This window comes from Protopterus annectens, chromosome 15.part0 (assembly GCF_019279795.1).
Source record: "Protopterus annectens isolate FY-2018-M chromosome 15.part0, PAN1.0, whole genome shotgun sequence".
Classification (NCBI taxonomy): domain Eukaryota; kingdom Metazoa; phylum Chordata; order Ceratodontiformes; family Protopteridae; genus Protopterus; species Protopterus annectens.
The window spans coordinates 721,871,693-722,015,871 of record NC_056749.1 but is presented as its reverse complement, the minus strand read 5'-3'; positions in this window follow the sequence as shown (position 1 = coordinate 722,015,871).

The following is a 144,179-nucleotide window of genomic DNA, read 5'->3' as shown; positions in this document are numbered from 1 at the left end:
TAATCTTGTAAAAACAACAGGAACCAAAGCGAAGCAGAGCACTCAAATGTACCAGATGAAAACTTTATTAACACACAAATAAACTGCAGGTCAGATTAGCGCTTTCACTCAACGAGCTTCATCAGATCACAAAGGACCACTACCCATAACCCTGTTATATACAAGGAAGCATTTAAATCTACCCTATCACATAAACTCTCAATCAATTCATTGAATACAATAATAATTATGCAAATGCATATTATACAGTTCTATAAAAATGTTATAAAACCAATGAGAAAACATGTCTACTTGTGCATAGTACAGAAAAAACTGTCATGCGTTAAAAGGAATACATAAATAGATTAAAATACATGAATATCATGCTCATAAAAAAGAATGAGTAACACTAATATGTGCACTAAAAACACTAAAAAACGGATCTTATACTTTATTATAATTTAATATTCCTGCGCTTCCTGAGTACTGGTTTAATGGAGGCTCTCTCATTAAGGCCAGAGCCTCTATCTGCCCTTAATCTAATTATCCATTTACTCTCCCTGCTCTCAGTATGATTCTTAATGTCTCCTCCTCTAATATTGGGGGTGATAATCTCAAGGGCTCTAAATAAGAACACATGTTCATTTCCTAACTGCATAACATGCTTAGCTAAAGCATTATGTAGTGATCCTTTTCTCATGTGGTACAGATGTTCACGAATCCTTTCTTTAAACTGACGATTCGTTTTACCAACATAGAAGGCATGACAAATTTGGCAAACTGCCAAGTATACTATATTAGAAGTATTACAATTAGCATTAACTTGGGTAGTAAACATGGTATGTAAATCTGGATGTAGAAAACTAGTGTTCATATCAATAGAAGAACAATATCTACAATGCCCACATGGTTGAGTATGTGTTAACTCCAAATGTTGTCCTAATTTCCTGGAGTAACAGAGCATCCTTCTTAAATTAAGTTTATTCCTAAAAAGAAACTGAGGCTTCATTCCTACTACCTTCTTAATAGTTTCATCAGTGCATAGAACTGACCAGTGTTTAGTGACAATGCTCCTAATAGCTGAATTATCAGTGGTGTAAGGAATAGAAATTCTAACCTCAGGCCTCACATCCTGTACAGCTTTCTCAATAACTGATCTCTCAGGTCCAAAATAAGGGGCTGCTGTATCTAACCTAAGTTCTGTGATGTTCATGAGGTTATGTTCAACCTCATGGGAACTATAGCCACGATCAATGAGTCTTTGTTTCAAATTAGCAATCTCAGTGATGAAGCCTGAATCGGTTGCATTCAGCCTCGAGGTCCTCATTCCCTGACCTTTAACTATATTTTTAAAAATATGTTGTGGGTGCATGCTAGTCCGCATCAACAGGGTGTTTTGATGGCATGCTTTACGATACACTCCTGTATTAATCAAGCCACAATCAAGTCTCTCTATAAATAGATCTAGAAACTCAATCCTAGATCTAGAGTAATTCATACTAAATCTCAAAAAATCTGTAAGATTATTCATTGTATTATGAAATGATATTAACGCATTCTCGCATCCACTCCATAAAACAAAGACATCATCGACAAAACGCCAATAGAATATCACATACTGTTCATATTCATTGGTCCTAAACAGCACTTCTTGTTCCCATTGCGCCAAAAACATGTTAGCATAACTATTGGCGCAAGGCGTGCCCATAGCAACTCCTCCCTGTTGTTGATAATATATGTCCTGAAACACAAACATATTATTCTCCAGAATCAACTCTAAAAAATGTGTCAACAGGTCAGTCTTAATTAGTGGATAGTCACTATGTCTTGAAAGATAATCTGTAATATAAGTGACCCTAGTTCATTTGGTAGAACCGTAAATAGGGATTGGATGTCAAACGTGACAAAAACCAACCCACCAATGTCACCTATGTTACCCAGTCATAAAGATCTAATAAAAACTGTTTAGAATCCTTGAGTACTGTTTCGTTCTTATTAAGGATTGGACGTAAATGTTTTCTACATACACAGACATATGCTCAGTAATCCACCCCTGTCCAGACACTATGGGTCTCATCGGGGGGTTATTAATATCTTTGTGTATTTTAGGGAGCCCTTGTATCACTGGAATCAGTGGAGATCTAATTAAAAGGTAGTCATATAACTCTTGATCTATGAATCTACCTTTAAACATATCTAGCAATGTATCTGATACATATAAGATAATATCTTGTACTGCACATTCATCAACCACTTTATAAAACTGGTCACTCAACAAATTATTCATAGCATCACTATACTGATCTGTGTCCATAATAACTATCCGGCCGCCTTTATCGGCTGGCCTTATAACTATGGATTGTAGTGCCTGTAACTGTCGAAGACTCTCTCTCTCTAACTGGGTTAAATTACCCTTCCTTCTATGGGTCGTTCTACTAAAATAGTCATATAAATCATCCTCTGTTAGCTTCAAGTAAGCTTCAACTAGAGGATGATATGAGGGTACAAAACTGCTTAAATTCTTAAATCTTGGTAATCCCTCAGATCCACCCATATTATGATTCGTACAGTCCTCCTTATCAGCAAACATCAGTTTAAGCATCACATTCCGACAAAAGAGTCTCATATCAATAACAGTATCTGTGAAATTGCTGTGACTGGTCGGAATAAAGTTCAAACCTTTATTCAAAAGGTTCTCATCATGTTGTGTTAGTGTATAGCTAGAAATATTACAAATCAATGAATGTGTATTTGCTACAGGTGCCAGATCTAAAGTGACTAAGTCATCAGATACTAGCCCGGCTTGTTTCTCCACATTTTCTTGATGGTTTGGTGCAGAAAAAACTCGTCCGAAAGTTTCCGTTTCTGTCAGCCTCTGCTCACCGACCTCCCCCTTTTTAACCCTTTCTCCTTGCGTACAAGCAACGGAAAAGGGATATCTCCTCCTGCACTTGTCATGGTGTTTACTGTATTAGACATAGTCTTAGGCCTAACAACCCCATCATTAACATAAGTATTATTCTTAGGTGCTTTATTCATAATCTGTACTTCAGGGTACAGATTCAAATGATTTACTTCATCTAAATCATTGTTAACCACTACAGATGTTTTCACAACAGCCTCAAGAACCTCATTACATTCTTCGTGTACAATACTGATGACATCATTCGTATCATGAGATGCCACAGCGTTAATATCACCAGATGTGTTACCCACTCTAACTTCATGCCTATCAGAAGCATGCATAACTTCCCTATCACTCAAAGGTTCACTTTGTATTACATTGTGTTTGTGAGAAGACACTTTACGCTTATTAGAAGTAATACGCTTCTCAGTATTATCTATCAAACCACGCTTATTTACATAACCATGCACACTAGTAGCCAAGGTATTGCTATTGACATTGTTGTCATCGTTATACACATCATTCTGTCCATACCTAGGCCATACAAAAACATGGCCTAATTTAAAGTCCTTGTGATCTCTTACAATCTTATTCCTCTTTTGCTGGAGTAGCTTCCGTTCTAAAGCTGAAACTCCATCTAAGAGGCTTTCAAATAATGGTAGAACAGCACTTGCCGAAAACGTGTTAAAATATATTGTTCTTGTTCCTTAATACTCTCAATGAGGGAGGTTTCCTCTGGAGAAAAAAAGTCAATAAGCAGTTTTAAATATTGCCTGCTTACCTCCAGATTAACGCGTTGCCACTTCGTAAGAAGCTCCGGATAGTGTTCACCTTGATTAGGCATATTGAACACCCGTAATCCTCTCGGTACAATATGCTTGTCAAGACAGTATTGAAAATGCAGGCGTTGAGTCTGCAAGCATTTTAGTTTAAAAAAATCTTTCTCCAGCACATCCAAAAGATGCTGTAACTTCTCTAAGTCCACCGTCGTTCCGTTGTCGTCATCAACGTGTTCCACAGCCTCCAGTTGCCATGAGTTAACTTTGGAGCATACGAGGTATTGCTCAAACCTCTTGTGCAGATACGCTGCTGAGCCCAGGTCTACACCCCGGGGCTCATAATCGAGTTCTATATTATCAGGATCTTGCATGGCTCTGCTTCCAGAAGGCAAGAGAATAAATAAATAATTAAAACCAGCAAAAAATCTTGCCGAAAATCCAGATAAACGCTCCGGTTCAAGAAAATAGAATAATCTTGTAAAAACAACAGGAACCAAAGCGAAGCAGAGCACTGAAATGTACCAGATGAGAACTTTATTAACACACAAATAAACTGCAGGTCAGATTAGCGCTTTCACTCAACGAGCTTCATCAGATCACAAAGGACCACTACCCATAACCCTGTTATATACAAGGAAGCATTTAAATCTACCCTATCACACAAACTCTCAATCAATTCATTGAATACAATAATAATTATGCAAATGCAAATAGAAATTTTACTTTGGAGTTTTCTATCAATTCACATTCATTTCCTTTGCTGACATCCCTTGCAGTCTCAGTTTTCTTTTGATCCATTGTTGGGCAGATTTTTATCTATTAATCATAATCAAATTCTAGTCCTTTTTGTAGCTCCTATGCTAATTCTGGATCTCTGTAAAAGTGTTGCTGCCCTACTCCCCCAGTTCTTATACTGGCTAGATACATCATGGTGTTGCTTCATCTCCTGGCCTGACACACACTGTATGTAGATGCTCCCTCTTTCTGCATTATCCATAGTGCTTCACACTGGGAAAAGCTTTTTTTTTTTCTGTTTTAACACGCTAAGTCAAATCAGGAACCAGAGCTACAAGATGTAGAAGCCATAGAACTGTTTGAATTTCCACATGGGTAACTAGATATTCCTTTTTATCTTTATGAATACAAATCTCCTTCACTTTGTCCATATTACTGAGCTTACACTTACCTATACAGGGATTTTTAACAAACGTAATCATTCAAAAATCAGTAGAGTCTAATCTTGTCTCTCTTCTAAATTGAAACAAAATGTTGTTGTTGTTGTGTCTTTCAGCTTTTCCTGGTTAGGGGTCGCCTCAGCGCAAATCCGGTGCGCTAATGATTGGCAGTAGATTTTTACATGCCGAATTGCCGGCTCTGACGCACAACCTTCAACAAAGGTACGCCCATTCACGTATGTCTCCACACAGAAGACGCTCTAGCTGAGAATCTAACAGACGTCTTACTGTGAGGCGACATATGAACCAATAATGACAAAACTGTCCATTTCAGAACATTTCAACCATAAAAGGCCAGACTTCTGTCATTAAAATCTACCAGTATCAATCAATATGCACAATCTTTGCAGAAGTAAAAGTCAGCTGAGTAAGTTCTCATTAATCTGTAACTAATGAAGAGGTTGCTGCTAAAAACAACTTTATATTTCAGTGTTTCATCTACAAATTCATTGCCTGCTGCCCTTGAAGAATAAATTGCCTATGTTACATTAAAAAAATGGTAAGCTGATAATATTGCATAAGGGAATGGATGGCAAATTGACAACAGGTTCATAGGTTACGAGGCATCTAATCCAAAGGAGGAGATGCTCAGGACTGCAGCATCCCACTCCAAAGTACAGCACAGTATCTATATGCTGGGGTAACCCCATCTAACCCAGAAACATATCAAGTGAGTCCTATTTATATCACAGACAAAGTTTAAGCTTTAGAATGGGTAATTCTAGTGGTGTTTGTTTTGTGGATATGCAGGTCTTTCGGGGGGGGGGTCTATATTATAACACTGAAAGTGCATATGTGCAACTACATAAAAGTCGACACATAATGCACGAAACCTGAAAATAGCGAATGGCCACGTAATCAAATTTTTCCCTAAGGAAAAAACATATGCGGCTGTTCGCTAAAAAAATTATTTAACACCATAAACAGGTGGGGGGCTTCACCCCCCCCCTAGCTAAATATACCAACTCTGAGATCACACTATAAGGAAGAAAAGGGCATCTCTGTGAAGTTGGCCAATCATCTCCTTGCCCTATGACATATTCATTGAATCGCTTAAATGCGATTTGATAAATATGTGTCGCTGTTTCCACATTCGCTCCAAAGCCTTTTCATGCTTCTGATATAGACCCCTTTCAGGGTGGGGGTGTGAGAATTGCATCCCAGGTATATACAACTTTGAGGTGGTTTGTATAGGACATATTACTTATTCCCTGTATTCTTTTAGTGAGGAACCTCTGTAGATGCTCCAATTGTTGGATATGCCTGGTAAAGTACATACCAAAGGGAGCATTGTACTCAATGAGAGATCTGATGAATGCTGAATACAGTGGAACAATGCTGCTGGGATTGAATGCCCCTTTCTTCTTCGCACCAGAACCAAAACAGTAGCACCAATCCCATGATGATAAGCAGGCCACAGGTTCTTTGAAGATCAACAGTTTTGTACCAGATGATGTAGGGGTCTGTAGGCTTGTTACAGCCTTTTCCTGGTAGATGCCTTGAACAGCAATCCGATCAATCAGGAAGGTCCAACACATACATTCACTGCCCAAGCAGAGACAATCAGGAATCAATGCCCTCTGCTCCTTCCCTAATTAGGAGTAAAATATAAGCACAAATTCCAGTCTGGCACCTGTGAATCAGTTATCAGGCTTTCTGATGATCAGAAGTCTCCAGGAAGTAATGTCCCTATGTTCCTTCTCTCACCAGGAGCAAAACAAAAGCCCTAATCCCAAGATGACTACTGAGAGGCAGAATGTGGCTCTCCAATAATCAGTTGTCTTGGAGTAGATGTTGCAGATTTTAAAGGTAAGACGGAAAAAATAGGTTAATATCCCAAGAGATGCAATGTGCACTAAGCAGGTATAGATCCATAGGTGTTTACTAGGCTAATGACCACAAGGGCCTTTTTAAGCCTAGTCATGCATCCCAAATCTCTGACAAGTTCTGATACCCTTGATAAGTGTAACAATGGGCCTAGGAGATGAACAATTTACAGGTTACCTGTGTCCATTAGAGACATAGGTGCCAAACCAGGAATGAATTTCTGGTTTCCCATCCAATTGTCCAAGTTGCACTTGAATTGGGTTAGGGAGGAACTCTGCTTCATATGGATGGGGAGCCTGTTCCATAGATGGGGTAGTCTCTGGGATACATTTATATCACAGGCAAGGTTTCAGTCTTTAGAATGGGTATTTCTGGTGCTGTTTGTTTTGTGGATATGCAGGAGGTCCATCAGAGTGGGGTCTGACAATACAGGGCATTGTCAGACCCCACTCTGATGGACCTCAGTAACAGAAAATATACCACAGTTAGATATGAAACGGGGTAACTAAAACTTTAGCATTTTAAGGAGAGCACTGTTAGACTGGAGGGGCTGGGCACTTATATTCTGGTTCTGTGGAATATAACGGGATGACCAATAAATTTAAATATCAGAAATGAAATTATTTCACAAAATGATAGTTTTGTGTTTACTGACAATTATGAATGAAACAGGAGAGTGAAGGAAATATGTGGTCAAATTAACATAAGGGGTGGGCAACTAGAGAGACAGTTGAGTCTTAAAAGAAAGGAAATGATTTCACAAAATGATAGTTTTGTGTTTACTGACAATTATAATGAAACAGGAGAGGGAAAGAAATCTGTGGTTAAATTAACATAAGGGGTGGGCAACTAGAGAGACAGTTGAGTTTTAAAACACAGCTGCACAAGGGTGGGAGGGTGGAGGAAAATTTAATTTCTGTTTGATTCACAAGAGACACATTTGTGGTCTCTTTAATATTTTAAATATGCAGTTGAATGCAGAATACAGGTAAAACACAGTGTACAGAAAATATACTACAATATACATAACAGAAGAAGGTAATGAAGCAATACAAATTACAAGAAAGAAAAACAGCTAACCTTTCCCTCACAGCAATCTGTGGTAAAGTCTGTGTAAGCTTTTCCTGTAACACCTTGAAATGTTTTATTTTACATCTTAAATAGAAGGTTTCATTCCTAGTTCCGCCCTCCGTTCAAAGGTAATTAACCATAATTTACCTGTTCTAATTTCTATGTGACTCTCAAGAGACACAGCTCTGGTTTCTTTCTTATTTTATATATGCAACTGAAAGCAAAATACAAGTAAAACACAATGTAAAGAAAATACAGCACAATATACAAAACAGCAGACATTAGTGAAGCAATACAAATTACAAGAAAGCAAAAAGAAACTAACTTTTCCCCTCAAAGCACTCTATGGCACAGTCTGCATGAGCTTTTCCAGTAAAGCAGTGAAATGTTTTATTTTACCTTTTAAATAGAAGCTTTGGTTCCTAGCTCCACCCTCAGTTCACAGGTAATTAACTTTAATCAACCTGTTCTAATTACTGTTTGACTCTCAAGAGACACAGCTGTAGTCTCTCTTCTTCTTCTTCTTCATCTTTCGGCTTTTCCCGGTTAGGGGTCGCCACAGCAGATCACCTGTCCGCTTATGATTGGCAGTGGAGTTTTACGGTGTTGAGTTGCCAGCCCGGCACCCAACCTTCCACTGAAGGCACATACATGCACACACTCACACCTATTTTAAATGTTTAAATATGCAATTGAAAGCAGAGTACAAGCAAAATAGAATGTAAAGAAAATATACCACAGTATACAAAATAGAAGGCATTGAAGCAATACAAATTACAAGAAAGCAAAAACAAACCAACGTTTCCCTTACAGCAATCTGTGGCAGAGTTTGAGTGAGCTTTTCCAGTATTTATAAATAAATAAATACAATAAATAGTACAAACAAGGTGGATGATTTCTTAAATAGTATTGCATTGCATTACTTGTACTGATCTTTCAGATTTTGCTTAAGAGGCTTTGCCTTTATAGCTAAAGTAGTACCTGAAAAACATCCAAGAATGACCTGTTTACTCACTCAGTTGAAAAACAAATAAAAACAAAAAAATAATTAGAAATATTCTATAGTGCTTACACATTAGCAAACTGACATTGAATGAATATGTCATTTTATGTGAAAATATCTTTCCATGATAAGACTGAGGTTATCAAGTTAACATTAATGACACAGTGAAGTAGCTACTAGTGTTATTCAGATAAATGGACAGCATTTTGAAGATTGGATGTATTTGTACAGTTATTTATTAGGCTTGTTAACTGGCTAGATTGGCTTGTCCTGAGATCCTTTTCAGCCATGGCCTGTGCCATTTGGGCAAATACAAATGAATTAATGCAACACCATAATAATAGGGATCAGTAAGTCATTGTAACAAGAGAACAAACATTGGGTACAAAACAATATATTTCAATTCAAGTGAAGCATACAAAACAATGTACATTATCTAAGTTAACAAATATAGATCTTAAACTAAGCTTTGATTTAGCTAAACATAAGAAACCAACAGATTACAAATAGTATTATGAAATATAAAAGTAAGAAAAATTACAAAGTGAGCATTCACCAGAAACAAATTAGATGGTCCTGATACTTAGCACATTCCTGAACAAAGAAAATACACAATGTAATGTATTAGGGGAATATATGTAAGGTACAAAGGAAAGTTAGATGAACTTGTTTTAGAATAAAGATGATATATACTATAGTGTGTGTGTGTGTGTGTGTGTGTGTGTGTGTGTGTGTGTGTGTGTGTGTGTGTGTGTGTGTGTGTGTGTGTATGTGTGTGTGTGTGTGTGTGTGTGTATGCGTGTGCATGTGTGCGCGTGTGCGCGCGCGTGAGTGTGTGTGTGTATGTGTGTGTGCGTGCATGTGTGCATATTTCACATTATTAAAGGGAATATATCAAACTGAGCAGGGTACAGAGCTTCTGTATTAAGGTCACATGACATTATTGCTTAGAAAAGTTCTGTCAGGAATGGTTTTTCCAATTTGCTGTTGATCCTTTGACTAAATAAGCTTCCAAACAGTCTAGCTTTTTATGGTGACGTTAGAATCCAAGATTGTTGTTTTCCATAGGAAGTTACTGAATCCTTTCTTTTGAGAGATTTCTACCTTAGTCATTTGTTTGACAATATAGATGGTATATATAAGTCATTCAAGCCTAAAACACCCTTTTTGTACATTTCCAGTTCACACCCATAGCTTTGTATAGCGTCCAGACCATTTTTTATGTCTTGCTTTTTTAACTAAGCAACTTAACAGCTATTAATAGGCAGTATTAGAAAGTGCAAGAAGTTATTAACAAAATGACACTAAGACTGTTAACATAGGCTGCTCTGCAGTAGAGAAATTAATTACTATTAGCATCTTATCATTCATATTTTGTATTCATATTTTCATAACTAAGAACCTAATGTGTTATTTAGGGGTATGGTGTGATATGCCATGGTAAAAAACAGGGAAATTCACTGTCAGTGTCCATTTATATCACACTATATATGAGATATTGATAGTTGTTTGTCAGTAATTATGAAAATAAACAATATTTCCATATTTACTTAATGCTTCAAAAACAGCTGAGTTACAGACTATTGCATGATATGTCTGAGTACAGATAAGACAGTTGTAATGGCAGCATGCGGGGGGAATCATATGAATATGAGAACTGAGATAGAAGGGAAGACACTGGAACATGTTAACAGCTTCGTGCATCTATGAGGGTGGTTGAGGAGAAGGGAAGTCTGAATGAATAGGTCAAGGCTAGAATCAGAAGTGCTGCAGCCAAATGGCTCAGAGTGTCATGGGCAGTGTATAATAGAAGAATGCCAAAGAAGATGAAAAGTAAGGTGTACAAATCATGGTGTGACCAGTACTTGTGTGGTATAGAAACTTGGGCAGTAAAGGCAAAGCAGTTGAAGAAGCTAGAGACGATGGAGATGAAGTGGCTGAGATGGGAGGTAGGATGGACACTGTGGGACAGATGAAGAAATTAGGACATCAGAGCAGAAATCAAAGTGGCTCTAATTGCAGAAAAGGCCAAAGAGAACAGATTACAGAGCTTCGGGCACATGTGCAGAAAAATAGAAGACAATCTGTTGAAGAAGATGCCGGACAGACAGGAAGAGTGTAAGAGGAAATGAGGGCATCCATCAAAGAGGTGGATGGACTGTGTGAGAAAAGACCTGCAATAGTCAGGCATGAGTGTTGGAGAAGGTAGGAGAGTAGCATTGAATAGAGAGAGATGGCATTATTTGACATGACACCCTGACCCCATGTAGAAAATGGGAAAAGGGCAGTTGATGATGATGCAATGATATCTGGTGAAGCTTTAGATTTTGTTGAATAAAACTGTCTGACATTTGTACTGTAAGTTGCACATCTTGCAAGATATTCAGTGTTATATTACTAATTATATAATTAAGGCTATGATTTCATATTTCTGTAAATATCTCAATAAATATGCACTCATAGAGGAATTTCATGTTGTCATGTGAAAGCTTATGTCTGTTTAACAGACATGTTCTAACAATATACGTCTAGCTTGTAGAGTTTCCAAGTTATGAGAATTTGTTTGTGAAAGTTTAGTAAAAATTTAATTTGGGCTTCATGTGCATTATAATATATTACAATATTTGTGGAAAGACTATGAATGCACTGACTATTATCGCTTACTGATAACATCGCCATGTGTGCAGTTTTAATAGCTGCTACTGTTCACAAAACATTTATATTTACCTATCTTTTGCTTTTAAGTTTACTTTTCAGTTTGAATTTGTAGCACTTTCATTCTTATTCATTGTCAGTAACAAGGTACTTATATAAAATAGTAAGCAGTATACTCTGCTGTTTTTGTACTGGTTTTGCTAATAGTGATATTGTTTCTTCATCGTTTGTTTTATTATGGGTAAAAACATCAACTTGAAATTTAGTTATTTATCTTTTTTTACATTAAAGTTGATTGACTTAGTGATACTGCACATATTATAGTAATTAGTAAATTATTTCACTTGCTAACACTAATGCATCCAACTGTATCCAAGTCTTGAAATGTGTTTTCATTGATAAAAGAGGCTGAGATCATGCATATTAGCACACTCTGAAACCTAAAATCAATAGAAATATATAAGATGGATGCAGTTTACTAGCATTATTTTGTTACAGTTCATAAAACATGGTATGTAAACATTTGCCAGCTAATAAAGCACTTCAGTGGTCAAGAGGATGAAGTGCTCTTATATCGTAAAAATACCTTTGCTAAACTTTCCATTTCAGAACATTCCAACCATAAAAGGCCAGACTTCTGTCATTAAAATCTACCAGTATCAATCAATATGCACAGCCTTTGTAGAAGTAAAAGTCAGCTGAGTAATTCCCCATTAATCTGTAACTAATAAAGAGGTCGCTGCTAAAAACAACTTTATATTTCAGTGTTTCATCTACAAATTCAGTGCCTGCTGCTCTTGAAGAATAACTTGCCTGTGTTACATTAAAAAAAATGATAAGCTGGTAATATTGCATTACGGAATGGATGGCAAATTGAGAGCAGGTTCATAGTTACTAGACATGTAATTCAAAGGATGAGACACTCAGGACTGCAGCATCCCACTCCAAATTATAGCACAGTATCTACATGATGTGGAAACCCCATCTAACCCTGGAATATATTAAGTGGGTCCTATTTGTATCACAGACGAAGTTTAAGCTTTAGAATGGGTAATTCTAGTAGTGTTTGTTTTGTGGCTATGCAGGTCTTTCAGGGGGGAGGTCTATATTATAACACAGAAAGTACATATGTGCAACTACATAAAAGTCGACACATAATGCACGAAACCTGAAAATAATGAACGGACACGTCATCAAATTTTTCCTTAGGGAAACCGTTTGCAAAAAAAATAATTTAACACCATAATAAATATACCAGTTCCGAGATCGCACTATAGGGAAGGAAAGGGCAACTCTGTGAAGTTGGCCAACTATCTCCTTGCCCTATGACATATTCATCGAATCGCTTAAATGCGATTCAATGAATATGTGTCGCTGTTTCCACATTCGCTCAGAAGCCTTTTCATGCTTCTGATATAGACCCCTTTCAGGGTGGGGGTGTGAGAATTACATCCCAGGCATATACAACTTTGAGGTGGTTTGTATAGGATATATTACTTACTCCCTGTATTCTTTTAGTGGGGAAACTCTGTGGATGCTCCAATTGTTGGATGTGCCTGGTAAAGTACATACCAAAGGGGGCATTGTACTCAATGATAGATCTGATGAATGCTGAATACATACTACCAAAAGAGTAGCACCAGTCCCATGATGAGAAGTAGGCCACAGGTTCTTTAATGATCAACAGTCTTGTACCAGATGATGTAGGTGTCTGTAGGCTTGTTACAGCCTTTTCCTGGTAGATGCCTTGAACAGCAATCCGATCAATCAGGAAGGTCCAACACATACATTCACTGCCCAAGCAGAGACAATCAGGAATCAATGCCCTCTGCTCCTTCCCTAATTAGGAGTAAAATATAAGCACAAATTCCAATCTGGCACCTGTGAAGCAGTTATCAGGCTTTCTGGTGATCAGAAGTCTCCAGGAAGTAATGTCCCTATGTTCCTTCTCTCACCAGGAGCAAAACAAAAGCCCTAATCCCAAGATGACTACCGAGAGGCAGAATGTGGCTCTCCAATAATCAGTTGTCTTGGAGTAGATGTTGCAGATTTTAAAGGTAAGATGGAAAAAAAATAGGTTAATATCCTAAGAGATGCAATGTGCACTAAGCAGGTATAGATTCATAGGTGTTTACTAGGCTAACGACCACAAGGGCCTTTCTAAGCCTAGTCATGCATCCCAAATCTCTGACAAGTTCTGATACCCTTGATAAGTGTAAGCATGGGCCTGGGAGATGAACCATTTACAGGTTACCTGTGTCCATTAGAGATGTAGGTGCCAAACCAGGAATTAATTTCCGGTTTTCTATCCAATTGTCCAAGTTGCGCTTGAATTGGGTTAGGGAGGAACTCTGCTTCATATGGATGGGGAGCCTGTTCCATAGATGGGGTAGTCTCTGGGATGCATACCTGTCTCTCTAGCAAGTCCTATTTATATCACAGGCAAGGTTTAGGTCTTTAGAATAGGTATTTCTGGTGCTGTTTGTTTTGTGGATATGCAGGAGGTCCATCAGAGTGGGGTCTGACAATACAGGTCATTGATCCTTTGAAGGCGAAAGGCCGAGGTACCAGATCGTAATAAATGGAGAAGAAAGAAATTTATTGGTTCTAGCGTTGGTTTGTGTTTTCTTGAATATTGATTGCCTTTTGGACTGTGTTTGGAGACATTGTCAGACCCCACTCTGATGGACCTCAGTAACAGAAAATATACCACAGTTAGATATGAAACAGGGGGTAACTAAAACTTTACCAATCTAAGGAGAGCACTGTTAGATTGGATGGGCTGGGCACTTATATTCTGGTTCTGTGGAATATAATGGGATGACTAATAAATTTAAATACCAGAAAGGAAATGATATGACAAAATGATAGTTTTGTGTTTACTGACAATTATGAATGAAATAGGAGAGGGAAGGAACTATGTGGTCAAATTACCATAAGGGGTGGGCAACTAGAGAGACAGTTGAGTTTTAAAACACAGCTGCACAAGGGTGGGAGGGTTGAGGAAAATTTAATTTCTGTTTGATTTACAAGAGACACATTGGTGGTCTCTTTCCTATATTAAATATGCAGTTCATAGGTTCATAGTAGGCTATCTGCCCTAGGGCATTTATAAGCCTAGCCAGAGTGTGCTTGGCTTTTGCCACCCATTTTAAATTAATTTTGCTATGCCCTTTTTCGAGGTTAGTATACTGTGCCTCTGTCTAACAGTGACATAGAAGTGATACCTGGGGTAAACCTACGATCTCCCATCCACTCATCAAGATTCCTCTTGAAGAGAGTCAATGAGGGAATCTGCCTAACCTGGACTGGGATTTTATTCCAGAGTGAAGGGAGCCTCTGGGTTATGAATCTGTCCATCCAGCATGTCCTATTTATTTCAGTGCTGAGGTACAAGTCTCTCGAGCGCGTAGCTCAATGGGATATGGATTTTTTGAGGTGCAGCATGTCCATTAATTCTGGGTTGGACATGGCTTTATAAGTCAGGCACAGATCGCCTCTGAGCAAGCGGTATGCCACTGAGTAGAGCTGGAGTTTCTTTAACCAGGCAGCATATGGCATCTGTTTGAGCCCTATGATCCTCTTGGTGAGGTACTTTTGGGGTCTTTCCAGTTGCTGCAGGTGTCTGGTAAGGTACATCCCGAAAGGGGCATTGTACTCAATTATTGGCCTGATGAGGGATGAGTAAAGAGGCACGATGACCTCCCCAGATCTAGATGTGAATCCCCTCATGATTAGGTGAGCTATATAAAATGTTTTTCTAACCACTTTGGCCACGTGGTTGTTAAATGAGAGATTGCTATCAACTTGGGTCCCTAGGTCCCTAATTACTTCTTCTGTACTTAATGGATTACTACCTATGTGGTAATTTGTGGGCACTTTGTTTTTGCCAAAGGGGATGACTATACACTTTTTGGCATTTAGCTTGAGGCCATGGCTCTGGCACCAGTTGTCTGTTTCTATGAGGCCCTTTTGGAGGATGCTTGTGTCGGCTGGAGAGCCGATTATGGCGCCCAGTTTGCAGTCATCTGCGAACATAGTCAGCCACAGTCCTTCTGTGTTGGCCTGTACCTCCGAGAAATATATACTGAACAAGAGAGGTCCCAGGACTGAGCCTTGTGGGATGCCACTTGTAACTGGTTTGGAGTCTGACATGGCTCCAGCAATTCTAACCATGTGGGTTCTGTCCTTGAGCCAGTTTGCAACCCATCTAGTGACATAGGGGTTTATATTTAAGCTGGTGAGCTTATCTATAATGCCCGAGTGGAGTATTGTATCAAAGGCTTTTGCGAGGTCCAGGTAAGCTGTGTGGACCACCTTCCCCTCGCAATGGCCTTGGTGACTGTTTCAAAGAAATCAACCAGGTTTAAGAGGCAGGATCTGCCCTTAACAAAGCCGAACTGGGTAGGATCCAGTGTCTGTAGGTCCCCAATATCTTTATTTATGAGGTCCATGATGATCCTTTCCATAGCTTTGCAGACCAAGCTAGTCAGGCTTATGGGGCGATAGTTTCCAGGATCCGTTGAGGCACCACCTTTGTGGAGAGGGACCACTGTTGCTGTACGCCACTCTTTGGGTACATATCCTGTAGTAAGGCTGAGATTGAACAGTAGTTTTATGTTTGGGTTTAGCTCTTCATGGAGTTCCTGTAGGACACAGCCCGGGACACCATCTGGTCCCATTGATGCTGTGTTTTTTGCTTTGGAGAGGGCAGCTCTTACCTGAGCATCTGAGATGTCAGGGGGGCAGCACTCTGCTGGGATAAATATTTGCCCTTTTGGTGGTGAGGGGATGAGAAGTTTGCACTGAACCTGTCAGCTAGGATGTTGGCAATGTCTGTGGGTTCGGTGTATTTTTTGTCATTTTGGACTAATTCTGGGCATATCTGGGAATTCCCACCCAGGTTCCTAACATAACTAAAGAAAGCCTTGTGATTATCCTTAGTGTCCTGTGCAATTTTTCTCTCGAAGCTGGCCTTAGACGATTTTATGAGTGCCCGTAGTTTTTTGCTAATACTGATCAGAGATGCCTTCCCTTTTTGGGATTTTGCTCTATCATGTAGTAGCTTCCTCCTTCTATTGTATAGTTTGTTTATGGCTGGGGTCCACCAGACAGGACGTCTGCCTTTGGAGGATTGGGCCTTGGTTTTATTTGGGATTGCATGATCCATGCATTCCTGAAGGTGTTCATAGAATGCATTTATAAAGGATTCTGCGGTCTGGGCCGTATTTTCCACAGGCCCGGGGGCTTTGAAGGATTCCACCTCAGTTTTGAGGAGTGTGAAATTTGCTTTCGAGAAGTTTTTCACTGTGGTTTTGAGGGCGGGGTGGAGTCGGGATGTGAATATCCAGTGAGATTAGTTTATGGTCTGATCTTACCAGTGAGGGATACACTTCTGGTCTGGAGCATAGAGTCCCCATGTTGGTGATGATCAGGTCCAGTATGTTTTCCCCTCTTGTGGGAGTGGTAACAAGTTGTTCCATAGCATTTAAGTTTATGAATTCTAGGAACCTTTGGGCTAGGGTGTTGGAGCTAGTGTAATGCTCCCAATCTATGTTTGAGTAGTTGAAGTCACCCAATATAATGGTGTTTGGAGAGACCTTCATATTTTCCAGTGTTCTCAGGAAGGCCGAGTGGGGTTCCTGGGTTTGGGAGGGTGGTCTGTAGCAGGCTATAAACTGGAAGGCAGTTTTACCCACTGTTAGTTGCACATGGATAGTCTCTGATGCTTCGTGCTGTGCCACCAACCTGGAGGTGTGGGTATCTTTGACGAATATTGATACTCCCCCTCTTTTTGTGGTACAGTCCAAGTTTTGGGGCCGAAAAGCATGGTATGAGGTATAACCTGGTAGTGCTGGGGTGCTCTCGGGAGCCTTGAACCAGGTTTCTGTTACTGGACAGATATCGATGTTCTCCATGCTAAGGAGAGTTTCGAGTGCATGCATCTTGAGCTTTAGACTTCTGGCATTGAGTAGCATTACTCTTAGTTTCTTATCCCTTGTGATACCTATGGAGGTGGGGTTGTCTTTTGAGCCTTACCTAAAAAAGGCACTATGGGGGTAGCAAGAGCCTTTGCCAATATCCAAAAGCCCAGGGATGACAGATGCAAGCCATCCCTAGCGAAGCATCGTGGCTTGTCGAGCATGTCATCCCAGGCTGACAGGCATTGGATCCCCTTTGAATGACACCAATACTTAAGCCAATTGTTGAAATTGATCATCTTGTCTTCATATTGTGGCATCATTCTTGGTGAGGGTAAGATGCTACTCAAGGTCAGGGTCATACCAGCCTGGGCTACATGCTCAGAGAGCTCCTCTATGTCTCTTTTCATGTAGTCCAGGGAGGTACATCTCAGGTCATTCACACCAGCATGGACAATGACTGAGTCATATTTGTACTTGCCTTGGAGTGACCTGAGTGCTTGTGTTATGTGGCGGATCCTAGCGCCCAACAGGCAGCTCACTGTGACCTTCTCCTTGTTCAGCCTGGTGAGCGGGACGTCAGTGTGCCTGATGATAGAGTCACCTATTACAAGTGTATCAGGTATGTTGTTTAGCCTTAAGGGCTGTGACTGTTCGGCACACTGGCTTTGTGAGCTATGTGTTGCACGTGTTTTGTTTTGGAGTAGCGGTTGCTTGGGTGTCTGCTTTGGAGGTCTCTGCTGCTTAGGCAGATTTTTATTTAGAGACTCCGAGTATGTTTTTGTGTGCTTATGTGTTTGGTTTGCTGTCGTGGTAGGTCTGTGTGAGACTGGAATTGTAGTGAGTGTGGTTTCCTTCTCCTCCTGACTGGTTTTGCCAGTACTGAGTTGAGAGAGCTTAGCCTCCAGTATGGCTATATGGTTGCATCTCACACATATGTTGGAATTTGTTGGGAGGAGGAGAGGGTTGTCTGTGTACATGAGGCAGTTGTAACATTGCCACAAGATTCCCAGATTCACCAGCTGGTCCGGAGAGGAGATTGACAACTGTCCTTTGGACATGCTAGAATAGTATTGGGAATTCCTTTATAATTGAAAAAAGGGCCAATGGGGAATGAGGTACTCAAGGGGAGTTTGTGAGGGTGTAGTGCTTTTAATATTTTAGTGCTGACTTATATAATTGCTTTAGTGAGCAAGTACCAGGTAACTTAAATGCAATGTGTTTCAGGTAACTTAAATGCAAAAAAACGACAAACAGTAACTTTCTTTCAAGTGAAACAAGGAAATAAGTACAGTAAGCAATGCAGATATCACTGAAAAGCTGCGTTTTAGGTGGAATTAGTGTTTCAGGGAAATAACAAGCAAACAAACAAGCAGCATACAAATAAAGCTAGATTCAGCAGGCCTGGATCTAGTATATGTTACAGCAAACAAAGTGTACCAATTTCAGTAAGAAACAGTTAAAATATGCAGGCACTATAAGCCTTTAACCAGAAATTCCCAGCTCAGAAGGGCAGAGTCCAGCCTCTCCTCCCACAAGAGTACAGACCACGAACCTTATTAATGTAAAATAACTGGCCTGAAGCCCAAGTGCTTAAACCAGAATTAATACACTTTTAGAATAACAGACACTGAGCCCTCAATCAGCATTTCCCAACTTAGAAGGATGTAAGCTACCTGTTCTGCCACTACAGTGCAGACCACAAACCTTCTTAATGTAAAACAACTGGCGTGAAGCCCAAGTGCTTAAACCAGAATTAATACACCTTTAGAATAACAGACAGTGAGCCCTCAATCAGCAGTTCCCAACTTAGAAGGATGTAAGCTACCTGTCCTGTGCAGGCCACAAACCTTCCTAATGTAAAACAACTGGTCTGAAGCCCAAGTGCTTAATCCAAACGACTTAGAATGATGGCTACACTTTAATCAAGTTACTACCAAGCAGTAATAAATACAACTGAATACTTTAAAGAATGCCTGGATTAGTGCTCAGGTTATACAAACAAAGCTAGATTCAGCAGGCCTGGATCTAGTCTATGCTACAGCAAACAAGGTGTACCAGTTTCAGTAAGAAGCAGTTTAGATATGCAGGCACTATAAGCCTTTAACCAGAAATTCCCAGCTAGAAGGGCAGAGTCCAGCCTCTCCTCCCACAATATTGCAGACCACTAACCCTTTTAATGTAAAATAACTGGCCTGAAGCCCAAGTGCTTAAAACAGAATGAATACACTTTAGAATAACAGACACTGAGCCCTCAATCAGCAGTTCCCAACTTAGAAGGATGTAAGCTACCTGTCCTGCCACCACAGTGCAGACCACAAACCTTCCTAATGTAAAACAACTGGTCTGAAGCCCAAGTGCTTAAACTAAAAGGCTTAGAATGAGTTACACCAAGCAGTAATAAATACAACTGAGTAATAAATAAATAAAGTAGGAAGAAACACAAATACAGTAAAAGCAGATTTTTTTTTTTTTTGAGTGAGCAAATGAGATGGGCCCAGGAGTTACAGGACAGAAACAAGTGCAAATGCAGGCCTTCAAATCAGAAAGTTGAGAGAGATGGAAGACCGCCCAAACGGCCAATAACTACAAATTCTGGGCCGGATCCACTCCTTATGTGGTAGACAGGTTACCTAGTGCTTACCACTCCCACGGATAAGCTATAAGGCTTCCCTCCAACACAGAAAGGCTTGGGGGCTCAGAAGCTTACAAATAGTCCTGGATACAGCAAATCTGTATCTGAAACACTAATTACAGGAAAGGTAGGAAACAGGCTTACAATTTTTTTTTTTTGCAGAATGCAGAATACATGTAAAACACAGTATACAGAAAATATACTACAATATATATAACAGAAGAAGGCAATGAACCAATACAAATTACAACAAAGAAAAACAGCTAACCTATCCCTCACAGCAATCTGTGGCAAAGTCTAAGCTTTTCCTGTAACACCTTGAAATGTTTTATTTTACATCTTAAATGGTTTCATTCCTAGTTCCACCCTCCGTTCACAGGTAGTTAAACATAATTTACCTGTTCTAATTTCTATGTGACTCACAAGAGACATGGCTCTGGTTTCTTTCTTATTTTATATATGCAACTGAAAGGAGAATATAAGTAAAACACAATGTAAAGAAAAATACAGCACAATATACAAAACAGAAGACATTAGTGAAGCAATGCAAATTACAAGAAAGCAAAAAGAAACTAACTTTTCCCCTCAAAGCACTCTATAGCACAGTCTGCATGAGCTTTTCCAGTAAAGCAATGAAATGTTTTATTTTACCTTTTAAACAGAAGCTTTGGTTCCTAGCTCCACCCTCAGTTCAAAGGTAATTAACTTTAATTGACTTGTTCTAATTACTGTGTGACTCTCAAGAGACACAGCTGTAGTCTCTCTCCCATTTTAAATGTTTAAATATGTAGTTGAAAGCAGAGTACAAGTAAAACACAATGTAAAGAAAATACAGCACAATATACAAAACAGAAGACATTAGTGAAGCAATACAAATTACAAGAAAGCAAAAAGAAACTAACCTTTCCCATCAAAGAACTCTATGGCACAGTCTGCATGAGCTTTTCCAGTAAAGCAATGAAATGTTTTATTTTACCTGTTAAATAGAAGCTTTGGTTCCTAGCTCCACCCTCAGTTCACAGGTAATTAACTTTAATTGACCTGTTCTAATTACTGTGTGACTCTCAAGAGGCACAGCTGTAGTCTCTAACCTATTTTAAATGTTTAAATATGCAATTGAAAGCAGAGTACAAGTAAAACAGAATGTAAAGAAAATATACCACAGTATACAAAATAGAAGGCATTGAAGCAATACAAATTACAAGAAAGCAAAAACAAACCAACCTTTCCCTCACAGCAATCTGTGGCAGAGTTTGAGTAAGCTTTTCCGGTATTTATAAATAAATAAATACAATAAATAGTACAAACAAGGTGGATGATTTCTTAAATAGTATTGCATTGCATTACTTGTACTGATCTTTCAGATTTCACTTAAGAGGCTTTGCCTTTATAGCTAAAGTAGTATCAGAAAATCATCCAAGAATTACCTGTTTACTCACTCATTTGAAAAATAAATAAAAACAAAAAATAATTAGAAATATTCTATAGTGCTTACACATTAGCAAACTGACACTGAACGAATATGCCATTTTATGTGAAAATATCTTTCCATGATAAGACTGAGGTTATCAGGATAACATTAATGACACAGTGAAGTAGCTACTGGTGTTATTCAGATAAATGGAAAGCATTCTGAAGACTGAACTTGTTATTTTTATAGTTATTTTTATTAGGCTTGCTAACTGACTAGATTGGCTTGTCCTGAGATCCTTTTCAGCCATGGCCTGTGCCATTTGGGCAAATACAAGTGAATTAATGCAACACCATAATAACAGGGATCAGTAAGTCATTGTAACAAGAGAACAAACATTGGGTACAAAACAATATATTTCAATTTAAATGAAGCATACAAAACAATGTACATTCTCTAAGTTAACAAAGATAGATCTTAATCTAAGCTTTGATTTAGCTAAACATAAGAAACCAACGGATTACAAATAGCATTATGAAATATAAAAGTAAGAAAAATGACAAAGTGAGCATTCACCAGAAACACATTAGATGGTCCTGATACTTAGCACATTCCTGAGCAAGGAATATACACAATGTAATGTATTAGAGGAATATATGTAAGGTACAAAGGAAAGTTGGATGAACTTGTTTTAGAATAAAGATGATATATACTGTAGGGTGTGTGTGTGTGTGTGTGTGTGTGTGTGTGTGTGTGTGTGTGTGTGTGTGTGTGTGTGTGTGTGTGCATGCATATTTCACATTATTAAAGGGAATATATCAAACTGAGCAGGGTACAGAGCTTCTGTATTAAGGTCACATGACATTATTGCTTAGAAAAGTTCTGTCAGGAACGGTTTTTCCAATTTGCTGTTGATCCTTTGACTAAATAAGCTTCCAAACAGTCTAGCTTTTTATGGTGAAGTTAGAATCCAAGATTGTTGTTTTCAATAGGAAGTTACTGAATCCTTTCTTGTGAGAGATTTCTACCTTAGTCATTTGTTTGACAATATAGATGGTATATATAACTCATTCAAGCCTAAAACACCTTTTTTGTACATTTCCAGTTCACACCCATAGCTTCGTATAGCATCCAGACCTTTTTTAGGTCTGGCTTTTTTAACTAAGCAACTTAACAGCTATTAATAGGCAGTATTAGAAAGTGCAAGGAGTTATTAACAAAATGACACTAAGACTGTTAACATAGGATGCTCTGCAGTAGAGAAATTAATCACTATTAGCATCTTATAATTCATATTTTGTGTTCATATCTTCATAACTAAGAACCCAATGTGTTATTTAGGGGTATGGTGTGATATTCCATGGTGGAAGACAGGGAAATTAACTGTTAGTGTCCATTTATATCACACTATATATGAGATATTGATAGTTGTTTGTCAGTAATTATGAAAAAAAACAATATTTCCATATTTACTTAATTCTTCAAAAAGCAGCTGAGTTACAGACTGTTGCATGATATGTCTGAGTACGGATAAGACAGCTGTAATGGCAGCATGTGGGGGGAATCATAGGAATATGAGAACTGAGATAGAAGGGAAGACACTGGAACAGGTTAACAGCTTTGTGCATGAGCTATGAGGGTGGTTGAGGAGAAGGGAAGTCTGAATGAAGAAGTCAAGGCTAGAATCAGAAGTGCTGCAGACAAATGGCTCAGATTGTAATGGGCAGTGTATAATAGAAGAATGCCAAAGAAGTTGAAAAGTAAGGTGTGAAAATCATGGTGTGACCAGTACTACTGTGTGGTATAGAAACTTGGGCAGTAAAGGCAAAGCAGTTGAAGAAGCTAGAGACAATGGAGATGAAGTGGCTGAGATGGGAGGTAGGATGGACACTGTGGGACAGATGAAGAAATTAGGACATCAGAGCAGAAACCAAAGTGGCTTCAGTTGCAGAAAATGTCAAAAAGAACAGATTACAGTGTTTCAGGCACATGTGCAGAAAAGCAGAAGACAATCTGCTGAAGAGGATGTGGGACAGACAGGAAGAGCGTAAGAGGAAATGAGGGCATCCAGCAAAGAGGTGGATGGACTGTGTGAGAAAAGACCTGCAATAGTCAGGCATGAGTGTTGGAGAAGGTAGGAGAGTGGCATTGAATAGAGAGAGATGGCATTATTTGACATGACACCCTGACCCTATGTAGAAAATGGGAAAAGGGCAGTTGATGATGATGATGCAATGATATCTGGCGAAGCTTTAGATTTTGTTGAATAAAACGGTCTGACATTTGTACTGTAAGTTGCACATCTTGCAAGATATTCAGTGTTATATTGCTAATTATATAATTAAGGCTATGATTTCATATTTCTGTAAATATCTCAATAAACATGCACTCATAGAGGAATTTCATGTTGTCACGTGAAAGCTTATGTCTGTTTAACAGACATGTTCTAACAATATATGTCTAGCTTGTAGAGTTTCCAAGTTATGAGAATTTGTTTGTGAAAGTTTAGTAAAAATTTAATTTGGGCTTCATGTGCATTATAATATATTACAATATTTGTGGAAAGACTATGAATGCACTGACTATCATCGCTGTAAAGAATACCTTACTGATAACATCACCATGTGTGCAGTTTTAATAGCTGCTACTGTTCACAAAACATTTACATTTACCTATCTTATGCTTTTAAGTTTACTTTTCAGTTTTTATTTGTAGCACTTTGATTCTTATTCATTGTCAGTAACAAGGCACTTATATAAAATAGTAAGCAATATGCTCTGCTGTTTTTGTGCTGGTTTTGCTAATAGTGATATTGTTCCTACATAGTTTGTTTTATCATTGGTGAAAACACATTAACTTGAAATGTAGTTATCTTTTTTACATTAAAGTTGATTGACTTAGTGATACTGCACATATTATAATAATTAGTAAATTATTATTTCACTTGCTAACACTGATGCAACCAATTGTATCCAAGTCTTGAAATGTGTTTTCATTGATAAAAGAGGCTGAGATCATGCATATTAGCACACTCTGAAACCTAAAATCAATAGAAATATATAAGATGGATGAAGTTTACTAGCATTATTTTGTTACAGTTCATAAAACATTGTATATAAACATTTGTCAGCTAATAAAGCACTTTAGTGGTCAAGAGGATGAAGTGCTCTTATATCGTAAAAAATACCCTTGCTAAATTTGTACAGTTTTGTGACATTAACCTGTTTTATTAACTTAGAAATGACAACAAACAGCATAAGTAGGGCTGAATAGCATATATTCATGCCCAGATGAAATTGGCTAAACTGTCACTATTAAAATCACGTAAAAGCTAGTAAGCTAGTTCATTCACCTGTTGCACCTGTAACTCCTGTTGCCGGATGTTCAGAAAGCTGTGGGATCTATACCCACACAAAGCAAATTTAGTTATATTCCAGCACTAACAATGTAAGATAGTGGTGGTGGGGTAGCATTCCTGTGTTTCTACCTCAAGATTAAACATATAACTGAGACCCCATCTACCTTATCTTGTGGTAGTAAACATAGATGTTAAACATCCCATGGCATTTATTAATAAATAAAGAGAGAGAGCTTCCTAGTTGCCTAGTCAGATGTTAAGCAGTCATTAGAATTACAACATCCTGACACTACAGTGCAGCATGGGGAGGGGGGAACTTATGAGATAGTGACTTTTAATTCAAAGGAGAATCACACCTACAGACTCAAAAAAACATGCTTATTTCAGCATGGTTTGGTAATTCCTACATTTAAACACCACTCTGGGACTATTTATAGTTTTTTAAATATTTTATAAGTAATTTCTTAGTCTGACTACATGGGGTCTAGCATCCTAAAGTGATCCTGATCGTTTAGTCTGCCTCTAGGTATTCCACAATGCAGTGTTTGTCTTAAAAAATTATATCATGCAAGCCTCTGTCTTCCAATAGCTCCTGTCACTGCATTGATTTTACATGCATATACTGCTGTCTTTCAGTTAGTTAGTTTTAAGTAACATTTCATGCCGTTCAGTGACTACTTAAAACACGAAAAGAGCAAATGCCACAGAACAGACTTTCAAAGTGCTTTTTACTGCTGCTTCTTTTTAGAATGGCTAAATTGCAGTCTTTTGTGAAGCCTTAATTGTACTGCTTTGACTCACCTCCCATCCCCCTTCACACCTAACTTCCCTAGCTGTCAAAGTGCTAAGGGTAATTTGAGCTGTTACTTGCTGTGATTGACAGCTCACAGCAGGAGACTTGACTCATGTACTGTTTTCCTTGTTCTAGCCTTTACTTTCTGTATGGGTAGGGGAAGGATGACGGAGCTGTGACATCACAGCATGGGTGGGTTTTTAGGACGGTTGTGGTGATGTCAGTTTGGAGAAGGCCAGAAAACTACCTGTATTTATTAGCCTTGATAACATCAATGAATTGGAGAATACAGCAAGCATTTCCAGGGGAGGATAAAAGTTTTTTAAAAGTGAAACCACCACAGTACAATAAACTCCCATTTTAGTGGACAGAAACAGTTGATTTAAAATATTTTAAATGCTGTATTGTTGTTTATTCATAGCAGAGACTGCAAATAGGAAGAAAAAGGACAGAGAAGTTGAGCATTTAATAACAGAATCCTGTTGTTGTCCTTTAACAAGATAAATTCTGTTTCTACCAGCCCATTTTCAGCTAGTATTTTCTCCAGAGCCATAAATAAAATGAAATACACTTACTGAATAAACGCAATAAATATATTGGCTGTAATAGTCTTATCATTGTCATTGGTGCAACAGGTAGCACACTTGCCTTTGGTGCAGAAGGCTGTTGACTCTATTCTCACTCTAGGTAGGTAGATTGCTGAAACTGCAGGGCAGCAAGGGGGTGCTGTACTCCAATGTGTGTGTCACCCTTTGGATGAGATGATAAACTGAGTTCCCATGTGCCTGAGTTGGTGGTAGCTCAGGTGGACAAAATGTCCCACTGAACCTATCAAAAAGAATAGGGGCCCTTTACCTAATACAACATAAAAACATTATTTATATATTCACAAAATCTACAATTTTACAGGCACATATATACATAGTTCTGTTTCTTACTATTTATATTTTTCTTATAACATCCTCATTGTTATTCTTCTGTCATTGACCCGCACTCCTTCTTCTACAACTATAATATGATTTTTTTTGCAATATATCTGCTAAAATCCATTTTGCATTAAACAAAATTTCATGTCTAGTTTTTCATTCCAAATAACCCAGATTACAGAAAATAAATTCTTGAAACTGCGGTGGTGGTGCTGCGGTAGCGTTGTTGCCTCATAGCAAGACGTTGTCCCATTCGATTCTCAGCTAGAGCATCTTCTGTGTGGAGGCATATGTGAATGGGGCGTGCCTTCGTTGAAGGTCGGGCGTCAGGGCTGGTAACCCGGTACGTAAAAATCCACTAGCAATCATTAGCGGACCGGAGTTCCACTGTGGCGACCCCTAACCGGGAAAAGCCGAAAGACACAAACAAACAAACAGAAAATAAATTCTTATCTATCCTTCTCACATATTCTCTTTTATTATTCTTATAATATCCATCATTAATATTCTCAATTTTTTTCTCACACAATATTTTCCAAAGTTTCATCACTCTTATATTTAAAAAAAAAAACATGATCTGTTACCTTTTCCTCCACATAAAATAAACACATTCTTTCAGCCTTTTTTATATGGCATATTCCTCTTTACTAATAAACTCCAAAAAGCAAAACAGTAGTATTCCACACGATTTAATGTTAGCGCTTTCATACACAATTTTACATGCGCTTCTTCAGACATTAATTACTCCCAAAATGCAATATGTTTTATAGTCCACTTAATTAATTAATTAATTCCAAAATGAAATACATTGAATAAAAGCCACATGCTAATGATTACTACATCTCTTGAGTTCATTTTGTAGAAAATGTTTGTATATATTCATACTTGTATATTTGAACTTAAGCAAAATGCTTCTCAGATATTTACAAAAAACAAAAAAACCCATTTAAACCATTGCATATTCTTCATATTATTTGCACATAAAATACATTTCTGACTGCTTTTCTTAAAAAAAACTTGATAAACATAATTATGTCATCTCTCTAAAGCCCTTAATTTTAAAATGCATTTGATAGAGCAGGCTTCATTTAAGCCTGGAAAAACTTATGCATTTGTCAACAATTGCCACTTTAATTCTTTTTCTTCGAGCTTAAGCTCCCATGGGCCTCCTCTTATATTCCTATCCATCTGTTCTAGAACTGTAAATGTAAAACTATGAGAGTGATATTCTGCTATATGTCTAGCTAGAGCATTGGTGTTAACATTTCTACTTATGCTATATAAATGCTCATAAATTCGTTGCTTAAAGTGACGTTCAGTCTTACCCAAATAAAAAGCCAAACATTGGCTGCAAGAAGCTAGGTATACTATGCCTTGGCTTTCACAATTGAATCTTCCTTTTATATTGTATTTAATACCCTTAATTCTCACATATGTTCCTGTCCGGATATATTTACAGTAATGACATTGCCCACATTTATGCATGCCCCAAATTTGACTATAATTTATTTTACTTGTTTCTAGAAGAGCTTTTAAGTTTAAAAAGTAACCAGAGGTCTCTTTCCCAAAATGGTGGCAATGGTACGATCTTCTAAAATAAACTGCCAATTACTTATCAAACATTTTTAAATTCTATGGCATTAGTGGAGAAATCTATCAAAAAACTAGACATATAGTTATTAGATAGATTCCCATTCTTAACTTCTTCTAAGTCACCAATGCCTATTGAACTAGAGGGTATTTCTTCTACAATATGTCCTTTTGTCAGAATTGGTATGAAATGACCTGACTTTCTTTTTATTTTTACCTCAATTGTCAAATGTTTTATAAGAGTTTCTGGATATGCACGCCTAATAAACATTTTCCTTAAATTTTCACATTCTTTAAAAAAATGTTCATCACTAGAAATCATTTTAGATGCTCTAACCAACTGTCCTTTTACCACTCCTCTTTTCTGGTGATAAGGATGGTTACTGTAGAAGTGCAAAAAACAGTTCGAATAAGTGGGCTTCCTATAGATTTATGATTTATATCTATTATATTTTCTGTCCTTAGAAAGTTTTATATCTAGGAAATTAATTTATTTTTTGTTGAATTCAAAAGTAAATTTAAGGAAATTTGTAAAGGCTGTCATCACTTCCACTAATTGCTTTGCTAAATTTTCATCTCCTTTCAGTATAAAAAGCATGTTGTCTTGGTATCTTGTATACCAAATGACTTTTTCTCTAAAAAGAGGATTTGGGAATAGAAATGTTCATTCCCAAAAAGCCATAACAGCATTAGCAAAACTGCCCCCACATGGGGACCCCATAGCTACCCCTAATTTTTGTAGGAAATAATCGCCTTTAAACATGAAAGAATTGTTATTCAAAACTATTTCCAACAAAATAATAATCAGATCTATTACTTGACCTTCCACCTGCTTAATGAGTAAAAAATCCCGTACCCATTCTAGACCTATATCTTGAGGTATGACTGTATATAAGTCCTTTATATCTACAGTCAAAAAATTAAAAGAAGGATCAAAAGTTAAATCGTTAAGATGGTCTAAAAAGGCCCATGAGTCATGACAGATTTGTCTCTCTGTAGGGGAATTTTTAACTTGGAATCTACCCATTTAGCACAGGCATATGTAATAGATTTACGACCATCTGTTATGGGGTAGAATGGGGGGTCGTTGATATTCTTATGGATTTTTGGAGTTCCGAAAATCACTGGAATAAGGGGCACAGGCATGCTCAAGTACTGATATGTGTCCATTAAAATGCTGGCATCTACAAATAAATCACTAAGATAAGATTTAATGCGTGCATATGCTTGGTTCAACTCATTCAGTGACACTTTTACATAGTTGTTACTAGTCAGCATGCTATATATCTTCTTGTCATATTCACATTGATCCATAAAAATGACCCCTCCCCCTTTATCTGGCTGCATGACCCAGACATTGTGAACTTTCAGATATGTTATAAGTTCTCTTTCTGCTCTTGAAATGTTACTATTTTGCAGCTGTAAAGAACCTTGATTTTCAGTCTTAGATCTAAAGTGCACTTCATTAATTTTTTCAAATAATGCCAAAGTCCCCTGTATAGGGGGATTGAAGATGCTAGACACTTTTTCATTATTTGTAATACTATTACTTTTATCAAATATATCATTCAGGTTCAATTTACGAACAAAAAGTTTAAGGTCGCAGATGGTCTTGGCTATATTAGCTCTACAACTAGGCATGAAATTGAGACCCTTAGCTAGAAAGTTTACCATTGTCTGTGTTACATCAATGGAACTATAGTTATAAATTTTAAAGTTCCCTTCTTCGTTTTGATGAATAGACAGTTTATTTAAAAAAATCCTTCTTCATTTTGATGAATAGACAGTTTATTTAAACCAGTAACATTTGCTATCTTTTGCGATGAACATTCTTCTTCTTTTGTTGATTCCTGGGTCTGTTGTTGTAGGATCCCTGCTGGGCATACTTGTTGTCGGCCTGGCAAAAAACCTGGCCATTGTTATTCTGTTGGTTATGCATATAATTCCCATTTGTTACATTGTTATTAGCATTATGCTGATGCTGTTGATTTGCCATAATGCGTTCGTTACGGTGAACAGTTTGAAACTGATTATTTGTTTCAAAATCAAGAGCAGTGACATCATCACCTTTTAATTGATTCTGATTTGTTGTTGCCATAGCATTCATAGTATTAGGGGAAACAGTTTCTGGTGGATCTGGGTAAGCTTTATTTTTCTCAAAGTCTATTTTGTCTCTTTTTAATTTACGGATTTTTGTGTTCGTGATCTTCATGATTAAAGATTCTATACTTGAAAGGATCCTCCTGAATTCGAATTCATATCTATGAAATTCAGGATCTGCTTTTATGTCTTTATCTAAGACTTCTAACTGGGCTTGTAATTCGCCCATTTGCTTATCATAGTTGATTACTAGTGCTTCAAGGAACTCAAGCCCTTGCCGATTGAACATTTCAATCAGCTGCAAATGGAATTCAGAATTTTTAACAAGCCCGGAAGGATACTTCCATTGTCTAAGTCCTTTTGGGACTAGTTTAAATTTTATACATTCTTTAAAATACATTATTTCAATCTGTAGTTTCTTGAATTTCAACAATTTGCTATCAAAATCTTTTAAATTAGAGACAATATTTTTAGTGACCATGTTTGGCTCACCTTTCATTGCTGTGCAAATCAGTTTAACTCAAATGTAAAGGCATTTTTATGAAGTCCATTAGTGTTTATTCAGGTGCATTCCCATTTCCTTTAAACATGCATTCAGACAAACCAACGTTTTCATTATCTGTGTTTTCTTTTTGCCAACTACAACTATATCATCTGTGTATGACAAAACTATTAGTATTACCACCTCCTTTTGCATTACATATCTAGCATCTTTAATTTTACAAGCTACTTCACTCACTATTGCATTCATCACCAAAGCAAACTATATTCCACTCATGGGAGATCCTTGTCTTTTACCACACTTTGTGAATATTTCTTTATTCAGCTACCCATTCAATAATAGTCTCACTCTATTATTCTGATACATGCTGACATGCACGCTCTCCTAATTCTATTACTTATTCCACACTTCTCCATAACATCTTACAAAGCAACATGTCCTAGAGTATTAAATACCTTGCTAATATCACCCACCATAAGTTTCACATCCTCCCTTTTACTTATAATATCACCCACAATTTCTCTCACAACCAGTAACAATACTTGGCATCCTTTCTCTTTTATACCATATATACTTTCTTCCATATCTATCATCCTTCCTTCCATTCCCCTCTCTGTTATTCCCATAAAAAATTAAATTCTCCTCTCTGTTATTCCCATAACAATTATAATCTGTATTATTTAGTGTGATGGAACTCTAATTTTTAATTTCTTTCTTCCATATAAATTTTAAAAATCCCACTATGCAATTCTTCATAAACTAAAACTTCCCTTCAGCCATTCATTTAGTACATTTGCAAAATACACTCTTTGTTAGTTAATTTATTTCTTGTATATTACATATCCTATACAATCTAGGCAAGATATAGAATGAGCATTTAATTTCTTAAGTGCTTCATCCAATTCACTTATAGTCAATTCTTTTTTTTCAAATTCTTCCTTAACTCATTCTGGAAATTTCTTTACTTTCCATCATTTCTTATTTTCCATCCTTATACTTTTACACATATCTTCCACATGCTGTACAACAATGCTCATAATTTGTTCTAGTGTCATTTTTAGCTCTTCTTTTACATTTTTTATTTGTCTCATAATCATTTACTTTAATCAAATATCCAGGTACTTCCTCTCTTCTGCCTTGTAAATAATATCTGTGCATAAACAGTAATACTTAAATTTTTCTTTGTTTCTTTTATATATTTCTTTTTCCATATCATAACACTCTATTTTATTATCCTCTAAATTCCTTAACACATTTCTGTAAGTTATCCCATACTTCACTTTCACTTCCATTCTTATATCATTCTGCTGCTGAAAAACACTACTTTTTATACATATTTTTAAATTCAGTCCACCACTTAGACCAGTTTTATAGAAGTCCTTCATGGTCATATGATCCTTCCATAACTGCAATAAGTCCCACTCTCCAGTTTCATATCTGTGCATAAACAGTAATACTTTAATTTTTCTTTGTTTCTTTTATATATTTCTTTTTCCATATCATAACACTCTATTTTATTATCCTCTAAATTCCTTAACACATTTCTATAAATTATCCCATACTTCACTTTCACTTCCATTCTTATATCATTCTGCTGCTGAAAAACACTACTTTTTATACATATTTTTAAATTCAGTCCACCACTTAGACCAGTTTTATAGAAGTCCTTCATGGTCATATGATCCTTCCATAACTGCAATAAGTTCCACTCTCCAGTTTCACCCATAATTTCTCATTTATTCTTCTGATTCCCTTTCCTATTTTAATATCCTCTCCTTCTTTCAAAACCTCCATCCAAATTATGAAATTATCTAAAAAACAGTCATAACTGTATCAGTATTTGCTACCCCCAAACCTTCAGAAAATATAATCAATTTCAGATCCAAGTGCCCTCTCTTCTATAAGTCCATGACTTTTGCTCCACACATCTAATTTACTTCATTTTATCACTTCCTATATTTTTTTTACATCTTTCCCTTTATTTTTATATCTCCCCTTTAATCACATTTTCCCCAACAATTACAGTTTTCATATTAACCCACCACATAGTCTAATATCTGATGAAACAGATTCCTCTTTCCTTGCTAGTTTTATATGTATACAATGCTATAATGCTGTAAACATGTTCTCCCCACCTCTCATCCACAACAGCTAACCTTCCCATCCTTACCAACATTACATCTAGTATTTTCACTATTGTTTTACACAGCAGTGAGGTATTGCCAGCTATGCCAGGAGAAGTAGGGCAGTGGATGTGTAACATATGCCAGCATAGGTAGCTGGAGTGTTGTAAAGAATTACATGTCATTTGTATATCAAACTGATTTGTACAAGTGCATGTGTTGAAAATGTATTTGTAAATCTGTTTGTGTTAAAAAATATACCAACAGTGGGTCCTGCTGGACAGAAAGAAGAAATAAACCTGTATGTCAGACTGTATTATAACTGTTGAAATTAATATTGTAACAAAGAATACCAGAAAAGAAGAGGTTAATCTCAGTCTGGCTAACTTTGAAAATAGTCTGAAATTAAATTACATTGTAGGCCATAAAGACTGTATCTTACATTTCTGATTGAAATGTCTGTAAAAAACAAGGACTAGGAATCTTGCTGTATTGCCCTTAGCAGTGAACTAATTGCTAAGTGTTGAAATGGTTTTAGGGCTTTCAAATGCTATAACACATCTTAGCAAAGCTCCATCTGTGTGTATAGTAACACATATGGGTGAGATTCTGGTTCAATTTCTAGTAAAGGAGGTAGTGTGGGAAACCGAAGTGAGACGACCAGATGTATGTTATGTCATTCTGTAATCCAGCACTGAAATTATGTTTTAATATTAGGTGAGACAGAAGTCTCAGAGCAGTCTGTTTTTGAAACCTGGCATAGGAGGACCACTCACCTACTTCATCTTGCCTTGCTTTAGTAAGCAATCAGGCAATAGTAATTCTTTAGGTCAGTCAGGAATATATAGCAAGTTAAGCTAAGTACTGTTTTTCCTGTATCTGTGTGAATCTATTCATTTCTGTTTTAATATTTCCTGTGACTGAAACTCTGTTTTTTATTGTAAACAGATATTTAATATGTTCATATTATTTTATTATTAAATATATTTAAACCTTTCATTGTGTCTGGTCTTTTAGAGAATGTTTTAACATTTGAGAGTACTTGTATCTATTTGGTGACACTTTGGCTGCTCTTGGAAGCCTTACTGTTATTAGTTAAACACTACCATTTGTATTAGTATTAATTGTATTCAGTATAATTGGGTACCCTTGTAAGAGCCATAGAGTAGCTGGCTATGGGGTGTCCTGGTGAAAATATCTACCTTATAGTCTGGGCAGCGGGGCATAGCTATTAAATTTATACCTGCCTTTCCCAGATGTGTGTGTGTGTGTGTGTGTGTGTGTGTGTGTGTGTGTGTGTGTGTGTGTGTGTGTGTGTGAAAATCAAACCTCAAAGAGTATGTGTGTCAGCTACTTGGAGCAGGGAGTCAGTACACTGGTTTCACAGACAGAGTGGTGGAGGATTTGGCTTGATACACGCGGCTGAGGACTCAACCTAATAGCTGTACCAGTGGGGAGTCTTACTGGGGGTTTGGAGAGAGAGAGGGAAACCCAGACCCCAGACTGAGTATGTTCTCCGTGTGCTCCTAAGGGAAGTTGCGCTTGGTGGATAGACCTGCATCTGGAAATACTGTCTGTACCTATCTTTGTTCCAAGTGAACATCCCTTACCAGTGTCAGTGGTAAGAATTCAGGCTCCTTGATTATTGGCCCAGAGGAGGGACACACATTGACAACCAGTTAATTCTCAAACAAACTGGTACAGCTATAAAGCTGAGTCCTCAGTTAGTTACACAATGTCACTGGAAGCAAAGCACTCACATAAAAGTACTCCTTATCTCAATAAGGTTGTCAGGAGTACACACGCTGCACCCATCACATACAATTCAAAGTAGACATATAGACCCACATATGGTAAGGCACTTAAATGTAACCTTCCTAAACTCCAAAGACCTCCTAGACAAAGTACACAAAACAAATACCCTCATCAGCCCCAAATGCACTCTTTCAATACAACACCCAAATCAACACATACAGCCACATCTCATAGAACCTCTACTTCTAAGGCCAATAGACAAGCTGCCACACAATCCAACATTCTAGTAATTGGAGACTCCATTGTGAGACATTCTGATGTCCCTGTCACCAGGCTGAGCAAGGAGAAAGTCACAGTCAGTTGCTTATCAGGGGCTAGGTTATACCACATTACGTATGCACTCAGGTTATTGGACCACAAGTGTCAGTATGACTCAGTCATAGTTCATGTGAGTGTAAATTACCTGAGATGTACCTCCCTATACTATATGAAGAGAGACATCATGGAGCTCTCAGAATGTGTGTCCCAGGCTGGTATGAGCCTAACATTCAGCAGTATTTTACCTTCTCCAAGGACGATGCCAAAATACAAAAAAAAGAATGACTGACTTTAATAATCGGCTTAGTTTCTGGTGTCATTCTAATGGAGTGCAATATTTGTCAGCATGGAAGGAGATGGTGAACAGACCATGCTGCTTTTCCACTGATGGTCTGCACCTCTCCCCTCTAGGATTTCGAATATTAGCTAAAACATTGTCTTCACTCACGGTGCCTATTTTACACAATGCCAAACTGAAAGTACTTCTGACATAGCAAATCAAAACCAAGTCAATCCAAAGATATTACTGCTCAATGCTAGGAGTCTAAACAAATAACTCCATTCTCTAGAAACTCTCTTCACCCCTAGAGAATGCTATCTGTGTGGTCATTGAAACATGGTTTAAAGCTGCAGAAAACACACTTACCTTGCAAGGTTATAATGTCTTCTACACATTTAGACCAACTACTACACAGACAGGGAATAAAGGTGGACATGTCTTGATTTACATAAACAATAAATATACCTCAAGGCTGGTCAAACAGTACAATGCACTTGAGCTACTTCATGTTCAAATCACCATAGGCAAGATCCAATACGACTTCTTTGCAAGCTATATGTTCCCCTCAGTGACCCAGGAAGCCCATACCATGTATTTCAACTTACTGGAAACACTCGCCATCCAACCCAATACCATATTCATGGGTGACTTGACTTTTATTACCCCACTATTAACTGGGAATCCTATATGACTCTAAATGCACAGGTACAGGGATTCCTGGATTCTGTAAACACAAACTCCCTGGACCAGAGTGTCACTACACCAAAGAGGGGTGCAACCATACTGGATCTGGTCCTCAATAATATGGGGGAGTGCTGCACACTGCCTAGTGTAATGTCTTTCCTGGTAAGGTCAGACCACACAATGGTCTCCTTTGAAGTAAAAATAAAGCCTGGACCCCTAGTTAACCCTGGAATAGTCAGGAAATACTCTTAAGGCCAATTTCCTGCTATTATGTGATAACCTGGTAAAATTTCAAGCTTCCATAAACACTGGGAACACTGCTGCCTATGCAGAACTGTTCACAGAAACCCTATACAAGCATGTTAATAGCTGCATAGAGGCAGCTGTACCAACTAGGAAGTACAGAGCTAACTCAAAAAACAACACACCCTGGTATAATTGCAACATGAATAGGATTTATAACAGAAGGAAAAAAAAATCATGGCAAAAATGAGTAGGTGCAACACCTAGCAGGAAAAAAGGCACTATCATAACACTAAAAAACAATTCAGATGACAAATAAAGTCTAGCAAAGCCAAATTTGAGGTAAATTTTGCCTCCAAGGCCAAGGACAACCACAAAGCATTCTTTAGCAATGTCCACAACCTCAAAGGCCATAAATAATTGTGTGCAGAGCTCATTGTAAACGTAGCCACCTATACTGAGCCAGGAGATATAGAAAACTTACTGGCCAACAAAATTCAGGTCTAACTTTACCCCTCTCTCCCTCTCAACTTTCCCTGAGGAAATACCATCAAATATAACTTCCCCTGCTATCACTAGGGAACAGGCCTTTAATGCTCTCCCTAAGGCCAAGAACACTGCATCAATGGGCCCAGACAATATCCCAGGATACCTTCTAAATAACATGAAACATGACCTATTGGGCTCTCTAGAGTTGCCATTTAGCTGTAGCCTCCAAACTGGCTTCATGCCCCATTAATGGAGAACAGCAACAGTCATTCCTCTGCACAAAAGGGGGCCACATACAGACCCTGGAAACTGCAGACTCATAAGTCTTACTAATCTTATATGCAAAGCCATGGAACAAATCATCATGGAAATGATCAATAATGATATAGTAAACCTCAAGATACTGGACCCAACCCAGTTTCATTTCATCAAGGGCAGGTCATGCCTACTCAGCTTGATGGATTTCTTTGAGAAGGTCACCAAAGCAATGAATGAGGGCAAAATGGTTTACATTGCGTACCTTGACTTGGCCAATGCATTTGACACAATACCCCATTCGGACATTGTTGACAAACTCAAGAGGTTAATTACAAACTTGTATGTTTCCTGGTGGACAGCCAACTGGCTCACAGACAGGACACAGGACATTAGAATTTGTGAGTCCACTTCTACAAAGAGGCCAGTCACAAGTGGAGTCCCTCAGGGATTCCTCCTTGGACCACTCCTTTTTGGCATTTATTTCTCTGAAGTCAAGGCCAATGTCAACGGTTTTTGGCTGATGAAATCTGCAAATGATTGCAAATTAGGAGCTGTCATTGAATCCCACACTGTCACAAATATTCTCCAGGAAGGGCTGAGACAGACAAACAACTGGTGTTATAGCCACAGATTAAAACTAAATGCCAAGAAATGCATAATAGTAACCTTTGGGAAGTCATCCACCCCTGGTAACTATCATATTGACAACACACCCCATAGAGTTCACCCAGAAGTCAGGTACTTAGGGACACACGCATAGACAGTAATCTATCTTTTGACCATCATATGTCTATGTTGCACAACTTATAAACAAAGGTATGCCATCTATATCCAAGGAAGTCATTGTTCCACTGTATTCAGCAGACCTATCATTGAGTACAATAACCCCCCTTTGGTATGTACCTAACCAGGGATATCTGACAACTGGGATGTCTACAGAGGTTCCTCACTAAAAGAATACAGGGCATCAGTAAAATGTCCTATGCAGACTGCCTCAGGGCTCTGTCCATGTATTCTGTCTCCTATAGGCTGTTGAGGGGAGATCTATGCATGGCATACATGGAATTATCATACCCCACTCTGATGAACCTCCTGCATACCCACAAAACAAACAGCATCAGAATTACCCATTCTAAAGACTTAAACCTTGCCTGTGATATAAATAGGACCTGCTGGAGAGACAGGTATGTATCCCATAGACTACTCATCTCTGGAAAAGGCTCCCCATTCATGGGAAGCAGAGTTCCTCCCTAAACCAATTCAAGTGTAATGTGGAAAATTGGATCGGAACAGGAAATTCATCCCTGGCTTGCCACCTATGTCTCTAATGGACACAGGCAACCTGTAAATGGTTCCTCTCCCAAGCCTCTGCTTGTAAGTGTTTCATCTCCTAAGCCCCTGCTTACACTTACCAGGAGTACCAGAACTTGTCAGAGATTTGGGATGCATGGCTAGGCTTAAAAAGGCTCTTGTGGTTGTTAGCCTAGTAAACACCTATGAACCTAAACCTTTACTTTTCTCTTTATTTAAAGCCATCTCTATCATCTCTAGACACTTGTTTGTGTAAATTATTACCTCTTTTATATAAATGTTATTTTTTGCAATTACTATAATGTCATCTGCATATGTTAACAGAACTGGAATTCTTAACCCTTCAGGTGTTATACACCCCACCTCCTTCATTTTGTAATTTATTTCACATACTATCACATTCATAACCAATGCAAAGAGTATACAACTCATTGGACATAACTGTTTTACACTACTCTTCATATGTACCTCTTGGTTTAACTAGCCATTTACAAGTATTGTTACTTTATTATTGCTATACTCTGGCATACATAGTTTCCTAACTTTCTCACTTATATTCTTTCATTATTACTCATAAGATTTCATGCCCATTTGTGTCAATTGTCTTATTAAGGTCTCCTATCATGATTTTCACTTCTTTTGTGTTCATAATATTATCTATGATTTCTCTAATATTAATAATACTTGACTACCCTTCCCCTTTGTACTATATATGCTATTTTCCATAATATTTTCCATTTTAGTTTCAAATCTCTTTTGCATTATTTTGATAAAGATCTTATAATCATTATTATTCAATACTATTGCTCTCCATTTTTTTAAATTTTCTTCTATCTTCCTTCTTCCATCTGAATTTAAGTATTCCAGTACATCATTTTTTATACATAGCCTTCATTTAACTATTCATTCAAAATCTTTAAAAATATTTTTTTTGCCAATCCCTTAAAGTTTTATACATTTCTTACCCTATTCCATCTGGGTATGCAGCCAAATCTATATTTACTTGTCCTAATACTTTATCTAGCTCATATAAAGAAATCTCCTTTTACAACTCTTTATTCTCTTTTTCTGTTAACTTCTTTTTTCTTTTAACATTTCTTATACATTTCTTATACATATTATACATATTGTACTGCACTATTCATAACCACCTGGAGGTGTAAACCTTGGCTCGAGATGATTGTCACTGCTGAAGTGACACCCCAACCCCATGTGCAAAATGGAAAAAGGGGTTGAGGATGGATGGATGGATTCATAATCTTTTCCTGAGTTATTTCTATTTCTCCTTTTACATTGTTATTTCTCTCATTACACTACCATCTTCCTTTACTAATCTACTTAAGTATCTTGATAGTTCTTTTTTTTCCTTGTAAAAAGTTCTTTGCTTATAACATCTTGTATTTTTTCGTAATTTCTTTCATATAAATCTTTTTCTTTGTCAAAGTACTTTCCATCAGTATGTTTGAACTCTTCCAATGCATCATTATATGTTCTTTTATATTTTTCTTTTTGTACTTTCCTCACATCATACCGCCACTGTAAAAAAACATTTTTTTAATATTTTTCCTTAAATATCATGCACCATTTAGAGCAATTTTTATAAAATGTTCCCACAACAATATGATATTTCCATAACTGTATTACTAATCTCTTTTCTTCTTCATCCCATTCTTTCTTGTGTGCCCTTCTAATTCTTTGCTTGTGTTTACATATTCCTTATTTTCTTTTATCTTTAGCCATATTGCAAGATGATCAGAAAATCCTTTTTCAATTACCCCCTTCTCCTATAACTAAAACTTCTGATACTATAAAATAATCTATTTCAGATCTATGAATACCCCTTTTGTAAGTCCATGAATGTTTGTCCCAAAGTTTTAACTTACCATGTCCTATAAATTCTAACAATTCTCTTATATTGTTTCCTTTCTTTTTACTGTTGACTTTTAAATCAGAGTTAATGTCTCTTTATAATAGTCATATTTATTACTACATAGTTTAAAATCTGATGAAATAAGCTTTTCCTTTCTTTACAGTTAGTATAAGCATATACTGTCATAATTCTATATACTTGTTCTTTCCATTTTAAATGTACAATGGTTAATCATTTTTGCTAAAGTTAAATTTAATATATTTACTCTATTTCTACAGAATACAGCTATTCTAGAATATCTCTCATTTCCCAAACTCCAGATAATTTTTCCTCACCATAGTTTCTCTGTTTGTGATCTTTCTTCATTTTGTTAAAAATTTTGTGTCTTCTAATATAATTACATCTACATCACAGGTATTGCAAACTCCAACATTCCTATTCTTCTTACTATATTCTTAATACTACTCACATTCATAGAAAACACTCTAAAACTTTCATTTTCTCTTTTCCTTAGAGTCATGGTTTCATAAGTTTATAGCTAATTACTAGGCTAGCTTCCTTAATAGGCCATTCTAAACCTAACCAATTTCTTTCCCAAAGGTGAGAATCAAACACAGTATTTTGTGTCTGTGAGTCAAACACCTTAACCATTATATAAAGCCCCAACCTTTAGCTGTATATATTCTTTTTCATCAATTTCCTTTCTTGTTTGCATTTGTACTTATTCCTTTAAATTTATTTTTCGGTCTTTTACCCATAGAATTCTTTTTTTTTTCCTTTTACTACCTCCCAGTTTATGTCTTCATCACTTATTTCAGAACCTTCTTCTATGTCCTCTCTATTATTTTTTCTCATCCATTTTTTCTTCTATTCTACTAGTTCAGTTGGTTCATTTTCTTCACTTTTTCTTTTTTTTTTTTACTGTTATTTTTGTTTTTGTAATCCATCCACAAATGCCCAATTTTGTTACATTTATAACATTTCAATTCATATTTTTGCATCATATCCCATTTCTCCCCAAATTCAATATGCTCTTTTGTCACAGTTACTTATCAAATGTCCTTCTTTTCTACAAAAAAACATGTCTTGGGCTGTACCCAGTACTTTACAGCACCCCTATTCCCCTCTACATTTATCATGCTTTGTATTTGTATAATGTTTTCCTCTATTTTAACAAAGTATTACAATCCCAGCCACCAGTCCATAAACCCACTTTTTTGTCACTTTTGTCATGTCATAAAAGTTTGCAATGTCCAGTACTTCTTTATATAAAGCTTTCAATTGTCCTTTCAAAGTCTCTCTTTCTACCTCTGTTCAGCATTGTACATGAATCTTCTGTTTTGTTTCCCTGTTAAATGCTTTTTCCCATAAAGATTCCATGGGTTACAGTCTTTCTCATTTCATATTAGCCAAGAAATTTTTCCATTGAAAAAACAGTCTCAAATATAATGTTACAAAATACCTCTTTGTTAATAAGAATAAGTGATCTTACCTCGTGGTTTTACACCCAAAAGAGCTATTAAATTGTCAAACATGTCATACCTGCCCATTTCTTTGTCTTCTTTACTTTGAATCCTTACCACTTAATTCTTTTTTAATTTTCTAAAACCTTCTTTTCTGCTACTCCATTTTTACCTTCTTTTACTTTCACTGCATATGTTTTCTTTTCATCTCACCACTATTCTTCAGGATTGCCTCTGCATCCTCCTTTTATATTTTCTCAATAATATCCCCCAGGATAGATCTCCTTCATTTTCTGTCTCACTCTGCACCACCATTTCTTTAAGTAAATCATCACACAACCCTCTTGTCTGGAGGGTTGTAGTTATACAACCATCGTTTGCTAACTCATCTCCATCAAATAGGTTTCTTTGAAACATTTCCTCAGAATTCAGCATACATTATCCTGTCTCGATATTTACTTTCTCCTTCATTTCTTTCACTACACTATCATCTCTTTTTGTCTTAACCAGCCTCCCTGTTTCTTTGTACTGCCTCTGTGCCTGGAATGGAAAGAAGAGGCACTCCTCTAAAATTTTCCCACTCACGGGGATGAGTAGGGTTTTCTATTGTAAATCATAATACATATTTACAAATCTTATTATTTACCTATTTACAATCTTTATAACTCTTTATACATTTATATTAATGTCCTGCTATAGATTAATTACTGTTCCCTCCACCCTTTCTTCCACAACCAAAAACGTATTTTTCTAATATTTTTGGCAGAACCCATTTGTCATTAAATTTAATTTCATTCAGTCTTTCATACCAAATTGTCCATGAAATGTAAAATATTATTCTGTCCATTCTTTTAACATCTTCTTGATTGTTCATGCCATAAGAACCAAATTTTATCATGTCCATGGTTATCTGTTCAGTTTTTATAACATTCCTGAATATATTATTTTTACAACATTCATTCCACAAAATTTTACTCTTAAACATTTCAAAAACACATGTTCTGTAGTTTCATAATCCTTACAATGATTACATATCTTGCTTTCTTTGTTTTTATAGGGCATATTTGCCTTAACTAGCAATTTGCCTATCAATAATCTCCACAGAAAGTCTTTACACTCGTGTATCCTTTTGTTCCATTTATACCTCATTAATATGGCTTTCTTTTTATTTCTTTCTAAATTGCTCCATTGATCAACAAAAGTGTGTTCTCATAATATTCAAATACCCCTCTTTTCTATTTTTCTCAGTCATATTCATTCTCAATTTTCATAATGCAATCTTATTTTGATATTCTTTTATTTAATTAATTACATCTTTTGATCTTTTTCCTATTTTCATTTTTTCCCAAAATATTTTATATTTACATGTAAGAACCATACCAATTAAACTTTCTTTTTCTTTTGCAATGCAGTGTAATGTTTTATACAAATTCAAAAATACCAGATATATAATTGGGTTTAGTAAACCCAATCCTCCTTATTCCTTGTTCATATATAATATCCCCCTCTTGACTGGGTTCAATCTAGAACCGCATATGAAGGAAAACAATAATTCCATCAATTCTTTCTCATATTTTGTAGGAATCATGTATACATTAGCTATGTATGCAATTTTCCTAATATAATAGTATTAATCAAATGTTCCTTCTTTCTATATAAAAATCTGAAAGTTTTCCAAAAGTAGTAATCTCCTTTATTTCTCTAAATCATTTTTTCCACTGATCATTTTTATAGTCATTTTGTCCAAATATTACACCTAAAATATCTATGAATTTCTCACTGAATTCCATATCTTCTACATTTCCCTTATATCCAAATATTTTACTTTTCACTTTGTTAATACTTAATCCAATGTTATTTAATGACCTCATCAATTCATTATTTAATTCTATCCTTTTTTTATTTTTAGTTATTAACACTATGTCACCTGCCTATGTGTACATTATAGGTATTCTTAACTTTTCTGTTACGTAATATCCTGCATCTTTTTGTCATTGTGTTAACTTTATTTGCAACTGTATTCATGACTAAAGAAAAAATAATGCTGCTAGCTGGACATCCCTGTTTTATACCACACTGTATCCATAATTCTTCACTTATACATCCATTCACATTTATCTTAGCACAATTTTTTTCATAGCCACTTTAATTACTTGCATGGTTCTTTTACCAATATTATAAGCCTCTAAAATGTTCCGTAATGATTCATATTGAATTTTATCATAAGTCTTACCCAAATCTCCTATCATACTTTTCGTATTCACTTTTTTATTTATTATATCACCTGTTACTTCCCTTACAATAATAGATTCTGACTACCTTTCCTTTTTCTACCAAATATAGCTTGCCAATATAACATATCAGTCTTGTGCATCAGTCTTTTGGTCATAATTCTCTTAAATAATTTGTAATCAGTATTATTTAATGTTATTGGCCTTCAGTTTTTAATATCATCATTCTCACATTTCTTCTATACACATTTTATGACACCTATGCATATTTCTTTATATTGCATCCCTGTCTCCAAACATTCATTCAATACCTTAAGAAATAATAGTTTTTGCCAAGTTTCCATATTATTATACATATAGTGTATGCCATCTAATCTTGTGGCAGCGTTCAAATTTATATAGTTTAATACTTCATTCAACTCTGCTATATTTCTTTTCTTTTCCAAATATTCATTATCTTCTTTACTTAACTCATTAACCTCATATTTGTGATTTTTATTAATATCTTTCTTGACAAACTATTGTCTTACATCTTCTTCTTCTTCTTTCAGCTTTTCCTGGTTAGGGGTTGCCACAATGGATCATCTGTCCACTCATGATTGGCAGTGGAGTTTTACGATGTCTAGTTGCCAGCCCGGTGCCCAACCTTCCACAGAAGGCACACACACATGCACACACTCACACCTAGGGCCAATTTAGAGTGTCTAATCCACCTACTGCATGTCTTTGGGATGTGGGAGGAAACCGGAGCACCCGGAGGAAACCCACACAACCACAGGGAGGACATGCAGACTCCACACAGAAGGTACCCCAGCCGAGAATTGAACCAGAGAACCTCTTGCTGTGAGGCGGCAATGCTAACTGCTGCACCACCATGGCCGCCCAAACTGTTGTCTTACATAATCCCTAATTATTCCACATATCTCTTCATGTGTCCTCATTAGTTTTCCATCTTTATTTTTCAATTCTTTCATTTTCTTTTCATCTTTTATTAATTTACTTAAGTACGGTGTTACCTCTTCTTTTTTCCCCTGTAAACTATATCTTTGTTTGTATAATAAATTATTAATTTTATCATGATTCATGTTATACATTTATTTTTCTTTCTCATAATAATCTATTTTATTTCTAATTATTTCTCTAAATATTTCTTGACTTAACCTAGTATATATTGTCTTTTGTTTTTCCTTTTCTCTTGTATGCCTTCAAGAAAGCATTTTTTGTATTTTTCTTGAAAACTAATCCACCAAGTACTCCAGTTTTCATAAAACTGTCTCATATCAATATGATCTTTCCATCATTTATTAATTCCTTTCCTATTATTTGGTTCCAATACGTTTTCTTTTAACTTTTTAATTCCTTTACCTATTTTAATGTATTCTTCTTTTTCATTTATATTTAACCATATAGTTAAATGATCAGAAAATCCATTTTGCTTTACTCCTTTTTGTATAACTTTTAAACCTTCTGATATTAAAAACATAGTCAGTTTCTGTTTTTAATTCATTCCTCCTGTAAGTCCAATGATTATTATCCCATATGTGTAACTTACCACATCTAATTATCTCATTCACCAGTTTAATATCGCATCCATTCTTTTTGTTTTGTCTAAGATTACAATTAATATCACCTACTAATATAATATTCATATTTATACCCACATAATTCAAAAATTCTTTAAACATCATTTCTCTATCTTTTCTTCTAACATGCACATATATAGCTATGATTCTGTAAACACTATTTCTCCATCTAATATCTAGTACAGTTATACATCCTATTTCAATAATGGTCACGTCTAATATTTTATTATCATCTTGACATAATATACATATTCCTGAGCATGTTTCTTTTTTGTAAATTCCAACTGATAGGTCATTTCCATAAATTGTCTGTTTGAATCCTGTCATTTTCTGTTAAAAGTCTAATATCCTGTAATATTATTATATTCATATTCAACTTTGTACAAAATTCCAATATGCCTAGTCTTCTTTTGTTTTTCATACTATTAACATTCAGTGCTAACATCTTCATTTTCTTACCATAATGTTATTATATTACCTTTCTAATCTGTTAACTTTCTTGCTTCCTTTTGTGAACGTACCTTTAATTTTTCTTTTTCTTTCTTTTACTCATTTACCTACAGAGTTTTTTTTTCTTCTAACTGTTTGCCAATTTACCTCTTCTTCCTCACTTGTCTCACTATTATCCTTACCTTTATATTCTTGTTCTGCATTGTCTTCAACCTTGTCATTTAATTCATGTTGCATTTTTTTCCTTGTATTATCATTTCTTCATGCTCTGTATGTTGTATCACCTCTTTTTTGGCCATTTTACCACATTTTTTACACCTTAAATTGCATTTCTTTGCTTCATGTCCTGTCTAACCACATATAAATGGTTTACTATTGTATTTTTGAATGGCAGTCGGTTGGGAATGGGTTAGTCGAAAGGCAGTTTTCCAGCAGGCAGAATGCAGAACCAGATAACATTGAATACACTGCAGCAAATAGGTACTGTACTTTAATTATTTGAGTTCGGACTTGTGAGTGGAGATCATGGTTCAGTGAGGAGCAGGGAATTAACCAATTTCCTCACTGTAGTGCGATCTCGGAGTTGGTATATATAATTTGCAGGGGGCCTGGGGGTGCAGCCACCCACATGGGGAGTGTAGAGGGGATTGTGAAGTAAATGTACAGTTCAAAGTAGAGTGTAATGGTATGCTAGGGTGCACAGCATGGGTGACTGATGTCACCTCTTGCTATGTTGAATACATCAAACTATGGGTGTCAATGCATTCAGTTTCAATGTGGCTGCTTTTTTGATGATCTTTACTTGTCATTTCAGATTAACATTGACAGGTCGACCAATGCAGTTTCAAAAATACAATAGTAAACCAATAAAATATTTTATTTTATTATAATCACTTATCAAATGATCATCTTTACCACAGAAATAATATGTTCTTGGTTGACCTTTATACTTTATATCACCCCTGCTACCATTCACATTTATGACACTTGGAATTTTAATTAAATTCCCAACCCTCAATCTCTAGTCCTCTTTTATCATAAATCTTTGTTTTATCAACAACATCTTTACAAACAGTTAATAAATATTGGTTCAATTCACTGGCTTCAATTTCAGTCCCGAATTGTATCATTAGTCTTTTTTTTTGTCTAAAGAAAGCTTAAATAACATATTCAGACCATGGACTATTGCTTTTTATGTTGTTTATATTTTCCTAAGAAATTTTTCATAGCCTGTCCATTTTCAAATATTATATTACAAAAGGTCTCTATTATTTACAATAAATGCTCTTACCTCTTTGGATGTCACTCCTAATGGTGCAATTAGAGTCCCAAACCTCATACCTGTTCAGTCCTTGTTCCTTTTTATTGCTTATACTTATGGTAAACTTCTTTCTTGCTTCTTTTACTTGTTCTTTCCTTTCTTCTCCTTGCCTTGCAGTTTGCGCATACAGTGTCTTTTCTGGCTTCTTGTTTTGTTTTTCTCCTTCACCCTCTCCCTCAATCTTCTTCAAGAAATCATTGTTTTGTTTTCTGGTTCACTTTGGTTAATCATGTCCACCAAATAATCATCCTGCAACCCTCCGGACTGAAGGGTTGTAATAATACATCCATTCTGCTGCTCCATTTCACCCTTGAATAACCTGTTTTGAAAGAAATCCTCTTAATCATGCCCCACCATCTCCAGTGCATCAATCTGCTCCTGTCTCTCCTTTTCCTCTGATATGGACTTGCTCTCCATAATCTCAACATTAGCCTTTCTATCTGACAGTGATTTTGCCAGCTTCATATTCTTTTCAGCAACAACTGTAACATTTGTGCTATCAGCACACTGGGGTTACATCCTCCATGGCTCTGTCTCTCTGGGCCAGCTTCAAGCCTGAAACAGACAGGAACCATGTGTGTCACCTTCAAATTTGTCCACCTATGCCAGAGAGTATTTTTTTATTGATATATATATATATATATATATATATATATATATATATATATATATATATATATATATATTACATATTATTTACATATTGACATTTACATCTATTTGTAAATCTTCATACATTATACACTTCAATTTAAGCATTTCTCCCCACTCTTTTATTCACAACCAAAACATTATTTTTTCCAAAATCTTTTTCAAAGTCCATTTTCCATTGTATTTAATTTCATTTAGTCTCTCATGCCATATAGTCCATGAAACATAATATATTACTCTGTCCATTTTCTTCACTTTTTTCTGTTTATGTGCACCATAATAATCAAATTCTATTATGTCCATATTTATTTGTTCAAATTTTAACAAACTTTTAACCCTATTATCTTTACATATTTCTTTCCACAAACTATTAACTCTTTCACATTTCAAAAACACATGCTCAGTAGTCTTAAACTCTCCACATTTATTACATATTCTATCTTTTTTGTATGGCATATTTGCCTTAACCGGCAATTTTCTAATAGACAATCTTCATAAAAAATCATTACATTCTTTAATCTTTTTATAGTTATTATATCTCATCATTATGGCTTTTTTCTTATTTATTTCTAAATCTTTCCATGGATCAATACAATAAAATGCTTTCATAATACTTAAGTACCATTCCTTTCTATTTTTCTCACATATATTCCTTTTTATTTTCCATAACACAAGTTTGTTTTGGTACTCTTTCATTTCTTCATTCACAATGTTTTTACTTCATTTTTGACTTACATTCCTTCCCACAATTCTTTGTATTTATAATATAGTATCATTTCTATTAAGTTTTTATTTTCCTTCATAATTCCTTGTAATACCTTGTATAAACTTAAAGATGCTGCATGCACTATAGGGCTTATTAAACCCAAACCTCCTTGCTCTTCTTTCATATACAGAATCCCTCTTTTGACTGGATTCAATCTAGAGCCTCATATAAAAAAGAATATAATCATTATTGATACTTTTTTGTACTTAACAGGAATCATATAGATGTTAGCAACATAAGCAATTTTTCCTATTACCATGGTGTTTAACAAGTGTGCTTTTTTTCTATATGAAAATCTATATGATTTCCACAAAATAGTCATATCCTTCACCTCTTTGAGTACATATCCCATTGTTGTGGTCTGTCTTCATTCCTAACATATCTATATATTTTTCATTGAACTCAACACCTCCTATAATACCTTCAAAACCAAATCCTTTACTTTTCTCCTTATTTATACTTAAACCATTTCTAAAAAATATATACTTAATTTTTCATTTACTTTTTCCATCCATACTTTATTTTTAACAATTAATACAATATCATCTGCATAATTATACATTATTGGTAATTGTACTTCATCATTTTGTATCCACCACTATTGGGCATTTTATTAATTTCCTTCACTATTACATTCATAACTAATGAGAAAATTACAGTACTAGTTGGGCAGCCCTGCTTTATTTCACATTCTATTTTTATTTCTTCCCCAATTCAGCAATTTACATTTAGTTTCACATAGTTCCTTTCATTAACAGATTTTATTACTTGTAATATTTTTTGCTTACATTATATGCCTGCATAATTCCCCATAATAATTTATATTGAATATTAACATAAGCTTTACTTATATCCCCTATCATAACCTTTGCTTCTACATTTTATTTATGATATCATCAATTATTTCTCTTATTATTTATAATAACTCTTGACTTCCTTTTCTTCCAAATACATTTTGGTCATATAGTCTATCCATATTTTCTGTAACCTTTTTGTTATTATTCTCATAAAAATTATAATCTTTGTTATTCAGTGTTATGGGTCTCTAGTTTTTATCTCCTCTTTATTTCCTTTTTAAATATAAATTTTATAACTCATGTACACGTTTCTCTTTAATTCCAGTTTCTAACCATTCATTCATAACTTCTATAAAAATTATTTTTGCCACTCTTTTATTTCTTTATACATAACATATTCAATTCCATCCAGTCCTGTTGCAGAATTCGTGTTAATATCTTTTAGAATTTCATTCAATTCTTTCATTGTTATTTTTTGTTCTAAATACTCATTATCTTCCTTACTTAATCCTTACTTAATTTTTCACCTTTATAAATTTGTTCTATGTTTTCTTCTCTCTTAACTCTTTTCCCTATTGAATTCTTTTTCTTTCTTACTGTGCACCAATCCACTTCTTCCTCACTTGTGTCCACTGTTTCTTTTTCTTTATTTTTTTTAACTTCATGTATAACCTCTTTATCAGTTACATCTTTTCTGTACATTTTCTTGTATAACACGTTTTACTATCTCTTTATTCTGTATAACTTCATTTTCTTACACATTCATTTCACATTCTAGCCATGAATGACCAGTATTGCCACATTTTTTGCAATTTAAATCACATTTTTTGCATTATGCCCTGTTTTGCCACATACATAACATCTTTGTTTATCACATTCATTGATTAAATGATAATTTTTTCCACAAAAATAACACATTTTTGGTTGACCCCTGTATTTTACAAAACCCCTATTACCATGAACACTAATAATACTAGGTACATGCATAACATTATCCTTTTACATTTTCAGTATTACTCCACATTCCCATCCCCTGTCCATAGTCCTCTTTCATCATATACTTTTGTAGTGTCCATTACTTCTTTTCATATAGTTAACAAATGTTCTTTTAGTTCTTTTGCTTCAACTTCAGTTCTAAACTGGAACATTATTCTTTTCTTGTTTGTTTGTAAAAAGCTTGCACGACATAGTCTGACCATGGATAAATATTTTTCTTTTGTTTATATGCACCCAAAACATTTTCCATGGCCTGCCCAGTCTCAAATATCAAGTCACAAAAAGTCTTTTTATTAATTAAAATGAAAAAAATTAATGCTCTTACCTCTTTTGCTTTGACACCCAGAGGTACTATGACAGAGTCCCAAACCTTATAGCTATCCAAACTTTCTTCTTTTTTATAGCTGACACATACTGATATTTCATTTTTGTTTCTTTTATTTCTTCTTCGCTCCTTCTCCCACAGTTTGTGCATAGGTTTTTGTCTCTTGAAATTTTTTTGGCACATTCTCTTCTTCTCCTTTTTCTTTTTATATTTTCTCCATGATGTCACTCCATGAAATTGCTACTCCACTTTCTGGTTCACTTTGGTTTACCATTTCTTCCAAATAATCATCCCGCAACCCTCCCAATTGGAGGGTTGTAATTATGCATTTGTCAGAGGTAACTGTCTCTCCTTCAAACAATCTCCTCTGAAAGTTTTCCTCTGAATCTATCATGCCTCTCAAGTGTACCTCATTACGAGGAACATACCTCATTCGGTGTCTTAAAAAGCTCATGTTTCTCAAAGTTCCACATTGGAAGGGTGTGTCACACATTCAGTGTTAGGAATTTTTTAACTGATATTCATGGTTAATAGAAATGAATTATATTAATTCATTAAGATCATTTTTACAAGTAAAACCAGCATACTTTAACCATTCTATGACCTTCCTAGTTGATGTTGTTAGTAAGCCGTTAGTATTGTCCATTTGTTCCATATTATGAGGGCTAGTGTTCCTCATTTTAGAGTTGGAAAATTGAGAGCTATGGAATCTATCTCTGTTACAGCTAGAATCTCATTTTCTTCCAATATTACTGTTTTTTCTGCATCCATATCAGAAAAAAACTTCTGGTAGCGATGCTACCATTTCAGCTATATTTTCATCAACCTTCACTTCATTTTCAGCCAAAGCTGAATCAGCCATCTTTTCTTCCTGTTCCTCCTGGCTGCCTCTGTGCCTGGACAGGAAACAAGAAATCAGGGTGTGTAACACACAAATCCTTCCCCCGACTACCAAGAGTAGGGGAAGTTCTCTGATGCCCTGGCCAAATTTCCCCCAGTAGTATAATCACCTCCTTGGGTCTCCCCTGAAAACAGGCCACTGGCCTAGTGGGACTAACTCAGTCAACAAAGGATAAGAAATTAAATAAATAAAAATATAATTTGTGACCCTCATGTCTACAGACTGTATATTTTCCATACCTTGGCTGTAATTTGAAAACATATCCATGAAACTAATAACATGAGTTGAGATAAGGCACACCCTTGATAGAGTCCTGTACCACCCTGTAGGTATTTTACTTAATGCCAGCAACTTGGATACAACTTTTTTTTTTTTTTACAGAAGGGATGACAGAGTGGCATAGACTAGTGGCCCTGGGTCCCTGTACTACTGTAGCACCTCCCAAAAGATATATCATGGTATACAATCATATGCTTTCTCCAAGTCCACGAAACACATGGAGACTATTCTGTAGTATGCAAGGGCATACAATTACTCCCCTATTCCATAGCCAAAATAGAGTCCTCTCCTGATTCTGCTACCAGAAAAAAAAAAAACAATTTCCAGCACCTTACCACAGGCTTTCCCTAAAAGGTTGTGGAATATGATTTAGTTATAATTAAAGTACTGTTGCTATCCTCCCTTTCTAATAGTGGGACCACCATCCCGTTTATCAATTTAGAAGCACTGTTCTCACCTTCTAGTCAGTAAAAAAAGAAAAATGTGTCGACTATGGCACTCTAACAACTTCCAGCGCCGTCACCATTTTTAGATGAATCACAGCCAATCCGACAGCCTTATCAATGTGCAACTATTTAGTTGCTTTAGTGATCTCACCTGCAGACTGGACACAGTCCAAATAATAGTACTCTGACAGAAGGCCCTAACGTGACTCAAAAGAAGGTGGAGGGACTAGACATCTCAACTTGACTAGGATCATCTGGGGATTGCACAAAATGTGCTGTAACTTTACATCAAAGATAAGATTTTGCAAAAGTGAAAACAATAGTTTTACAAAAGTAATTATCTGTACATGCACACATGATTACAAAAATTCAAGTATTTTCCTGAAAAGGTCTGAGTGGAAGTTACAGGAGAGATGATAAATATCCAGCGAAAACTTTCTGCACATTTATTTAAGTAATTGCACTTTTAACACATCGTTGCTGCTCCACTATTCATCCTTATTTGTCATCTCATATTGAGGTTGAATAGTAGGACTGCTGTTTTAGTCAACTGTCCAGATGTACATCATTTTCATTTGTCTGATATTGCAGAGTCACATCCAACTCCTATGGCGACCCCATGAGCAGTCACCACTAAGCACTAAGTTTATTAGGCAAGTAGGGAATGGAAGTAGGTTGTCAAGCCTTTCTTGTGTATCATAAACACACACACACACACACACACACACACACACAGACACACACACACACACACACATGCACATACTCCCAGTTTCCCTATGAGCTGCCAACAATCTTTTTTTCTGCTCACTATTTATCAGAAATTAAATATTAAAAATGGTGAGCTGAAAAACCTTAAAAAAAATTTAAAAAATTTAATTTTTTTGTTGGGGAAAGCCCCCTCACACCCCACTCCCCTAAAATTAAAGATACCTACTCCACAGTGAAGAAAAGGGGAACAATGATAAGTGCACTGCTGGCTCTCACAGTGAAATAAAATGTGATAAACTCACTGCATCAATATATTCCCACACTAATGGTAATCAAACACCAAAAGCTGCTCGACCACCAATGTAGCGATCACCTGTAACTATGACCACACACACACACACACACACACACACACACACACACAGCTACGGACAACTTAGAATCACCATTTCACTTATATATATTTGAGAGGGAGAAGGATACCACAGTATATGGACACAACCCACGTGGACTTAAGTAGGTTATGTAGACTTTTATATGGAAGGCACCCCAGTCTAGAACCAAACCAGTGAACTTTTTACTGTGAGGTGACACTGCTACTCTCTGTGTATAGCATTTTAGGCTGCCCTCATAGCTAGTATCCCATCACCACTATCGCTTCAGTAAGTGGATAACAGCTGCACTTCTTCCTTGCATTAATGAATGGTGGGTGTTTGAATGTGTTACGTATTCTGCTTTTTCCCCTTCCTAGGTCACGATGAAAACTGTCTGAGGAGAAGGATCAGTTAACATATCTGGTTAACAAATACATACATTAAATTTATCACTTATTAGTCACAGTAGCCACCTTGAACATAAATTGCTACTTTTGTCAGTTATGTCTCTTGGCTTGCATATTAAAGTCTGCAGAACTGATGGTGCAGAAACTTGCTCTGTCATTCTTTCCATAGAGCTACATTTGGGTCTACATTCAAACATCAGAAGCAGGCATAAAACATTGCCTTGAATTTAGTGAAAAATAAAATCTGTGTCTCAGAGGGTCTTAGATTATTAAATCTCACATTTTAGACTTTTTGTACATAAAACAAGCAAATAAGCAAAAGAAGCAGTGATAATAAATAATACTATTACTTGATACTAAACAACTAAACAACTAATAAAAAAAACAAGGATGAATGGGAAAAGGATCCATCATGTATGATGTATGATCCACCATGTATACATACATTCAACATTCAACATGTACCAACATTTAAAAAGGAAACTAGGGTGAAAATAAATTATGCCAAACCAAATACGCCAGACAAACACAAGTCACTTATCGTGGGCAAACAGAAATATTTTGGAAGGCAATTAAACTACTCAGCATTTCCAAAGTTTTCCCAAAGGCAGGTAATCATACTTATCATAGCAAAGGCATGATTTCTCAACCAAGTCAGAGAACCAGAAGTTCCCCATTACCTACCAACAAGACTTTTTTCAGTCAATTGCTTTCCAACTGTTGTCTCCACTTCACAAAGTTGTTGTTTTTCCCATTTCTATTTCCAGGTCATTACCAAAAAGAGGTAAAGAAAAGTCCTAAAACATAGACACAGGTTATAGCTCAGATTTTTACACTTCATATCCCCCCAAAATCCAAAAACTAGTGAGCCATACTCAAACTAAGCCTCTGGCACACATTTTCAATGTATCACTTACACTAAAAGTCCTTCTCAAAGCTTTAAATATGCCATGATTATTACCATGGGGTAAATGACCTTGCACAGTCTCTGCAAATGACGTTTACCCCATTGAAAAGCTCTGTTTGCTAACTATAACATTTGAAAAAAATAATACATGGCTCAGTTCCTGAATACCAACTGAAATATGACATCCTCACAGATATGCAACATGTTTTTTCCTACCTTTAGTATTCAAACAGCTTTATATTCACCAACAGACCACATGTTTACAAGCACCGAGCAGTGTAACATTAATGGAGCCATCTGTTTAAAACTTAAGAGAGCTTTTGAAACTGTTGACTATGCTGTGTTGCTGTATAAAGTATGACACAGGATACTTTGTGGAAGTGGTACAATGACTTGAGAGCTATCTTGAAACAGAACTTTATGAGTGACTGGATCTTACAATGCCACTCAGAGTGGAAGCATAACACTAGGGATCCCACAAAGTTCAATGCTGGGCCCTCTGTTATTTTCACTGTATATTAGAGATCTACCCTGGGATTTGCCTCTGACTAGCTATACAATGTATGCAAGTGAAATTATCATGATCAGGTCCAACTAAGGGTCATCCATTCTGAAAGGTGAACTTCAGAAGGATTTTGTGGAATTAGCTTTGTAAAAATAAGCTGTCTGTCAATTTGCAAAAAAAGGCAGTGATGGTATATGACACCCCTAGAAAAATGAGTAACATCCCAACTTCAGCATTATAGATTTTCTGAGCATCCCTCTTGCTATCCCTGCTCAACAGAGGCACCTAGGACTAATCTATCAACACATACACACACACACACACACACACACACACACACACACACACACACACACACACACACACACACACACACGCACACATCCAAATGGAGAGATGAAAAGTTAGCAAGCAAAGGAGAGCAGTAGTGCTAAAATTTAATTCATCCTCAAGTCTTAGTGAATACCTTCATGAGGTGGACCCTGTTTTCTACAAAATCTCACCAAGGCAACACTAATATATAGACTGTATTTATATAGCATATATCATAGACAGAAGTAGGTCAAAAATGCAAAAAGATAGCTGGGTGCACAAGACCCAAAATAAAAAAGTGCCCAGTCCTGGTAGGCACACTGGTAACAGGACTGGAAAAATGACAGTGTAGAATCTTCAAAATATAGCATCTTCCCTACAATGGGGCCAGGCTAGGCCTAGGGGAGGATGGCCCCCATGTTGTTGAAGGAAGTAGCAGTCCACGAAAATCACAAAAATTGATAGGCCAAAGAAGAGCCATAAAGACGACAGAGTGCACTATTGAGGATAAGAAATAAATGATGTATTGTTACTATTATGCAAAAAGCACAGAATTTCCAGACACAAGATATACAAAAAGATTAACAGAGAAATTAGAGGAAAGAAAAATACTTCCACAAGAAAAACTGTCAGACGCTTCAAATAAAAATTTGTGGTCATTAATACAACAGATTTTTGAAAAACAGAATACAGACAAAGAGACTTTGATCTGTTTGGAAAAAGAAGCATCTGAGGAAGTGCAAAAATATAAACAACAAAACCTAGACATTTTTGACATGGTGCAATATTTATGCAAAGGTGAGAGCCAAGTTAATCGACATAAAGTAGGCAGCCCCAAAGATATTAAAAGAGAAATACAGGTAAAGGCATCCAGACATGGAACATTTCACAATAAAAAAATAATATCATAAAGAGTGAATGTAAAGAAGCAGATTAGTAAAGTAGGAGTTAAAAAAAAACAGAATTTGAAGTTATGGAGTGCCTGCAAAGTGAAGGATTTGATGTGGAAGGTCTAACACAGGTTACATCACAGCATGATGGAGTGAGTCCCCAAAGTAAGGAGAAATAGGACGATCTGGAGACGTCTGAAGAAGAAATATGGACACGGGAAAGAAAAAGAGCATTAAAATAGTGTAATATCTATGCAAAGGAGGAAGTAAAATTAATCAATACAGAAAGAGCAGCACCAAAGATATTTGAAGAGAAATACAGGCAAAGGAATCCAGACATGAAAAACTTTACAATACAAAACATAAGAAGACAAAGAGGAAAAGGAGATTAGTAATGGAGGAGTTAAAGAAATAAAAACTGAGGTTATGGAGTACCTGCAAAGTGAAGGATTCAGTACAGAAAATCTAATTCAGAAAGCACCACAAAAGGATAGAGCAATGGAACTCCAAATTATGGGGAAACCAGTGGAATGGGAAGCAATTGGTCAGGTGCCATATGACGATATTTTGGAGCCTTTCACAGGAAACGAGTATAAACATTCACCTGAAGCTGGATGGCAAGGGAAGGAACAGGAAACTGTGAAAACTCTGACACAGTTAATGTTGAGGAGTGACAGGCCAGTGAGTTCTCATATGACAGAGCAACAGATGGCACAGGATAAAATTGAAGAGAATGTGCCGCAGGAAGATGCAACAGAACTTTTTATAGAATGCCCACAGGAAATGGAAATAAAAAAAAATGTGCCCTCAGTTTAGCAGAAAATGAATTAAGAGAGCAGCTGCTTGACTTAATAGAGATAGATAAGACATATTAAGATCAATGAAAGAAATAGACTACAGAAGGTCAATAAAACCCCAAAAGTCAGAAGTTTGATAAAACAAATGAACACAATAATTAGGACTGTCCACAGAGATCCATGCAATATAACACAGGTAAACAGGATATATTACTGTGCAGCAAAATTAATAACTGATAAAGTTCTACTACAAGAACACAGAGTAGTGAGGGAAAGGAAGGGGAGAAATCGAACACCATCAGAAAAGTATCAAATAGAGAAAACTATAAAGCAACTAAGACAAGAAGTGCCACTGTTAGAAAAGTATAAAAGAGGGACCAGATCAACAAAAAACTTAGAAAGATAGACGTGATAAAAGCAGTGCACAGCATTAGAACAGATCAGGATCTATCATGCACATTCACAAGTAAGCTAAAATCTCATCACAGGTGGAAAAACTTAGAAGATACGCAGATAAATACAAAGGAAAAGTAGAAAATAAACACTTTATCCATGATCCAAAAAAGTGTTCTAGAGAATTGGGAAACAAGGTAAAAGGAATCAAAAGACCACCAAAAAAAAAGAAGAAATAGATATATTTTGGAAAAGTATCTATGAAAATCCTGTGGAACATAACAAAGATGCTAAATGGATAGAAGAAGTAAAAGAAAGTATAAGAATAAAGGTACAGGATATGAAATGGGATGAAATAACAGCCAGAGAGATTGAAACAAAGTTTAGAAAAGCCTCAAATTGGAAAACACCAGTCCCATAGTACCTATCTTCTGGTTAAAAGTATTAACATCTTTGCATGAAGATTTAGCCATGAGTAAGAACTATTTATATGCACACCGCAAACAGATACCAACCTGGCTAACAACAGGGAAAAACAATGACCTTACTTAAGAGTGAACCTGCAAGCTAGCCTAAAAATTATAGTCCAGTAACTTGCCTTCTGACAGCATATAAACTATACACTAGAATTGATGCCAACAAGTCTATAGTCATTTAGAAGAAAATTCAATTATGGCAATAGAACAAAAGGGCAATAAAAGAAAGTCATATGGAACAAAGGATCATTTACTGTTAAATAAAGTCATAGTGGAGAACTGTAAAAAGGGGAAGAATTTAAGTATGCCATGGCTTGACTACAAAAAAGCATTTGATAGTATCCCACATTCATGGATAAAAGAGTGCTTAAAAATCTATAAAATATACCCTACACTGATTAACTACATTACAGTGACCATGAAACAGTGGCAGACCACTTTGCAATTAAGCCATGATAAAAGACAAATTATTATTCCAGGGATAAAAATTCAAAGGGGGATATTCCAGGGTGACTTTCTCTCATAGGTTCATAGGTAGGTACTAGGCTATCAGCCCAAGGGCCTATGCAAGCCTAGCCAACAAGATTCCCTGGCTTATGCCACTCAAGAAAGTTATTTTCCTATGCCACTGAAGAGCAGAGACACAGAAGTGATTCCCGAGGTGTATTTCCTATTTCCCATCCACTCATCAAGATTTTTCTTGAAGAGTGCTAATGAAGAACTTTGCTTGACATAGATGGGTAGCCTGTTCCAAAGTATGGGAAGTCTCTGGGATAGGAATCTATCCCTCCAGCATGTCCTGTTTATTGTGGTGACAAGGTTTAGGTCCCTAGAGCGTGTAGCTCGAAGGGATTGGGATTTCTTTCGGTGTAGCATGTCAAACAGCTCTGGGTTTGACATAGCTTTATATGTTAGGCAGAGATCACCTCTGAGTAGTCAATATGCTACGGAGTAAAGCTGGAGTTTTTTGAGGCGGTCAGTGTAGGGCATTTGTTTGAGTCCAGTAATCCTCTTTGTGAGGTACATCTGTGGCCTTTCCAGCTGCTGCAGATGTCTTGTGAGGTACATTCCAAAAGGGGCATTGTACTCTATAATGGGTCTAATGAGTGATGAGTAGAGGGTAATGATGACTTCTTTTTTCCTGGACGAGAACCCTTTTATGATGAGGTGTGCCACGTAGAAGGACTTCCTGACTACTGTGGCGATGTGACTATCAAAGGAGAGACTACTGTCCATCTGGGTCCCAAGGTCCCTTATCACGCATTCGGTGTTAAGTAGATTGCTGCCTATGTGGTAGTTCATGGGTACAGAGTTTTTACCAAAGGGGATGACACTGCACTTTTTGGCATTGAGCTTGAGGCCATGGCTCTGACACCAGGCATCTGTCTCATAGAGGCCCTTCTGTAGGATGTTCACATCATTTGGGGACTTGACTATGGTTCCTAGTTTGCAGTTATCTGCGAACTTGTTAGCCAGAGGCCTTCTGTGTTAGCCTGTACTTCAGAGAAGTAGATACCAAACAGGAGCGGTCCCAGGACGGAACCCTGGTGTACTCCACTTGTCACTGGCTTGAGGTCAGATTTGGAGTCTGCAACTTTTACAGTGTGGATTCTGTCAGTGAGCCAATTGGCAACCCGTCTTGTGACATAGGGATTTATGCCTAGTTTATTGAGTTTAGCTATAATTCCAGAATGGGGGATGGTGTCGAAAGCCTTGGCGAGGTCAAGATAGGCTGTGTGAACCACTTTACCCTCATCTACGGCTTTGGTGACTGCCTCAAAAAAGTCGATCAGGTTCAGGAGACATGATCTGCCTTTCACAAACCCGAACTGGGTGGGATCCAGAGTTTGGAGGTTACCAATGTCTTTGTTTATGAGTTCCATGATGATACGTTCCATGGCTTTGCAGACCAGGCTCGTCAGGCTAATAGGTCTATAGTTCCCGGGATCAGTGGTGGCTCCCACTTTGTGGAGTGGGATAACTGTTGCTGTGCACCATTCAGTGGGCACAAAGCCTGATGCGAGGCTATTATTGAACATGGTGCTTAAGTGGGGAGCCAGTTCATTCTGAAGTTCATGTAAAACATAGCCTGGGATGTTGTCCAGTCCCATGGATGCTGTGTTTTTGGCTTTAGAGAGTGCAGCTTTCACCTGCGTAGTTGTGATTACAGGGACTCTGCAGTCTTCCTGTATAGATATGGGCCCTTTAGGGGGTGGGGGGGTAAAGTTAGCTATTTTGCCATCCCCTTAACCCATTAGCAGTCTATTTAAGACCTTAGGCCATGGCTATAATTTGGCTCCTAGAAAACAACAAAGTGTAAAGACTTCTCATCTTTTCTTTGTCGCTGATTTGAAACTGTATAGCTCATCAGATGAGGAAATGAAAGTACAACTGCAAGTTGTCAAAACTTTTTCAGATGATATAAGAATGTCATTTGGTCTTGATAAATGTGCAAAAAGAACCTTTAAAGCAGGAAAACTGCAGCACCAAGAAAACATCAGTTTGGGACAAGAATGTGATATGAAATAACTTAAAGAAGAGGTAGTGTATAAATATTTGGGAACTGATGAAGGAACAACAATAAAACATGAACAAATGCAAATAAAACTTAGTAAGGAGTACTTTAGAAGATTTAAATTAATCCTGAAAACAGCGTTGATATCCAGGAACAAAATCCAAGCTATAAACCAATTTGCTCTTCCTGTCCTAATTTACAGTTTTGGAGTGTTGGATAGATTAGACAGGAAAACAAGAAGGATGCTTCATGCTCACCAAATGATTTATAAAAATCAGTGCATACCAAGATTATATACTCCCTGTTCCGAAGGAGGGATGGGCCTCCTTGAAATTGATTACATGTACAGATCTGCAATCGTGGGACTCCACACATATCTGCTGACCTCACAAGACCCAAATGTAGTGAAAGTTTTGAAACAAGAGGAGGATAAATCTAAGATGACTTCCCAGTTTAGGCTAGCAGGAGCATATCGGCATCAAGCAGGAATGGAAATCAAACCACAAGTGGATAAAAACCAGGCAGCAACTGAATGTGCTAAAAAAACAAAAGAAAGAATATAAGGTGAATGACCAGCTGAGAAGACAAGAAATGTTGAAAATGCATAAATATAGTTGCAAGTATAGAAAACTTCTGGAAGAACCTCATGTTGATCAGGAATGAATGCAGGAATGGTTAAGAAGAGGCGAATTCAAACCAAGAGATGAAAAGTTAATATTGGCGGCATGAGACTGTGGGCTACGTACACATTGGTTTACAAAGTCCATTGAACATGTGGGAGAAACAAACAAATGTAGGTTTTGTAAAACAGAACTGGAAACAGTTGCATACCTCTTTGCTGGTTGCGACATACTAATGGCAGAAGGACTGTATACTGAAAGGCATAATAATGTGGCAATAATGTTGCACTGGGGATTGTGCAAACATTATTGTACTGAAGTAGCTGAAAAACACTGGAAACATGAGCCACAAAGCATCATAGAAAACGATGATGTCTACATCACATGGGATCATCCATTACCAACTGTTCAAAAGATAGATGCTAGAAAACCAGAAACAGTGGTTCAAGTAAAGAAGACAAAAGTAGCATTGATCATTGAAATTGCCACACCCAGTGACTACAGTGTCCTGTGTACAGAGAGAGACAAAGTCATAAAATATTAGGATTTGCAAGCAGAAATGAGGAAGAAAGATACCCAGATAATTCCAGTAGTAGTAGGAGCAATGAGTCTTATAAAAAAGAGTCTACAATCATATTTAGATATGCTACCAATATATGTAATTCCATACGAATTGCAGAAGGAGTCATTATTGGGGACATTGCGGGTGCTGCAACGAGCACTTTTGGCTGACATCAAAGAGTGAAATAATACTAATTTCATAAACTTTAATCGTACTTTGACTTACGAATGGGGTCCATTTCCGTCATGGTATTAGAAACCTAAAAGATTTGGAGAAATTAAAAAAGGGAGAGCACATGCCCCCACACATACACACACACACACACACACACACACACACACACACACACACACACACACACATACACACAAACACATGTGTGCGCGCGTGCACACATACACACACACACACACACACACACACACACACACACACACACACACACACACACACACACACACACACACACACACACCAGTAAGGTAGTAACTCAGCTTAAAGTTCTTTACAAAACATGTAACTTGTTCACTGAGATTAAGCAAATTACCATTGACATAAATGTACTCCCCCCAAGACTGTAACAATGTGTCCCTTTAACTGTACTTCTTTCTCCACACATTACCGTACTCATTCAACCTGATGAGTATAAAAACTTAGATTCATCCACCCAGCAAGCAAGTATGAGCATCACTGCTATACTCTGAGTCTCAGCACAAACAACTGTCTACCCGTTATGACTAGAGCTACATTATTCTCAATACACTACATTATTCTCAATACACTCATCTACAAAATATTAAATGATGGTTACTCACCACCACTCCTCAGCAAGCTGCAGTTTAGAAATCAGTCCTATACTTTTAAAAGTAATGATGGCATTCCGTTATACAGGCCCCATTCACACTTAGTATGTGTGAAAGTGCTTTCTTACAAATAGTTCCATCTGTTTGGACCAATCTTCCAGAGAATATTAGGAGTACATACCAACTACTGACTTTCAAGAAAACACTCATAGGTTCATAGGTAGGTACTAGGCTATTGGCCCTATGGCCTATACAAGCCTAGCCAAAAAGGTACCCTGGCTTTCGCCACCCAAGAAAATTATTTTCCTGTGCCCCTGTCAAGCAGAACCACAGAAGTGATCCCTGGGGTGAATTTCCAATCACCCATCCAATCAAGATTTTTCTTGAAGAGTGCTAATGAGGAGCTTTGTTTGATATAGATAGGTAGTCTGTTCCAGAGTATGGAAAGTCTCTGGGACAGGAATCTATCCCTCCAGCATGTTCTGTTTATTGTGGTGGCAAGGTTTAGGTCCCTAGAGCGTGTAGCTCGGAGAGATTGGGATTTCATTAAGTGGAGCATGTCCAACAGCTCTGGGTTTGACATAGCTTTGTATGTTAGGCAGAGAGCAGAGTCCATCTTTTCAAAGAAAATAAATGCAGGTACTCTAGAGACATGGTCTAGAGCTATTATTACACTTCTTAGGCTTCGTTGATTTGGTGGTTCCATTCCTAAATATGTAGACTTAGTATGTTTGATACTACCATAAGACCTGTATAATGATGCAAATACAATTACACCCCCTCCCCTTTTTGTACAGCCATGTACCATATACAAGCTGAATCCTAGCCCATTTTACTGTATTAACATATTTCAGTGCTGTGAGCTGTGCATTCTGTGTTTAGACTGAAGTTTGCATTTTACTTTTAAACATTAATAATGTATGCATTCTTGTAAATGTTTTTTAATCTTATAATGTGGGCTATGTCAAGACTGAAAAAGTCTCTTTGGCAATTCATTTAGCTGTTTAACAAAGTATGAATAAATAAAATATAACAAAATCAAATAAAATATTACTGTTAACTGAAAGTGATTGATTGAGGCTAAAACAAATCTGGCACTATATGCCCACATTTTGTTTTAACAAATTTTTCCAAATAGTTGCTAGCTTCTCCTTTGCTTGAATGAGACCTGAGCTACAATGAAGTTTGCATGCGATTCTGAAATGCTCCTGCAAACATACATAGACACATGCACAGAGTGACAACTCAAAATGTAATCTCTGCTACTCTACTGGATATAAACCTGTCCTCAGTGACTGTGTTTTTCACTGTTATTTCTGAATACATGCTCTGGTATATAGAATGATACGTCTTTCCCTATTTCTATACAATGTGTGTTTTAAAGCACTGTTTTAAATTAAGATATCTACGTGCCAAATAATATGAAGAGAAATCTGGAGTGCAGGATTTTTTTCCAAATCTTACTTCAAATGAATCAGTTTAAATAAAAACAGATTTTATTCAATAAATAAATGAAACAGGTTTAAAATTAAAGACAAACTTTCTTCATCAAACAGGGTACATTTAAAATGTAAGGCAGGTTATTTTTGCTAAACAAACAAAGTAATGTTACTGGCTCACAAGTTGCATCATTCCTTATTCACCCAGCTTACAAGCTCCTGAACATTTTTTTTCAAAGTGTGATTCTGCTTCCCAGTATAGAAAGAGTTTGAATTCATTCATCATAACAACAACAATAATAATAATAATAATAATAATAATAATAATAATAATAATAATAATAATAATAATAATAAATAAAAGCTTCATTTTACTGACTAATTTCTAGGGTTCACCCTAGCTACATGCCATCGTAGCCTGAATTATTCATAGCAGGTTAGTTATAAGCTGCCCTAACTCCAAAAAGGGTGCTTTGATGACTGACAGAAAGGAATAGACATTGTTCTGCAACTTTTCTATTCTGCCCCAGATGGATTTCCAAGTTGAAAAGTTAAAGTATTTATTTTTTTTTTTGCATCAGTGTTGATCCACTAAGGGTGATACATTGTGTAGTTCTATCCACAGTCACAGCACATCACATTTAGTTTTACTACTGTCCACCTAGCATGATTCAGTAACATATAAATAGTAGCCTACAGTCAGGGTACTGCTAGCTGTGGTAACACTGTTGAGTTATTTCACTGGACTGTAATGGCTGGAGTGCCTTCTTTGCAGAGTCTGCATGTCCTCCTTGTGTTCAAGCGGGTTTTCTTGCGGCACTCCAGTTTCCTCTCACACTCTGGAGACACACAGTAGGTGGATTGGACACTACATGTGAGTGCATGGTATGGAAGAGCAGCCCCGGTAGGGCTAGTTACCTGGTAGTGTGATTGATCATTGCCAATGTCATTGGAGCTAAATGACTGCTACTGTTGATGTGACACCCTGACCCGATGTGCAAAAATGGGAAAAATCAGTTGTGGATGGAGAAATATATACACACACACACATATATATATATATATATATATATATATATATATATAGCTATATATATATATATATATATATATATATATATATATATATATATAAAACTAAACAGCATTGTCTGAAACTTTGTTTTTCCTTGCAGTGTTACAGTTAATACAATAAATCCTAATTGAAAGCAGTATTTTTTTCTATTAATGTTTAAAGTATAGTTTTATTACAGAACAGAAGAGTTACTGATCCTTGATGGAAATCATTTCAAAGCATTGTGCTTCCCAGCATGCATTTTTCTGGTTTATTGCTGATATGTTTCAGCTGCCAGCATCCACTTTGAATTAACATGCACATGTTTTTTAGACATCTAGAATCTATCTGAACATTTGAGTTTAAGCATTTCCTGTGAATTTACATTTCCGATTTTTTTAATCTTGGCTTAATAAATGATATTGTTTTATTCTCTTTTAATTCTCCCACATTAGGGGCATAGAGCATTTATCCTTGGGTATTAAGCTTTACAAATCTATTGGATTTTAGTGACAGAATTTTGTTTTCCCTAACCTGATTACAGCAACAGAAAGCCTGGTACTCGTTTATACAATGAAAAAAAAATCAGAAAGATTTCCTTAATGAATAATTTGAGCAACAAGGAGGACTTTCTAATCCTGACAAAAAGTATTAAAAGCAATGAATATTATCTTTTTAAATTTCCATATTTGTGCCATCCAAATGGTGCAGTGGTATGGTATCTATCTGCACCACCAGCTTCTCTAGGAGAAGGAGAGAGAGAACGATCACTGGCTGTAGAGAGGGTAAAGGTTTAAGTGCTGTAACAGTGCCCCTTACTGGCAGCTAACAGAACAGCAAGTGGAATATGCAGTAGAAGGGATAGCATAGCGTGTTAATGGCAATGGAAGGAGGCGTGTATGGGAACATGCACACTGAACTCCACTTTGGGCATTGCTGAATGATTGGTGCACAAGGAGGAGCTAGTGGTATCCTAAATGCAGAAAACTCAACTCATCCGTATTATACCATCACTCTTTTCTGACCTTTGCTGTCAAACTTTGCAGGCATAAATTGGTCATAAAAAAGTTGATAGGTAAATGCTTAATCATAGCAGAAGATCTTCACACCTATATATATATATATATATATATATATATATATATATATATATATATATATATATATAGGTAGATATGTATACATGTATATATATCATAGAATCATAGGAGGTTACTAGGCTATCGATCTGGAGGTCATTTCAAGTCTAGCCGTTTCATCCCAATGTAATACCATAGATGTTATACACCAACTTTACAACACACCATAAAGGTGTTTGAGGAAATATGTATACAAGACATCACTAAAATGTTAAAATCTAAATCAAGTCATTATAGCAATATGACAGACACTGAAAGAAAAGCCTTAAAAAACTTAACTGCCATGACAGATAAATTCAGGTTTATGAAGAGCGACAAGGGGGGCAACATAGTTATCATGGAACAGGATACTTATAAGGATAAAATGTTTGAAGTTTTAAACAATGTTGATGAATATGATGAGGTTACCCTTTCTGACATACACTGTAGTCAACATTTCATACATTCTCAGTTGTATGAAGCTTTAATGTCCGGTGACATTAGCTTTGAGATGTATGACTTTTGTGTTGTTGAAAAACCCCGGATAGGGGTAATGCTTGGGATACCTAAAACTCATAAGTCTGTTCACAATCCACCGTTTAGACCTATAGTGTCCTCTCCGCATTCTGTTACTGAAGGAATTTCCTTAGTCATAGATGCAGTTTTAGGACCCATCATTGGCAATGATGGCTCCTATACTCGTGATTCTTGGCATTTTTTACATAAATTTAATATTTATGCTTCAGCAAAGTTGTTTGACCCTAACAAACATATTCTCCTCACTGTTGATGTAATTTCATTGTATACTTGCATACCTCATGAAGAGGGTATTGATGCTGTACGGAGTTATTTAACTAAGAACAAACCTGATTACAGCAATACTGTTGTGTCCACTATTTGTATGCTTTTGGACATAGTCCTACATAATAATTATTTTTTATTTGGAGGCAGATTTTATAGACAAAGAAGGGGTGTAGCTATGGGGTCCCCTGCTGCTCCCGCCTATGCCAATTTGGTTATGGCTTGGTGGGAGCTTGAATTCATGCTAGTGTTGAATAGCAAATTCAACATCTTTTTTTATTCCCGTTATGTGGATGATTTGATTTTTGTCATTGAAGGTGACAATTTTATAGTAAGTAATTTTCTGTCAGAAATTAATTCCTTTTCTGAATATTTAAAGTTCACCATTGGACATGTAGGTTTAAGTGTCAATTTTTTGGATATTTCCCTCAGGTGGGATGTAGATGAAGGCAGATTTCACAGCCGTATCCATAGAAAACAAACATTTAATAATGCTTATTTGCATTTTCGTAGTGGACATGCCAAGTATACCATCAACAACATCCCCAGAGGGCAATTTATCAGGGCCTGTCGTATGACATCTAAAGAGGCCGATTTACTTGAAGAATTTGATTTTATTTCCTCTTTGTTTTTTAACAGAGGTTATGATAAGACATTGGTAACTAATGCTGCCGATGAAATTCTTCAGAAACGTAATGACATGTATCCCTCTTTATTAAATTTGACTACACAAAACACTTTTGACGTCATCAAAAAAGGGAGGGTTAATCGATCGTATGGTGAGCTTGTTTGTTCACTTGACATGAGTTCTGATTGTCGACGTATTCAGCGTCTGTTGGAACACAATTGGCGGGTCATTCAGGGTAACCCAGATATTTTTAAAATATTAGGGAACAAGCCATTTTTTGTTCAGAAGAACCATTTTAATATAAAAAAGGCTTTGGAACATGACACAACATGCAGTTCAACTAACATAATGCACCATAGGTCATCTAATAAGCATGGAATGCATTGTTGTTATGAATGTAATATGTGTCGTTACATCTCTTTGGGCCCCTATATTTCTGTCATTTCATCTGACAGGACCTTTGAAGTTCCAGGATTTGTTAACTGTTGTACACAGGGGGTCATTTATATTGCCCTTTGTTCCACATGTCCAGCTTATTATGTTGGGATGACATCCCGACAATTAAAAATTCGAATAAGGGAACATCTTTATAGTATCAAAACTAAAGATGAAACCAACGCTCTTTTTAAACACTCATTAGTGTGTTGCTCCTTTAAGAAATTTTTGTTCTCCATATTGGAGGTTTGTCAGAGAGACATGAGAGATGGTGATTTTAAAAATTATTTACTACAACGAGAAACTGTTTGGCAAATTAGGCTTCAATCAGATTCTTATCCAGGACTCAATGAGTCCATTAATGTAAAATGTTTTTTAAAATATCGTAAACTACAAGTCAAAAAAGATGAAGACATAGTTTCTCTTCATTTTAATTAACATTCAGATTAGTTGATTGATTAATATTAAGAGATTTTTTAAGTTAATTGTTTAATTGAATTTTTAATTGTTTGCAAGGTATTTATTGGATGTGTAAATGTTGATTTTCATTCTGATGAAGTCCACGGACGAAAGCGGATAAATAAATTTGTATTACGCTATTTTTTGGATTCCTATTTGGGTCTACACCTCTTCCTTGGTCGTTTGTTGTTTAATACCATAGATACTGTAGTTAATATCAAGGATTGTATTTAGTAATGACTGTCCATATCCAGGAACATTGTGGGCGCTATACTCGGTAAGAATTTACGGTGCCCCATCCACTCATCCAGGTTCCTTTTGAACAGTATGAAACAAACCAAACAACGCTGATACTGAACAAGTGTTTAATAAAACAAAGCTTTCAGGTCAAACAAACCCTTCATCAGTGTATAAAATACTAACACATACTTACCATTTTCATATATTATCAAAAATCACACAGCCATTAATTATTCAATTAAACAATCAATCCGAGTTAAAATCAATAGTTGCAGAAGCACAGAACTCTATTTCAAACACATTTGTTTATACCTTAATACAGGTTTTAAAGAAACAGTCTGGTTTAAACCTGGTAATACATCAGCACAAAGGAGTATTATCCATTGATATTCCTTCAGCTCAAGCTTATTGTTAAGATCTTCTCCTCGTATATCCTTACATACTCTATCACCCTAAAAGAGAATTTATGTGCATTTCCATATGTACTGATATGCTTAGCCAAGGAATTAGTGTCAATATTTCTTCTTATTTCTGAATGATGCTCAGTTATTCTTTCCTTCAGTTTTCTGGTAGATTTCCCAACATAAAATTCTTGACATCTATTACAGGTAGCCAGGTGTATTATATTCATTGTAACGGACATCTATTACAGGTAGCCAGATATATTATATTTATTGTAACACACATTGTTAAGCCAGGAAAATATATAATTCTTCCTGGTTATAGGGTGTTGAAAATTATTATTTTTGTTAATAACTTCACAACAGCTACAATTGTAGCAAGGAAAGGTACATGATTTAGCTGCTGTTACCCCCCCCATTCTTGACACACGTCTTTATAACATAACTTCTGCTTTAAACTCTGACAGTTTCTGTATGCGAAACTGGGTTTCATGCCAACTATGGGACATAATTCAGGTAGCGCTGTTATTATACACCAGTTATTATTAATAATTCTTCTTATCTCAGATGTAGCTATGTTGAAAGCTGTAACAAAACGTAGCTTACCTACATCTAAGTTGGTCTCCTTAGTTATAAAGGGTACTTCCATTGTGTTCACAGAGAAAGGTTTAGTGCAATCATCCCTACAGCTCAAGACACATTGAATTTCCATATCTAGGGACTCCCTATTATGGCCCCTCTCCATAAATTCATCTTTCAGTTCCTGCATTTGTTTCTTACATTCTTCTATAGAAGTATTGTCTACTAATTCTAACAAACTGAGCTTTTGTGACACTTTTAAACACATGTGATGCATACATACTGTTTCGATGGAGAAATGTATTCCTATGTGTAGGTTTTTTATAAACAGTAGTTTGAATTTCAGTACCCTCAAACAAAATTCTCACATCCCAGAAGTTAATGCTAGTATCTGAACATGTCATAGAAAAATGTTAAAATTCAGTACTGTTGTTTAAATAGTTTAAAAACACATCTAGTTCATCCCTACTACCATGCCAAACAAAAAACAAATCATCCACATATCTTTTAAAGCAACTAATATTCTGAGAATATTGCTGTGGGCCATGATATATAAATTCAGTCTCCCATTTATCCAGTACTAGGTTGGCATATGTATTAGCAATGGGAGTACCCATTGCTATGCCAGATATTTGATGGTAAATTCTTTCATTGAAAACAAAATAATTATTATCTAGTATTAACTGGAGTAGTTCACATATAGTTTCACTGAATCTACCAGAGTATTGCCCATTTTTCACCAGCAGTGGTGGTGCAGCGGTTAGCATTGTCGCCTCACAGCAAGAGGTTCTCCCATTCGATTCTCGGCTGAATTGCCTTCTGTGTGGAGTCTGCATGTCCTCCTTGCAGTCGTATAATGCTTAAAGACATGCAGGTAGGTGCGTGCGTGAGTGGGTGCTCCTTCATTGAAGGTTGGACGTTGGGCTGACAACTCGGCACCGTAAAAATCCACTGCCAATCATTAGCGGACTGCAGTTCTGCTGTGGCAACACCTAACCGGGAAAAGACGAAAGACATTACTAGTTCCCTTATGGCATCAATGCCATAACTATTAAGTATAACAGTAAAAAGTGACTGAATGCCAAGAGTCACCATTAGAAACGTATTTGTAGTACCAAGAGATTTATATGTGTTAAACCAACCAGAGAAACTTCTCAAAAAATCTGCAGTATCCTGTATATAGCTTTTTACATATGAAAGTTGCTTAGATAATACATTCTGTAAATAAATTGAAATATTTTGATAGTATATAAAAATGATTAGTATGTGTTAATATTTCATACACTGATGAAGGGTTTGTTTGACCTGAAAGCTTTGTTTTATGAAACACTTGTTCAGTATCAGAGTTGCTTGGTTTGTTTCATACTGCATCCAGTCTTGGTTTTATGAACTAAGCTTTGTTCTGCAACTGTTTATCCTTTTGAACAGTGTCATAGAGGTACTCTGCTTTACATGAATTGGTAGCCTGTTCCAAAGATGTGGCAGTTGTTGGGAAACAAATGTGTCCCTCCAGCACGTCTTATTCAAGTTGCAGGCTATATTTAGGTCACTGGAATGGGTAGCTCTAGTCCCATTTGATTTACAGATGTGCAAGAAATTCATGGGGTTTGGGTTGGGGATTGTTCTGTAAGCCAAACCTAATGAATCTGCTGCACTTCTGTAAATCAAATGGGTTAGAATAGGCTGGCAGTTCATGGCATTCTATCCAGAATGTTGCCTCCAAACTGTTTAAAGAACTGCTGATAGCACACAATGAGAAGTCTTTGGGCAATATTAAAAGTAGGTTATACTCTAGTCTTGAATGTATTCAACAATATGTGGATCACTCTGAATATCAAAGTTTGTATGATAAATATCTAGAAAAAGAGGGTGCATTTGAAAAGGATGTAAAAGGGAGGAAACTGAAGAAACTTTACAGGGATGTTGGTGACTTTAAGAATAACATTGCATTTACATGAAAAACATATAAACGCGTAGTTAGGTTTTCTGGGACTATGCAAAAGCCTGATAGAGGAAAAAGAAAGAGAGGAAGATCTATTTTAAAACCTACTGTTAGTTCCAGTTTTACAATTGATTCTAGTGCCTTAGATTTTTTCCTCAAATGCACCCAGTACAAATACAGACAATGACTTTGGAGATAACTTAGAATTGGTTTCTCCTTTGCATAAAAAAACAAAAGGGAGAAGCGGCTCTTTAGAAGGACCGGATGAAAACATCATAGGGGAAGAAATGAATACTATGGAAAGAACTTTCAGGGACTTGATCAAAATGTAAATGATACTGCTGCTGATTGCAATGCCGATGTGATAATTTAGGGTTAAGAAATCGTCCTTTACTCCACCTTTCCATCCATGAGTAAAAATGTTTGAGGAGTCAGTATTATGTGATTTCCATACTAATCAGACCATTATTTTTAGGCAATATAAAGAGAATTTGTCTAAAATTGAAAGACAGGGTTTGATACAATATAGGAAACAACGGAATATGTAAAATAAGCTTTAAAACAGCTGAATGATGGAAGGTATTATTTTAAATAACCTTTGGACCCTACAGTGGACTTTAAACTAAAAATTGATGAGATTCTTTTGCAATTTAAAATTAAAGGTTGCATAACAGAAGCCGTGTATAAGGAGTTAATAGTAGAGGATCCTAAATCCCAGCTATATTACATACTCCCAAAAATACATAAAAGTATCTCCCCACCACCTGGTAGACTCATAGTTTCTGGAAGGGGTTCTTTGACAGAACCCATTTCCTTGTATTTGGAGAGTCAGCTTAAACCATTATTGTATCTTGTAAGAGCTAGACTTAAAGATTCTAGTGAATTCCTGAGGTTAATTAATGATTTACAGGTTATCCATGATTCTTACCTTTGTACTTTAGAAGTTCAATCATTCTATACAAGCATTCCACATCACAGAGGCATTATAGCTGTACAATTCTGGCTGACTGAATATGGGGTATATGCTATTTAACACTGTGAATTTTTGATTACACTGGTGACCAGGGGCCCAGGGAAGTAAATATTGTGGGAAGAAATAACCAGGGAATTGTTATAGCTAGGCTTGTATAGGCCCTAGGGCCGATAGCCTAGTACCAACCTATGAAGTTAGTTTTGGAACATAATGTTTTCTATTTTGGAAAACAGTGTTACCTTTAAGTCAAAGGTACAGCTATGGGCACAACTTTTGCCCCTATATATATGCTGACCTTTTTATGGGTTATTTGGAATATAGTTTGATATATGGTGATAGGGACCCATTTATAAAGGTATTAGTGTTGTGGCAACCTTTTTTGGATGACAGTTGGGGCATTTGGTTAGGGTCCTTGGATAACTGGCGTGTGTTTGTGGAATATTTAATCTCCAATGAGTTTGGATTACAATTTGTAGATAGAAAAGAATTATCCACAATAGATTTTTTAGATGTTCAGGTTACAAAAGCTACAGATGGTACCATGATTACTGGTCTATACAGAAAGCCTTTTACTAGGAATGACTTATTGGAGGCTAGCAGTTGCCATCTCAAGCATATGGTGACTAATATACCTAAAGCCCAGTTTCAATGGCTAAGATGTATTTGTAGTAGTGATGATGACTACAAAATAGAGGCCAAAAAATGGGTTATAGGTTCATAAGAAGGGGTTATAATAGAACACAAATTATTGGGGTGAAAAATAATGCTCTTAATTTGAAGAGAGAACCTTTATTATTTGAAACCTGGGAAGTTGAACCTATGCCTGTTAGGCCTAAGCAGTCTAATATTAGACTAGTTACTACTCATGGAACTAATAGCTTTTAAATAAAGGATACAATTGATAAATACAGGCACATCTTGAAATCAGATGATTTTTTTGATCAATGCCTGGGAGACCATTGCTCTTATGGTTATCAACGTGGCAAAAATGTGGGTGAGTTTTTATCTTGGTATAAGAGAATGGATTTAACTAAAAAAGACTACAAAGGTAATAACCTGAGGGGGTTGTAATTATTGTGGCAGCTGCGTTTATTGCAAGGTTATATCTAGATCTAAATCTTTTATATCAGTGAATACTTCTAAGGTTTATGAGATCAGATATTTGATCACCTGTCACACAGAATGGGTTATATATTTGGCTATTTGCCAGTGTGGAGCATTTTATATCAACCAGACTTCAAGAGCTTTCAAGAATCGAATAGCAGTACACCTTAGTGATATAAATTGCAAAAGACCAAGAAGCGCCTTGTTTAAACGTAAGACTGAACATACCTCGGCACACTTTATATTTGTTGGTATAGATTTAGTTTAGGGCAGCAATTTGTCCAATAGGGATAAACATAAGATTATGGACAAGAAGGAAAGGTTATGGATAGTAAATTTGGGGGCCACCTATAGGCCAGGTTTAAATGAATATTTTTGAAGAAAATGTATTTGTAACATTGTTGAAGCATATTCGCCAATTTGTGTTCCTATTTTTGATGTAATAGAGATCTTAAATATGGTGCAGGGGTCCATTATGTGAATGTTTTTGAATGTATATATGTGTATACTTTTTATGTGGTTACATGCATATATTTATGTATATAGGGATATGTTCTTAGATAGTATGTATTAGTTAGGATAATCTTACACTATATAATGGTTTAATATATTTACACAAATGGGTCTGAACATAAATTTGATGTATGTGTATGTTTGTGTATGTGCGTATTTGTACACACACACACACACACACACACACACACACACACACACACACACACACACACACACATATATATGTGTATGTATATGTATGTATGTGTGTATGTTTATGCATATGAATATATGCACACTGTGGGTAAGAAGATGTATTAAAAAACTGCTGTAAAGGTTTTTAAAAAAAAGTGGTCACTTATATTACACTGACTTAATGTGTTGATGTGGCTTTAAAACTTTTAGCTATGAAAAGGTAATTAAATTTGAATGTTTTACTACACTGATGATGCCAGGGGCCGAAACCGGTTTGGTTTATACTTGTTCCTTATTTTGTTGCTACTACTGCTGCTGCTGCTATGTTATTCTGGATATGTTGAGTAACTTTTGTGAATAAACACAGTAATATAGTGTGGATTTATCTTTTATTTTCATCTTGGGATTTGGTATCAAGGCGATGAAAAGACTTTTTATACTGGACCGTGTTGGTGTGTGAGATATATATATATATATATATATATGTATACATATATATACATATATATAAAGATACAGATATGTACAGATATACATATCTATATACACCCACACACACACACACGCACATATATATATATATATATATATATATATATATATATATTTATATAAAGATACAGATATGTACAGATATACATATCTATATACACCCACACACACACACACACACACACACACACATATATATATATATATATATATATATATATATATATATATGTATACATATATATAAAGATACAGATATGTACAGATATACATATCTATATACATCCACACACACACACACACACACATATATATATATATATATATATATATATATATATATATATATATATATATATATATATATATATATATATATATATATATATATATATAAAGATACAGATATGTACAGATATACATATCTATATACACCCACACACACACACACACATATATATATATATATATATATATATATATATATATATATATATATATATATATATATATATATATATGTATATATATATAAAGATACAGATATGCACAGATATACATATCTATATACATCCACACACACACACACACACACACACACACACACACACACACACGCATATATATATATATATATATATATATATATATATACACACACACAGACACACACACACACACACACACACATACAGGTGAGAAGATCTTATGCTATATTTAAGCATTTACTTTAAACAAGGTCTGAGGGGTTTTGTTGGTTATATAAATTGTATAAATTGTATACATAAATACACATCTATACTAAGTAATCCATATATCTCCATATATCTCATCTATCTCTTTAGCTATATATATATATATATATATATATATATATATATATATATATATATATATATATACAGAGAGAGAGAGAGAGACTTTTTATATGTATATGTATGTGTGTGTATGTGTATTTACATATGTTAGTTTGTTCTTCTTTCAGCTTTTCTCGGTTAGGGGTCGCCACAGTGGAACTCCAGTCCGCTAATGATTGGCAGTAGATTTTTACAGTGCCGAGGTGCCAGACCGATGCCCAACCTTCAACGAAGGCATGCCCATTCACACATCTTTCGAATGCCATTCGACCACGAGGAGGATATGCAGACTCCACACAGAAGGCGCTCCAGCCGAGAATCGAATGTGAGAACCTCTTGCTCTCCCTCTCTCTCTCTCTCTGTATATATATATATATATATATATATATATATATATATATATATATATATAAAACTGGGGGAGAAATATAAGCTTGACTACATAAAACCTAATTTTAGCCAGCACACATCTTGGTGAATCACAGCTGATAGAGCATAAGGGACCTATGCTTACATGACAGTTCTGTTCTGAAGAGGTCATGCCAGGGTAGACAATCTTCAGAAAAGGTATGCCTACTCCTTTGAAATGCACGCAAGTAGTTTTTCATTTTATGAAATCTTCTGAAAAACTCTTTTACCCAAGCTACGTAGGCATATGATTCAGTATAATTCTGCACTGCAGCATAAATTACTTGACCAAAACAAGACTTTAAGAGCAAAGAAGAGCTTAGCAGTTTGTAATGTTTGTAATGAAGTTCTCAAGAAAGACAAGTGAGGAGAAAGACACAGCAGAATATAAATGGGTCATAAAATAGTGGATATGAAGATCATTCAACTGGGCCTTTCCCAATCAAGTAGCTGGTGTTATAACCATGGATTAAACTAAATGCCAAAAAATATATAATAGTCTCCTTTGGTAAACACAACATCCTCTGTAGCTATCAAATCAACGGCAAAGCCATGAAAATCAATATCATAGTTAGTGGCCTGGAAACCTATGTGGGCAACAAACTGAGCTTTGATCACCATGTATCCACTATTGTAAGAAAGTCCTTTTTCATTGCACAGCTTATTAGTAAGGGTATGGCATCTAGGTACAGGCATGTGATTATTAAAATGTATTTGGCACTTACTGGGCTGATTATTGAGTATAATGCCCCCTTTGGTATGTACCTGTCCAAATGGTTAACACAACTTGAATCACCACAACTCCTTTCTCACCAAAAAAAAATCAAAGGCCTAAACCATAAAAACTACATTGACCATCTCAAAGCCTTGCCCCTCAGACTACTGGAGGATAATCCCTGCCACACATATACAGCCTCAACAGACCCTATCTTTTCTGATCCACTGCATATCCACAAGTTCAATGGTTGAATAAACACCTGCTAGAGAGATCTTAATCTCTTCTGCAGCATAAACAGAACATGTTGGAGGGACAGAATGGATCACAGACAATACTTCTTTGTGAAACTGTTTTCCTCTCCACATACAGCAAAGTACTTCCATTACTCTAGTCAAACATAACCTGGATGAATGGATGGGAGACTGCAGACTGTCTTCTGGTTTATCACTCTTGTCCTGTATGTATAGGGGTAGCATGTAAATGTTTAACCCAGTTCTTAATTATTTATACTTAAATTAAAAGGGTTATAAACTTTATGGGAATGCAGGACTAGGCTTCTAAAAATCCTCCCAGATCATTAGTCTAATAAGAACCTATGAATCACCACAGCAATTTCTGTTTAAATTCAAATGTATCATATAGTTGTGAAACTCTTTCTTAACAATCCAACAAGTAAACCTCACATTATCTATGAAATGTGTTTAATATATAAGACTACAGGAATAAATATGCAGTCAAAATGAGCATTCATTGTATACATTTTTTTTGTAAATAGCAGTAACCACAAACATAAAATAGTTCCGACCGAGATAGAATGTCAATAATAATAAAATAAATTCCATGTCTGCCCTTCCAAAATCGTAAGGTTGTCTAAAAAATGATATCCTGAAGTAGAATATAAAGGTTTTGTATCTTCTTCTGCCAATTCATGCCATCTGCCACATTATTTCTTGCAGATTTTTGTAATAAATCTTTAGAATCTGTTTTAACATAAAATTTCAGATAAACATCCAGCGATTGATTATTTTTTTTCTAGCAAAGAGTTATTAGTAGAAACTGTAGGATATTCAGGTTGTCACACTGGATAGTTATGTTGTATAAGGAAACTGTAAAATGCAGGTCATTTTGGAGCTGGGGCGTATAATTCACTTATAACTCATTAGTTATATATATCAAACCTACATGCAAAATAGCCACTTTCTTTGCCAAAGTGTTTGGCTGGATAACATAACAATATATCATAATCAGCTTCACTTAACATTTTCAAACACACAGCACCACAATTTTCTGTTAGAAATAGGACTATATTTTCAGTTAGAAACATGATTATATTGCCACCTTTAATGGCTTTTTTTCTTACCACATTTCCTTGTCTCTGTAGAATATATAAAGACTGCCACATTTATTGTACTGCACCATTTTGTTCATCTTTAACAATTTTCTAAAATGTATACAGAGCAGGAAGAGAAAAAAGAAAGAAAACTGGAGTAATTCAGGTCTAACTATTTAAAAAATACTGATGCCTAATAAATCCAAACTGTTGTCTGATTGTTGGAATTTTTCACTGCCATTAAGTTCATTTTATTTTTATATTTTTTCTTTTTAAAATAATAGTTTAAGTGCACCTTCAGAAATAGGATATAACAATCATTTAGTACATGTGCGAGGGTGGAAAATGATAGAGTAAATGTAATATTTCACATTTTACAATGACCCCCCCCCCCCATTAATATTCCAAAACGTGCAGGCTGATTGGTCAGCGTGCATGCTGTAAATCAGACTTATACTAATGGAAAAAGGTCCGGTTGCCCAGACTTTTTCCATTAGTATAAGTCTTTTTTTTACAGCAATGGAGAACGCAAGATCTCCGTTGCTGTTTAGACACTGTCTCGCTATGTTAAAGGAGTTTAACATAGCGAGACAGCTTTAAAAAAAGTAACGGAGATCTTCCTTTCTCCGTTGCTTTTTTTAAAGCTGTCTCTTTATGTTAAATGGGTGTAATATAGCGAGACAGCTTTAAAAAAAAGCAACAGAGATTCTCCGTAGCTTTTTTTAAAGCTGTCTCGCTATGTTAAACTCCTTTAACATAGCGAGACAGTTTGTAAAAAGCAATGGAGATCTTGCTTTCTCCGTTGCTTCCACCCACAGCTCTGATGTACTGTGTAAGCATACGCATGCGCAGTACATCAGAACTTACGTAGAATACCAGACAGCTGCGGAAGGGCAGCAAGGAGGCATTATACAATGCCATTATTTAAGGAAAGTAAGTATTTTCTTTCTGAAATAATGTCATTGTATAACAGCAATAATCCACTTGTGGGTGTGGGTAATGCTGAATTTACCCACGGTTGTCTTTGTTTGGCCACTCAGGCTTCGCCCTCGTGACCAAACCACACCAACCATGGGTAAATCCAGCATTACCCACACCCAGACGTGGGTTATTGCTATAACAATTGTATTTGTATTTCTGTTATGCTATGACCAGTATATGCATTTCACCTTGCTAAAAATTTCATGTAATTGGCAGAAAGGCCTTCAGATTATTGAAAAATGGTACAGATCATCATCTGTTGAAACTCAGCTTGTTAAAGCTATTACTGGAGTAACATTATGGCATGATACTTCAGATGTCTAATTTAATATACAGCACAGTATTCCGACTGTGTTGAGAATGTCAAAGTTACTGAAGCCCTGGTGGTACTGTAAACTGTAAACAGTACCTTCCTAAATGTCTCTGCTTTTTATTGTTTCATATTAAATGACGTAATGCATTTGGCTTCTGGTGATCACATTTTATTTGTTTTGATAGTCAGTCACTTTATTCATTTGAATCTCTCACTTATTTAATTCCTTGGACTGTATCTAAGCCCATTCAAAATAACATACTCATTTTTGTCATTAACCACATTTTGCAACAGTCTTTTCATGCTCTTATCTGTGTTTAATGTATTTTTGCAGCTGCGTTATTTTGACTACCAGTGCAGCATGTTTTCTCACATCGCTTTGCATTAAAATGCCAAGCCACTAAAGGATTGAGTCTTGTATCCCTGCAGCCATATGAAAGATAAAGCCGGTTTTGGAAAATGGGTGAATGGCGTTCCAAATGTGTTTCAAAAAGAGGTCGAATTTGTTAACTAAAAGTTTCAGAACTGCCACAACTTCTCTCATCCACAGAATGCTACAGGATAAATTAAGTTCCAGTAGTAGTATATTCCAGAATTTGCAAATAAATATTGAGAGATGTGCGTGCATGTGTTTATATATAAAATGGCATTCTTCAAATCAACATTACACTGATGTAGTTAACGTCGACATAAAAACGTCAAAACACAACCATCAGCACAGTTCTGTTTGTGTACCAAGGTTACTCCTCAGAATGTGTAAAGTTAGCAAACAGCACTTTTGCAGGTGTTATGGCCCACCTGTGCTCCTTATCACCCCTGCTAATTATATACAATACATTAACTTCAAGATCACACAATCACCCAAGCAAAGAGCATACTCCATTGTCACACAACTGTCAACTGTCTGTATTGTTGACCAAAGTATTTTGACAATACAGAGGTTGATTTTTAGATAAAACTGGCCAATACTAGGGAATTCATATATATATATATATATATATATACTGTACATATATCTATATATATACTGTACATATATATACATATATATATATATATATATATATATATATATATATATATATATATATACATATATATATATATATATATATATATATATATATATACATATATATATATATATATATATATATGTGTATATATATATATATATATATATATATATATATATATATTTATATATATACTGTATATGGGTCTACTTCATATGGCCTAAATTCATTTCACTGTAATTCATTTGACTGAGACCAAAACACAAAAAGTTCAAAAGACTGAAAACTCATTTGACTGAAACTCATAACACTGACACATTAAAGTAAAAGGTATATGCCCTTTTCCCCACAGTAGTGCGATCCTGAAGTTAGTATATATAGTTAGGGGGTGTGGGGGTGTGGGGGCAAAGCCCCCCACATACTTTATACATTTTAAACCATACACATGGATATTTATAACTGCAATGAATAACTCTTTGCAGAAAACAATATTTACCTAAACTATGTGGGGGGGCTTCACCCCCCCCACACCCCCTAACTATATATACTAACTCCAGGATCGCACTACAGTGGGGAAAAGGGCATATACCTTTTACTTTAATGTGTCAGTGTTATGAGTTTCAGACAAATGAGTTTTCAGTCTTTTGAACTTTCAGTGTTTTGGTCTTAGTCAGATGAACTTCAGTCAGATTAAATTTAGGTCATATGAAGTAGACCCACATATATCTATATATCTCTATATATACACCTATATACAGTTCTTGTGTATGTGTGTGTGTTTTATAAATCTGTAGCATTTTTATTTGTAAATATTTATAAATCTCCTGAAAATGAAGTACTTTATTAAATTTACTTTTTCTATAGCTGTGATGATTATTAATTGCTTTCCTTATGTTCAGCTGAAAAAGGCACCACAGAGTTATACTTGATCAACTTTTTCATAATAGAAAAGCATAACTTGAAACCATTAAAACAAAATGAAAATCTTTTTTTTTGAAATAGACAAATTCTCCTGCACCTCCTTATTTGAGGACTTGGGCATCACATTCCCCCTAACCTACATGTACCAACTCCATTTTCACACTACAGTGGGAAAGAGTGAAAAAAAAAACAGTGGAAGTGCACTGCTGGCTCACACAATACAAGTAAGTGTAGCAAAATAATTTATGATGTACAAAACGTAGACAAAAGTGCTCAGGAGAATATGCTGCAACAACAACAAATACGTTATTTAGTTTACACACCTACTTTTTTAGGGGCTTGAATGTTTTTGTTACTAGAGTGGTCTTATGCATATATGCAAGTGTTGTTTGCATGACTTGTTAGTTTAGCTACACTGAAAATCCATTGTCCAAACTGACTTTCTCTAAAATAAACACATTGACTGTTTTCATCCATAACCTGAACTTGTGGCAGTTGTAATAGCAATTGCAGTAAACATACAAGAAAAGTAGTGGCCTTAATGGATTCTACAAAAGTCAGCTTAACAAAACAAAAACTGTATGATGGTAAGTTTGGGAATCGAAACTTAAAAAAGAATGCACAACAAATTGAAAATGGGCTTGTATTAAATGCTAAAAATGCATTTGGCAGATAAATGATTCTCCCAGCATATAGCACTGACAATGGCTCACTTCAAAATGAAAATGTAGTTAGGGAACTGGAAACCTGGGTCGATAATTCCCTCTCGTTTGGTAACCATGTACCAATGGTTAGCAGGAAATTCCTTCTACATGGCACAGCTGATCAATAAGAGAATATCTTCCAGATTTAAAGATGCTAATATAGCAATAACCCATGCCTGGGTGTGGGTAATGCTAGATTTACCCACGGTTGGTGTGGTTTGGTCAAGAGGGCGAAGCCCGAGTGGCCAAACAAAGCCAACCGTGGGTAAATCCAGCATTAGCCACACCCAGAAGTGGGTTATTGCTATTATAAAATGACATTATTTAAAAAAAAAAATTACTTTTCTTAAATAATGGCATTGTATAATGCCTCCTTGCTGCCCTTCCGCAGCTGTCTGGTATTCTGCGGCAGTTGTGATGTACTGCGCATGCGTATGCCTACGCAGTACATCAGAGCTGTGGGCAAAAGCAATGGAGAAAGCAAGATCTCCGTTGCTTTTTACAACCTGTCTCGCTATGTTAAACGAATTTAACATAGCGAGACAGCTTTAAAAAAAGCAACGGAGAATCTCTGTTGCTTTTTTTAAAGCTGTCTCGCTAGGTTAAATCCATTTAACATAGTGAGACAGTTTTGAAAAAAGCAACGGAGAAAGCAAGATCTCTGTTGCTTTTTAAAGTGTCTCGCTATGTTAAATGAGTTTAACATAGCGAGACAGCTTTAAAAAAAGCAACGGAGATGCTCCGTTGCTTTTTTTAAAAGCTGTCTCGCTATTTTAAACTCGTTTAACATAGCGAGACAGGTTGTAAAACGCAACGGAGATCTTGTGTTCTCCGTTGCTGTAAAAAAAAAAAGTGTTATACTAATGGAAAAAGTCCGGGGACCGGACCTTTTTCCATTACTATAAGTCTGATTTACACCGTGTACACTGACCAATCAGCGTGCACATTTTGGAATATTAATGGGGGGTCGTTATATAATCCTCAATATACCCACACTCACTCATCAGTTATTGCTTAATTTGGCCAATTAACAGCAAGCAGAAACATCATGATTTCACTGAGGAGGAAGTTTGTTTTTTATTTACTGTTTTTTAGAGGCTATAGCACAACCTTGTAATAGAGGGGAGGGAGCTCAAAGTTGCTCTTAATTAGGTATGAATCTCAACAAAATAAAGAAGTATTATATTTCTGGAAAAAAACGGTTTAAAAATATCCATCTTCCTGACCAGATAACATTTGGTTTGTTCTGAAAAAGGTCTGAAGGTTTTAATGAGACAAAAATGTTCTGTAATAGATTAAAAGTTACTTTTAGTCAGCTGTCCACTTAAGCATTATTTTTTGTTTTATACAACTAAAACAACTAAGGGCTGTGGTATTAGAACCATTTGTGTACATTTACAGCAAATGTACATGAACAGGACTGCAAAAACATAGTAGCTCAGATATACAGCAATAATATAGCAATATAACAATAATGGAATATAATGAAAAACTCAGACTTCTCTGCATCTTTTTTTATCAATGGAAAAATAAATTGAGAATATCAGGCTCTTCTACTTTATTTTCATATAGACACAAATAATACAGAATATTTTATAACAAGAAACAAAAATATAATTAATAGATACGTGTGTTGTGCGGCAACAAGGGTTCATAGCAGGAAGATCCAAGTATCAAATCAAATTAAATCAATTATTATTAACAAGCTTAAATCTGGACTTGTAACCATAAAACATTGATAGCACAAACAATTTATAAAAAAATAATCCAAATGCTGGCATTAAAAAAACAGCAAAACTAAATTAAAAATTTAAAAATCAAAAACACTCAGCAATAAATAAACTAGACTGGACAAATCAATGTTGGTTAAATGGACTTCATACTAAAAAAAATAAATAAACTTTTGCAAATCTATTAAAATGATTCATCATTACCTCAGACTACAGTAAGTAAGATAATAAATTCCAGAGGAAGATGGTGTGGTAGGAAAAAAAGAATTTTGACCTAAGTATTGCTGACAGTAGCCTGGAACCTCTAGCAGCCCCTGTGGAGAAGCCGTGACACCAGCATTTCTTTAATACAGCCTTGTAACTGGAAGGTTTGTAAGCTGTTGATGTGAAGCCATCGTTTACATTCAAAGATAACTTCTACTTAAATCATGACCTGATTTTTGAGACAAAGTGAGAACAGCAAGGTGAGGGGGGCTATGCTCTTGCTATATTGTTTGACAGCAGCCATATGCTTATCACCCATGCTCCTCCATTATTAACACTGGTAGGCCACTGCAATTATTCACAAATGAACTGACAATGTAGTTTTTTGCTTGCTTTCTAACCACGCTAGTGGGATTTTTTTGGAGTACCATTTTCAGCCAGGCTTCAGTCCACAGGCAACTCAAACACACACACACATGCAGTATAGAAATATCATACAAAAAATCCAAAACAGTGTAATCAGATGATGCAGCACAAGAAATGTGGTATGGTGTAATACTGCAGATGATACTGTAAAGATAAATTAAGAATACATATGTGGGAGGAATGTGGTATATGCAGTGTCGGGTCTACTTGATATGGTCGACATTTCACAATGTCGAAATTCATATCACCGAGACCATATGATTGACATTTGAAATGTCGACCATACAAGTAGAACATAAAAAAAAAAAAACTTACCTTAACATTGCCCCCCACACCCCCCGGAACTTAAATATACCAACTCCGAGATTGCACTACAGTGCAGAAGTGGAAATCTTTCCATTCCGCACTGTAGGGGGATGTCGGTTCCCCATGGTTGACATTTCAAATGTCGATCATGTGGTCTCAGCCATATCAATGTCGACATTGTAAAATGTCGACCATTCGAAGGGGAACCGCAGTGTGAAGGAAATGTGTTATAACACATATCTGAATATGGCAAAAACTTATTTAGAAATGATGTAATACTTTTCTAAATAAAGCAACTGAATATTCTTTGAGGCAAATGCAATTTTTTTAAGAATTCTGTGTTGTAACTATTTACAACTTAAAGCCCCAGAGGCTTATTATTTACTTAGGTAATGAACAGATTATAGTTTGCTGTAGTCATGAAAGCATTAAGAGATTGGCCAGCAATGGTATAAAGAGGGCATTAATATTTGCCAATGATTATAATAGCCTTTGCAACCAGTTGTTTGAGTCAAGTTTGTAAGTGGAGGCAATTTCTTATGTTGGGAGACAAGGAGTTCTTGCAAATTGTTGGAACTAATTTAAAAATATGGCTGTTTGGATGAAGTGTGAATGTAAGGATGATTTCTTATGTTAAAGACAAGGAGATTTTCCAGACTGTTGTTGCTAATTTAAAAATCCTGTTTTACATTTTATACATTTATCAAGTAAGCCCATTGGACCCCAATGCCCCTTGGAGAACAACCTGGTGAAGTGACTTACTCAGAGTCATGCACTAGACAAAAGGAATTGGAAGGAATTAAACTCAGTACCTCTGATTATAGAAAAACCCGCGGTAATGGTGCTGCGGTAGCATTGTCGCCTCACAGTAAGATGCTATCCGGTTCGATTCTCAGCTAGAGCGTCTTCTGCATGGAGGCATGCATGAATGGGCGTACCTTCATTGAAGGTTGTGCATCAAGGCTGGTAACTCGGCACGTACAAATCAACTACCAATCATTAGCAGACCGGAGTTCCGCTGTGGCGACCCCTAACCGGGAAAAGCCGAAAGACACAACAACCTCTGATTATAGAAAGCCACTCATTAACAGCTCAAAGCTTTAAGCCTTTACTCAAACAGCCAGACAGTTTAAAGCAGAGAAGATGAATTGGGCAATTGGTTATGAGTGTGAGATTGCAGTATTACTGTAGTATTACACGATTAGGGCACTTACAAAGTTGAATAGTAGCTTGATCATCCTGATATCATGTGTATATCAGTCTTTATAACTTGCACCAGTAAGGTAGGTAATCGGTGTGAAAATTTCACATAGACTCTAAACTGACTGAGGACTTCACGTTACTTTTTTATTTAATTTTTCTTTGGAAGATAAAACATACATCACTGGCCTGATAAAACTTTAAATGGAAAATATTTTAGCTCCATCTAACTGGCCAGGCTACTCATCCAATGCTGCTTCTTGTGTGCTTTACCTTCTAATAAGAACTTTTGAGGCCAGTAACAGAAGAATAATACAGGGCTTGCATGCTTTATTATGATCTTTGATATGGTGTTTCCATACTTTTACATCAGCATATGTTATGTAGTTGTCCCTTGCTTTAGAATAAATACCTTTTTCCTATATACATAGCACTTTCCTTTTGAATGAAAGTTGCAGACAATCATCAGCTGTTACGTTAGCCACAGATGATCGAAAGAACAGCTGACCACCTTACTGGTGTGAGATCATTCTTATAGCAGGAATGGACTATTTCCTTTACCCACTGTTATGAAGTCTTGAAGCTGGTATATATAAGTAGTATGGGGATGGGGGGGGCAACTTTTTTTTTGTTCGAATGCTCCAAGGTTATATCTCGGAGTGGAACATGCATTTTTTTTAACTTGAGATGATTTTTTTTCTGGAACTTGTCTGCCAATGTAATATGACTAAGATTAAGTTACATATATATGCCACATACACACACGCATGCACACAGACATATATATATATATATATATATATATATATATATATATATATATGTGTGTGTGTGTATATATATATATATATATATATATATATATATATATACATATATATATGTATATATATATATATATATATATATATATATATATATATATATGCACACACACACACACACACACACACACACACATATACATATATATATATATATATATATATATATATATATATATATATATATACACACACATACACACACACACACACACACACACACACACACACACACACACACACACACACACACACATAGAGGCTGGACATATGTAAAACACATTTGTTTATTCAGTAATACAAAAACTAAAAGATTAACCAACTTGGTTTTGTGGTTTGAAAAGAAAGCAAACAGTAGTTTAGCTACTTCCACAAGATATATTCCACAGGTTACACTCCACCCATGATAGCCCCAACTTAGCTCTCCCATTGCATACTTCCGGATTTTCCTTTAGTTGTAGGTTTTCCTTCAGATAATCTTCCATGTTGGAAGCAAACTTTATGAGGACAGCCTTCCAAGCTGCTCCCTTGATATCATATTAACTGACAGTTAAGACTTCAGGATTTTGTTAGTTGCACTGAAAATATTCCCACATCCCTTACTGCAGTATACATTATAAGTACACATTTAAAGCCACATACATATTTTTCATAATCATGTTGCAATAATATATCTAACTATATATCTATAGTTATCTATCTATATCAGTATACACACATATTTGTATATTCGCACATATATACTCATGCAAGCAACCGATTCCTGAGACAAAACTTTTACTGTACAAGGAAAAATGTGTTAAACTTGGTAAGAATCAGACGGACATGCTAAAATGAAATAAATAACAGACAACAGTATGCAAAAATAGTTTATCAATGACTCATAGGATAAGATAAAATCTGACATGCTCACAAAGATCTTCTAAGACATTTAAGTCCAACCAATGGGGAAGAAACATTTATTTGGGGGGGGGGGGGTGGACAGTATTAGGCTAAATTTGATTATATTCTTTTCAAAACTGAAAAAAATGTAGTGATTTTATTGCTATAACTATTTCTTTACAGATAAAGTATTATTATAATTTATTTCCATCAGATAACTATTTCATATGTCATTTAATATAGCCTTCATGGTTGTACTGTGACTGCTGTTTCAAACTTTTTAGACCATAGTAAGACACAGAGTAACCCATTAGACAGTTTTTTTTCAGTTAATGAATGGAATACTTGAGGAGCTCTTAGGATGATTGGGGCTACAGGACCTGCTATTCCCATAAATGCAGCCATCCCCTGATTTTTAGGAAATGAATGACTAAACTATCAACTTTTTGATTGGCATTATGGACTTTTCAGCTTGGACACATTTGTCTTTCTATTTTAGATCAAGACTGGGCATGTTCCTTATTGACATTGTGAACATACCTCTCAACATCTCAACACAAGAAATCTGGACAAAGCCAGAAAAAATGGGGGAGACAAAGGACCAAAAATTGGAACAGATTTTAAAAATTGGTCCTATAAAAAGTCCATAAAATAACAGGTTTTGAATTATTGTACATTTTCTGAAGGATACAAAGTCTGAAACTCAAATATCTGTAATTATTTAGTATTATTTAGTGACTTCAACTCTCAATAATTTGCTAGAAAAACACAAACTTTATGAGGAAAAGACCATATGAGGCAAAAATCTGGACAGTTGAGAGGTATGATTGTGATTACAGACTCCTTTGAATATGTCCTTGTAATAGATACAAACTGCAGATTTATGTTCATCTAATATCGATTCAATTATTTGGTAACTTTGCTCTAGAAGTTTTCTGACTTCATCAATGAAACATTAACTGATTATCAAAGATAGATTATAACCAAAAATGTAAATTCCAAGACAATGACAAAACTGATAGATTTCCATGTAACTCTTCCAAATTATGAAATGACTTACTAAGTACCAAAGGGTCAGGATGTTTCCTCTGTCTCTCATATGAGAGATCTTATATTGGCCTTGATTTTATTACTGGCTATGCTTATACATGGTGCAGACATTTCTGTGGACTGTCCATGGTCTGGTTCATTATCACTGTGACTATCTTAGATTAGGTTACCGAGTATTTCACTACTTTTTGCCCCACCCCATACCCAATTACCAGCTGCTTCTCATGTCCTTCCTCAATGCCCATTTCCTTAAAACCCAACTAATCCTCTGGGCCTACTCATATATTGAGGGCTGGAGAGGAGATTGAGGCTTTCCAGATCAGTGTCATACTGCTGCAAAGAAAATAATTTTTATATGTGTCTTAAGCCACTCAGTATTGACTGGTTCAACATGTAACTGTCTTTAATGCTGAGCTATTTCAAACTGATTTTCACTGCTAAGGCATTGGACAACTTCTATATTTCTTCAAGGGTCTCTGCTCTGTTTTCAGCTTACCCTTGTATGTTATGTATGTGTCTTTGTGTGTGTATATCTGTGTATGGGGGGGTATGTGTGTAGGAGATGAGGTTTTTCTGGACACAGGCAGTAGCACATGTGGAATGGCAAGGTCTTCTGGAAGGCACACTTACATTGGATATCTATTACCCATCATCCCATCTTGCAAATCTCGAATGGCAAAGCAATGTTTCTGTCCACTGAAATTTCCTCCACATCTAATCATCAGGCCATACTTTTTGAACTTATTGACTATGCACCCTAGGCCACTGAAAAGGGTTTTCTGCCTGTCAATATGAAGAAGCCACATGATTTTTTTTATTAGGTTACAAAAATTAGGCTCTCTTTCCACCTTGTGCCTTCTCAGAGATAATTGTGAATCAGGCTGAGGAGATATACAAGTTCTATTGGCCAGATTTTGCCTGTACAGACTATGATAAGACATGATCATAAATATGGTTTCTGCTTTCCAACCCACCACTTATGTACTGGAGCTCAGGCCTACAAAGCTTGTTACAGCATGTTTGGAAGTTCTCAGTCCCATGATGTTTAAAAATATTGTGTCTTTCTTTGCAGACGGGAAGGCACTCAAAGTCACTAAAAGAAACTTTATTCACCCCTTATCAGAGAAGCCCTCTTTAGGTCTATTTGTTTCAGAGAACCACTGCTCAGTCTTAAATCTTCCTTAAGTAAGGTTACTGAGAAGGTGGTTTAAGGAAACCTATATTCCTAATACATTATGGCCTCCTGGACCCTTGCCAATCAGGCTTTTAGTTTAGATGCAGTATGGCTGAACTCTATGTAGAGCCACAAATGACTTTCTAGTGGTAAGAAAGCACTCACTGTAGTGCATCAGGGTATCTATCGCAGCATTTGAAACAGTGGGTGATGGGATCCTTTCCAGATGTTTAATTAACTACTGCCTAATCTTAGATATAGTCCTTTCTTGGATCGCCTCTTACATAGTAGATGATGGTATCCACAGTAAGTTTCCCTCATAGCCCCTTCTGCCTAATTTGGGTTCAATTTTGAAGCCACTGGTGTTTCTAGTATACATGGTTCCATTTACAGAGGTGTTATCAAAAATGCTTTACGTAGTTTGCATTCAGTCGCTACACTATGAATTACAGTTCATTGATTTTGTTTTTTAAATCATGACACATAATGCAAAAACGCAACAAAAAGAAAAATGCATTTTTCAGGAGGAAGCATCTCTGTTCCCTCCCTTCTGATGTGTATCATCTCCACAATCACATAACAGTGAGAAAAAGTGAAAGAAAACACTAAAGTGGACCCTAGTTCCACACAATACAACTTAACTTTGTTTTGCCCAAACACAATGAAAAAATGTGATTAAAAGCTGCTCACTGTAACTCTACTATTTTGAGTGTAGGATAGTCATCTCAAGCAGTGATACAATATCAGGAATTGGAGTATATATTCTGAGTTTGCCTTAAAGGCACGTACACATTTTTTTCTGGAACGTGTCTCAGATTCTGAGAGGACTGCTTGAATTCCATTCTAAGTTGGTTATATTAAATTTGACTTAAGCGAAACCTAAACAAGAGTAAGCAGATGCTAGTACATGCCACTTTTTAATATTAAGGAATATTAATATAATAATATTTTATAGACAGGATAGCTTGGAATTTGTAGAATGGATGCATTAGACTTTCCAAGTAATAATTTGATAGTGATGGGCCAGATATCAGCAGTTGTAAAATATATTTTCATCTGTGGAACATCTCCAGAACTAAGTACCTGTTATTTTATTATGGTTCAATCTAGAAACGTTGCTCTGGGCAGAAGTTCTTACAAATTCAGTTACTGCCATGTTATTGTCTTAAATTATATGTTATCCTATGTGTTTTATTGTCTACTGAATTTTAAAATAAAACATAAGCCATGAACTTTAATGATAAAACATAATAAAAGCATGACTTGTGCTTAATTTTAATAAGTGTACAAAAATCATGGAAAGAAAATGTAGCAATGATCATGCATTTGCCACATATTTTTAATTCTGCATAAGGTTATGTATAGCTCCCCAACAGGCTGTCCACTCTTTTGTGATTGGTTCACAGAACTCCAATCACAAGAAAGTGACTACATAAGGATGCAAACACAATCGGTAAATGAAAAATCATTTTTGCAGGGAAGCAGGCTCCTCCTGCTTCCCCCAGCAATGAGGGTGCACCTCGACACCCCCTACTACAAATGTATCCTATCAGGTTGTCCCATCTGGCAGTTGTGCAGTAGTGATTGTATATAATAGTGTTGATCAACAGTGTTTTGTGTATAAGCCTGTTTCCCTTCATATTCTATAAGCATAACTTTCCAGTGTGATGAAAACTAACAACAGATGAGTTTTATCTATCCACCACATCCCAGATACATTATGGCTACTGTGAACATGGATTCTGTCTGAATCATTAAAGGCCTGAGATGGTGCACATAACCTATTGCAGTATTTGACACATTGGGCTATTAACTGAATTTGTAAGAACTTCTGTCCAGAGCAATGTTTCTAGGTTGAACCATAATAAAACAACAGGTACTTAGTTCTGTAAAGATGTTCCACAGATGACATCTGGCCCATCACTATCAAATTATTACTTTGAAGGTCTAATGCTCTGCATCCATTCTACAAATTTCAAGCTATCATTTCTATAAAATATTATTATATTCATATAATATTCAATATTCTTGTAACCTTTGCACTAATTCTGCCTTATTTACCTTTATTTTTCAGTTTGCATGGGTTTCTTTCCTGCATGACCCCCCCCCCCAATCTGGGATTAACTGCATAAAGCAATGTCTACCTTCTCCACTGAAGCTGGCTATCTTAACTAAGTAAAACCTCTGGGAAGCAGGAACCTGACTCCCTCCAGCTTTTCTATTGTAATCAGTGAATTACAATTTAGTTTTTGTAAAGTGTAAAGGCTTAAAGGTGTATGCACAACAACAGTGAAGGGATCCAGCCAATTGCTACTAGATTGGGCCATAATACCTTGAATCACCCTGACATTCACACAGTCTTCCAGTCCCAAGCATTTACTGCTAAATTTGGTGAAGTTTTGCTTTTAGTTTCAGTATAGTTTCTATACTAATCACAACTCCCAAACAACCCTGTTTGTGTGCTTGCAGTGATAATTATTTAAGGTATTCCAAAGCTACTCAGATCAGTCTTTTGTTAGATACTGATATTTTTAAGCTTATTCCTTACCTTACAATGATAGTTTTTCAGCCCTTCTCCCGGTGGGGGCTATGCTCACTCCGCTGCTCTCCCTGACCCCATCCCCGCCCTCCCCCCACAACATCATCCTTATACCTAACCTTACCCCTCCCACACCTCTCTTCCACCTGTCCTATAACCTCTTTAATTATTTCCTACAGTCATATCTTACCTCTTAACTAATCTGTCTCCCCACCCATTCTAAATAGAGCCATATAGTGTTATCACACTACATTCAACCACCCTTATGTCCTTCACTACTTTTTCTATGCTCTCACTTCTCTCACTTACGCTCTCTGTCTTAATAATAATCACAACCTTCCAGATACCCAACATACCTCCTACATCCACCTGTACAACCACCACACATAACCCACATTTACCAAGTTACTCAAACATCCACCCTAGCTTATTCACAGTTAATACCTACTGTACTATCCAAAGTAAAAATTATACCTCTCCAGACACCCCCATTATCACACCACTAGCAGCAACTATACCATTTTCAAGAAAAAACTAAGTATAGCTCACGTAATTTGGCAAAACATTATATCCCCGTGTGGTGATGTACATCCCAACCCAGGTCCAACCCTCCCCAGCCCTAGCAACATCCCAACCCAGGTCCAACCCTCCCCAGCCCTAGCAACATCCCAACCCAGGTCCAACCCTCCCCAGCCCTAACAACATCCCAACCCAGGTCCAACCCTCCCCAGCCTTAGCAACATCCCGACCCAGGTCCAACTCTCCCCAGCCCTAGCAACATCCCAACCCAGGTCCAACCCTCCCCAGCCCTAGCAACATCCCAACCCAGGTCCAACCCTCCCCAGCCCTAGCAACATCCCAACCCAGGTCCAACCCTCCCCAGCCCTAACAACATCCCAACCCAGGTCCAACCCTCCCCAGCCCTAACAACATCCCGACCCAGGTCCAACTCTCCCCAGCCCTAGCAACATCCCAACCCAGGTCCAACCCTCCCCAGCCCTAGCAACATCCCAACCCAGGTCCAACCCTCCCCAGCCCTAGCAACATCCCAACCCAGGTCCAACCCTCCCCAGCCCTAGCAACATCCCAACCCAGGTCCAACCCTCCCCAGCCCTAGCAAACTTAACAAATCTCTCTTGCTGTCAACCATAAATCTCCAAAGCCTTAGAAACAAGATACTTGAACTCCAGGCATGGATTTCAGAAAACAACCCTGATATTATAGCAGCAACCGAAACCTGGTTGAAATCATATGTAAAAGACAAGAGTTTCTTCCCCCAGGTTACTCATGCTTGAGAGCTGATCAGCCGAACAAGAGAGGAGGAGGAGGAGTAGCAATACTCTTCCCTAACAAATATACACTAATTCCCTACTCAAAACCAACACCCAACTTCTCCCCAGCCGAAGTACTAATCTCTAAATTAAAACTTAACAACCATAAAAACATTTGCATAATTGCTCTGTATATTCCTCCAGGAAACAACATACTAGTATTAGAAAACATACTTGCCTGGACGTCACAAAACATAGATAATGAAACCATCATCTTAGGAGATGTAAACATTGATTGGCTAGACATTGCCTACAACAATCCCTCAAAAAACATAAACCTTTACAACTTCTCCCAACTAATTGAAGACATCACCAGACTCCACAAAAATAACATTTGGGGCTCTGCAATAGACTGAATATTAGTGTCCCACCCTAACAATATCATCACTGCCTAATACCAATACTACCACCCAGCATATATCCTATGCAAAACCACCCCAACCCCAGGGGAACACCAATACAAATCAACCAGAAATTTGACTAAGTTCCAACCATCCATATTTAAGGAAAACCTTAGCTAAAGTAAATTGGGAACCTCTCAAATCCCTGCCACTTAACGAGGCTGTTGAGTTCTTTAACTCAGCATTCATAGACATCCTAAATAGGCAAGCACCCCACCCGCCAAAAATGAATAAAACAACCATTCAAGCTGGCTCTCAAAATCCACCAAAGAAGTCATGTCCACAAGGGATAAAATCTGGAAACCATGACAGAAAAACAAAGACCCTGCAACTCTAATACAATACAAACAACTCCGTAACCAGGCAAAATGTCTAATAGCCAATGATAAAAAAGCCCACTGCCTCCACCTACAAAACCAACATAAAAATAATCCCAAAAAATTCTGGTCCTCCAGCAACCATCTATTACATACAGGTTCTCAAAGCAGACCACCTCCTGACCCACACAAAACCTCTACTGAGCTTGCCACCCTCTTCAATTCCTACTTCATCAACACCATAGCTAACCTAACTGCTACCTTTTCTACAGTTAGCACCACCACCACCAAGACAGCTAATGACCAAACCATCCCAGAAAACAATCCTACACACAACTCTAACCTAAAATTCTCCGCCATACCCATTGCCACAATAAAAAAATACTTTTACTTAAGCTTAAACCCTGTACTCTAGCCCCAACAATCTACCCCCACACTTCCTGCAGCTACTCATTAACAGATTAATTAAGGAGTCCCTTGTCCCAGACATCTGGAAAAAAGCATTTATTCTCCCCTTACACAAAGGTGGCACCAACACACACACCACAAACTTTCAACCCATAGCTATTCTCTCACCCCTCTCTAAAATACTGGAAAAATGCATCCATGCCCAACTCCTCAACCACCTGCTTGAAAATCAAATTCTGTCACCCACTCAGCATGGTTTCAGACCAGGGCAGAGCACTACAACAGCCCCCCTCTCCTTCCTTGATACAGTTAACCAGGCACGGGATTCTGGTAAAATAATCGTTTCTCTTTTCCTCGACCTCTATAAAGCTTTTGATACCATTTCCCACACTATCCTCCTCTCTAAACTATCGACCCTGTACATTTCCCCACCTACCCTACAATGGTTCAATAGCTATCTCTCCAAAAGGCAGCAATCCACCAAATGGGAACAATCTTACTCTCCTTTCCTCAATACTTTCACAGGGGTACCCCAAGGCTTAATACGTGGTCCTGTCTTATTTAGCATCTTTAGTAACAACTTTCACACCACTCTCTCACAATGCTCAGTAATCCAGTATGCTGATGACTCTACAATAATATGCACTGCAAATTCCAGCTCTGAACTCCAGCAGATCACCCAGAATGCCCTCACCTCTACTGAATCTTGGATGCTTAACAATCATCTTACCCTAAATCCAAACAAAAACTAAACTAGTAATTTTTAACCCTAAGAAAACCATTCCCCTAGATAAAAAAAACTCTTTAGTATACAAGCCCAAGACAATACCACTATAAAGTTGTCCCACACACTAAATTACTAGGCATTATTATAGATGAAAACCCAAACTTTGACCTACACATAAACAGTAACATCAAAAAAAATACCAAAAGCTTGGTATGCTGTACAGGCACCAACACTTTCTTAGCCTCTCTACTAGACAAACCCTTGCATCTACATTTTTATTACCCTCTCTCCTTTATGGTGACCCTCTCCTCACTAATATCCAAAATTCTACAAAATCCAAACTTGACATGTGTTACAACAGAATAGCCAAATCTGCCACCAAGGTGAAATTCTCATCCCACCACTGTAACTCACTGAAACAATTTGGCTGGTTGGAATTCCCCACCATCTCTCATTCACCCACCTAACTACAGCACACAAAATAATCTACAGACCCACAGACTGTCCTGCTCTCTCAACTCTACTTGCCAAATACCAACCCAGCAGGCAACTAAGATCTGAAAATCATCTACTTCTAAAAGTAGAAAAGCCCACCTTACCAGCTGGTCAACTGTTCTACTCCAAAACCCTCACCAAACTATGGAACTTGCTTCCTCTTCCTTCTATAAGAAACACGGCAGCACCACCACATTTAAACAAACACTGAAAAATCATCTCAATTCTTCCTGGCTATGTACCTGCTCTGTAGCTTAACCTGTTCCTTCTCCTTATATTATAACTAAATGCCTATGTTTTTTACTGCTAGTGACAAATTATACTTTCTCCATATTTATTATTTTTTTCTTTCATCACTTGTTGATACTGGTACAATAATGCTGATTAATTTATCTCCATTTTTACCACTCTGAATTCATCTGGCAACCAACTAAATTCCTGCTTTTATGTATATATTCTGTATATGTTACTGTAATCAAACCAACTAAATTCCTGACTTATGTATACATTCTGTATATATTACTGTAACCACTATGTGTAACACTGTTTCTACTTCTTATGTTTAATTTTTTTCTGCATCTATGTTCTTATCGGAGCTTTTCTCCCTGGGCCTCCACCGAAAATGGGCTCTTTTAGGCCCAGTGGACTTTCCCAGTAAACAAATGCAATAAATAAATAAATACAAATAAATAAATAAAAAGTGACATGTACTAGCATCTGTTCACTCTTGCTTAGGTCAAATTTAATATAACCAACTTAGAATGGAATTCAAGCAGTCCTCCAAGAATCTGAGACACGTTCAGGAAAAAAGTGTTTGTGCCTTTAAAAGTGTACTGAGAATGTATACTCAGCTGTGTATGTGCAATATGCCATTCAGATACACACAAATGAATCACTGATGTGCTTTCACTGAATATGACTATTTCATGTCTTTGAATCTATTCAGATCACAGCAGAACTACTAGAGCTCATCAGCAAAACACTAGTAGTCCTACAGTGATATTTTATCTGAATACTACCCAACAGACAAATAATTCAAGTACAGAAAAAATTAAACACACACACACACACACACACACACACACACACACACACACACACACACACACACACACACACACACACAGCTAATACAGCTAGAACATGAAGCAAATACACACAAACACAAAAATAATTATATTTGATAAATAACACAAAAACAACATGTATTATTACAAATAATTGCATAACACTGAATATAATTCTAAGAGAATTCTATGCAACCGTACAGAATGTTGAGGGAACTGAGATTGTAATAAATAATTGTATAACATTTTGATACAGTACTAAGATATTTCTATGCAACAGTACTGAATGCTGTCCCTACAGATCAAAGCAAGTACTTTGTCTTTAATGCTTGTTTTGATGACTGGATAAGAAGGCACACATTTACACCATGGTTATCACGTATGCATCTGCTCAGTTTGGGTTGAACTTTTTTATTAAATGTGTTTTTGAAATGCTAACATTGATTTTTTTTGTATTTTGAAGTTTGTGCACTTTGATGATTTCCCATAAACCCATGTGTGTGTGTGTGTGTGTGTGTGTGTGTGTGTGTGTATGTATGTATATATATATATATATATATATATATATATATATATATATATATACACATACATACATACATGCATGCATATATAAAAATATATGTATATGGGTGTACTCAATTTCATCATAATAATACCCAATGTTGATGGCAAAACATTAACAATGAATGTATATAGTAACATCTTCGATGCATGCAAAATCCAAATAAAACAAAATAACAGAAAAGACAGTTTTGTAGGGGGGCAAATGTTATCAAACAATGTTGAACAAAGACAGTTTAGATAAAAATTCACTACTCCTATATATGTATGTAACTATCTATCAATCTATATTATACAGTTATTTGCCTTGGTTTTGATAGAAACTGCGTACACTGCTTGCAATATGTTTGAACATGTTATATCAACTGGTGTTACAAATTATGCAGGAGGTAAACTTGGTTATTGTGAATTCCTTAATAAAGGTGAAAGCTAAGTTGTTTTAGCATGGGCCATTATAGCAGGTATATTTCACTGAAGTATTTTTTTTTCCCGAATAAAAGTAGATTGCTCATTTTTCCTGATTCCTTGAGGGAAGATGGGGGCCTATTTTTGCAAAGGATTTTTTCAACTGCTGCTAGGGTATAATGGTGTATAAGTAATTGGATACTCTCTTGGTTTTGCATCAAGTAGACCAAGTTTATTTTCTAGAGAATTGTTTTTTTCAATAATTTTTATTTTCATTTTACATTTGCAAAATCCATAACCATTCCATATTTACAAAATGACCATATTTGCATGTTATACATTGTGGATAAAGTAGAAACATGTAGGTCATATGACATACCTAATTACAATATATACAAAGATGCTTTCCCAATTAATTTCATTAGTCTAAAAACAGCACATACAAAAATGATACTTTGTCCATAGTTAAGCTGTGTACTCATGGGAATACTTCAATTCATTTAAGATATGGTGTACCTGGTGCTTTATGCTAATAAGATGTTATAGGACTGTTCCCAAATTGCTCGAGCTTTCATATTTTTGTTTCTTTTGTCCAATACTATTTTATGTGCTAGTAGATAGCAGATGTCTTGAATTCCTCCCAAGAGATACTTACAGGATCTAACCATTTGCCAGCTATATATAGCTTCATTAATAAGAACATTGTTATAAGTGGGTTAGCTTGTTTTCCTGAGATGTTGGCTGAGAGGATGTGTAAAAGAGTAAATTCCTATGTTAGTGTTGATGCTTGATACCCCATTTTTTGCAATTGTAACTTAAGGGAATTCCAAAGCTTGAAAACACATTTACAACTCCAAAATATATGTATTAGGTCTGCAATCTGGTCTTTACAGTGTAGACAGTATGGGGACTTAGTTGCATTGAATTTGTGAAGAATTGCTGGGGTGAAATAAGCATTATTATTAATCATGAGTTGCGTGTAAGAGTTTTTTAAGTGGAATAGTTTTCAATGTTAAGTTGATTGCCTTTTCTATTTGCTGGTCATCCATAGCAGGTTTTAATTTTCTCCAGTAATTAGAGAAGAGAAGGTCTTTCTGGAATTTGATTTCCCCTATCATTTTGTATGAGTTCATTATTGCTTTCCTTGACATTAACATAGTCTTTCAAAGTAGAATAGAGTTTTCAATTTCAATTTCGAGTATGGTAAGGTTTTGGAGGTAACTGAAACACACCTCTTTGATTTGTCTTAAAATTATTATATATACTTTAGGTAAGTTTAGATTATTTCTTAATTCATGAATTGTGCTATTGAGGAATGGGTAGATATCTTGGATTCTCTTATGTTTTAACCGAGGGAAGGAGTCTAGGTTTAGCATCTTGTTATTTATTTTTAAGTTAGGATTTTTATGGAGGGGTTATAGTATTAACATAGCTTGTCCAAGGTTTAAGGAGTGAAAAAGTTTTTGTGTTATATTTATAGAATGTTTTAGCGGCTCTATTATGTTACAGGCTTGTAAATCTTTTTTATTTAAGAAGGGAAGTGCTTTGGGATTGATGTCTAGTGTTTTTATATACCTATATTAGATTGTTACCTAGGCTGGTGAACCAATCTTTGCCGAGGGGTCATACTCTGCTATTCTCAGTATTCTATTAGTGTTGATAATAGAGTAGTAGGTTTTGAAATCTGGCAAGTTCAGGACCCCCTTTGTTCTTGGGAAGTGTTAGTTTTTGATAGGAGATTCTGGTTTTTTTAGGTTCCCATACAAATTTTGCTAGAAAGGTATGAATTTGTTTGAAGAATTTATTATGTATAGTTATCTGAGATGTCATAAATAGATATATTAATCTAGGTAGTATGTTCATTTTAATTATTGATACCAGAGATTTTTTTTTAAATAGTGTCACTTCATTTTATCTAAAGTTAAAAATATATACAGTGGGTCTCCCTATTGTTCGACAGGTGGGCACATCTGTGATCTTTGCTTTCTGATGTACAAATATAGTATTAGACTAACTCTTCCAGTATTCCTTTTTCAGAAAGAATGCCCTTTAGTCTATCACCATACTCATAGTCTAGCGATAGCACAGTGGGTTAATGCTATGAAATGTTAATGAACTACTTCCTGTGGAACAGGGTTTGATTCTGTCAACATCATTTGTCTATTGTGTGAACTTGAGCAAGTCACTTGACCAGACAATATTTTGGGGCATTTGGGGAATTAGGCTAGGCTCCTCAGTGGTTTCATGGGCTGCATGCCTAGGGATTACTATGATGAACAGACAATATAGTGTTGAGCTCTGTGCTGAAATAGATCCATGGTAACTCTCTGTGGTGGAAGGCCTCAGTATTTCCTGGACTGCACTTTTGTGTATCATTGTTCCCCTCTTGCTTTGATTTGGTATTTGAGTAAAAAGTGCACACTGCTTTACCAGCACCTCAATGTGTTCCATCATCTTGGGCTAAAATAATATGCCTTACACTCTGTATTTGCACTTTGTCATATCCAGATGTAGTTAATTTATTACATTCAACATCTCGTTTCATCTGTGATTGTACTGTAATTGCATCAGATTTAAATGCCATCCCTGTGTGCAGATAACCTTACTGCAATATAGTAAAATATGCTGGAAAAGTGCAAATTAGCATCAGGATGAGGCCATAAAAGCCTACTAGATACACCAGGGTTATGCATCCAATGTGTAGCTTTAATGAATGCACATTGACTGACTCTCTTTGGCATGTGACAGTCATAGCTATTTTGGACTGGTGTAATCCTTAAAGTTTTAAAGTGTTATCGCTAATATCTACGTAGTAAGTTCTGTACGTATGTATGTAGTGTGTATGTTTGAAAGTCTGTCCCATCACATACATCTCTCTACTGAGTGAGGACTTTTAAATGCTCTTCAGGAGATTTTACTACGTGAGTCTGAAATCACAGATGAGAAAGAAAACACAAAATCTGTGTTTAGAATTCCCCTTATTTAACAGCTTGTCAGACTTGTTGGCTTTTTTGTGCTTCAGGTGCCTTTAAGGAGGTGTGATGATGGAGAGAAGGATAAACATGTAATCTACCACTCAAACAGAAAAAGTAGTACGGCCATTATCAGGTGTTAACTGAGTAATGTTGACACCGACTAGAAATCACCTAAAGGAGGACATCATGCTTCATATATACTAATAGTCACGTTAGCAAAGCTTAAGAAGCTGAAGTGCGTTTTACATACATACATATATATAACTGTCCCAGGAAAGCTAATTTGGGTAGTCATGTGATGGATTAAAGTTCCAGAAACATGGTTAGTATTAGTATTAGTGCAAGCTATGTACAAGTACCCAATAACTGAAGTGTGAACAGTGTTTGGACTCGCAGGATTCCCAGTGGGAGTGGGTGAGTGTAAGGGTTCAGCTCAGAGTCCATTGCTATTTGTATTGGTGATTGACTTTAGCAAATGGCTTGTAGAAGATAAATCAATAAACATACTCTATCAAAACAATATGATATTGCACCCATAATCTAAACAAGAACTTCATCAAATGATAGGAGAATGTAATGCAAATGTCAAGAACCATTGTCTGAAACTGAGTACAGACAGTGGTCTTGGCCACAAAAGGAGAAATCATAAAAAGCTGAAAAGTGAAATAGAATGGAAGACAGTGGAACAGGTTAACTGTGTCAAGTATCTGGGAGTAGTAGTTGAGAAGAAGGGAAGCCTGAATGAGGAGGCCAAGGCTAGAATCAGAGGTGCTGTTGCCAGTTGGCACAGAATGTCGGAGGTAGTGTGTGACAAAAGAATGGCAAAGAAGCTGAAGAGTAAGATGTAGAAAACAGCAACAACCAGTACTTCTGTATGGCACAGAAGAATGGTTAGTGAAGCTAGAGCAGCTGAGAAAGCCAGAGATGATGGATCTGAAGCGACTGAGACTGTTAATTTGATGTACACTGCCAGACAGAAAAAGAAATGAGCACATCAGAACACAAGCCAAAGCAGCTCCAGTATGAGAGTCAAAGAGAACCAAAATAATATGCTTTGTGCACAAGCCAATGTGGTGAAGAATCTTTGGAAAAAACAGGAAGAAGGCAAGAGGAAATGAGGACATCCAGCAAAGAGCTGGATGGACTGTATGAGAGAAGACCTGTGACAGTCAGACATGACTGTTGAAGAAAGTAGAATTGTTGCATTTAATTGCGAGAGATGGCAACAGTTGATGCAACACCTTGTCCCAATGTAGAGAAAATGGGGAAGAATGAGACTGATGATCATAATCATTGTGTGTGTGTGTGTGTGTGTGTGTGTGTGTGTGTGTGTGTGTGTGTGTGTGTGTGTGTGTGTGTGTGTGTGTGTGTGTGTGTGTCTGTGTGTGTGTGTGTGTGTGTGTGTGTGTGTGTGTGGAATACATTTATAATCCTGAGGGACAAAAACACAGACAACACAATCTTCGACTGCATAAGAGTGAAACACAAAATCCTGAACAATCCCAAAAACCAAGTGCTATGTAGTGGGAAACCCCATGGACCCCCCACAGAGATTTTGAATTAGTGCTTCCGGTGATTTGCTGTGGTTGTGGATTCAGGTAAGTGTTTATTTGTTAAGGGTTTTGGGTAGGGGCTGTGGTGTGTGTTAGTGTGTTTTGTTGCTGTGATGTGTGTGTGTGAGGAGAATGTAGCTTGTGTGGTGGTGTTTTGTGTGTGTTTGTATGTAGTGCTACCTCGGAGTTAGAATATTTAAGTAGTGGGGTATGGGGGGCACACCCCTCCACATGGGGGGGGGTTAAGGGGTGTTTCCCCCCTGCTTTTATGTAATAGAGAGCTTGTGTTTGTGTGTGGGGAGGAAGGTGTGTGTGTGTGTGTGTGTGTGCGTGTGTGCGTGTGTGTGTGTGTGTGTGTGTGTGTGTGTGTGTGTGTGTGTGTGTGTGTGTGTGTGTGTGTGTGTGTGTGTGGAGCAGAAACACTAATTCAAAATCTCCAGTGTGCGAGATTTTGAATTTTGCGCCTCTGAGTTTTCGTTGTTTTTAGGTTTTGACTTTATAGCCTTGAAATACTGAATTTTGACATTTCAGTATTTCGAGGATATAAAGTGAATATATATATATATATATATATATATATATATATATATATATATATATATAGATCTATGTTGATCCATCGAAAGTATGTTTCTTTGAAATGTACAAGATCAAACTTACTTTTGTGAAAGTGCATTTTATCAAAAATGCACTTTTGCAGAAACCTTCTTAAAAATATCCAGTAGAGGTTCATAAGTTCATAAATGTATATTAGGCTAACAATCAAACATGCCTTTTTAAACCTGGCCATTCATCCCAAATGTATCTGACATGTTTTGGTAGAATAAGGTTATTTTAAGGTGTATATGCAAGCTAGGGCTCTGGGGGGGGGGAGGTTCAGGCATTTACAGGTTACTTAGATTTATTTGAGACATAGGTACCAGACAAGGAGTACTTTTCTTATTCCCTAACCACTGTTCCAATTTACCCTTGAAATGGATTAGGGAAGAACTCACATGGACTGGAAGTCCATTCCAGAGAAGGGCTGGTCTCTGAGACACATACCTTTCCCATCCTATTTAAGTTGCAAGCAACTTTTAAATTCCAAAATTAGGTACTTCTAATGCAGTTTGTTTTGCAGACATGCAGAAGCTCCATCAGAGTAGGAGGATCCAAGGAAACCTCGTATGCCAGGCATAGATCGCACCTCAACAGTCTGTAGGAGACAGAAAACAAGGATAAGGACAATTTATTTATGCCATTTATTCTTTTTATGAGGATCCTCTATGGACATTCCAGTTGCTGCATGTGCCTGGTCAAGTAAATACCGAAGGGGGCACTCTACTCAATGACTGGTTTGATGACAGCTGAAAACAGCAGAACAATGACTTATCTGGACCAAGATGTTATACTCTTGCTTATAAGTTGTGCAATACAAAACAATTTCCTTACTACAGTTCGCACGCAATGGTTTAAGGGCAGGTCACTGTCTACATAAGTAATTTCCTGGGGTATTCAACTTTACAAAGGATAATATTATGCATTTCTTGGCACTGGGTTTTAGACCATGACTCTGGCACCAGTTGTTTGTCTGTGCTGGCCCTTCTTAGAAGATAGAATTCCAAAATTGGGTAATTCCAATGTAGTTTGTTTTGCAGACATGCAGAAGCTCCATCAGAGTAGGAGGATCCAAGGATACCTCGTATGCCAGGCATAGATCGCATCTCAACAGTCTGTAGGAGACAGAGACCAAGGATAATGACAAGTTAGAAGGTTTGTGGTCTGCACTGCTTTGGAAGGACAGGTAGCTTACATCCTTCTAAGCTGGGAATTGCTGATTGAAGGCCCAGTGTCTGCTATTCTAAAAGTGTATTAGTTTTGGCTTAAGCACTTGGGCTTCAGGTCAGTTATTCTACATTAAGAAGGTTTGTGGTCTGCACTCTTGTGGGAGGAGAGGCCTCATTCTGCCCTTCTGAGCTGTGAATTTCTGGTCACAGACTTATTGTGTCTGCTTATTTGAACTGTTTCTTTCTGAAACTGGTGCAGCTTGTTGCTGTAGCATAGACCAGATTCAGGCCTGCTGAATCTAGCTTTGTTTGTATAACTTGAGCACTGATCCAGGCCATCTTCTTTGGAGAAGGTTCCCCTGCACCCTAATAAGCAGGGGTGTGCAGTCAAAACTTGACTGATTGAAGACTGCTGGAACAGGGCTCAGTTTTGAGCTTTTTTTCTGGTTAATTGGGTAACATTTAAATCAGTTTGTTAGTTTTCTATTGTTTTATATATATATATATATATATATATATATATATATATATATATATATATATATATATATATATATTGCACTTTATTCATCTGCTTTTACTGTATTTGTGTTTCTTACTTTATTACTAGGGGCATTGACTACAACTCTGATCTGCAATATATAACAATAAGTATCCTTTTCTGTGCATTTAAAGTGTTTTTGAGTGTATCTGCTTTATTTACTAAAATATATATATATATATATATATATATATATATATATATATATATATATATATATATATATATATATATACTTGTTTCCTGCCTTTCTAAGCTAGTAGAGTCCAGTTTTCAGGTTAGTGCTGAATTCAGGGCTGTGTTACAAGTCTCTGTGTTTGCCCATACCTTACTCGGATAGAAGGAAGTTCTTGTGAGAGAGGGGAGCTTTGAGCAGCCTATCTGTCCCGGGAGGAGTGGTTTCAGCCCAGAAATTAGTAGTTTATTGGCCATTTTGGGCTAATTTCTATCTCTTTCATTTCCCTGCTATAAATACCGTATTTCCCCAATTTTGCACGCTGGGCAGTGCTGGTTAGCTAGGGTAAAAGTATTCCCGGCTCCACAAAGTCTCCTTTTCAATATTTGCCTTGGAACTAGACAAACTTTCAACTTAAGCACTCGAGCCATTCATTTCTCAGCCTGGCACTTGCTCAAAACTTATAGCAAGCACTTATAAACCCTTGCACTAGACCCTCCTGTACTGTAACAAAAACAAAATAGAAATCACCACACCAGGAGAGACTGTCCGTTACAGGATAGCTGAGTAGGCAGAAAAAACACACGTACAGTCCCAGCACAGGAAGGAGCAGGATCAGTTGTAAAATCCAATATATTTATTTTTATATAACATAGATGAGCGCTTTCGCGTATTGCTACACTTCTTCAGATCACAAAATAAAATTAATCAATCCTGTTTAAATATAGCAAATTAGTCCAATTAATTCAAACTATCCAATGAGAGCTATGCATTGAATCAAACCATTGATTAATCAAACATTTGAAGCATCAGCTTCCTAAAAAAAACGGAAGAAACCCCATGATCTAAGCAGATGTATAGACAATATTAATAATATAGTATAAACTCCTCTCTAAAAATATGTATAAACAAGTATAAATATTAAAACAATGCATTTCTAAAAACTGTAAATAGAAATCAATTTTATGTACATCAATAGGATGCTGTCAACAATGCAATATAATAAAACGTATATATTAAATAAACATAGATATAAAATTTAGAAAACACTTCAATAAATATGAACATAGCGCTTATAGCTACATGACCATGGCTTCACCTGCGAAGCTTCAATACAGATCGTAGTGAGACATACGCGTTGAGGCCTGGTGGATAATGCGCTCTTAGTCTGAAAACCCACTCCAGTTCTTTTTGTTCCAGATAACACACATAGTCTCCCTCTCTCTGACTTTGAGGTATTATTTGGAGTACTCTAAATTCAAAGCCATGGCCATTGTGAATGGAAATGTGTTTAGCCAATGCATTTAACTGAGTATTATTTCTAATGTCGTAGATATGATTATAGATTCTATATTTAAATTTTCTTTTAGTCATGCCTACATAAAATGCAGGACATGTATGACACGTAGCTAAATAGATTAATCCTGATGTATTGCAATTTGCAAAAAACCTTGGACTAAAATAAAACTCTAACTCTGGATGTATGAAATCTTGCTCTATAGATATATACCTGCAATAATTGCAGTTCTTGCAAGGATAGGTACCTCTTTTCTCCGGTATTATACCTGAAAAGTTTGTAGCTGTATTAACAATAGTGTGGTCTGTGCACAGTATTCTTTTCAAATTCTTGTTATTTCTGTAAACAAACATAGGGGTAGTACCCACCAATTCTTTCATTTTCCCATCAATAGTCAGAACACCCCAATGTTTCACTACAATGTTCTTTATTGCTACACTATCATTCGTATATGTAGTGATAAACCTAACTTTATCAGAAAAAGTTCCCCTTGCACTACGACCAAAGCTCCTAGTAGTTCCAGTGTTGGAATATATGTAATCTAAATCAGACTCTTCTCTTAGTACCTCAGATTTTACTTGTTTTATCAATTTAATATCATAACCCCTGTTAATAAAAATCACTTCCATTCTTTCCAATTCCATAGTTAAATCTGCAGGATCTTTGCAGAGCCTCATGAGCCTCTGGAATTGACTCTTTACTATCCCTCTAAATATATGACGGGGATGCATGCTATCACATCTTAATATAGCATTCTTCCAACAGGCCTTTCTGTGGAGGGAAGACAACAGTCTGCCACCCTGTATGCTTAGATTCACATCAAGAAAGCTTATAGTTTCATGAGAAGTTTCCACAGTGAATCTAAGAAAATTTGTGGTAGTTTCCAGATATCCCATGAAAGAAAGAAATTCCTGCAAACTCCCATCCCAGACGACAAGGACGTCGTCCACAAAACGCTTATACACCAAACATTTCTTGAAGGAGTCATGAGTAAATAAAAACTCTCTCTCCCATTGATATACTACCAGGTTTGCATATGTATTTGCGCAGGGGGTGCCCATGGCAACCCCTGCTAGTTGTAAAAACATATGCTCTCTGAAACAAAACACATTGTTGCTTAACACCAATTCAAGCAATTGACAAATCAATATTTCTGTATTACGATCTATGGAAGGGAAAATCTGAAGTAACTCTCTAATAGACTCAATGCCCTTGTCGTTCGGGATGGAGGTGAACAGGTAATGGACATCCATGGTCACTAGTAGATGTCTATCCTTATGTAATTCAACATCTAAAATATCTAGAAACTCCAGGAGTTGATAAGTATCTTTCAGGATGGTCGGAAGAGTATTAACAAGTGGTCTTAACAGCTTCTCTAGGTAAATGGAGACATTCTCCGTACTCCAATTATCCCCTGAGACTATGGGTCGAAGTGGTGGCGGATATACCCCTTTGTGCATCTTGGGTAATTCTTTTATTACAGGAATTAGAGGAGAAGGAGTAATAAAAAATTCATATAAATCTTTATCTGGTGACACATCAATAAATCATATAGCGCATCATTAATATCACTAAATATCTTGCTTAACGCTTTCTTATCAATTCGCTTATAAGTGAGATTATCGCTAAGCATGTTTTCCATATAGCAATTATAGTCTTCTATGTTCAACAAAACAATACCCCCCCCCCTTGTCTGCAGGTCTTATAGCAAGAGAGGGTTCATGAGATAGTTTCCTAAGAGAAGCACTCTCTTCTTTAGTCATATTGAAATATAAGCATTTTTTGTTACCTTTCAAGAAGTAAACATAGAAATCCCGTTCACACAGTTTAACAAAAGTTTCAACATGACTAGGTAATATTGGAGAGAAAGTACTTCTCCGTTTAAATAAGTATCCATCTGATGAACAAATATTCGTAGTCTCATTTGATACGTCTTTAAACAATAATTTAATGGCTACATTTCTTGCAAAAAGACGTAAATCCAAAAGCAAGTCATTTAAAGAACTGCCTTGGGAAGGGATAAAAGTTAAACCTTTATCCAAAACGCTGACATCAAATGAAGTAAGCACCAACCTTGATAAATTAAAAAATAGATGCTCCGTTATCTTTGCTTCCTTCTCTGTTGATAGAAGTTCTCTCCGGAGAACTTCCGTTTTCTCCTGTCCCAGCTTTTTGACCGGTCTCTTGGCAGGACTGACTTTTTTATGGGAAGAGGTAAAAAATCATGGCTAGATGGTAGAGCTCCATGTTTTCTTATAGCTCCCAAATCTCTCTTGGTCACTGTAGCATAGTCCGCTTCCTGGTTAGGTTGTGGTGTTGAAACTGCATTAACTGCCTCCGTAAGAATGGGTAGCTCAGGCGGGGTAACAAAACTGGTTCCTGAAGTCCGACCGGAACTCACCGTTGCAACGTCTCTAGGTAGAGGACTCACTAATTCTACGTCAATTAGCGTGGTATCCATGGGGACGTTAGTACCAGGTCAGGTGTTTGCCGGAGTAGAGTTTTCAATTCTCCTGGGCCAAACAAATACATTACCATCTAAAAAGTCCCGATAGTCACGTTGCAACTTTTTCTGTTTCGTCTGTTGCAACTTGGATGCATAAGAATCTACTTGTGTGTAGATATGGTCAAGTCTCTTTAAGCATGAATCATGGTTGAAGTTATCACGGATTTCAGTATTCAATTTGTCTACTTTCAGTAACAACTCCTTTTCTAACGGAGTAAAGTAATCAATAATTAATTGAATATACTTGTAACTTGCTTCAAGATTGACCTGCTGCCACAATTTGAGTAAGGTAGGATGCTGTTCTCCATAGGAGGGCATGCAAAGAACTCGCATGCCCCTCGGAACCAATTTAAAGTGTAAGCATGCCTCCATATGCTTACGCTGCCATATTAGCCGCTGCAGCTTAAACAGATCATTCTCTAATTGTTTGAAAAAATGAAGAAATTGTTCCATGTTGTCTATATCATTATTATTAATTGTAGATGTATAGGTCTGTAGATCAAAATCCAATAAAGGGTTATTAATACAATTCATGATGTTTGTCCATCTACTAGAAGTGTGACTCAGCCTCGGGTTTGGATTATAATCCAATTCTACATCTTGGTTTGCCATCCTGTGTGGAATGGTGACTAAGTGGCAGGCAACAGAAACAAAATAGAAATCACCACACCAGGAGAGACTGTCCGTTACAGGATAGCTGAGTAGGCAGAAAAAAAACACGTACAGTCCCAGCACAGGAAGGAGCAGGATCAGTTGTAAAATCCAATATATTTATTTTTATATAACAGAGATGAGTGCTTTCGCGTATTGCTACGCTTCTTCAGATCACAAAATAAAATGAATCAATCCTGTTTAAATATATATATAGTCTCAGGGGATAATTGGAGTACGGAGAATGTCTCCATTTACCTAGAGAAGCTGTTAAGACCACTTGTTAATACTATTCCTATTCCGACCATCCTGAAAGATACTTATCAACTCCTGGAGTTTCTAGATATTTTAGATGTTGAATTACATAAGGATAGACATCTACTAGTGACCATGGATGTCCAGAACCTGTTCACCTCCATCCCGAACGACAAGGGCATTGAGTCTATTAGAGAGTTACTTCAGATTTTCCCTTCCATAGATTGTAATACAGAAATATTGATTTGTCAATTGCTTGAATTGGTGTTAAGCAACAATGTGTTTTGTTTCAGAGAGCATATGTTTTTACAACTAGCAGGGGTTGCCATGGGCACCCCCTGTGCAAATACATATGCAAACCTGGTAGTATATCAATGGGAGAGAGAGTTTTTATTTACTCATGACTCCTTCAAGAAATGTTTGGTGTATAAGTGTTTTGTGGACGATGTCCTTGTCGTCTGGGATGGGAGTTTGCAGGAATTTCTTTCTTTCATGGGATATCTGGAAACTACCACAAATTTTCTTAGATTCACTGTGGAAACTTCTCATGACACTATAAGCTTTCTTGATGTGAATCTAAGCATACAGGGTGGCAGACTGTTGTCTTCCCTCCACAGAAAGGCCTGTTGGAAGAATGCTATATTAAGATGTGATAGCATGCATCCCCGTCATATATTTAGAGGGATAGTAAAGAGTCAATTCCAGAGGCTCATGAGGCTCTGCAAAGATCCTGCAGATTTAACTATGGAATTGGAAAGAATGGAAGTGATTTTTATTAACAGGGGTTATGATATTAAATTGATAAAACAAGTAAAATCTGAGGTACTAAGAGAAGAGTCTGATTTAGATTACATATATTCCAACACTGGAACTACTAGGATCTTTGGTTGTAGTGCAAGGGGAACTTTTTCTGATAAAGTTAGGTTTATCACTACATATACGAATGATAGTGTAGCAATAAAGAACATTGTAGTGAAACATTGGGGTGTTCTGACTATTGATGGGAAAACAAAAGAATTGGTGGGTACTACCCCTATGTTTGTTTACAGAAATAACAAGAATTTGAAAAGAATACTGTGCACAGACCACACTATTGTTAATACAGCTACAAACTTTTCAGGTATAATACCGGAGAAAAGAGGCTATCCTTGCAAGAACTGCAATTATTGCAGGTATATATCTATAGAGCAAGATTTCATACATCCAGAGTTAGAGTTTTCTTTTAGTCCAAGGTTTTTTGCAAATTGCAATACTTCAGGATTAATCTATTTAGCTACGTGTCATACATGTCCTGCATTTTATGTAGGCATGACTAAAAGAAAATTTAAATATAGAATCTATAATCATATCTACGACATTAAAATAATAATCAATTAAATGCATTGGCTAAACACATTTCCATTCACAATGGCCATGGCTTTGAATTTAGAGTACTCCAAATAATACCTCAAAGTCAGAGAGGGGGAGACTATGTGTGTTATCTGGAACAAAAAGAACTGGAGTGGGTTTTCAGACTAAGAGCGCATTATCCACCAGGCCTCAACGCGTATGTCTCACTACGATCTGTGTTGAAGCTTCGCAGGTGAAGCCATGGTCATGTAGCTATAAGCGCTATGTTCATATTTATTGAAGTGTTTTCTAAATTTTATATCTATGTTTATTTAATATATACGTTTTATTATATTGCATTGTTGACAGCATCCTATTGATGTACATAAAATTGATTTCTATTTACAGTTTTTAGAAATGCATTGTTTTAATATTTATACTTGTTTATACATATTTTTAGAGAGGAGTTTATACTATATTATTAATATTGTCTATGCATCTGGTTAGATCATGGGGTTTCTTACGTTTTTTTAGGAAGCTGATGCTTCAAATGTTTGATTAATCAATGGTTTGATTCAATGCATAGCTCTCATTGGATAGTTTGAATTAATTGGACTAATTTGCTATATTTAAACAGGATTGATTCATTTTATTTTGTGATCTGAAGAAGCGTAGCAATATGCGAAAGCGCTCATCTCTGTTATATAAAAATAAATATACTGGATTTTACAACTGATCCTGCTCCTTCCTGTGCTGGGACTGTACATGTGTTTTTTCTGCCTACCCTCCTGTACTGTACAGAAGGACAAGGCTCTCTATTCGACCTTACCAGCCATCCAGTAAAACAGTTCACTGTACCTATCCAGGCATGTCCAAAGGGCAGTTTCAGGTATACTCTCCAGTCCAACTGGTGAATCTGGGCATTTTGTGGCAATGTTACAACTGCCTCATGTACACAGACAACCCCCTCCTCCTACCACCAAACACTAATACATGCGAGAGATGCAATTATACAGCCAAACTGGAGGCTAAGCTCTCTCAACCCAATACTGGATCAGACAGTCAAGAGGAGAAGGGAAATACTTGCATCACACCACCAGTTTCACACAGACCCATTAAAGCAGCACTGGAAAAAAACACACATAAATACATGAAAACATACTCAGAGGCTCTAAATAAAAATCTGCAAAACCAACAGAGACCTCCAAAGCAAACATCCAAGCAACCTCTACCCCCCCCCCCCAACACAAACCATGAAACACATACTTCACAAAACCAGTGTTCCATGCAATCACAGCCCTTAAGGCAAACTAACCTACCCAACAAATTAGTAATAGGTGACTCTATAGTCAGGCACACTGACGTCCCATTCACTAGGCTGAATAAGGAGAAGGTTACTGTTAGTTGCCTGTCGGGTGGCAGGATCCGCCACATAACACAAGCACTCAGGTCACTCTAGAACAAGTACAAATATGACTCTGTCATTCTCCATGTTGGTGTGAATGACCTGAGCCGTACCTCTCTGGACTACATGAAAAGAGACATGGAAGAGCTCTCTTATCAAGTAGCCCAGGCCGGTATGACCCTGACCCTGAGTAGCATCATGGCCTCACCAAGAATGGTACCACGATATAAAGAAAAAAATTCTCAATTTCAACAATTGGCTAAGTTTCTGGTGTCATTCAAAGGGGATCCAGTGTCTGTCCACCTGGGATGACATGCTCAACAAGCCACTCTGCTTCGCTAGAGATGGCTTACACCTGTCACCCTTAGGCTTTCGAATACTGGCCAAGGCTCTTGCCACCCCTATAGTGCCTTTTTTAGGCAAGGCTCAAAAGACAAACTCACCGCCATAAATAGCACAAGTAACAAAAAACTAAGTGTAATGCTACTCAATGCCAGAAGTCTAAACCTCAAAATGCATGCACTCGAGGCACTCCTCAGTATGGAGAAAATCGATATATGTGCAGTAACAGAAACCTGGTTTAAGGCTCCAGAGAGCACCCCAGCACTACCAGGCTACAACTCATACCATACATTTCGGCCACAGAACCCAAACCGAAATACAAAAAGTGGGGGCGTATCCATATTCATCAAGGATACCCACACCTCCAGGGTAGTGGCACAGCATGATGCTTCAGAGATCATCCACATGCAACTAACAATGGGCAAAACTGTCATTCAAATTGTAGCTTGCTACAGATCACCCACCATGTCCCAGGACCCCCATTCCGCGTTTCTGGAAATACTGGGAAACATAAAGGTCCTACCAAACACCCTAATATTGGGTGATTTCAATTACCCAAATATTAACTGGGAGAACTACTCCAGTACTAACTCCCTTGCCAACATTTCCTAGAATTTATAAACTCAAACACCCTGGTTCAACTAGTCAACACTCCCACCAGAGGTGACAACATATTGGACCTGGTCATCACCAACATGGGTGACCGGTGTTCCACATTGGGGGTCAACCTCTCGCTGGTTACATCTGATCATAAACAAATCACTTTGGATATCCACATTCCACCTCCACCCCTGGACAAGAAAAACACCATGAAAAACTTTTCAAAAGCAAACTTCACGTTACTTAAGACTGAGGTGGAAAGTTTCAAAGCCCCCGTGCTGAAGGATAACGCTGTCCAAGCTGCAAAATCCATTACTAATGCATTCTACGGGCACCTACAAGAATGCATGGATCATGCCATCCCAAACAAAACCAAGACTCACTCCTCCAAGTAAAGAAAACCAGTCTGGTGGACTCCTGCCATAAACATGCTATACAATAGAAGGAGGAAACTAGTGCAGAAAAGAGTAAAATCCCAAGAAGTGAAGACATCCCTGATCAGTATCAGCAAGAAACTACGATCCCTCATAAAATCATCCAAGGCGAGCTTTGAAAGAAAAATTGCCAAGGACTCCAAAGATAACCACAAGGCATTCTTTAGCTATGTCAAGAATCTAAGTGGCTATGCTCAGATCTGCTCGGAGTTAGTGCAGAATGGCACAAAATACACTGAACCGATGGATATCGCCAACATCTTAGCAGACAGGTTCAGCGCAAATTTCAACCCCCTCTCACCCCCAAAAGGGCCCATAACCATACCAGAAGAATGTAGAGTACCTGAAATCACAGACACTCAGGTTAAAATAGCTCTCTACAAAGCCAAAAACACAGCATCAATGGGACCGGACTTTGTCCCAGGCTGCGTCCTACACGAGCTCAAAGACAAACTAACCCCCTCACCTAAACAAACTGTTCAAACTCAGCCTCTCCACAGGCTACATACCCATAGAGTGGCCTACAGCAACGGTTACTCCGCTCCGCTAAGGTGGAGCCACAACAGACCCCAGGAACTATTGCCGTGTAAGCCTGACTAGCTTGGTCTGCAAGGCTATGGAGCGCATCATCATGGAACTCATTAACAGAGACATTGGGAACCTCCAAACACTGGACCCTACCCAGTTTGGCTTTGTTAAGGGCAGATCATGCCTCCTAAACCTGGAGGACTTCATTGAAACAGTTACCAAGGCTATAGATGAGGGAAAGGTAGTACACACAGCCTACCTAGACCTTGTTAAGGCCTTCAACACCATTCCCCATTCTGGTATTATAGACAAGCTCACCAGCCTGAACATAAACCCCTACGTCACAAGATGGGTTGCCAACTGGCTCACAGACAGAACCCACATGGTGAGAGTTCCCAGAGCTAGGTCTGACTCTAAACCGGTTACAAGTGGCGTGACCCAGGGGTCAGTCCTAGGACCCCTCCTGTTTGGCATATACTTCTCAGAGGTACAGGCAAGCACAGGAGGACTATGGCTGACCAAGTTCGCAGATGACTGCAAACTAGGGGCTATAATTGACTCTCCGGCTGACACAGACATCCTCCAAAAGGGTCTCACTGAGACGGATACCTGGTATCAAAATCATGGCCTCAAGCTAAATGCCAAAAAGTGCATAGTCATCCCCTTTGGAAAAAACAAAGTACCCACAAACTACCACATAGGAGGTAGTCCCCTAAATACGGAAGACGTAATAAGGGATCTGGGGACCCAAGTAGATAGTAATCTCACCTTTGATTAATCACATTGCCAAAGTGGTTGGAAAATCCTTCTACATGGCCCACCTAATCACAAAAGGGTTCGTATCCAGATCAAAAGAGGTCATTGTGCCCCTCTACTCATCACTCAACAGACCCATCATAGAGTACAATGCCCCATTTGGGATGTACCTTACAAGACACCTGCAACAGCTGGAAAGACCACAGAAGTACCTCACCAAGAGGATCAGTGGCCTCAAACAGATGCCCTATGCAGCTTGACTAAAGAAACTACAGCTGTACTTGGTTGCATAACACCTACTCAGAGGTGATCTCTGCCTGACATACAAGGCCATGTCCAACCCAGAATTGATGGACATGTTCCACCTAAAGAAAACCTTATCCCCTCGAGCCACATGCTTTAGAGCTCTAAACCTCACCACAACAATAAATAAGATGTGCTGGATGGATAAATTTCTGTCCCAGAGACTTCCCATGCTTTGGAACAAGATCCCAATCTACATTAGGCAGAGCTCCTCGCTAACACTCTTCAAAAGAAACCTTGACGAGTGGATGAGAAACAGAAAGTTTACCTCGGGCATCACCCCAGTGACTCTGCTGAACAGAGGCACAGGGAACTAATCTAAGGGGGAGGCGAAAGCCAACACATTCTGGCTAGGCTTATAAATGCCTTTGGGCAGATAGCCTAGTAACTATCTATGAACCTATATATACATGCACACACACACATACACACACACTTATGCATGAGAAGAAAACATGCAAAATGACAAACTAATACTGCTAACAAATTACAGGAGAGCAAAAAAAATGTTGTTTTACAGTTACAAGATTTTTTGCTTAAAACATGTAATTATTTCTTATATGACAGCAAATAGTGTTGACACTTATGTGGAACAGCTACTGGGCAACATTTGCTTCCTCTTTTGTAAATATTTGCAAGTAATGTTTTGAAGAAATTTACATTTCTGGTAATGACTTCTGTAGCCAACAGATCATTTTTATGCTCATATTATAAATTATCTGACATTTTTATGTAAGTGGGACTGTGACAGAAATGGGCTATGAGGTTTAACTGCTGAATCACTGTCATCAATTTCTGAATGAATAAGAGAATTGGTAATACAGAGTTTGATTACAACCACTAATACATGTTGAAATATAAGTGGAAATTGGCCTTAAGAGTGTACTGTAAATATGCATTGTTGCTATGGGCAATAGCAATGTTGCTGACCAAGGTAAGCAGGTCATCGTTCATCTATAAATCAGTGTTATAAGCACTGGCTCACCAGGATTACACTCATCTCAGTTCCAGCCCACGGCCTTTGCCTTTCAATGTAATATAAGCTAATCTTAACATTATTTAAAACTTGATCACTTATTTTGTATGTATGTGTGTAGATACATATGTGTGTGTGTGTGTGTGTGTGTGTGTGTATATATATATATATATATATATATATTTATTTATTTATTTATTTTATTTTACATTTGTTGACCAGGATAGTCCGACTGGATACATGTACATTTTCAGCGGAGGCCCGGAGAGAAAAGCTCCAAGATAATAATGCACATTGAACATTTAGTAAATGCTAGTTTCAAGCAGATTACAGTCATAAGCAATACCAGCATTTAGTACATATAGTACTTCTTATAAAAGACTTTACAAAACATAACATTATTTTCAAAGTTAAACATAACATTATTTTCAAAGTTAAACATACATAACATTACATTCAGGTTTAAGACACACTGAGCAGTAGTTATGCAATTGACCCTTCCTGAAATAGAGTGGTAGAAAGAAGTTAGAAGTATATACATATATATATATATATATATACATATATATATATATATATATATATATATATATATAAATATATATATATATATAAATATATATATATATATATATATTGGATTCCTATTATGTACTCGAAAAGGCGTTTCTTTGAATGCCTCTTTATAGAACATTAAATAAGGAAAACACAAAACAGCGAATGGTCATATAAGACATTTCTTTCCCAGGGAAAGAAATCGCTTGGCCACCTGTGTTACTTTGCATTTTCCCCACTGTAGTGTGATCTCAGAGTTAGTAAATTTATCTGGGGTGGGAGTGGGGGGGGGCAGAGGCCCCCGCGTTTGTATTGTTTGTAATGATGTGTTTTTTTGTTTAGGTTAAGCGATTTCTTACCCAGGGAAAGAAATCGCTTATATGCATGTTTGTTGTTTTGTATTTTCGTGGTTTACGGGTTGTTGAAGAGGCATTCGATGAAATGCCTCTTCGAGTATCTAATATAGACCCTATATTTTGTATGTGTGTGTGTCTGTATGTTGTTGTTGTTTGTCTTTTGGCTTTTTCCCGGTAAGGGGTCGCCACAGTGGAACTCCGGTCCGCTAATGACTGGCAGTAGATTTTTATGAAACGCCAAGGTGCCAGCTCGACGCCCACCCTTCAACAAAGGCACGCCCATTTACGCACGCATGTCTTTCAAACGCATATATATATATTTATATAGACACACACACACACACACACACACACACACACACACACACACACACACACACACATACAGACTCACACACAGTATTTTTTAAAATGGGGTAAATTGATGACTGTGTGTAACCAACTTAATTCTTTTTTCAAGCTTTAAAGTACAGTGCCATTAATCATTCAAAACTTAACAAAATAAGAATACACCTAATTGTTTACTATTAAAATAAGCCAGCCTTTAAATATTTAAATGTAAAAGTTAACTTTAAGCAGTGACTCCTTCTCAATGGGCTGATATGACACAGTTTGGTACACAAGTAAAATGCATAATCCTCATGCTAAAGAATAAAACATCATGTATGACCATTCAAAGTTAAATGATTAAATTCTTTTTTTTTTTTTTTTTTTTTGAAACACATAGGTTAAAGCATTTCTTTTCCAGGTACAAGGCTTGCACCAAAAATTAAAGACATAACACCCACAATAGTTTTATATATATATATATATATATATATATATATATATATATATATATATATATATATTGATAGTTAATGATAAGAAAATCAATCCAAAATTTAAGGACCACTACTGACAGAAACTAAAGAAAAAAATATACATATACATATATATATATATATATATATATATATATATATATATATATCTTGTCATGAAGTTCCAGATCTGCCAATGGCACAATCATTTATTATTATTAATTGTATTTTCTTCTTCATAGAAGATGCCCCTAGATGCTCTCATAAAGCAGATATCCTGGTATGATCTTGTTTTCTTGGAAAGCTACTTTTTACCCATAATGCACAGTGATGGCACAGTTTATTACTGGAAAAGTGATACATACTGCTAAGTTTGAGAATTCTCAGTAAAAATTTCAGTGATTTATGTACACATTTCAGAATCTGTAAAAGGTGCTTGTAAAAAAAAAAAAAAAAAAAAAAAAAACAGAGCGAGAGAGACAGAGAGAGATAATGTACCCTTTTTAGCAAGTAGAATGCAGTGAGTTTTTGGTCCTGTCTTCATTTCACATCATTTTCATGGCATTATATTTTCTGGCTTGCAAAATTCGGGCTTGCTGGTTTGCCCAGGAAGTATTAGTTGGTCATCACTAATCAAGCTAATACATGTTGGCAAAACCTCAACGCCCTCTCCATCTACTTCTAGCAGGAATGACTCCATATCATCTCAATTCATATCTTACTTTATATGGACAGTACTAAATCTGATTAATAATGCTAACAAACTGTTACTGCTAACAAGTCACATTCATTCTCCCTTCTCCCAGTCTCTACCTCAATTATACAAAAGTATCTACTAAAACTAAAATCAATCTCTTTAGCTGCTGATCAACTTCCATCAAAATACCTAAAAACAGCAGCTGATGCCATGGCTTTTCTAAATTTATAATGATAAATGGATTCATATCTGAAAGACATGTTTCATTCAACTGAAAAAAATCCTATATAATAACACACCACAGAGGCGGCACATCAGCAGTGTCATAAACCAACAAAGGAATGATGGCAAACTGGCATGTTCACGATTCTTAGATTTATCACAAGCATTTGACACCGTATCACATCAACATCTTCTTACTGAAATTTCTTCCCTCTGCCTCATCCAGCCTTCTTTGTTATGATTCCCTCAGCCTCATCCAATCCTATTCATCATGATTTCATACCTATTTGAATTGGCAGGCAACAAACAGTCAAATGGAAACAAAATCTAGACTTTTTCCTACTAGTAACTGTTGACATTCCATAAGGATTGATATTAGGCCCCTTCTTATTCAATTTTTTTATAGCCAAACAACATATTGCCACCCACCTCACAAGCATAGCTCAATAAGCAAATTACTCAACCCTTGTATGTGCAACCCTCACCCTACTATCAGTTTAGGACATCAAACAAATTTTTATCGCTGTTAATGAAACTTGGTTAAAAGATGCAAATCTAATTTTAAATTCTTAAAAAAAAAAAAAAGAACAAAACTTATGCTCTTTGTTCTTCACTCCTATGTACAATACCACAATGAAATACAATCTTTTAATCTTTCAAAATAACCTCATCCAACAACAGAAAATTTAAAACTGTAACCCAAACAAAAGTTTTGGGCTTCCTAATTGACAATGACATCAAATGTGAGCAATACATATTGTAAGGCATTAAAAATGTACCAGAAATTCAGCTCCTTCTACAGAAACAAACACTACCTAACAGACAGACAAATACAAGCATGTAAATAACATCCATCCCAACTATGTATACATATATATATATATATATGTTGTTGTGTCTTTCGGCTTTTCCCAGTTAGGGGTCGCCACAGCGGAACTCCGGTCCGCTAATGATTGGTAGTTGATTTTTACGTGTCGAGTTACCAGCCCTGATGCACAACCTTCAACGAAGGTACGCCCATTCACACATGTCTCCACGCAGAAGATGCTCTAGCTGAAAATCGAACTGGACAGCGTCTTACTGTGAGGCGACAATGCTACCGCAGCACCACCACATATATATATATATATATATATATATATATATATATATATATATATATATATACATACATACAGCTGAGACCATATGATCCAACTTTTAAAAGTTTGAACGGTCTGAACAGAGATCTCCATACAGCGCAGTATGGGAAGAGTTCTCTTTTCCTCACTGTAGTACAATCTCAGAGTTGGTATATATTTTTTTGTTTTTCCCCCGTTTTTATGATGTGTTCAAACTTTTAAAAGTTTGATCATATGGTCTTGGCCATATGAAAGTTGAATTTTTAAAAATGCAATCATCCGTAGTTGACCCATACATATATACATATATGTATAAGTATACATTCATTTGGTCGGCCAGTGGATAGCCGACCGGGAAATGTCCGAAAGCAGTGCAGCAAATTCTCATTTTTCCGAACGTGATATGTGCCAAACACACAATATCCCCCCTTTTAATCCATGGTAGTGCTTGTTTAGGTGGTAAAGCAGTCGGAAATGTCACATTTGGTGTTTTTTACGAAATTCCGACCGTTTGCCACTTTGTAATTCGACATTCTGATTCGGCGTTACACCCGTTCGAGGTTGGTGTGGATGCTCAAATTAATGTATTCTATATATATATATATATATATATATATATATATATATATATATATATGGGTCTACTTCTGATTGTTGAAAACTCACTTTATCGACAATCAGAAGATCGAACCCATTTAAGCGAAACTGCACTAAATCGAAAGCACACTTTCGCAAAAGCCAGTTCTCCAAAGTGCATTACAGTGGGCATAAGGAAATATATCCTTTTCCCCACTGTAGTGCGATCTCAGAGTTAGTACCGACTTTTGAGAAAGTGCACTTTCGATGCAGTGCACTTTCGCTTTAATGGGTTTCGATGTTGCTTGTTCGATATTGTGAGATTTTGATCAAGCAACATAGACCCATATATATATATATATATATATATATATATATTTAGATGTCTCGCCCAGTCTTACAAACCTTAATACTATATGGAAAGCTAAAGTCGCCACCTGTTACAATAAAGTAGCCAACCTTAAGTATAGGACTGATCTTTGCATAGCACTGAAACAACTAAAGCGGCTTGAGCTACCCGACTATTTGACATGGTCATAACTTATTACTGTGCACGATCTTATACATGCATCAGAACAATGTCGAGCACTAAAAGATAGCCTGTAGCACTACTCTCCAGGTAGAGACCTTCAGTGAACCAATAAGCTCTTAGTAATCACAACAAAGTCTAATAATTCAACAGGTAACTCACAATACTCACATTACAGATCTAAACTCTGGGATGCCACCCCACCATACCTAAAACAGACCATGAAAACTTCCGCCTACAAACAACACTTTAACAACTCAATTAGCTTCGTATCTGAAGCCTCAGTTTATATGTCACTTTCTTTTTAACTTTTCCAGATAATCTATTTCCTTCAAATAATCTCCACCTCTCTCTTATAACCAGGTTCTATGTCATTGAGTATGCAAGCATGTGTGTTCGAAATTCTGTTCCATTGTACACATCTCTCTACTGAGTGAGGACTTCTAAACTTCTAAATGCTCTTCAGGAGATTCGACCCAGTGAGACTGAAATCTCACAAACCACAGATGTGAAAGAAAACACAAAACCTGTGTTTTGAATTTTCCTTATTTAGCAGCTTCTCAGACTTGCTGACTCTTTTCTGCTTCAGTTGGCTTCTGTCCTTGACTGATCATCTATAAAATGCCTTTCTCTCTCTTCAGTCTTAAACTAATATCTACATACTGACTAGTGTTTCACACTCCTTACCTCAATTTTATTTATTCCTAATATCTATACTGTAACCCTCCTTATCTATGTCTTATCAGTTATACCTAATGTCTGTGTCACATATACTACACATGAACTCTTTGCATGCTAAATGTTTTATACTTGGCATTTAATGTCATGTATGATGTCACCACAGTAGTTCCTGTTTTATCTTTGTATAGTGTCACTTTAGAACAATTACCTGTTTGTATTTAAATGTCTTAAGAACTATCTGTGTAATGTATCTTTGTAAAAAGTTTGTTTTGTCATGAGTCTCTTAAATGTATCCGCTGAAGTTTTTCTCCCAGGCTTCTGCTGAAAATGGGCTTTGCCCAGTCAGACTTTCCACTAAACAAATTATTGAAGTTGCTTATAGTGGTTGTATGGCTTCTTTACCTTCAGATTACAAAAGGCTCAATAGATTTATGTTGCCAGGGAAAGGAAAGAATGCAGCTATATTTAATGCTACACATATAAACAACTATGACATTTCAGCCTGAATTGCTTTTTGTCTCCAGTGGGTGTGAAATAAAAACAAGTGCTACATACACCTTGGTATTCATATTTTTCTTGCCAAGAAACTTTTAAATGTGATAGGTGAAATTATGCAACAGAAAAAGATAAAAATTCCTAAAGGCAGTATCATTAGATTTAATTTAGCCTAAATACTGTGTATGCTGAAGAAGATGAGGAGAGAAATGCCACGGAAGGGAAGGAACTAAGTAGTCATGTTTTTTACCATGTCAAAACTTGGTTATGATTCTTTAGGGATGAGAAATTTTAGGTGTAAGAAATTTTGTGCAAAGGGTGTAGCTGTCCATTAAACTAAGTCAGCAATATTGCCTCACAGGAAGAGGTTCTCCATTTTGAGTCTCAGCTGGGATGCCTTATGTGCAAAGACTACATGCCTTCAGTGTTTTCATATGGGGCTTCTTCTATTGCTCCCCTTTCCACATTCCAAAGATAGGTGGACACTCTAAATTGGCTATAGGTGTGAATGCATGTGAACATGTGCGATAAGGAAGAACAACTGTGTCAGGCTAGCCACCTGCCTATGTGAACATTGGCGCTAGATGATTGTTACATTTTGTGTGACACCCCAACCTCATGTGTAAAAATGGGAAAAGGGGGTTGCATTGATGTTTCTGGATAGTAATGGTCATCTGGATAGTATTAACTGATAGTACCTTTGTTGGGTCTATATCAGAACATCCAAGTTTTAAAACTTCGAATGTTCTAATATCGACCCATTTTGAGTGAATCCTAAAAATAGCGAAGTTGAAGAACACCAAATTCTTTCCTAGGGAAAGAATTCGGTTGGCCGGTTCTGTGGCTTCACTATTTTCAGCGCTGTGGTGGAAATTTACGGGCCGGGTTCAGGTAAGTGTACGATCGTGTGGTTCTTAGGATTAGGGCATGGGTTAGGTGAGTTAGGGTTAGGGCGTGGGTTTGGTGAATTAGGGTTAGGGGCAGGTTAAGTGAGTTAGGGTAAGGGCGCAGGTTAGACGAGTGTGCAATAGTGATGGACCTTAGGGTTAGGGTTTGGGTTAAAGTAAGTGGATAGATATTAGTGTATGTATAGTTTAGTGTACGGTTAGTTGTAGGATTATAAGTGTATGTGTGTGCATTGATGTTTTTAGGTGTGCTTGTGTTGTGTGCATGTGTTTCGGAATAGTGAATTTTTTCCCAAGGAAAACATTTGCTGTTCTGAATGTTCGATATTATGTGGTTTAGATATTTTAAGTTCGATGAAATAGCATTCACTATTTTCATCTTTCGATAACGTGATATAAACGCCCTTTGTTTACAAGTTCATAGTATTTCATTTAGCTTTATTTTAGTGCAATAATGCTCAAGCAATAGTATTTTTTACAGCAGCAAACACGATTATTTTTGGCTTTATACATTCTTTTTAAACATTACACATTCACTGAAAAGACAAACACAATGCGATTTATTTTACATTTGTCCCTTGAAGTAGTATTTAAACGTACTTTTATTAATTTACAATCACTATCACTGGTAATGGTTTCTTTATGCATTTTATTTTGAAAGTCAGGTACATTTCTCTCAACTTATTCTATAACAACATGACAGAAGTCATATATACTAATGAGACCTATCTATTGTATATCTAGTACTGATATACATTTGACCACATCATGGACATTAATTCCTAAACACTGGAATATGCTTTGGACTAATTTAATATTGTGAGGTCTTCCTTAAAACCACTTCATTGTGTTATACAAAAGGTAAAACTTTGGACTAAAGCCTATCCAGTAATTATTTCAGTGAAACGATAGAGCTAATGGGCCTGAATCCAAAGACTTGCTCTCGGTATAAGTGACCACTTACACTGAAAGCAGACTGAGAGCAGGTGTTTGGAACCTGGTCCCTACAGTAAGCCCATTTATAGATAGGTCTTACATTGAAGTAAGTCACACTTAAAGCAGGCCTTTCAGAATCAAGACAGACACACTGAGAGCAACTTTTCTGGAATCTTGCCCAATGTTTTTGCATAATAAAGTACCAGGTTTTCATAAAAGTGATCATTGTAATATTTGTCAGTTTGGATGTGGAGAATGCCAATGACATATTACTAGGCAAAACTTTTCATCGGAGAAATTCTTACACTTTAGTCAGAATTGATTATTTATTTTTATTTATTTATTTATTTTTTATTTTACATTTGTTAACCGGGCTAGTCTGGCTGGATACATGTCCATTTTCAGCAGAGGCCCGAGGAGAAAAGCTCCACTATCATACTAATTATACAGTTAAAGGAAACTAAAACACTAATCAAGAAAACAATCAAACAATAAAACAATGCCTAAAAAAGCAAAGTACAAATGAATATACAGTATTACTGGTCTAATCTGGCCATTCGATTTATAGTATTACTTGTAGTTGTTCATTGTTTAAACATATAGGAAAAACATGGCTTACTATGAAATATATTTCCTTAAATTGATACATAAAATATTACAAGTTCATTATTTAAATCTAACAATTATTTTGCTGTAGAAAGCAATGCAAAACAATAGCAATTTTTTTTTCTTTTTTTAAGTGTCTCCACAGAAAGTACGGCCTTCAGCTTTTATGCTCCATCTCTGTAGAACTATTTTTGAGGTCACACAAGCCAAGAGAATAGTGAAAAAGGAGAAAAAAAATGAAACTTGCCTTTTCCTTGTCAGTCTCAAAGCAACACTAAATAGCATCAGTGAGAAACCATTGACGTGTGATTTTAGTTGTGTTACATTAAGATTTAACAATGTAATGCTTCACCAACAGTGGGTGTCTTTCGGCTTTTCCCGGTTAGGGGTCGCCACAGCGGAACTCCGGTCCGCTAATGATTGGCAGTAGAGTTTTACATGCTGGCTTGCCGGGCCTAACGCACAACCTTCAACGAAGGAACGCCCATTCACGCATGTCGTCACACAGTAGACGCTTTAACTGAGAATCGAACGGCCAACGTCTAACTGTGAGGCGACAACGCTACCGCAGCACCACCACCGCAGTTCCAATGCTTCACCAACAGTAATACTCACAAAAGATGACTAGAAAAAGAAAAGATGGTACAGGAGCATATAAAAGGATGTCATCCAAGGGCTTAAGACAGGGTCAAAGCATTTCATGGAAATGCCTGGTAGTAACATTAATAGTCTGATTTTTTTTCTTCTTTTTTTGTTTTATAAAATGAAGAATAATGTACAGTAAACAAGAAATACTCAAGAGCCAAACTTAAAGTAAAAGTAGCTCAGTTCATTCTGAGATATAAAACTGACAGCTAAAGATTTTAATGGCTCTGTGCCACAGAAAGCTCCTTTATCACTTTAAAAGTTAATTTATATTAATTGTTCTTAATTATCATCTGTTATTTATACGATTCTGCACAGCTTTTGACCCTCTTAGAGTGTCAAAGGTGCTATATTAACTCGTTCATTTGATAATGGCATATTTGCACAAGCTAGTATTTATATGGTGCTGTAAGTTTATCTGCTTTTGTGGTTTTCATATGGAAAGGCAAACTTCAAACGAAAGCTGACAAGGGGCCCCATTATGCATTAGAGAACAGGTCATATGGGTAATGCAATGAATGATGCTGATCAAGTGTAAAATGTTGATAAGTACTGAATTATTTTAGAGATATTCCTTAGTATAGCATACAAAGCATTAGTTTTGAATGCATGTTTACTTGAGCAATGCAACTGCTATATTCTCAAAAGGGTACAGCTTTCTGCATGAAAATAAAAGGAAAACTTGCAAGGTACTCCATAACTTATTGACTGGGAGTTATTAAGACTGCAGCATAAAGCAAATGCCATGTGTGCTGTGAATGGAGCATAACAAATGAAAAACAGCAGAGAATACTCAATCATTACTCTGAGATTCCTTTCAAAAGAAACAACTGTTTTCTTGCAACCAAATGTGGAAAGCCTAACCCAGCTGTCAACAGAATAAAGTTACTCTTGTTTAGTGCTAAATACTTATGCATTTATGAGTCTATGACAGATGTTTGAAATATCAAAACTTCAAACGGCTGTCAAACAGCGAAAACAGTTCAAATCACAGAACATTTGAATATACACTTGCCTGAATAACAAAGATTTGAAAAAAAAAATATTTTGCAAAGGGCAAGCCTACCCCTGCCCTGCCCACACCTCCTGATGATTATATATACTAGCTGTGAGATTGCACTACAGTGGGGAAAGGGCAAATTCTCTGATCACCATGGTACTTCAGTCTCCCCCATTGAACTAATATGGGGAAACACAACATTTTGGATGTGCTAAATTATGCAGCTGAGTGACTCGCTGCAATGGTTGTGATCATGGAAGTGATTTCTGAGTGATCCCATTTCAATCCTTCAAAAAGGAAACAGCCTGTTACAGTACAGTTTTGCTATAGTTCAGCATTTCTATTAATGCATATCTTAAATATTATGCATTAGCATTTCTACCTGTGGAATTTAACTCATTACAGCTGAATAACGCCTCCAGGTGTTTCTCCAGTTACATCCTGCTGATGCCTCTTTGCTTCAGATATTGCTTTTTCATAACTTGCATTAATAATTCCAAAATCATCCTACATACAAAGTATTAAAATATTTCATCTTAAAGCTTACACAATGGCAAACACAACTGTATTGATATTTGACTTATGTCTAGTGCAGGCAAAGATATATTAATTGTTGTTATATAGTATTTATTTATGTTGTCATAAATTTCATGTTTTTCTAAATATCTCAGCAACCAAGTAGCATAGACAGAATTGCTTAGATTCCTATTAAAGCTTTCAGCTGCAGGAAAAAATGCTGCCAACAGTATATTTGAAACTTGAGTGTTTGCTGAGATATAAGTTGTTTATAAAACATTACAAACTTAATAGTTACTGTTTACTGTGACTTAAAAAATCCAGTTTAAGACCTAGAACCTAAAGAATACTACACTTCCTTAATAACACTTATGGTTCCATAAATGCAAAGTTTGTTTGTAATGTGAGGACATAATTTGATTCTATCAAAAAGCTTAGACTGCACCCATTTGAAGTTATAGTGCAAACTTCCAAAGCTCTGCTGGAGGGAATGAGTTAACTATATTATATATGCTGGGAGTTAAACTGCAAATAAAGAAAAAAAAAGTAACCAAAACAGTTAGCATATACTGTATGTCAAACCACGAAACAAAGCAATCTTTAATAAACCAGTGCATTGTCAACATAAAAGCTAATCTCACCAATGAAGATTGCAATTCTGTGATGTAAAGAAGCTATAAAACAAACCAAATTAAAGATAAAAGCTAAAAGCAAAAGATTGTGCAACCTGTATATACCATCAACCACCATGTCAAAAAAGGGGTATTCATAGTCATTTATAAACTACATAGTATGACTGAAAACTGTCTTGTATACTTTACAAGAATGTCCTCATTCTGACACCTCTCACTGCCTGTCATTGTCACTGTGCACTTCAAGTAGCGAGGTTCAGAGCAGCACAGTGTGTGTTTTTAGTTGTGTGTTTTTGTGTGTGTATGCTCACTCTGGGAAGTGTCAGTGACTGTTCTTCTTGGTACGTTTTTAGTTGTGTGTTTTTGTGTGTGTATGCTCACTCTGGGAAGTGTCAGTGACTGTTCTTCTTGGTACGTTTTTAGTTGTGTGTTTCTGTGTGTGTATGCTCACTCTGGGAAGTGTCAGTGACTGTTCTTCTTGGTACGTTTTTAGTTGTGTGTTTTTGTGTGTATGCTCACTCTGGGAAGTGTCAGTGACTGTTCTTCTTGGTACGTTTTTAGTTGTGTGTTTTTGTGTGTGTATGCTCACTCTGGGAAGTGTCAGTGACTGTTCTTGGTACATGCATTGGTGGTAGGTGCTCTGCTGTACAGGTTTTCAAACTGCACAGTGGAGCGATTCATCAGCATGCAGATTCCTGGATAATGAGATGTTGCCCTTTAGGGAATTCAGGTGACTATGAATCGATCCTTAGTACTGCACTGCTAATCAGGACATTAGTCCATGTTGCTTTCTGCCACACAGTTTACTATTATCCATAGCCAAAATATCACATATACTTGAGGTTTCAGACATATACATTACCATAAAATAGAACAAAGTCCACGTTAAGATCAGAAATAGAAAGTAAAGAATGCTAACATAACAAGTAGAAATAGCTCCCCTGTGAAACAATGTTGCATGCAATACTCATTCATTTTCTTAAACAAATCTAGCATCCAAACTAAAAATGAAACAAAAAAGACATTAAATGCATACATTCATTTAATATTTAAATAAAGTAACAATACCATATTACTCATGAAAGAAGTAAAATCAAAAATACATTATACAAAGAAATACATCAAACACTATATTTTAAACTCCATCCCAGTTGTATACAAGAAAACAAGAAGTATATCTATGAAGACATAGGACAGTATGCAGGTGAAGTTTAAAAGTAAGCACAAAATGATAAAAGTTGGTATAATATCTACAATACTTGGTTCAGGTCTGCAATATGCATGGTAGCCTCTTATGTTTGGACACTTAGGCTTCACTCTTATAACCAAACCCCATTAGGTCTAAGTATAACCATGTAATAACCATGTACGGCCCATATCTGAACCATGAATTATAATTATAGAAACCTCACTCCAATGCTTTTTTTTTCATTCAAGCAAGTAATAAAAGTTCTTATAACCTGAAAATCTGGTCAAGTAATTCAAAATACTTTTTTCTAAAATTAGTATCTCCATAATATTGATCAACCTGACTTCTTAACACAATAATTATCAGGAAAAGTGGGTTTACTTTGTATTCATCACAGTACATTGTACTGAAACCTTACCAATTAGCCACTACAAACATTTTAAATTTCTGTTCTATAAAAAACAAGGATGGTATGTTTTACTTTTATGCATCAAGAGACATTTTAAATTTGCAGTCATATATTCATTTTTTAAGGTTCGATTATGCTGTCAGAGCCGCATGTTTCTTTAACTTTCCTTTAACTCTTTGATTTTTTCACCATAGCCACATTTGAATATGTGACTCTCCATCAGTCATTCTCCCTTTTCATTTTAGTCCACCCAAGCTGGAACTCTTCGTTCCTTCTCATTTATAACAATGAAAGAGGGGAATTTAGTAACAATTGCAATTTCTTCTTCATTAGTGTACGCCTTCCTTTCTTTGATCAATTTCTACACATCTATTATGACCTTCTTTCTTGCCTTATGTATCACAACACTTTCTTCTCTCTGTATCCTTCTATTGGCCTAGTCTCTAGATTTGCCTTTGCCTTTATTACTACCATTATATCTGTTTTTCTAGCTTCATTTATTATTACCATTATATCTGTTTTTCTAGCTTCGTTTATTATTACCATTATATCTGTTTTTCTAGCTTCGTTTATTATTACCATTATATCTGTTTTTCTAGCTTCGTTTATTATTACCATTATATCTGTTTTTCTAGCTTCGTTTATTACTACCATTATATCTGTTTTTCTAGCTTCGTTTATTATTACCATTATATCTGTTTTTCTAGCTTCGTTATACTTCTACCTACATCTTTTATCTACTTTAGCTCATGAACTGCTTTGCTTTGATGACCTGCTTCCTAATCTCCTGTTTTGAACCACATCAGCCTCTTTCTTTTTCCTAAACACTTTTCTGTACCTGTTTGCATGCTCCTGTTTATGTTTATTCACAGGCATTTTGTTCCATGTACTGCCTTCAGTTTTCCATGTCAGTCAAAAAATGTTCTACTAGACTAATGCAGTTCCACAGTTTTTTATATCATTTTGTTTGCTTATATCCAAGTCACCCATAATGATCTAGAATGCCACATGATCTTTGTTGGCCAGGGGGAATTTTACATTTAGGCGTACCCCCACCCCAATCATTGCTATGTAAATGACTCAACACATCCTCTCCTATGTACCACTCTGTATTGGTTGAGTGAATTCAGTCCATCTTGGTGCATATCCAGTATTCATTCTCTTGCCCAAAACTGAATGCAGGAATGTACCAACAAGAAATAAAAGTCTCCTGTCATAACAACTTTCATTTTGCTGCCCCAAACCCTTAACCATGCTCTTCCTTCCTCTGATGGTAGGCATACTGAATTGCTTCACCAGTTCTCACACATATTTCTCTGTAGACTGACTGCTATGCTGTTTTTTTCTTTTTTTAGATACTTTTCTTACATGCTTTGCTCCTTTGTCCTCAAATGCCTCATAGTTTACACTGTGTTTAATGTGCATTGCATTCCTTCCTCATCTATCTGATCTGAACAACTGATATCCAAGGTTACTCATATTTTAGGCAACCTTTCATAAATTGCTCAGGCTTCTGTCATTCGTATTATTTTTATTCCCTCGCCCGCCTTCTCTCATATTAGTACTGAAAATCATACTTTTGGCCTAGTCTTGTGGTATTAATCAACACAGTTTACTTACCTTCAAGGTAGCATTGCTTGAACTATATTTTATTGCCATTTTTGTGATGATTTTATCATTTAATTTTTGATTAATGTCCTGCATCTTTCGCCTTTGAGCAATCAGTACACAGTCGGTCGCAAGTATTTTGCTCAATTACAATTGACTGATAACAAATTTTTCTTACAACCTACCAGGAAAGAAAGATAAAAATAAGAGATTTTAAAGACCAAGACCTCTAGTGCACCTCCCCCAATCTGGGGATACACCCTCTGCATCCCTTTGATCTTATATGTGCTACATCCATGGTCACACAACAGTGGGGAAAGACTAACTTTTCAGTAAGTAATAATAATAATAACACCCATTTATCAAGCAGGTAGACCCATTGGACACACAGCCCTTTTCCAGTGGTAGCCAGGGAACACTGACTAGTTTTTGTGACTTGCTCAAGGTCACACAGTAGGCAAATGAGAGCTATGGGAATCAAACCCTCTACCACAGCTCACAGCTTTAGCCCTATGTGCCAACTGCCAGACTTGCATAAACAATAAAACAAATGACCAGCCAGTGTCCAGAAAAGATCATTTTATTTTCTCTAACGTCTCGGCTTCACAACCTTCAAGGAGTATAAAAACTTAAAACAACCACCTGCCTTAAATACATGTAAAATAATCACATAATTAGCTAATTAGATAATTTAAGCTAAATTAAAAATCTCCAGTTAAAGTCTAATTTTAACCTATAAGGAACCTGCTTCTTCTTCTTTCAGCTTTTCCTGGTTAGGGGTCGTCACAGCGGATCACCTGTCTGCTCATGATTGGCAGTGGAGTTTTATGGTGCCGAGTTGCCAGCCCGGCACCCAACCTTCCATGGAAGGCACACACGCACACACTCAAGCCTAGCGCCAATGTACAGTGTCCAATCCCCCTACAGCATGTCTTTGGGATGTGGGAGGAAACTGGAGCACCCAGAGAAAACCCACGTGACCACAGGGAGGACATGCAAACTCCGCACAGAAGGCACCCCAGCCGAGGATTGAACTGGAGAACATCTTGCTGTAAGAAAACAATGCTAACTGCTGCACCTGGAGAAAACCCATGTGACTACAGGAAGGACATACAGACTCCACACAGAAGGCACCCCAGCCGAGGATCAAACTGGAGAACCTCTTGCTGTAAGACGACAAAGCTAACCGCTGCACCACCATGACCACCCTTTAACCCATAAGGAACCAATGTGTTATATTTCAAAATATATATAGATTCCTTATGTAACAGTTTATTTTTTTTAACTGAACACCATCATATTGGACATTTTCAATATGCTCTAATATAGTAGCCTGTAAACCTTCTACTTTGCCCCCATGAAAATACTTAAAATGTTCTGCTATAGGACTTTCCTGTCTCCCATTAATTATATCACGTATGTATTCTAAAAGTCTGACCTTAAAAGGTCTCTTACTTTCCCCTATATAAAACTTATAACAGGGGTATCTAAGGGCATATACAATGCCCTGAATCTCACAATTAAACATCCCCCTTACTTCAAATCTTACACCATTAATTTTTGAAAAATTATTTACTATATATTTACTATATATTTACAACCTTTTGTATAATATATATATATATATATATATATATATATATATATATATATATATAAAATAATTTAGATGTATTTAAGGCAGGTGGTTGTTTTAAGTGTTTATACTCCTTGTAGGCTGTGGAGCCGAAACGTTAGAGAAAATAAAATTATCTTTTCTGTACACTGGCTGGTCGTTTGTTCTACTACGGTGGGATTTTGTGGTTGTGTTGCATAAACAATAATCCTGCAGTGCCTAAGAATGCAGCTTTATGATCTATGATGAAAAATGATCTTGACTATTGTCTTTAAGCATTTAGAAGCCAGTCAACTAGTTGTTGATAACCACTATGCAAACCTCCTGCAGAACAGTTCTTTATACACCTATTCCTACCCACTGTATTGTTTGCCTTCCCTGATGACTCCTATATCTTCCTGCCTGTGTTGTCCTTTTATTAGTGTACTCCCATAAACCTTCCACCTCACTTTAATGGCATAACTGTCCTGAAATACATTTGAATTCCAAATTTAAGCAAGGTTGTCCCACCTTGACAAAGATAACTCCATCGGTGGCATGGGTTATTTGCTCCATATACCTTTCTCCATTCTCCCATTTCAATCTCTAAATGTTCCCCAAGCTCCTGTTTGTGTTATTTCATCCCTAGTCACGCACTAACATCTGTAAAAAAGGCCACTGCATGCATTGGGTTTTCCCAAGTTCTGTCCACTTCCCCGAACCTATTCCTATTCTGTATATATATATATATATATATATATATATATATATATATATATATATATAGACATACATATATAATATATATATATATATATATATATATATATATATATATACACGTAAATATGTATCTATCTATCTATCTATATATATATATATATATATATATAGATATATATATATATATGGATTCACTTTATAATTTTGAAATGCTGAAATACCGAATTTCAGTATTTCGAAATCATAAAGTCAAACACCCATAATCCCGACAGCACACAATCGCGAAGCACACAATCATGAACACAGACTAACCATACACCACACAACACATACACCACACAACACATACATCGTCCAACCCACACTACAACAAACAAAACACACACAAACACAAAAACACAAACAAACAAACCTACACTACATGTAAACAGGGGGGCAAGCCCCCCTGCGCACCCCCCTACTTATATATACTAACTCCGAGATTGCACAGACACAAAAAGGAAACACACACCAACACTTTTCACAGTCCCTCGCACACACATAAACATACATCCACACATTCAGACACACTCAAACTCCTGCACATAACCCTTACAAAACACTCACTTACCTTCAATTGCACCTACATCCATACACGATATACTCCCAACACTGCACGTCATGTACCGTAAGCCATAACCGTGAATTTGAGATATTCAAATTCGTGATTATGCACTTTCACGATTTTCAGTTTTCGGCTTTATGATTTCAAAATAGTGAAATTCGGTATTTCAGTATTTCGAAATTATAAAGTAAACCCATATATGTATATATATATATATATATATATATATATATATATATATATATATATACATAAAATATATATCTATCAGTATATATATATATAGATTTATATTTATGATAATATCTTTGTCTATATTTATCGATCTACATTTTTAAATGCGCGCGCGCACACACACACACACACACACACACACACACACACACACACACACACACACACACACACAAAAGTTATATGAGTCTGTTCTTCCCTATAATACCCATCCTTGTCCTTGAGGGCATTTTTATTCTTCAAAAATGGCAAAACGGCAACAGCAGTAGTTTGGTAGTGGTTTGATAGCTGTACAATTTTAACTGTGTTGGAAAATATTTTTAATTGCATGTTTTTAAGATCTGAACAAAAATTATTCCCTAATAAAGAACACATTACTTATTACTGCGAAAGTCACTGCAATATTAAATTTTCATATTAAAGCCTCTTGTTCACCAATGCAGCAATGATCTGTAACTATGCCAATGTTGGAGCTTAATGGCGACAACTTAGTAGGAAAGAAAAACTGTTCTCAGGGGATGCCTTTCATTTCAGCATGAAATAGAACACTTACCAGCAATAGTTTGGATATTGGTTAATATAGTGCATGCATCTCTTTTGTAAGAAAGAATTAGATGTAAGAAAATATCAAGAGACAAGTGACAGCAAAAATATATTTCAAAGGTTTACAATCACATAGCCGATCAACGTATGTGCGTAAATCAGGTAGCAGAACTATTAGTGCGAGTACTATATTGTCGAACCTTACAATAGCGAACAGCCACTATAGTAAGGTTTGACAGTGTAGTGCAGATCACACTATAGTGGGGATTGGGAAATGTACCCTTTCCTCAGTGTAGTGCGATCTCGGAGTTTGTATATGTAAGTAGGGGGGGTGGGGTGCAGCCCCCTACATGGGGGTTGTGGGGGGGGGCTTGCTCCCTTGCAAAACATGTTAAAATATGTTTAGCGGCTAAGAGAATTTCAGTGAAGTTGAAATGTTCAACATTCGACTTCACTGAAATGCTCAGTTCGGCATTTACTGTCGTCGGTGTTGTGGTTTCTGAACATTTTCTTCGGATATATGCACTTTCGGCCACAGTAGTGTCAAACATGTGATAGTAAACCATTTCAAATGTAGGTTACTTTCCTTGTACATTCTGGTATGGTGGTGAAGTCAACCACATGAGAATGTCTGCAGTGGCTCCTAATGAGTTGTTGTTTACTTGCTTTATCGCACTGTTTATTATAAGTTAATATTGTAGCACTCTGATATGTACCTTCTCAAAAACAATTAAGGCAGGATCTTACAAACCTTAATTATGGAAAATGTAGTTACAAGTTTAAGAATTTGGCATGGTTGTTAGTAAGAATTGTTTTACAGTGATATATCTGTCGTCAGGACTTGTTTTTAATTTGCTTTTATACAGAATTATTAGTCTAATAGTTTGGCGGCTTGTTTGTTTGCTGTGTTTATTTTCTTTTCATTCATTATATAAAGTGCTTAGATCACAAGCAACAATAATGAATGTGAGCTTGATGTCTTTGACCAATCAGGTAAAAGAATTTAGAAATGTCATTTTCTAAATGTATGTATATAACATAGTAACTTTACATAGTCACCGTATATTGAGATAAGTAATCATACAAGTTACATTTGTATAAGTAAGAATACGTTACACACAGATATAATCATGCATGCAACAAGCATACATACACAGCTGGAAAAATAAATTGGATATAGATAACACTGCTCTCTTTATCTACTGCACTTAATGTTATTGCATATCATTTATATGCCAGCTAAGATCAAGTTTCTATATTTTGCTCATTTGTCTTTGATTGATATAGTTTGAGTTCAGATAAAAATATTTTCCTTCCTTGATAATGCTGGTGAACTACAGGGATACAATGTGAAATCTGTTTTTGTTTGTAAAACAGCTTGTGCAGGCACTTGTGTCATTTCATCTTTGATTTGACAGAGCTGTATTCTTCAAAGCTGTGGATTGTGATTATATTTGTGAAAGCCTGGAAATGCAGCACTACTCTGCAGTACTGAAGTCGGAACCGCAGTTCCAAACAATAGAATAAGTGCTTACAGTGAAGGAAGGATTCGGTAGGAAACAGATGTGATTTCTCGGCTGGTTTCTTATGGATGCTCATCAGACAGCTGTATCCTTATGTCAATTAGCCAGTAATTATCAGCACATGTGAGACGTGACATATTGTGTGGCTTTTGATGACTATAACACTGCCTGCTGTCTGGTGTACTGCAGAATGCTGCCCGTTAATCGAACAGTTGTAGAAGAAGGCGTAAAGGAAATTATGAATGAATTAATGAGTTAGAATGCAGCAGCTTAAATTTGTACATGGTAATCTCATTTTACCAAGCAGGCAAGCACTGATTAAATATTTAAAAGATTTTTGTAATATTTTATACAAATACTTTGATCACAAAGGTAATTTTCCAGATTCTTATCATTCTATGAAAACTACATCCCAGGATGTAAAAGCTATTAATGTATAGTTATGAAATATCACTGACAAAAAAATGTAATTTAACCACAACTGTCAGTCATTTTTCTGTTACGTTTAATAAAAAATGGCAGCATGTGTCATGCTTGAGTAAAGCACCTATTTTTGTACATATTTCTCATTCCTACCACCTAGTCATTTTCATTACACGCGTGTGATTTATGAGATTGAGATGAATTACGATTATGAAACAAACTAAGAAAATGCAAAGTGGAAAGCATTGGAAACAGGCCAAAACTGTGTTGTGCTTACATTGTGGAAAATATGGGAGCAAACGAGGAAGTAGGAGGATGAAATGCTTATAAATGTAAAAGGGAGGATGCAGAAAAAGCCAACGTGAAGAATAAAGTGATGTTTAAGTCATTGTTCTCTCACAACATGATCTCGTACCTTCATCCATTCCTTTATTTTATAGTTCTTGTAATAGTAACTATTCAACTATTCCTGTTCTATTCAGAACTGGAATTTGTAACAGTAATGGTATATATTACCTCTGTAGCCACTCAATTCCTTATGTCTAAGATTTATCAACACAGAGATTGTATGTTGCCTGCCACAAAGCCATGAGCATGAGAAAACTACAAAGGAGATGCAGAAAATGTCTAGTTAATTTTATATTTATGATGTATAATTAAAATTCATATGGACAAAGTTGAGTTAATTCTCCTTGATTTCTGAACCCTATGTTGTGCTTGTGGATTAGGCTACCAGCCAGGACTGCAGAAACTAATAGGAAGATATCCATAGTCATTACATGAATGAATAAAGACTATTAGAGCTGTCTGCATGTTTCTGTAGCAAAGCTATGATTCATAGAAGCAATACTAAGTAAATTAAGTCATAAAAAGATACAAATAAGAAATGATGTAAAACAGTGTATGGTAATGAGGTTTTCTCCTGCCTGTTTGTGATTCACAATCATGATTTCACATGTTTCTGCATTGTCTGCAGAGTTAGGATCATAGGAGGTTACTAGGCTAATGGCCCCAGGGCCCTTTACAAGCCTAACCAAGTTTAGCTCATGTTCCCAAGGATGTCTGGTTTAAGCAGACACTAGAATCAGCAACTATTGCCCCTGTCCAAGAGGGACACAGGTGGACCCCCCCCCCCGGGGTAAATTTCCTGTTACCCATCCACTTGTCCAAATTATGCTTAAATAGGGTCAATGAGAGGCTTTGTTTAACATGAATAGGAAGCTTGCTCCAAATGTGGGGCAATCTCTGTGAGACAAATCTGTCTCTCTGGCAAGTTCTATTGATCTCACATACCAGGTTAAGGTCCTTTGAGCGAGTGACCTGTGTACCATTTGCAGCATTTCCATTAAAGCTGGGCCAGAGATTACTGTATATGCAAGGCAGAGGTCACCTCTGGGCAGTCTGTACAACACAGAGTAAAGTGACAATGATTTCAGTCTGTCCACATAAGACAGATCTTGAAGACCCTGAATTTTCTTTGTAGGGGACCTTTGTGGTCTCTCCAATTGCTGCAGGTGTTTGGAAAGGAACATACCAAAGGGAGTCTTGTTATAAAAGGCAAAATCTACTTTGCAAACCATAATGATACAATCATTTGCTGCGGCCTTTCTATTTCTGGATATGAGCTGCTTGTCTTGGCCAAGCCAGAACTGCTTGTGCCCAATGGTGCTCACCAGCCAAGGAGGTGGAGATATAGAGAATTAAACACTATCATTTTCACATTTAGGAGATACCTGATAGGTTCACAGTGGACAGGGGTATTCTAAGGGTGTTATTGAGTATGACTGACTCCCACAGGGGTACTGGGGGATGCATGGTCTTTCTATCACTGTGTATAAAACGTTATGCATAGCCCTCTCTATACTTGCCATGGGACCTTAGAAAGACAGACTGGGGACTTGTTGGGTATCTCACATGGTTCTGCCTTGAGGATACTTTGGTCATTTCTGGATGTATTCTTGGCGAGTGTGGATCATTACATCTATTTCCTGGTGTCACCTTAGAGTTGAGCCTGGACTATATATGCCTTTTATGGAGAAGGACATTTCCCTGAGGTACTTGGTGTGATAGATTGCACCCGTGTTGCAATCAGAACCCCATCTGATTCACGGGTGGAACGGTACTGCAATAGGAAGGGCTACTATTCCATCAATTGCCAAACAATATGTGAAGCATGGGGCAGGTGCATCAACAGCATCTATTCCTAGCATCCTAGCAGTGCACATGATTTCCATATCTGGTACACTTTCTCACACTACCCCCTCTTCCTACATGGTAGAATGCCCATTGGTCATCTTGTTGGTAAGTGAAAAAATATATATTTTTCTTTTTTAATTAAGTAGTTATTCAGGGTAAAATGTTTTGCAGAGTAACAAAGCACATTTTTTTTTGCTTTGTCTCCCAACACCCATTCTCTCTCTCCTTTTTCTTTCCGGAGATGCTGGATGTCCACTGGAGCCATGGTTCATTACTCCAGTGAAATATCCAAGAAGATCTGCTCTAGTTCTAGTCAACTACAATCAAGGAAGTTCTAGTCCTAATATAACTAACGGTGATCAGCTAAAAGTCACACACAATCATATTAGCTCAAGGTAAAAATGTGTCATACGCATCTCCTAAAAATAGATGGTGCTAGTGATTTTGAAGAGGGGCTGTTATGAGAGCTGGATGGTGAGTTGGTCTAATGTTGTGACCTACTTGGGGCAGGTAATCATGCAGACACTGAAATAACTGCATTGCAAGACCAGGACCTTGAGTGAGAGGTTCTGCTAGGTAGAGATGAACACTGAGTGGTTTGCATGAAAAGTGTTGTGCTTTGTTACCCATACTAATTACAATACTGTCTTTAAAAATACTTGTAGTCTCATGTGATCTGCCTCCACATGTACAGACAGTACCTCTCCCTCTTCCCCTCCCAAGACTGATCCTACTTGAGTCTGGTAAGTCCTAACAAATTTATGAATGGAGGTGATCACAGATGCTTGGACTGCCAACATACTATTCATCAGTGAGATCAAGGCATTATCCCTACTCCATAGTATTTTCATGTAGTGCTGGAAATCCTCATGTGTACCCTGGGGGACCCTGACCATTTCCAGCTGACACTCTGTGGCAGTCTTCTAAGCTCTAATAATGTCACAGCACATTTGCTGCTGAACAGCCAATACTTTACATGTTTCCTGGGGTAGTTGTGACAAATTTCTGCACCTGGTGCTCCTTTGTAAAGGTGTCACTGTGGACATTGTTACCTCTGAATTTCTGCCATCATCTTGAAAGTGTTCATTTGGCTTTGCAGATACTGGTGTAGACGTGCATGTGTTTTCTTCCTGTACAAACATGAGTCTAATGTCAGCATGTGCTTGACTTTCTTATGCATTGTCACTTCCTGCAGAGTTACTAACATGTTGTAGGGTGTGGGATCCTACCATTAAACTTTGGGACTGTGAGCCAGTTTCCTCAGGCTGCCTTATAATTATAATGCTGTTATCATCATCATCTTCTTCAACAGTCATTCTGTTTCCACTGCTGACTCTGTCATACCTCTCAACCCCTTCCTGCTAGAAATCTGGACAAAGGCTGATATAATGGGGCACAAATGCCCCAAAATAGGAAAAAGTTTTAAATATTGCTCTTATAAACATGGAAGGTTACTAGAATAACAAGATTTGTGTTGACTTGCATTTTCTGGAAGATTTGAAGTCTGAAACTCAAATATACGCTATTTTTTACTGACTTCAATCCTCAGATCATGCCAGTGATTTGCCAGAAAACCACAAATTTTATGAGGAACGGACCAAAAACATGAGGCAAAAATCTGGACATTCTGTGAAAATCTGGACAGTTGAGAGGTATGGACCCTGTAAAAACGTATTTGAAAATATTACCATTGAAGAAGTAGCAAGCACTACTATATATTGAGTAAGGAGGTGTTGAGGACACTTACCACTCATACTACCTTCATTGTCATTCTGTACAGATGTGGAAAGTTCTCCTGTAAACAGTAATTGTCATGTGTTAAATGTAATCATTCCATGTCAGCATTCAATTCTATATATAAATATATGTTATTGTTTATAACCCAACCTTTCTGAGCAGACATGTGTGGCTGCTGAGAACATTGGTACTGGTGTCCACACCACCTCTGATTATTCCAGTCCCATCATCTTCTGTGCCACAGTCACCCCCATGAATGGAGAAGGAGGTATTCCATTCCTCATCTCGTATTAAAGGGATGAGTGCTGGAGGCTTCCCAGTACTGGTATGGGCAATTGTATTCTGTTTTGCCTTGACTGTAGCATGCCCTTCCATATCATTTGCCTTCTTCTTGCACTGTTTTAATATGTGTTTGCTTCCATCAACTGCATTAATATCCATCTTGATTCCAGACCTTTGCGATCTCAGTTTGTTTGGGCCCTCCTTTCCCAAAAAGACATTTGCCATATGTACTAAGGGCTGGCATGAAGATGCAGTTTACCTAGTGGGTAAAGTTGTCCTTTCTCTGCCTTTATCCGTGGTTTTGCATTATTACTGCAGATAAAAATATGCCACAGTCATATTCAAAACTCTTTTGATGCAATCTTTAGTCCAACAACACAATGATGAAAGCATACCTAACACCCTCAGAAAAAAATAATAAGGTGACACAAACCCCATAATTGCATATACATGCATAGTCTCAGTCCAGCCAAGTAAAGTTGTTCTGAAGAAAAGTTTGCATTATCATGAATATATTCACAACACTAAGGCAAGCTCTTCACCTACTACTTTCTTGTATTCATAATTTTGCCATTTTTCATTCAACAGTGACATCAGATATCTTCTAGTAAAGACAGATGTATGTTTAGCAAACAAACTATGCTTATCACTTCAGTACTTCACAATTAAATCATTGCATTTCTGCCATGCTTGCACGATCACTATATAACAACAAAATAATTTTCTGTGTGATCACTAATCATTTCCACTGTTACTGTATTGATTTTCCATTTTCAAATCTCAGTTTTACATTATTCACTCAAGCCACTGTAATATACCCATTATAATGGTAAAGCAAATATTTATTTAAGTAACCTCAATTATCTTACATCATTTTGAACTGTTTCACATTAATTTGAAATTTTTGTTATTTTTGCATACTTTCGGATATTGGCAAAGGCTCTTACTACCCCCATAGTGCCTTTTTTAGGCAAGGCTCAAAAGACAAACCCACCTCCATAGGTATCACAAGGGATAAGAAACTAAGAGTAATGCTACTCAACGCCAGAAGTCTATACCTCAAGATGCACGCACTCAAAACTCTCCTTAGCATGGAGAACATCGATATCTGTGCAGTAACAGAAACCTGGTTCAAGGCTCCCGAGAGCACCCCAGCACTACCAGGTTATACCTCATACCGTGCTTTTCAGCCCCAAAACTTGGACCGACCCACAAAAGGAGGGGGAGTATCAATATTCGTCAAAGATACCCACGCCTCCAGGTTGGTGGCACAGCACGAAGCATCAGAGACTATCCATGTGCAACTAACAGTGGGTAAAACTGCCTTCCAGTTTATAGCCTGCTACAGATAACCCTCCCATACCCAGGAACCCCACTCAGCCTTCCTGAGAACACTGGAAAATATGAAGGTCTCTCCAAACACCATTATATTGGGTGACTTCAACTACCCAAACATAGACTGGGAGCATTACTCTAGCTCCAACACCCTAGCCCAAAGGTTCCTAGAATTTATAAACTCAAATGCTATGGAACAACTTGTTACCACTCCCACAAGAGGAGAAAACATACTGGACCTGATCATCACCAACATGGGGACTCTATGCTCCAGACCAGAAGTGTATCCCTCACTGGTAAGATCAGACCATAAACTAATCTCACTGGATATTCACATCCCGACCCCACCCCCTGCCCAGAAAATCACAGTGAAAAACTTCTCTAAAGCAAATTTCACACTCCTCAAAGCTGAGGTGGAATCCTTCAAAGCCCCCGGGCCTGTGGAAAATATGGCCCAGACCGCAGAATCCTTTATAAATGCATTCTATGAACACCTTCAGGAATGCATGGATCATGTGATCCCAAATAAAACCAAGACCCAATCCTCCAAAGGCAGACGTCCTGTCTGGTGGACCCCAGCCATAAACAAACTATACAATAGAAGGAGGAAGCTACTAAATGATAGAGCAAAATTCCAAAAAGGGAAGGCATCTCTGATCAGTATTAGCAAAAAACTATGGGCACTCATAAAATCATCTAAGGCCAGCTTCGAGAGAAAAATTGCACAGGACACTAAGGATAATCACAAGGCTTTCTTAGTTATGTTAGGAACCTGGGTGGTAATTCCCAGATATGCTGAGTATTAGTCCAAAATGACAAAAAATACACCAAACCCACAGACATTGCCAACATCCTAGCTGACAGGTTCAGCGCCAACTTCTCCCCCCCTCCCCACCAAAAGGGCAAATATCTGTCCCAGCAGAGTGATACCCCCCTGACATCTCAGATGCTCAGGTAAGAGCCACCCTCTCCAAAGCAAAAAACACAGCATCAATGGGACCAGACGGTGTCCCGGGCTGCGTTCTACATGAACTCCAAGAAGAGCTAAACCCAAACATAAAACTACTGTTCAATCTCAGCCTTACTACAGGATATGTACTCAAAGAGTGGCGTACAGCAACTGTGGTCCCTCTCCACAAAGGTGGTGCCTCAATGGATCCTGGAAACTATCGCCCCATAAGCCTGACTAGCTTGGTCTGCAAAGCTATGGAAAGGATCATCATGGACCTCATAAATAAAGATATTGGGGACCTACAGACACTGGATCCTACCCAGTTCGGCTTTGTTAAGAGCAGATCCTGCCATTTAAACCTGGTTGATTTCTTTGAAACAGTCACCAAGGCCATTGACTGGGGGAAGGTGGTCCACACAGCCTACCTGGACCTCGCAAAAGCCTTCGATACAATACCCCACTCAGGCATTATAGATAATCTCACCAGCTTAAATATAAACCCCTATGTCACTAGAAGGGTTGCAAACTGGCTCAAGTACAGAACCCACAAGGTTAGAATTGCTGGAGCCATGTCAGACTCTAAACCAGTTACAAGTGGCATCCCACAAGGCTCAGTCCTGGGACCTCTCTTGTTCGGTATATATATCTCGGAGGTACAGGCCAACACGGAAGGACTGTGGCTGACCAAGTTTGCAGATGACTGCAAACTGGGCACCATAATCGACTCTCCAGCCAACACAAGCATCCTCCAAAAGGGCCTCATAGAAACAGACAACTGGTGCCAGAGCCATGGCCTCAAGCTAAACGCCAAAAAGTGTATAGTCATCCCCTTTGGCAAAAACAAAGTGCCCACAAATTACCACATAGGTGGTAATCCATTAAGTACAGAAGAAGTAATTAGGGACCTGGGGACCCAAGTTGATAGCAATCTCTCATTTGACAACCATGTGGCCAAAGTGGTTAGAAAAACATTTTATATAGCCCACCTAATCATGAAGGGATTCA